This window comes from Neolamprologus multifasciatus, chromosome 17 (assembly GCF_963576455.1).
Source record: "Neolamprologus multifasciatus chromosome 17, fNeoMul1.2, whole genome shotgun sequence".
Taxonomy (NCBI): domain Eukaryota; kingdom Metazoa; phylum Chordata; class Actinopteri; order Cichliformes; family Cichlidae; genus Neolamprologus; species Neolamprologus multifasciatus.
Genome location: NC_140455.1, coordinates 5,366,651 through 5,488,916, shown reverse-complemented (window position 1 = coordinate 5,488,916; position 122,266 = coordinate 5,366,651). Strand labels below are relative to the sequence as shown.

Here is a 122,266-nt window from a genome sequence, read left to right as displayed (position 1 = left end):
TGTATAACATCAGCAATGTCATTCTGATAATTCTCAGTCAAAGTTGAACTTAACTATGCATATTTATTTTGGGGTATTGTTTTAAAAAAAAACATGATAGCATTTCATTAATTTGTCTTTAGGTCTTTGTTTAGAATGAATAACCTGTGGTTCTGGTTTCAGGGTCAAGCACAGCGACTTTTCTTTGTCCTTCTTCCATACAGTAGTAAAGTAAAGTAAAAGTGAAATTTTATTTATACAGCACCTTTTAAGATGTCTTGATGCTTTCTCAATCATCCAGGAAAGTAAATCTCCAAACGTTGATACTGTTCATCTGGACGTAGCGTTTTGTGGAAGAAACGTTTCGTCACTCATCCAAGTGACTTCTTCAGTCTCAGCTGACTGCAGGTTTCCCCAATCTTATGCAAATGTACTGTTTATAAGATTGGGGTAACCTGGTGTGAATGGCTTTTGTGTCAGAATCATTTCTGAGGTCAAATGTTTCCACTGATTTAAGCCAAATCTGACTTTACACTAACATTTATGGAAGGTTTAAAGAATACAGATGAGGGCTGTAATAGCGGTGATTTTGCTTAGGGGCGCACTATATCCGGCTTTTTTTTTTTTTTTTTTTGTAACATTGGCCTGTACAGAGGTACGGGGTGGAAATGAGAGGAAAGCTGCTGAGCGAAAATGTTCAAATAAATTCACTTTCGCTTGGCACGCTCCAGCCCTCCTCCTTCCAGCGGTTCTCTTTTCAGCTGCACGCGCTGCTCGCCCTGCGCTTTACACACAACTTTAGAGACGCAGAGAGCAGAGTGCCACGCAGAGCATCGCTGTGTGAGCGTGTCCCAGGTAGAATTATCGTTATTCTAAGATGATCCTGCTGCTCGCTCTGCTTTCTGTTCTCTCTGGAGAACTGGGTCTGTGTCGGAAGGAGGATGAAGGCTTCACCTTTGATGGAGACATCCGCCAATTTGTCGTGACCCCCAACATGCTTTACATCGCTACAGAGGAGAGGCTGTACCAGCTGAGCCACGACCTGACTCTGATCAACAGTCTGACCCAGAGAGGAATCTTAAAGACCGGAAACCAGCAGGATGATGTGCAGTTTTACCGGGTTTCTGACACAGCTGAGTGGAACGCAACTTTCAACATCAACGTGTTGTTGCCTTTCGCAAAGCATGACTCTCTGATCAGCTGCGGTGTGACTGGCGATGACTGTGGCCACTGCGAGATTCTGGACCTGAAGAACATCTCCAAGCTTCTGCACAGAGAACAGATCCAGGTGGGGCCTCTGAAGCGCAGCAGCAGGTCAGTCAGCTTTCTGGTGGATGTGAAGAAGAAAACTCAGGCTGACACTTACATTCTGACCGCGATCCAACAAAACACAGAAAAGCCCGAAAACAACAAGTGTGGTATTAATCGGCAGACTGTCAACCTGCAAGACACAGATAACAAACAGGGTGGAGGTATATTTTCTCTAACTGATGGAGCTTCAGGCACACCTGGGATCAAAAGTAAAGGTGATGTGGAGTTTGTTGACGCGTTTCAGATCAATTCGACCATCTATCTGTTCTCCAACGTGCTCTCAGCTCCAACAAACAGAGTCCGTCTCATTTGGCTCGAAGGCAAAAAAAGCAAAACTGATACACTCAAGTCTCTGCGGGGCGCGACTCTCAGTGTCTCTGACAGTGAAAGCAGCAGACTCGTGGCCTCCTCGGTCATCCCGGGGGAGCAACCGGTGCTTTGGAGCGGCGTGTTCAGTGTGGATGGAGGAGACACCAACACCCAGCTGATGGTGTTTGACATCAGCCCTGATTACAGCAGTGATGCCGACAGAGATCCAGACTTCTACACTTCTGTGCCATCAGAAGTGACGGTGAGAGCTTTTTAAACTCTGATTTAGTGGTTGTTAATTTAATGGCTCCAGTATCCTCTGGATAAATGTCCCTTTAAAAAAGAATGAAATAACTAATAATATACTAATATACATTTTAACTACAACAAAAAGAAAGTTTTGTTCCTTTGTGCGTCTTTATAGAGTTGTTTTTGTAATATCATTTCAGCTGCTGGAAAAATCTTGTCGTGTTTGAGCATCATAAACTGAAGAAAGATGAGAGAGCAGTTTAAGACTTTTGTACAATTGGTGATAAAATAATCCATATATTTGTTTCTCCACACATACTATAACAGAAAAAATGTTATCTATGAACCAGTTTAACTATTAAGCTAACTGTGGAATGTCCTAATGGCCACACTTCATCTCTGAACCTCATATTTCAAACTAAAATGACAAAATCAAGAAATTCAACTGACTTTGATGACAATGCAGCAACAGACATGCTTCAGTGAGGCTTCGGGACTTTCAGTACTTCTGATGTTCAGTTCTTCAGGTCAGTTAATTCTGATGTTTTTCTGTTTCTCAGCCAAAGATCCTTAAACTGAAGGCAGTGATTTTCAGGCAGAGCTACATGACCTCAGTACTGGCAGTGAGGCAGAGAGGCTGGATGGTTTTCTATATTGGGACAGGAGACGGGCAGCTCATTAAGGTTTGTACAAATGATCATACATCAGTTATTATTAACAGAAAGAAATAAAGCTAATGTTCAGTATTTCAGAGGCAATCTAGTAGCAGTAGGGTGTTTATTGAGTAACCTGTTAACTAAACAAATTTATTGCATTAACTGTTTAGGAATTACAGCCATTTTTATACACAGGCTGCCATTTTCACAGTCAGTTGAGGCCTAATTTCGTTATGTCACAACATTTCGCTGGAAGTCAACGTATTAGGCCCAAAGAAGAGTCAGTGCAAGTAAACAAGGCTGAACAAGCAAAAGAAAGCAGACAGACAGCAGAGCCTGTAGGAGAAGCCAAATCAACATTCCAGGTCAAGAACATCCAACGAGTCTGAACAAGTACAGAAGACAACCGATGTGGATGTTTGCAGCAGTGTTTCATTAGTTTACAGCTACAGAGCATCTTGGATTACCAAGAACACCCTTGGAGAAGTAGCTTTGTCGTCCTTTATCAAACTTTGAGTTAAAGAGACACCTTCAGGAATGTATATACGGAAACCATTGTTTACACTCGGGCACAGGAAGACCAGATTAGATCTGGCTGAAAACATCTCAAAGATGCCTAAAAATAAATATTTGGACAGAAACAAAGATTTACTGGATGATGGTTAACGGGGTGGGGGGTGGGGGTGTGTGTAAAAGCTGTATAGTTTTGCTTTTAGTGTAAATTCTAAATTAAAAATTTTATTCATTGTGTTTGCAACACTTGTGATCTTAACCTCCTAAGGCCCGAACTCTTCCACGGCATGCATTTTTAATTTCTCTTTGATATTTGGGCTTATTGGGGCCCAATGAATGTAAAAACAAAGAATTTAACAGATTTTTTTAACCTTATTTTTGTTTTTAAGAAAAATAAGAGCCATATATGAGGATATTCATTTAAAAGATTGATAGAACAGTAGCAGTATAATGTCCTCGTAAGTGGATGTGGATGGCCCATGTAGAGCAAAATTGAGTATTTTGGTCTAAATAACCCAAAATGTGATGTCCACATATGTGGACGACAGGTCCTAGGAGGTTATATGATTATCAGCTTTATTTATTTTTTACATTCTTCCTAGAGTCCCATTTTTTTCAAAGCAAGGTTGTAACTAGATTGATCACTCACACTGCTTCTGATCTGACATAAACAACCAAAGAATACACCCCCCCCCCCCCCCCCACTGAGTACAGAAACAATAGTACAGTCTCTCCTTCTTGTTGTCAGCTGTCTGTGGACAGGAAGTATCACGCTGCCTGTCCCACGGTGCTCTACAGGACCAGTGATGACCGCAAAGTGTTTCCCAAATTACGTCTGGATCCAGTGGATCGTAAACATGTGTATGTGCCATTTACAAACCAGGTACTTAAATTATTTACTGATTATCTTAACGTCACATGTACCTGTGCTGCATTTTAAAGTGTTTGTTGTTCTAGGTGAAGCGAGTTCCTGTGTCAAACTGCAGCACGTACACAAATGTGCAGGAGTGTTGGTCTGCACATGATCCACACTGTGGTTGGTGTGGCTCTAAAAGCAGGTGAGAGAAACAACATGTGCAGCTGACGTCTTCAAACAATTCTGAACTTGGTGATCATTTCTTCTTCTTCTCCTAGCTGCACATTTGAAGATGACTGCACAGATTCAGACTGGCTGTCCATTCCTGATGAGTCCCAACACAAAATGATTTCCCACAAAGTTGAAAAGGACACAAACGGACAGGTACAGCTTCACAAACACACTCGGGACTGTGATCATTTGTGGCTTTCAGGTATTTCTCTCTTATGTTCTTCATTTTCAGATTTTACTAAAAATCCACATACACCTGACTGTGGGCCAGGAAGGGCCGTCTAACTTTGCCTGTCAGTTCGCTGCGAGGTCCGGCTCGATTTGTGCTTCGAATAACCCTGCTCCACATTTCCCACAATGCACCTGCATCCTGTCTGATCATACGCTTCCTGCTGATGGTCAGTGACTTTTCAGAAATAATTCCAGGAATAAAATGCTTCACAACAAAAGTTATTTATTGATTTGTAGTATTTTCCAAAATAAGAAAATTAAATCAGAAATATTAATGACAGAGCTACTCTGACAGATGAAATATTCTAACTGTTTATTATTATAGTGGTACAGCTCAAACATATATACTACTAATAGTAGAGACTTTGACACTTACGTTTTTTTTTTGTTTTTTTTTAATGTACAGGTCTGCATGTCACAATAAAATTCAGACTTGGGACATCACAACTGTCAGAACAACTGAGGTTAAACGACTGCTCTAACATGAGTGGACCACCAAGTTTCATGTTGTAAGTCCATTAATACCAGAAATGATTCAACGACTCAGACTGTGAACAGACTAAAGTGGTCCTGATGTGATTAACAGAAAGATCAGACAATCAAGTCGCAGTTAGAAATCAAAGAGAACGAAACTTTACTGATGAAAGCTGGAAAAGTTGAATAATTGAATGAAACTGTACGGACAGGCTGGACAAGAGACAAGTGGTCTTGTTGTGGGAAGTCTTTATACCGGTTTATTTCAGCAAAGGAGCGTACTTGAAAACATATTTTCATTATTAAATGTTCTCGGCAGTAAACTCCTACAGCTTCCTCAGTTCAGCTGAACTTCTTGGCTGAACATCTGCTCTCTTCCTGTTATTCATTCAGGATGATGTGGACTGTGTGTTTCTGTTTCTGCATGAAAAGTATGGCAGTCTCTTTTCATTCCCAAAAGTACACGTAGTTGATTCCTCTTCTTGAATCCTTTCCTCGGCATCTTGTTCCCACCTACCAGCTGTGGCAGCAGAGGAAATGAGGAAGAGAGATAAAAATAAGAAATCCTGTCAGTTAAGACATAAATGAATAATAAAGAACTTTAGCAACTGTGGCTGAGGAATAAGAACTGCTTCAGTGCAGATTGGATTGACTGAGCCGACACGCAGTTTTCCTCAGGAAGTGGGTGGAGAGCAGGCAGGTGGGGTGAGCGTGTGTGTTTGGAGGTCCAGGTTGCCTCTGTCAGTGCGCCCCAGGGCAGCTGTGGCTACAATGTAGCTTTCCATTGCCAATGTGTGAATGTGTGTGTGAATGGGTGAATGACTGAATGTAGTGTAATGCGCTTTGGGGTCCTTAGGGACTGAGTAAAGCGCTATACAAATGCAGGCCATTTACCATTTTTTTTTATGAGTAGGAAAAACAAAACAGCTTTGTCGTTCTCTCATTCATGCACTCCTTTTTCCCCTATGGTGCTTTTTTGTGCTCATCTCACTCCTCTGTTTTCTGCTCAGGTGTCGGCAGTGTATCAAAGCTGGTTGTGGATGGAACAAAAACAGCTGTTCCTGGGCTAACCAAGGAGAGACTGGTGTACTAGTGACTCATTTTATGGATTTTCTTACTTCATATCAGTCTGTGTGCTACATTATTTTAAATTCATCACTTTTTAACATTCAGCAAGAAACGTGGGCTTAATGGTAGAAAACAACATTTTTAGTAAAGGCCAGACATGCTATGAAAAACACGATTACTGAGCAAATTTCCTACTGACTAACTTATTTTGAGGGTGACATTTTCAAGTATTTATTGCTTCATCAATAGAATGATTTCCATGTTTAGTTTATAAAAAATAAAAATGCTTTTATTAGCAGTTTTCCTCTTTTTGAACTAAGATAATGTTAGCCACAACAGGTCCTAGATCACTTCTGATAGATTACAGTGCTACGCACATGCTAAGTGCTGAATCCCCTCCTGCAGGACAGAGTTTGCCAAGAGTTGGAGTCTGGGAAGAACTTCTCCGTGAGTCTGATCCTCATTGTTCCTCTGACACCTAATCCACATCCAGTATAATGTCAGCAGAAAGAAATTAAATTATCTATTTTTTTTTGTTTCACTGTCAGATCCCAGAGATCTCCTCCATCACTCCCAGTGTGGTGTCTTTCTATGGGACAAACCATGCAGTGTTATTAGGTCGTAACCTTGGTGATGTGAAACGAGTGAGGATCCAGACACACGCTGACTGTACTCCAAAAGAGTGAGCCACTGTACACATAACTAAGACGATGCTGGGAAATGACGAATTAAAGAGCAGATTTTAATACAGGGGAACACCACCCATATTACAAACCTACATATTCTGTAATTTAACCCTCTCAAGGCAGGTGTTGCCGATTTGCAACAGTTAAAAACTAACAACCCCACATACATATTTTATGAGGTTTTTTTACTCAGAAGTACCACTGCAGGACTTGGTTGTGCATTAGCAACAAAAAGGTTAATTTGAGCCTGAGAGGGTTAACTTTGACAGGTCAATTCTAAAATAGTTAACAGTGTGTTTTATAAAATACTAACAAATCCAGAATATGTACAATAAGAGTCTCCCTTCACACACAACAACAATAAAATATTAAATAAAGAAACAATACAAGGATTCAAAATTAAGGTGCAAAAGAAGAAATTAGTAAAAATAAAACAACAGGTTTTGTCTGTTTTTGGGTTTTCTGCATATCGTGGTGATGTCATTGAGTCTGTGTGTCTTTGCCCAGGTCTCCTGTTTGGGGCAACACTGGTATCAGTCTGACGTTCCACATTCCAAGCACACATCTTAAAGGTGTGGCCAACTTATGCGTTCTCCTCCCAGATGGTAGTTGCCATGGTGAGGCTAACATCACTTACCGCTCATCGCCATCCTGTGGCAACATTACTCCAAGCAGCAGCTGGATGAGGTAAGATTAGTTTTGCACAAAGCGTTAGCGACAGCTGCTGATGGTGGATCCAGAACTTCCAGCAGCTAATGTCACAGAAAGAGTTTAAACTGAAGATTTGCAGTACTGGATGACTAAAAGGAACTAGTGCTGATAACTGTTTTTGAGGAGGAGGTCACCTCTGACTAAATTCAGTTTAGTTTTTAGACAAATCAAATCAAATAGAACCAAATTAACAACCATATAATATTTGCAACAGATTTAATGTGACATATGGAGAGCACTGTCTCTAAGAAAAGTGCAATAATAACCTGATAAATCAAAATGATAATCATCTGCAGTTCATTTTAACAGGGAGTCTTCCTGAGGCAATAAAGGCCGATAGTAAAGGTGGTGTTAATGATCCAAATCTAAAACTACTTTAGTCTTATGTATTTGTTACAAATATAACATGTTAGTGGGAAAGAAAATAGACAGATGGATATTTTTCTGCTCCATCAAGCAATAAGCTTATCGTTACACCTTTATTGAGCTCTGCTGGTTTTCTGCTATAATGCTGTAGATCTTTCTTCCATTCAGAAGTGATGCAGCATCATTTATATCCTCAAGCAAACTCTTAAAGAACCCCACGGTGATCCTTTCATGCTTTGGCCTTTATAGCTACAAAGCTAAATTTGTTGTTTTAGTCCATCAGACACTTTGGTCTGCATCAGAACATAACAACTAGGTCATCCTCAGATGATGACTCATTATACTCTAGTGCAGACGTTCCCAAAGTGTGGGGCCCGCCCCCTAGGGGGGGCGCAGAGCCATTGCAGGGGGGGGCGCGGCATGAAAAGGGAAAAAACAAAAAACAAAAACAACGCTTGGACACTGCTAGCATGGGGCGCCCACACAAACGCAAAGCAGGAGATGAAGCATCGCTGAATATGTTTCCAAACCAACTTCATTCTAAGCCAAAGACTAGAAAATATGGTGAAGCATATCTTCCCTTTGATTTCACCTGCACAAGTGCCGAGGTAGGTCTCCCTGCAGAATTGGTTTTCCCTTTGTCGGGAGCAGCGCTGGGCTGTTTAAATCACGGACAAACAGTATCCCACATTCTTGATTTGTAGTTCACAAACACTTGTTGTAATGACTAACTACTCCTGACATGTTGGAGATGTTAGCTCTTTATACAGTAAAGTTACAGTGGGATACAAATAATATCAGGCTGATCCTGCCACGATTTGTTCCCCCGGTTCAAATCACAGACAAACAGCATCCAACAGTTGTTTATGTTTTTGAACCCATTTTGCAGAGGGATTTTTTGAAAAATGTATTGATAGCAATGTTGAATATTATTACACAGGAAAAAAAAACAACTACATGTAAAATAATTACACCGTGATGCCTCTGCCTTTCTAAATGGAGGGACAGTAACTGCAGGGCCGTGCAGAGAGGTTTAAAGGGGCGGGTGCTCAAAGTTAAAAAGGGGCACATTGAACCAGGCTGAATAACAACAACACACATTCATCAAGAATCTAATATGGGAAGGGCAGGGCTGTGTTGATCTGAGACTGTAGACAGTAAAAAGTCCATAGGAGAGATGGTAGCTGATTAAACAAGTGTCATGAGATAATAACAAAATGCAAAGATTGGTGACAGCACTTGGAACCATAAGGACACAAAAAAACTGTGAGAAATAATTTAGGCTCTGCCTGTGAATCACTCTTTGTTTCTCTTCTTCCTTCCATTCCATCATTTCATATATCACTCTCCACTTGCTGTCTATCTGAGAACAAGGCACAACTTGCTATTGCAATAAACTATAATCTAATTATCCACACCTAACAACTCTTGCACTTAATCTATAATAAAATGATGACAGAAAAATGTTATAGCACTGCCTTTAGTAGCCTCACACAGCGCCTACTGTTCCCTCCTCATGTGCTTACCAGGCATGTCTGGACAATGTTATATCATGAGTAATATATATTTTTTTAATCCATCTAAATAAAAGACACACATGCACGCACACACAGTGACATTTTAGACCTTCTTCAGAATACTGTATACACTATGGGCATCACGGTGCTGATCCAGAATCCTTACATTATTATTTATTACTAGAGCTACAATAATAAAGCAATGAGGAGGGGGAAGTAATAAATATGAAATAATGTATTTATGATTCCATTTGTTTCACTATCCACTCTGTGCAGGGGGAAAGCTTTTTTAAACTGTAGAGATACAATAATTTTACTGCTGTAAAAACCAAATTTTGTCTTATTTAAAATATAAATCTAATATAATCTGCTTCTTAATGTATGTTCTTTAAAATACAGCGTGTGTTTTTTAATATATTATAATTATAATAATGCATAATTATGTGGACATGCATATTAGATCGTTTTTTAGTGAAATATAATCCTTCCAGAAAGGCAGGAAAAGCCCGGAAACTTACTTTAAAACTAAATATGTTCCCTAAAACGGTGACAGAGCTACAGACCCATGACAGCCTTACACAGGTAGCCAGCAGCTATGACCAGCACTACTTGTGCAATTAATAAAAGGACAGGTAATGTTTGTCGCGCTGTTGCACACACAGCACGCTCGTTTGTTTCAGTTCGTCAGTTGCAACAAGACAACTTACCAACGTGTACGTAATAAGCCAATACTCCTGTGTGCTATACACTACAGTGTACGCTGTACACCTACTTACTGGTTTTGTCGCATCAGTCTGTGTCTCTGAGTTAACTTGTGTTTCTCCTACAGCTCCGGACCACAAAAAATTGCGTGTGCTCTTTGTGAGCTCGTTCCCGGCTTGTAACCAGCGCGTCCTGCCGTCAGGGGCGATCATTGGTTAAATGTGATCATGTGACTGATGCAAGCCAGATCCTTTTATTTAGCAAAACTGTGATTAATAGTTAAATATTATTGTTGAGGGGCACAGACAGGACTCCGCACGCACACACACATTAAAAAAATAAATAATTTTTTTTAAAAAGTTGCCTCAACAAAAGGGCACTTTGGGCACCCATCAGGAAAGGGGCGGGTGCTCAAGCCCCTCTAGCCCCCCCCCCCCTCTGCACGTGCCTGAGTAACTGCGTGTATATGTAAGCGTGTAAAACCTGCAGATAGTCAGATTAACAGTATTTCGTCTCTATCTGCCATTCTGCAATTCATCTCATGTAAACAATAACGTGGCGCAGAGCGTGACGTGAAAAAGGCACATACCTTTGACGTTGCATGACGAACTCTATATTCCTCGTCCACACATAAACGCAAAAAAGGAGTTTTAAAAAATCTCCATTCTCGGTGATTCGAAACGCCGTTTACGTGTGGACGAAACAGCTGCGTTATCAAAAATACCCGTGTAGGTGCCGACGTAGCATAAAAGACTTTATTAGTTTATTTTCTTGCTACCTGCATATTACTTGTATTTGCTTAATTGTTTACTAAATGTTTGAGGTGTGAAATAAACCGCAATGGAGCAAAATATGGGTGTGTGTGGTTGGAGGATGTGTTCTTGCGTGCGTGCGCGCGCGCGCGAGGGGGGGGGCGCGAACATTTTTCTTGTAAAACAAGGGGGGCCCAGCAAAAAAAGTTTGGGAACCACTGCTCTAGTGTATAGAAATCTCTTAAAGCAGCAATACGCAGCAGTACGGTTTTACAATTACATTGAGGTGTCATTATAAGAATCTCTCTGTGATCAAGAGTCTTTCAACTCTCTGCTCTGCATAAATGCTGCTCTGTGTTTGGCAGTGGGAAGAGGAAGCTCACACTCATGGGATCTCATCTGGACCTTGTTGAAGGGGTCGTACACAGCCACGCTGAGCACGACGTCAAGCTTCCCATCAACAGCAGCTATCAGGTCTGCAGACACACACAGTGTAAATGGGATTGTTGTTACACATCAAATATATAGTTTTACATAATATGTCTTTCTCTGGTTGATTTACAGAGGTAAAGATGTCATGGTTCAAACTTTCAAATTTTAAAATGTTCAAAATGTTGGCTGATTTCAACATGAAAGCAGAACACATTCAGACTAGATGTGTTTTTAAATGCCAGCTCAAACAAACGTTTGTTCATCATTTTAAAAGATAATAGGATGAACACTAGTGAACGATGATTACAAAAGCACTCATGTTAAATGAACAAACAAATAAACAATGAACTAACGTTAAAGCAAGCTTCAGTGTATGAGAAGACAAATTAATCTGCTCCACTACGAGGTTTTCTATTCATTGTGCATGCGTATGAAACGTGTACACACCTGGGTTTTAGTCAACTTAAAAAATGAGATCCCGACAAATAATTTCAAAACTGTTCTCATCTTTAACTCTAACCTGTACAATATAATTTCAAAACCAACTTATTTAAAAATAATAATAAAACATCCAATTAGTTTGTTGCATACGTGTGCACAAACCTAGTTAGCCCAGTACTTTGTGGAAGTGCCTTTTGATTAATCAGAGGATTGGGTCTCTCAGCATGGCACATCTGACTTGCCCATTCTTACTTGCTCCAAATGTGTAAAATTGTGAGAGCATGTGCAGAGGCATCTTCTGGTCATCCCACAGATTTTTTAATGGAAATAATCAGGCCCCATCTTATCTTAAAGACCTAATCGTACCAAATCACCCCAATAGAGCACTTTGCGCTCAGACTATTGATTCATTGGGTATTTAAAAGTAGAATGGGAAGCAGAGCCTTCAGCTTTCAGGCTCCTTCTCTGTGGAGCCAGCTCGAAGTTTGGATTCAGGAGACAGACACCCTCTCTACTTTTAAGATTAGGCTTAAATTTTTCCTTTTTGATGAAGCTTATAGTTAGGGCTGGATGAGGTGACCCTGAATCCTGCTTTAGTTATGCTGTAATAGGCCCAGGCTGCTGGGGGATTCCCAGGATTCACTGTGAGTGTTTGCGTTTATATATGTTTATAAACCACTCTGCATTTAATCATTAGTTATTATTAGTCTCATGCCCTCTTCCACAGTGTGTCTGTGTCCTGTCTTCCTTCTCTCACCCCCAACCAGACCAACATGTCAGAGGGCTGCCCCTCCCTGAGCTTGGTTCTGCTAGAATTTTCTCCCTGTTAAAAGGAAGTTTTGAACGTTCTGTTGAATTTAGGTCTGGACTCTAGCTGGGCCTTCCAAATTTTTAATTTTATTCTAATGAAGACATTCTTTGGCTGATTTGGATGTATGTTTTTCGTCATCATTCTAGCAGACTCCTTAAGGTTTGGGACTGATATATTTTCAACAAAAAAGGAAGAGAAACAAAAACAAACTTGAGTCAGACATTTGTTATAGCGGTATGTTGTAGCACAGTTTAATTGTGTGTGTGTGTGTGTGTGTGTGTGTGTGTGTGTGTCATCGTAACTCCTGTGCTAAAGAATTAGTGCTCAACTATACTTAAAAAATAACGTCACTTAAGCATCTCATCCAGACATTGACTTTATAACACAGAATGTATTTAAACTCCTTGCAGAGTCTCAGCTATGACACACCTGCAGCTGAAAACACTTTGATGATTTCTAGCAGCACTGTGCTTCTAAAAGCAGCCAATGAAACTTTAGCCTGCTCTTTAAACATCACCTACCATCCAGAGCCTGAGTTTACCAGCTTCACAGCCATAAGGACAGGAAACAATGTCCGCATCACCTTGAAGGTAACATTGTTTCTTTTGCTTTTTTTTTTATCACATGTACAAACAGGAGTTCATTAAAGGTCAAACTTTGTTTCTGTTGTTTTAGAAAAAGTCAGACAAACTGGAGATGTCAAAAGACGAGTTATCAGTGTGGGGCGTTCAAGACACACAGGAATACGGCTGTATCCTGGAGGCCAAAGAAACCAGTAAAGAGACAGACTCCTTCAGCTGTGAGGTTAAAGGGCTACCCAACACACGAATCCAAAAGTTAAAGGTAAATCTTTCTTTTAAGCTATAGGCAACACTTTCATAGAGATACATTTGTTGTGACAGTAGGTCCAACATTATAGCAATCGTGTTACCATACAAAGTGCACAAAATATATTTCTGATATTATTTTTAATGACTGTTTTCTAAAATAATGCTATAAATACTTTATTGAACTTCAATACACAATCAACATAAAACAAAACAAAACTGATCAAATGAGTCTGTGGTGAGAATAGCAAAAGTTTTGAGTAGAAGCTTTAAACTTGTATCAAGTCCAAAAACATAAAACATCTTTTTTTAAACAGTTATGTTCAAATTGTGATATTTCCTTCAGAATAGCTCCGCTGCTCTGGTGAGACTTCACCCTGTGAAATGCTTTTTTGTATTTTCTAGATAAAGTATGGTGACAAGACAATAAGCCTCAGTGATTCTTCATCACACCATGTCTCTCCAATACTGCTTTCCCTGCTGATAATTGGACATATTGCCAGTAAGTTGTGTTGACATATTGGCTTTTTCTATAAACCCTGAACAAATTTCCGGAGACTTTTTCTACTCCATCTTGACAGCGTTCTAGTTTTTCTGCTCAGGTTAAATTGGTTACTGTTTGGCTTTTTGTATTGGTGGCTGTCTGTCTATGGTGGAAGAGATGCCCAGGGAGATGAATGGATTTTGACCAATGATGCCCCTCTCTGTGTTCAAGTGTTTTCATGTTATGTCTGTTTGATTAATAAATCACTTTGATGAATAAATCTTCCTTGTTTAACAATGGGCCATGGTGTGTTCTCCCTCTGTTTATGACTTCTTGATGTCTTTTATTAGTAAAAATTATAAAAAAAAAAAAATACAACAAATATAATAATATACACCAGAATCTCATTATAGCTTTGGCGTATGCTTGTGCACAACATCCCACAAATAACTCAAATTTCAAGAGAATTTTGTGGGAAGACATAATTAAATACCAATCAAATATATATATATATATATATATATATATATATATATATATATATATATATATATATATATATATATATATATATGAGTACAGCATTCTTTATTTCTAATAAATATCCTAAAAATGAGCTACTGTACCTTAAACACAGGTGAAGTTGGAAGAAGCTTAAACACTTTGAATTCATGTGCCAGGTCACCAAGGAGTTATTTTTTCCTTCCCATATTTCGGTTAATCTTTAACCTCACAATTCAGGCATAACTTCAGGCCGTTGCCCTTGTGATAGTATAAATATGCATTTTAGTTGTTTCATGTAATTTCTTTTTCATATATTTTGGAAGCGGGCATTGATGTAAATTCCTTCCACACTGCAAATAAAGGCTTCTCCCTAGTGTTTAATTATTTTGCATAGTGTATAGTGTGTTGTTATTTTATAAAATCACTTTTGAAGTTTTTTTTTATTACAGCTGGAACTGTGAATTTAAAATAAATACATATGTTTGTCAGAAGCAAGCATATGTCAGAAGGCACACCATCTGAAAAGAACTTCCCAGCACTGACACTAGATGTCGCTGTTGCTGTTCTCCAGTTAAAACGTGTTGGGAGTTTTTATTTTACATTTTTAAAAGTTGGCTGAGATTTCTTCTACTCATGTTGATCAGTGGACAAATCCCTTGTTCAATGGAAAGATCATCACATTAGATCCAGACACAACGCATGTCAGAATTCTGCCTGTGCTAACATCTCAGCTCCTCTAAGTGTGTCCTTAGCTGAGAGTTTCCATTAAATGGTAAATGGTAAATGGACTGGTTCTTATATAGCGCTTTTCTACTCTTTCTGAGCACTCAAAGCGCTGTACACAACTTTTACATTCACCCATTCACACCCATTCGCACAAGCACATTTTTCTAAGTGCTTTCTAAGGTAACATTCACACACACATTCATACTCCGATGGATGCATCGGAGAGCAATTTGGGGTTAGTATCTTGCCCAAGGATATTTGGCATGCAGACTAGGGGAAGCCAGGGATCGAACCACCAACCTTCCAATCAGTAGATGACCTGCTCTACCACCTGAGCTACAGCCACCCCATTACATTCCTAAACTCAGGACTGAATGGCTTTTGTGTCCGAATTATTTCTCAGTTCATATATTTCCATTGATTTAGGTCAAATCTGGCTTTACACTAACACCAAATCGCCTCTTATTATGTCCACAGTTCAATTTCCTTATTTGTTAAAGGGGAAAGTAAAATACATCAAACTCAGTTTCACTGTTTGTTTTTATTTGACATTCACTGACAGACAGATGTTAATAAGTACAGCATCAAACAGATTGTAACAAATATGATATCGATTAGTGAACTGCTTCGTGATTTTTGATTGAATAGTACCCATACTACATGGCATGGACTGGGAATTCAGTTGAGAAATGATTGTAACTGAAATGCTTCCATCCACTCTGGATTCGGATTCTTGTTGAGATGGATATCATCGTATGACTTGCAAGGTTGTTATAGTTAACTAAAGCTAAACTAAAAACTAAAATGTGATAAAAAAAAAACCCAAAACAAAACAAAAACAAAACAAAAACATTTTAGTTAACTAAAACAAAACTAGACCAAACTGAAAACTAACTGAAACAATCTTATGATGCTAGAAAACTAACAAACTAAAATGAACATATGAAAATATGCACTTAGTGTTTGTTAGTTTGGTACATTTGTATCTGAACTTGCTTTATGAGGCTTTGATGCACATATTTTTTGAGATTTCTACAACAACTATTTCAACAGTGTGTGCTTTTATTGTAATACTGTACTGATTTTGCTGATTGTTGCCTCTAACATAAGACCTCCATACAATAATCACTAAAAAATTACCAAAACTAAGACTGAAACTAAAACTAAACATGTTTTGAACAGTAAGAACTAAACCCTAGTGAGCAAACTTGCTGCAGAAAGTAACTGACTAAGGGACACATCTGGGTTGCTTTGGCCTGTACAGAGGTACAGGGTGGAAATGAGACAAAAGCTGCTGAGTGAAAATGTTCAAATATTTTCACTTTCGCTTGGCACGCTCCAGCCCTCCTGCTTCCAGCAGTTCTCTTTTCAGCTGTGCGCTGCGCTTTACGCACACGTATAGAGACACAGTGTCAGAGAGCAGAGTGCCACGCAGAGCATCGCTGTGTGAGCATGTCCCAGGTAGAATTATCGTTATTCTAAGATGATCCTGCTGCTCGCTCTGCTTTCTGTTCTCTCTGGAGAACTGGGTCTGTGCCGGAAGGAGGATGAAGGCTTCACCTTTGATGGAGACATCCTCCAATTTGCCATGACCTCCAACATGCTTTACATCGCCACAGAGGAGAGGCTGTACCAGCTGAGCCACGACCTGACTCTGATCAACAGTCTGACCCAGAGAGGAATCTTAAAGACCGGAAACCAGCAGGATGATGTGCAGTTTTACCGGGTTTCTGACACAGCTGAGTGGAACGCAACTTTCAGCATCAACGTGATGTTGCCTTTCACAAAGAATGACTCTCTGATCAGCTGCGGTGTGACTGACGATGACTGTGGTCACTGCAAGATTCTGGACCTAAAGAACATCTCCAAGCTTCTGCACAGAGAACACATCCAGGTGGGGCCTCTGAAAAGCAGCAGCAGGTCAGTCAGTTTTCTGGTGGATGTGAAGAAGAAAACTCAGACTGACACTTACATTCTGACCGCGATCCAACAAAACAAAGAACAGTATGAAAACAACAAGTGTGGTATTAATCGGCAGACTGTCAATCTTCAGGATACAGATGACAAACAGGGTGGAGGTATATTTTCTCTAACTGATGGAGCTTCAGGCACACCTGGGATTAAAAGTGAAGGTGATGTGGAGTTTGTTGACGCGTTTCAGATCAATTCAACCATCTATCTGTTCTCCAAAGCGCTCTCAGCTCAAACAAACAGAGTCCGTCTCATTTGGCTCGAAGGCGAAAAAAGCAAAACTGATACACTCAAGTCTCTGCGGGGCGCGACTCTCAGTGTCTCTGACAGTGAAAGCAGCAGACTCGTGGCCTCCTCGGTCATCCCGGGGGAGCAACCGGTGCTTTGGAGCGGCGTGTTCAGTGTGGATGGAGGAGACACCAACACCCAGCTGATGGTGTTTGACATCAGCCCTGATTACAGCAGTGATGCCGACAGAGATCCAGACTTCTACACCTCTGTGCCATCAGAAGTGACGGTGAGAGCTTTTTAAACTCTGATTTAATGGTTGTACTGTTGATATTGTTCCCACCTGCTGCTCCAGTATCTTCTCTGGTCAGTGATGCAAGTAAAACTTTAATATGAGGGGCCGTACAAGCCAAAATTCATTCTTTCACTCTCACACACATACATTCTTCTATCAAAAGATAACATCAATAAACTTGGGTCAGTTTGATGATAACGCAGCAAGATGCTTCAATAAGGCTTTAAGTAGTAGTAGTGTTCAGTTCTTCTGGTTTCTCATGTTTTGTTTGCATCAGCCGAAGATCCTGAATCCAAAGGCAGTCCTCTTCAGGCAAAGCTACATGACCTCAGTGCTGGCAGTGAGGCAGAATGCCTGGATGGTTTTCTATATTTGGACAGAAGATGGGCTGCTCATTAAGGTTTGTATCAACTAATATACATCAGGTACTTGTCATAGAAAACATGTTTGTGTTTACTTTTTCAAAGTCTATTTTCTGCTGTTAATTTCTGCTATAATAATGTGAGTGAGCAACAATTTCCCTGTTTCTCACTCACGTTATTGAAGAACATTGCTGTTTTGTCTGCATTTTACAATATGTATTTTTCTACTACATTTCATTTATAATACTAGCTTCAATGTGTGTGTGTGTGTGTGTGTGTGTGTATCTCTCTCTCTCTCTCTCTCTCTCTCCCTATATATATATATATATATATATATATATATATATATAAATATAAAAACACCCAGCACGCCCCTGCGGGCGGTTTATCCTTCAAGCTCGGGTCCTCTACCAGAGGCCTGGGAACTTGAGGGTCCTGCGCAGTATCTTAGCTGTTCCCAGGACTGCACTCTTCTGGACAGAAATCTCCAATGTTATTCCCGGGATCTGCTGGAGCCACTCGCCTAGCTTGGGAGTCACCGCACCTAGTGCTCCGATTACCACGGGGACCACCGTTACCTTCACCCTCCACATCCTCTCGAGCTCTTCTCTGAGCCCTTGGTATTTCTCCAGCTTCTCGTGTTCCTTCTTCCTGATATTGCTGTCATTCGGAACCGCTACATCGATCACTACGGCCGTCTTCTTCTGTTTGTCTACCACCACTATGTCTGGTTGGTTAGCCACCACCATTTTGTCCGTCTGTATCTGGAAGTCCCACAGGATCTTAGCTCAGTCATTCTCCACCACCCTTGGGGGCATCTCCCATTTTGACCTCGGGACTTCCAGGTTATACTCAGCACAGATGTTCCTGTACACTATGCCGGCCACTTGGTTATGGCGTTCCATGTATGCCTTGCCTGCTAGCATCTTGCACCCTGCTGTTATGTGCTGGATTATCTCTGGGGCATCTTTACACAGCCTGCACCTGGGGTCTTGCCTGGTGTGATAGACCCCAGCCTCTATGGATCTTGTACTCAGAGCTTGTTCTTGTGCTGCCATGATTAGTGCCTCTGTGCTATCTTTCAGTCCAGCTTTGTCCAGCCACTGGTAGGATTTCTGGATATCAGCCACCTCCTCTATCTGCCGGTGGTACATACCGTGCAGGGGCCTGTCCTTCCATGATGGTTCCTCGTCTCCCTCCTCTTTCTTGGGTTTCTGCTGCCTGAGGTATTCACTGAGCACGCTGTCAGTTGGGGCCATCTTCGTGATGTATTCTTGGATGATCGTTGTCTCATCCTGGACTGTGGTGCTGACACTCACCAGTCCCCGACCCCCTTCCTTCCGCTTAGCGTACAGCCTCAGGGTGCTGGACTTGGGGTGAAACCCTCCATGCATGGTAAGGAGCTTTCTTGTCTTTATGTCAGTGGCTTCTATCTCCTCCTTTGGCCAGCCTATTACCCCAGCAGGGTACCTGATCACGGGCAGGGCGTAGGTGTTGATGGCCCGGATCTTGTTCTTACCGTTCAACTGACTCCTCAGGACTTGCCTGACCCTCTGCAGGTACTTGGTGGTTGCAGCTTTCCTAGCGGCCTCTTCATGGTTCCCATTCGCCTGCGATTCGTATCCCCAGGTACTTGTAACTGTCCTCTATGTCTGCAATGTTGCCTTCTGGTAGTTCAATCCCCTCAGTTCTGACTACCTTCCCTCTCTTTGTTACCATCCGACTACACTTCTCCAGCCCGAACGACATTCCAATGTCATTGCTGTATAGCCTGGTAGTGTGGATCAGTGAATCGATGTCTCGTTCACTCTTGGCATACAGCTTGATGTCATCCATGTACAGGAGGTGGCTGACAACTGCTCCGTTCCGTAGTCGGTATCCGTAGCCAGTCTTGTTAATGATCTCACTGAGGGGGTTCAGGCCTATGCAGAACAGCAGTGGGGACAGAGCATCTCCTTGGTAGATCCCGCACTTGATGGTGACTTGTGCTATGGGCTTGGAGTTGGCCTCTAGTGTTGTACGCCACATCCCCATTGAGTTCCTGATGAAGGCTCTTAGGGTCCCATTGATCTTGTACAATTCTAGGCATTCCAGTATCCAGCTGTGGGGCATTGAGTCATATGCCTTCTTGTAATCAATCCAGGCAGTGCACAGGTTGGTCAGTCTGGTCTTGCAGTCTCGGCTGACTGTTCTGTCTACCAGTAGCTAGTGTTTTGCACCTCTGGTATTCTTGCCAATTCCTTTCTGTGTCCCGCTCATGTATTGACCCATGTGCCTGTTCATCTTAGCCGATATGATGCCTGACAGGAGCTTCCAAGTAGTACTTGGAAAAAAAAACAAAAAAAACAAGTAGTACTGAGGCAGGTTATTGGTCGGTAGTTGGAGGGGACTGGTCCCTTCTTGGGGTCCTTGGGGATCAGGACTGCCCGACCTTTGGTTAGCCATTCCGGGTGTCCCACGTTAACTAGCAGCTGGTTCATATACATACATATATATATATATATATATATATATATATATATTAGGGGTGCAACGATACTCGTATCGATATTGAACCGTTCGATACAGTGCTTTCGGTTCGGTACGCATATGTATCGAACAATACAAAATTTTTAATTTATTTTATCAACTTTCCTTCTGACGATGCTGTCTGTGTTGAGCGCTCAGTGTATCTGAGCTCGACAGTGCAGCCTAGGCGGAGTAGTCGAACACAGATTTACTGAGCGCAGGGCAAGCTAGCAAGACAGAAGCTAAGCTCTCGCTGCAACATGGCAAATTGAACCTCCCGCACCCTCATTCAGATCTGGCGTTTGGAACTATTTTGGTTTTCATGTGAAGTATGACCCTGAAGGTAAGCGCATCATGGACTAAAGTAAAACAGTATGTTGGATGTGCCACGCAATGCTCAATTACATGGGTGGGAACTAGTGTGTTAGCGCAGTTAGCTCGTTAACGTGTTGGCCGTCCGGCCCCACGCACGGGGTGATCCGCGGTAGCTCGTTAACGGAGATTTGCCGTGTTGTGGCGTTAACGTCATTTCAACGAGATTTACGCGGACATCATCCTAGTGCAAAAACAAGTGGAAGTAGAGAAAAACAACAAGCAGGCATGCTACAAACTTTACCCGAGTCATTTAGACAGCCGTTAGCACATGATTCTCCTTATGGGGACCTGATATGTTTAATATGCTGCTGAGAATATAGCCCAGAAGAAGCGTATAGTATAGCTTTTATTTTGGAAAGAGCCATTTCTCTGTAATAAACTCTCTTTTCCAAAGATGAGTGATTCCTCAATCAGATACAGGGCTCGCAAAATCGCTAGCCCGACGTCCGGGGGTAGCGATTTTTCCAGTCGGGCTACCAAAATCTATCTCTGCCCTGCCCATCGGCCTATTGTAGGAAGGAAAAATATATGTCAATGCTTTTGCATTCTTTCGGAAATGTAGCTGGGTAATTATGTCATTGGCATCGGTGAGCCACTATCAATATGTGACATATTGAAATCGCGTTTGAATTTGCGCTTGTTTTTTGCTTTCACTTTGCAATCGCGTGAACTGTGTATAGAGAGCGACAGCACTGATTGGTGAGTGATGATAATTTGCGCACCACTTCCTCTGACATGTCTCATCAATTGTTAACTTACTATGCAAACATGACAAGTGAAATCTCCTGCTGCTTAAACATGTGAGAGGTTGATCGCGCAGAGAATCGCTGAGCGTTAAGTGAGTGCGTGTGTAAAAGCAGCAGGATATATATTTTAGTTCTGCTGAGCCAAATAAGACAGGTCAGCGTGAAGAAGTGACAGCTAAAGAAAAGCTTACCACAAAACGGAAAAGTTATGACAAATCAGACTATAAGGCAAAAAGAAAGTGCAGCTTTATGGTTTCATGGACAAAAGAATTTCTGTGGCTGCAATATGACGAGCTAAATAACCAGGGCTGCACATAAGTGGACCGCAGGTGCGCATTCGCTGTCAAAATAAAAAACGCGCACAAGATAAGAAGTTGCAACGCGTGTTTGCGTACATAAGATTTTCAGGAGGAGGACAGACATTTGTTTAGAACTCTTAAAGATGTCGAAGAAGCTCCTTTAAGCAATTACTTTGGTTTTCCTCCACCTCCAAAGAAATGTCAGAAGGAGTCCGAACCACAAAAGAAGCGCATATTCTCGGAAAAGTGGTTGCAGGAGGTGAGCTGGCTTCAAACAAATGATGAATGCACAGAGATTTGGTGCAGAATGTGCCGAGAAAATTTAATAAATGACAAATTAAAAAGGCATGAACATTTTTTTTTTTAATCGAAAAAATATCGAACCGTGACACCAAAGTATCGAACCGAACCGAACCGTGAATTTTGTGTATCGTTGCACACCTAATATATACATATATATACATATATATATACATATACATATATATATATATACATATACATATATATATATATATATATATATATATATATACATATACATATATATATATATATATATACATATACATATATATATATACATATACATATACATATATATATATATATACATATACATATATATATATATATATATATATACATATACATATATATATATACATATACATATATATATATATATATATATACATATACATATACACATATATATACATATACACATATACATATATATATATATATATATATATATATATATATACATATACATATATATATATATATATACATATACATATACATATATATACATATACATATATATATATACATATACACATATATATATATACATACATATACATATACATATATACATATATATATATACATATATATATACATATATATATATATATATATATATATTCCAGTGGATCGTAAACATGTCTATGTGCCATTTACAAACCAGGTACTTATATTATTTACTGATTATTTTAACGTCACATGTACCTGTGCTGCATTTTAAAGTGTTTGTTGTTCTAGGTGAAGCGAGTTCCTGTGTCAAACTGCAGCACGTACACAAATGTGCAGGAGTGTTGGTCTGCAGAGGATCCATACTGTGGTTGGTGTGGCTCTAAAAGCAGGTGAGAGAAACAACATCTGCAGCTGATGTCTTCAAACAATTCTGAACTTGGTGATCATTTCTTCTTCTCCTAGCTGCACATTTGAAGATGACTGCACAGATTCAGACTGGCTGTCCATTCCTGATGAGTCCCAACACAAAATGATTTCCCACAAAGTTGAAAAGGACACAAACGGACAGGTACAGCTTACAAACACACTCGGGACTGTGATCATTTCTGGTTTTCATTTATTGTTCAGTTATATCCTTCCGATTTTAGATCTCACTGAAAATACACACACACCTGACTGTGGGCCAGAAAGTGTTCACCTGCCAGTTCTCTGCAATTTCTGGCCACCTTTGTATTGGGAATAACCCTCCACGGTTCCCCCAATGCACCTGCTACCTGTCTGATCACACTCTTCCTCCTGATGGTTTGTCACTTTTGATAAATAATCCCAGGAATGTATTGATGTGAAACATTTGACAAATTGAGTTGAATCTTTTGTTGTTTATTATTATATATTGGTCCAAGTCATTTGAAATCCATCATTTAATATATATATATATATATATATATATATATATATATATATATATATATATATATATATATATATATTTTACAGGCCTGCATGTCACAGTAAAGTTTAGGTTTGGAAAAATACTCCTGTCAGAACAAATGAAATTAACCAACTGCTCTGACATCAGTGGACCTCCAACTTCTATCTTGTAAATCCAGTCAGATTATAAAGATAACAAATAATCATAGACCGAAATAATCATTCCCATGACTTATAAAATAACCATGTCCTAGTCATACAAAATAAATATGATGAAATAAAATAAGTGAATCTTATGAGTAGTTGTATGAGGCACATTCAAAGTCCTCTGATCCTATATGATTGTTTCCTGTTCAGGTGTCAGCAGTGTATCAATGCTGGTTGTGGTTGGAGCAGAAACAGCTGCTCCTGGGCTAACCAAGGAGAGACTGATGTAATAATGAAACTATCGTATTTTTATGGATTTATGTAGCAGTTTTTCACATTTCATGTTGTACATATGTTGTATGGAACATTTCCAATCCAACAATATTGCGTAAATGAGTAGAAAGTGAGACTTAAACTCTGCTTAAAAATTCTGATTTTCTTCGGTGTCATTTGCAGTAGGTCATGAGGCTAGACTAGTTGATGAATAGAGTTTAGATTTCCCTCATTGTAAAATGATTCACTTCAGTTTCTAAATGGAAATACTCGGGTTAATTGTTTCCTACCATTTAAACTTTTTGAATAAAGCTAATGTTAGCTACAACATGTCTGAGATCAGCTCTAATAGCATCTGCACAATGTTGTGATCCAAGGCTAAATTCATTCTCTGCTACAGGAAAGTGTTTGCCAGACGTTGGAGTCTGGGAAGAACTTTTCTGCGAGTGTAATGCTCTTTTTTTATTGTTCTTCTGATACTTTATCTACATCCAGTAGAGGGTTTAATGGCAGAAGAAGGAAATTATTTTAATCTGATTATTTTTTTGTTTCACTGTCAGATCCCAGAGATCTTCTCCATCACTCCCAATGTGGTGTCGTTGTATGGCACAAACCATGCTGTGTTATTAGGTCATAACCTTGGTGATGTGTCAGGAGTGAGGATCCAGACGCACACTGACTGTGCTCCAAAAGAGTGAGTCACTTTACAGATAACTAAGATGATTCCTGGACTAGAAAGAATTTATTAAAGTGTAGAAACAATTCCAAACAGGGAGACATATTTAAAACTGAATATTCTACAATTTAATTTTGACAATTGAAAAAAAAACCTTTAGCTTTACAGCTTTTAGCTTTGGAAGAGGCTGCAGAAAGTACAGGTGTACCTCTCAGTGTCGGTGCTCAGAGAGATGGTTTGGTATCAGACTGTAAAACTGAAACTCCGCCGTGCTTCCTGTGCTTTTGGTTTGAAGAAGTCCATCGCTGTCAGTTGCTGTGTTAAAAGGATTCCTCGGGATATTTTATAATCACAGTAGATGCGTTAAGTTTGGAAAACACATTTCTTCATATAAACAAATCTTTAATTATACTGTGGAAGATTTTACTGATCAGTTTTTGTCTGTGTTCGGTTTTCTGCATAATATGATGATCTTAGTGATAACTTTTCTCACTCTGTGTGTGTGTGTGTTCTGGTCAGGTCTCCTGTTTGGGACAACTCTGGTGTCAGTGTGACGTTCCACATTCCCAGCACAGATATCAAAGGTGTGGTCAATGTATGTGTTCTCCTCCCAGATGGTAGTTGCCACGGCGAAGCTAACATCACATACTTGTCATCACCATCCTGTACAAACGCTACTCCAAGCAGCAGCTGGATAAGGTACACTTAATTTAACCGAAACCACCCAACAAAGCCGAGATGTTATGAAAACAGATAATGTTAATTTCTTCAAATGATTAAGAGAAACTCGTGTTGAACTTGTGTTTTTGGGGAACAGGTCACCTGAAAAAATACCCAAGTTCACTTTAGTTATTAGTACCAAACTATGAAGCAGAGGAACTGAAACTTTCACAGAAGCTGCAGCACACCTAAAGCGACACAAGCAGTGCACTACCTGTAACATATTGTCTTCTGAAACTAGAACTTGTTTGTTTATCACAAATATACCACTGTGCTAAAGAAAATAGATCTAAAATCGACTCTTTTTTCTCAGCTTTTTTCTCAAACACTAAACCTTCTCGTTCTACAGAGGTCACACATACTGGTATTGCATAGGAAGTCTTCTTTTTTTATCTTGCATTTTCTTCTTCCATTAAGAAATCAACCAAATTAATTTAACTTTAATCTGCTGACAAACACCTGCTTTATCAGGCTGTGGGACAGTAAGTTTTAAATGTTTATTTCACTGCCCTGTGCACTGATGTATGAAACGCCCCTTTTTGTGTGAGCACATACAGAGCCTGAAACAGAAAGCCATGCTTAACAAAGCTGATAACCACCATCATGACACCTGTTAACTACTGGAGTAGTTGCCAAGCCATCTGACATAAGGAAAGCCTTAAAGCCATGTTGAAGGTTCTCGATCGTATATCCCTCTAATCACTACTAACAAAATATTCACACTTAACTGAATGAAATGATTTTAACTGATGCCCCCACTAACATGTGTATCTGAGTCCTCTTTCAGATGACATCCTGCTTTATTTTGAAGGATTAGTTCCTCATGTGGCTTTGTATATTTTTACTTCCCTCCTTTGCTGTTTTCCCAGCCTCATTATTATCTTAACTGAGTTCACCTGTGCCATATTCGCCTTCTCACTAGTGTGACTATTTATTATATTTTGTTTGTGTCTTTAACAGGTAGACGTTATATCTCTTGTTCCCGAGTGTTTCCTGGTTTCTTTTCCTGCTGGCTCTATGCATTTGATGAATTGTTTGGACTTTTGTTAGCTATAGGGTTTCCTGCCACACTAGGCTTTGCAAAAGTGCCAGGTAAAAAGTTCTTATTTTTGTCCAAAATCGCTGACCCTGTACTACATATTAACATGACTCAAAAGGCCTAGGCCCTGTATGACATGAGTTCAGCGTACCCTAGGTATCTTACCGTTATCTGGATCCAATTACCCTAACATTGGTAATCAGGATAAGTGGTTACATGAAGCAGAGTATCAAGTCTAACCACTGACTTAAATTGTTTTTATGTATTGCAACCTAATCAGTAATATATGAATATTATTTAAAAACTAGTTCAGCCATTTTCAGTAATTTATATGTAGTATTCTGATTCTATTCTCTTTTTAACACTGTTAATCCCCCCCAAAATGTGTCTGTGCTTATGTCAGTTATTTGCATTACAAGCATTTGAGTAATTTGAGTGGACAATTTGTTGCCTAAAAACAAGCCAAACAAGATTTTCACAGCTCAGACCAGACTTTGATGATAGCAATGCCATTTTTCATGGAAAAATTTTTTTCACACCTCTTATAACCCTTTAAGGAAATCCCCCTTCCCCCCCCTTCTTCCTGTGTCCACACTTAACTCTCACGTCTTAGTTTTTAGAGCATTCATTTTGATGTCTTTTTTTTTTCATCTCATATTACAGAGCAGGTACTCCATCACAAGAGGAACCTTTGAGTGTCATATGTAAATGGCCTGTATTTATATAGCGCTTTACTAGTCCCTAAGGACCCCAAAGCACTTTACACATCCAGTCATCCACCCATTCACACACACATTCACACACTGGTGATGGCAAGCTACATTGTAACCACAGCCACCCTGGGGCGCCACCAGTAGGCAACGGGTGAAGTGTCTTGCCCAAGGACACAACGACCAAGACTGTCGGTCTCGTCGAGACTGTTGCTCGAACTGGCAACCTTCCGATTACAAGGCGAACTCCCAACTCTTGAGCCACGATCGCCCACATATGTATACTGTGACTGGTACAGTAGTAAGCTTACTTTGGTCCGACATCGGTAACCGGCATATACAAAAAATCCATGTAAACATAAGCTATGTAAGCAACAGTTAGTTGCTAATAAGAGCCCAAGTGAAATTTTTGCTGACGTTTTTTCTCAGTTTGCTATGGCAGACATCCACAAAGCAAAGCAATTTGGAGTAAGGGTTAGGAACTGAAACACATCAGAAAAAAGTCAAAGACTTTTCTAACTTTGTTGTCATAAGAAAAAACAATGACACACACAAATATAGCTCTGATCATCATTCATCTTATTGATGTAGTTACTGTTTTACCAGCCTCAACCTGGTTCTCACTAAAAATGATCCTGGCGACTAATTTCTTAGTCAACTAAACGAGCTGGGGAAAAAAAAAGGTGATTAACAGACTAGTCTAAAAGCAAGAAATGCTCGCATATTAAGTTCATTTTTAAGATTGTTAATTGGACAATGTTAAAAGGTGTAGTATGCCTAGTGAAAATAGCGATGATTAGCTGCCTATCAACTAGAGATGGCACGATACCACTTTTTTATGTCCGATACCGATACCGATATCATAAATTTGGATATCTGCCGATACCGATATGAATCCGATATAGTGTGTTTTTTAATCAGTAAAACTGTTTTTTTAATATCTTGCTGCTTTTTGTATAAGTTCATACTCAAGTTAAAAAACAACAACAACACTAAAGCTATTCTGTTATACCTGTATGTAAAAAAAACACACTGCACCCAAAATATTTCATAGATCAGCAACACTGATCAATCTAATAAAGTTAAACCTACCCCATCCTCCCTATTCTGGTATTTTAAAGAGTACTTAGCAGAAATATTAAGCAACCTAACTAATAGGGTTGCAAACTCCCAGCAAAAGAAAATAGGGAACCACCCTCTTCCTCATGATGCTTAATCAATGTAATCAACTTTAATTTGATGCAGGGTGAAAAAAATTCACAGAAATAAATTATTTTTCAAGAATAATTAAATAGATTCAACATCTTTCTTCAACAGAATTACAGACTGCACAGATGGTACCTTCCCAAAGGAAAAAGTACTACTACTAAAAAGTACTAGGGTATATTAGACTTAACAGTTACTATATACAGTAATGGACTTCTATACATTTTACATCAGATTAAAACTTTGTGTGTAAGATTCAGATAATTATTAAATAATTAAAAGCTAGATATTTTAAATGAGAATAAGAAAGAAAAGTATGTCTTTGTGCCCCCTTTTGCCTGTTCATGCCCTATCGGCCCCCCTGGCTAAACTTTGCTAGATGCGCCCCTGCACAGTTACCAGCCTGTCTAACAACAGCTTATCAAGCTTAATAGTGCTGCTGTTGTTCAGCCGCTGGTTTCCTCTTTCTGGTGAGAAGTGGGCCAAAAACAAAGAAGAGAGACGGACTCGCGACAGAAAAGCCGATCAGCTGATCATTAAGCAGTTTCACGATTGAAGTAGCAGCAGGAGAGAGAGAGAAGAGGCAGTTGCTCTATATATCGGTTGTTAAGCTTAACGCGGGAATGCTTTACAAACATTCAGAGATGAACTTACACACTTGCTTTACTTCTCTCTGAGATAACTTCCTCGGAGATGAAATGTTTGCTAGCAGGCTACAAATACACACAGCCGCTCTATCATGTGACCACACTGCTCCGGCTCGCCATGTCGCCAAGTTTTGTGAGGTGCTTTTTTGATATTTAATGGATCGGATTACATTTTTTATTTCTCTCCGATATCCGATCCAGTAATTTAGGTCAGTATCGGACCGATACCGATACGTAATATCGGATCGGTCCATCTCTACTATCAACTAGTCACGCACATTCCTAGTCCTTACATCATGCTACTGTTTGTGCTGGTGAAGTGGCTCCATGGTTTGGTGGTTAGCACATTTGCCTTACATGGCGATCTCCATTTCAATTCTGGGAAGAAACACAAACCCAGTCATAAGATAGCATTCTCCTAATAACAGTACCAAATTATAACCAAATGAATAGAAAGGATATGTCAAGAATATCCCTCTGGCATTAAAGCTGTGTCAAACAAACATGCAAATCCATCCACTGTGACCCCCGTGGGAGATAAGGGAGCAACTGAAAGCACCCAGCAATGTTCTTATTCATAATGTGAATGCAAACAGGAAGTTACTTCTCAACCTCCTGGCAGAAAGATCTATGGCGTCAAACTGAAAATCCTATGACCTCAAGGTCACTAAGATTCAAATTTGTCTGAGATTTTTAGTAGATGCACTTATGGCATGAATTTGAAAATCCTAAAGTTGCCTTCTTCTTGAGTTGTCATATTTTCAAATGTAGGTGTCCTGGGTAGGGGTAAAAACATATAGGTAATGTAAAAAGTTATTTAGTTCTCATGTAAGCTCCCCCGTGGGCAGTTATCCTGAGGGATTTTCCAGAATTCTTAAAGCACCTTAAAATAAATATTTCACATGTGTTTCTATGGTTTTACCAGTGTTGTGTGGGGCTGTGAAGTTTCCTGTATGATGGCTCCCTTTCTACCTTGAACTGAACCTCTGCGTACCCATCAAATGCACGCACCTCTCTGTAATCCTGCAGCTGTGTCGCAGCCAAAGACAAAGGGCAGCTGAGTGAAACAAGTTTGGGCTCGCCTTGTGGGCGAGCCACTAAAAGTGGAATGCGAACAACAAGTCGCATCATACATCATGGACACTGTGGATTGATAAGAAAATTACAGATCCCACTTCTGAAGAGATGTCTCCACGGAAACAACAACACACGCGGAGTCACGAGCAAAAATACACAAATGCACTCTGGCTACTGCATTTTTGGCCTCCCCTGAGGCTGTGATAACCAGCAGTTACCATAGCTACTGGGCAACAAGCTGCATTTGTTTGCTTGCTACCAACGCATAAAGGACTTAAAAGTAACAGCAGGGCATATTCCATAACCAATTTACACTAAGTATCAGAGCTCTGCATTCTTTTCCTCCCTTTTAGAGCCACCAAGGAAGTGAAAACCCTCTGATTAACAAGTCTCTGTGCAACTGGAAAGTCAGAACGTGGTGAGATAGAATCTAATATGGGAGGCCAGAGGAAAACAACATTGTACTACCGTGAAAGACTTGGCTGTTCTGGTAGGCTTCTACTAAATCTGTATTAACAAAGCTGTCAACAGAGTAGCACAAGTGACTGCATGAGTGCAGTGCAAGAAAGGATTTCAGCAGGTGACTGCTGGCATCGTGCTGGCAAAGAACTGAAGGAGATGAGGTTTCACTTATGGGGCAGGTTTCAGAAAACCAAGCTCAGAAGCTTCCTTTCACTAGAGGTAATTGAAAGATGAAAAAAATCAAATCAACTTTAAACACCCCCCCAACTAACAACATTGATAGACAACGCCATAATTCTCCCTGGGGAAACACAGAGTGTCTGTGACCTCTTAGTAAAACATGAGGTTAAACGACCACTACAGTCAGAAGAAGACCTCAACAAAAAAAGCCTGATCTTTTTTTTCTGAACTACTTTATATTTAGTGTCCTGGCTCTGTTCTGGGATCTCCCCGCCTTTCCATGTGTGTACATGGAATGCATGAGGAGGGAGGAGAGCAACAACAGAACTTCCGGCGAAGATCAGAGCACACATCAGCAAGAAGCGACATGACACAGTATGAAAGTAGGAGCTGGGGTGAATCTGGCTTTCAGTATTAAAGTTACTTTATTAGCAGCTGTGCTGACCAGAGCTGAACGATAACAAGCTCTGCACTTCCTCTCAGGTCAACAGAACATTGAACATTCAACTCCTCGGTTCTGATGAAGAAGCCACTGCATACATATTTACTGTATACATGTTCATCTTTAAACATCTACAGAAAAATAGGGCCCACATGTGACCGTGTGTTCAAAAATCTAATGAGTGGTAAAGTCTCCCTTTCTCACTGATCTCTGCTCCTACTGATAGTTATTTTAGAGACCTGCATAAAGCTTTGACCAAAAAAGGCCCTGTCATCACTATTGTTTAATCCACTCGTCCCTAGGGATGGGTATCGTTTAGGTTTTATCCGATACCAGTACCAAACCGGTACTTTTGAAACGGTGCCGGTGCTTAAACGGTGCTCGAACCGGTGCTTAAAGAATGAAGAACACACACTTTGTACAAAAACCTCTCATGTTTAGCTGTTTTTTTGTAAAAAGATAACAATGTTCGCATTTTCTGCAGCTATAGGGCATATATGGTATCGCTCTTGGCAGGAAGCAGTGCTTAAACAATGGGAAAACACAAACTTTGTCCGAAAACCTCTCATGTTTAGTTTTCCACTTTTTCTTTGGTCATTTTAGCTTTTTTGGCCAGGGTGAAGGGAGTATCTGCCATCAAACAAGAAGACAGCCTCATGTAACTACGACGGTGTTTGCTAGTTTACCTTACTTGCATTAATGTAATAACGTGGTTAGCCTACTCAACGTAAATTACACACGAACAACATTAAACTACTCACGCAGAGAAGAACTGCCATCATCATCCGTCATCATTTCTGCTACACTGGCAGGGCTAGGGGCCAGGACTCTCCTCTTCGGGTTTTTGGGGGATGTTGCTAACTCCGGGACCGATAACAGGCACCACACCCGCAGTAGATGTGCTCGGTGTGAGGTCTCGCAGCAAGCTATCAAATACGGTGCATTTCTCAGCTTTTAAAAAATTGCTATGCGTCACCAGGTGTTTCATCAGATTTGAGGAGTTACCTCCTTTGCACAGTATCACCTTAAAGCACTTGTTGCAGGCTGCTGAGTTTGCATCTTTTGCTGTGAAGTTCAGCCAGACTTTTGACCGCTCCGCCTTGGGCACTTTTAATCTGTAGCTCTGCTCTAAAAGAACGTACGTACCTGGGCCCGCCTACTACGCTTGCAAAGGTAAAATGACTGGCTACAATCCAAAGTGTGTGACATCTCAGTAAAAAATAAAGCACCGAAATGTGCGCTGCTTTTCGGTCTGGTTACTACCGTTTATGTCAGACCGGATACAGGTACCCATCCCTACTGGTCCCTCACACTGTGCCTGTAACATCAGAGTTTCAGGCTCGCTCTCAAGCTACTGAGTATTAGACTTAAAATCTCCAGTTGAAAAGCATGAGGCAAAAACACATGGGCCTTATTTTTGAATACTCTCTAACTACATGTCATAATCTTTGACGTGTTTATGTCTCCAAGAACCAGGCTCCCTGTCTTGAGTCTTGATTGGTGAGTTTTGGCAAAAACAAGGTATCAAATATATGTTTTCTGACTTTTCACCTCTAACCACCACAATTTCTCTTTGAGTTCAGATGACTGTTTCACCGTACTTCCCTTAAGATATTTAAAAGATATCACGTTAATAAGAATAAGATGAAAGGATGGATGGGCTGCCATAAAAACATAAAGCCTCTGGAAATGGCTGTTGTTATTATGAAGGCGCACAAAAAACAAAAAACAAAGAGAGAAATAGGACTAAAATGTGCTCATGCTGTCATTCTAAAAGAGTCAGTGAGTAAGATCTCCTCCCACACCCACTGTCCTCTCAGGCTGTGCCCCTGGACCTGCCTTGGAGTGGTACTGCATGAATGTAACATCAGTACAGACACTCGGGCTGATCTGGAGTGGGAGTGTGTCTGTGTACTGTACTGTAGTAAATGGCAGGTTGAGTCAGTGCATTTCTGAGGAGAAATCTATGTGTAAATTCTATGTGAAACTCACTGCTGGTTCAGGCCCTGTTTCCACAGACAGAAAACATTTTCCCAATTAGGATCCAACTGTATATTGTAGGGTAGACCCTACAATAATACATTCAGAGAAAAAAAACCCAACAATCATATGACCCCCTAGGAGCAAGCACTTTGATGACAGTGGGAAGGAAAAACTCCCTTTTAACAAGAAGAAACTTCTGGGAGAACCAGGCTCAGTGAGGGGCGGCCAGAAACCAAACCAGATTATTATGACTACTGCCAATCCCACACCTCCCACTTCCACGTTGTCAACAAGACAATGATAACTATAACAGTTAATAACTTGCGAATACATCCATACATCTATATTTGACTGAATGTCAAAAGGCCATAGTGAATGCGATTCAACAACCTAGCTTAAGAAATTTGCCACATTAAACAAGGCAAAAACCACCACCTGACAACAAAATGGAGCTTCATCACCAGTCCTTCAGTTTACAGTGCTTTTGGCGCGAGCCTTCCTCTGCTCTTCCTCGTGTTGTGCCTCAGGTAAAAGTGCAGATGAGAGCAGTTCTTTTCCACTTGGTGGTACTGCCTGACTACCAATCAGTGTAACTTTTGCGACAAGTGGGCAAGCGAGTGATGTTGGAGACTTGCCTACGCAGGTGCTATAGTACATGCCGTGCGCTAAGAGACAGAGCTGCAGTGAAGCTTTGCTGGTCCAGCAGCGGCCCTCCCTTCCGCTGAAACTGCTAGCTGACTGCGAGGTGCTCTTCTCAGCCCATTCTCAAGTGTGACACGTTTGTGCGTTCGCTCCAGTGGTTCCCCCTCAGAGAAAGCTCAATTAAATAAAGACAGGATCCGCTGCATTCCCAGTGCTCACTTCTATTTCAGAGGCACTCAGCAGCCATCTGTAGTCCACTAGTCTAGTCTCCTTGATGGTGCTCATATTGCTTTCATAATTTCTGTGTATGCCCTCTCTCAGTGGGCCACTGCTGCTGTTCTATTTTCCAATTATTTTGCTGTATCGGTTAATCAATCAGAAAAAATGTATTTTTTCAATTCACTCTTGTCAGCCAGCAGGTCATCAGCTGTTCACTTGGTTTTGGGCACCACCAGTATTTCGTCACCGTCTTGGATGCTGTAGGAGTGGAGAGCTCGCGTGTTGTACTTCATTTCCTCTGGACCGAAGGCACTGCCCTTGTCGATGTAGTAGAGCCTCATGCTGTTGGTAGACAGCTGGACCACTGTCGTGAGCTGCTTTTTCAGCTCAGCCACTGTCTGGTCCAAACGGATGCTCAGCTGGCACAAAGACAAACAATTTCTACGTTTGCGACTTTCAGAGTAACAGCAAGAGCACAGCAGGTTAAAGTTAGGAGCCATCTGTAGGCTGACAGCTATACTGTTAAAAGTGAACCAACCAGGTAAGGAACTCAAGAAACTGCAGTTCACGCTGTTACGAACAGTGTCGGGAAGGTTACTTTTAAAATATATTCCACTACAGATTACAGAATACATTCCCCAAAATGTATTTTGTAACGTATTCTGTTATGTTACTCAATGAGTGTAACGTATTCTGAATACTTTGGATTACTTAATATATTATCATGCTTTTTACAACTACATGAACTGCTGTGTGATTTATTACTTTTACTAAAGGATACTCTTCATACCAATACCAACTAGATTTTTAAATCTTAATATAAAATGAAAAACAGTAGAGTGGACATTAGGTAAGGCTGCACTTTTTGCAGCGATCTCGTATAGAAAACTATTCCGTGCATATATAAAACAGCTCCGAACCGTAGTAAAGGGACCTCTGGCTTGTAGCTGAAAACAAGTTTTACTTTGTTATCTGGGTCAACTTTGCTAGCGAGAGACAGAGAGATGTGTTCAAAGGCTGCTCCAATGGAACTTATTGTTTTGGAGGAAAACACGAACACAACGTACAGTCAAGCTTACTTACAACTGGGCTTGTCAGGCACTCTTTTTGGCTGCAGTGGTTATTATTATATTTACATACTTCCATCTCCCATTTCTGGTGGGTGACAACTGTACTTCTTCTCCCTCCCTCAGACTCACAGACACATAACGGGTATGGCAGTCCATTCTCCCTGCAGCATGGCCTATACTGCCCATTAGGCTACATTCTTTAGGGCTATGCCTGTAACACTCTGCCTTTTGCCTTCTTATTAAATAATTTTTGTGAATAATTTTTAAAAAATATTTCTTCATGTCATTTTGCGGGCCGCAAATAGTAGTGACACGGGCCACGAGACTGACACACAGGCATTAGAGCCTCTTAATGCTGGCTTTGTTTAGGAAAAAAGAGAGAGCATAGCCTAATATATGAAACAGGAAAAGGCCGCCGTGTAATCCATTTATTTCAACAAAGTAACTGTATTCTGAATACCACCCTTTTAAACGGTAACTGTAACGGAATACAGTTAGTCATATTTTGTATTTTAAATACGTAACAGCAGTACATGTATTCCGTTACTCCCTAACACTGGTTACAAACCAGAACACAGATAGTATTATATTAATCAGCATGAACACAATGCTTTGACAATCTGCGCATAGACTAACTCTTTCATTTTTTTGTTTTAATGAAAGTAACTAAAAATCTACTTTTGACTGCTGCCTTATTCACAAGTGGCTAGCTCCACATATTTGATTTGCCACATTTTTATGCCAGATGCTCATCCTGACACAACCCAAAGAGATTTGTGACATGAAGCAAAATAAACTAAAACAAATTGCACTAAAATGCTTTGCAGACCTGAAGGGAACTACACAGGCAAGTAAAAATAAGCAGTGGGGTTGCCACTATCAGCAACTCCCTCTACATTACATGCAGCTGTGGGGTTTATTGGTAATATAAAAATACTGATTCAAGCACCTGTAAACCATGACTGAAATGTCAGTGTTTGGGACAAAAATGCATATTTTTATAGAAATTTCACTACGATTGTGTCTCATATATGTGCAATCTTTTGAAAATTTAGGATTTGCAAATAAATGTAAAACTGTATTTTTTTAAGATTTTGTTGTTTTGAGTTTTTGTGGGCTTGAGCAAACATGTGCACTGATTACATCATTGATAAAGTATACCCAAGCAAAATAAATAATCTCCAGGGTCCTTCACAGCAAAGGTATTTTAAAATGTTAAACTGGTGCTGATTGAAATATTAAAATTGTTTTATAGTACTAGTTTTTTAACACAGATTATTAAATGTCACACTGACCTGTTCTACTTTTTCCTCACAGTGAACCTCCACCTGGGCACGGCAGCGAGGTCGGAGGTCAATCTCAGCAAGTGGTTCAAGCTTGCCATACTTGTTTACGAGGGAATGGTATCTGAGGAGGAGAGCAGGGTGTGTCGTCTGTTTTAACAGCACTTACTGTAGCACACATAAACCAACACTCATACCACTGCTCATACAGTGTAAACAAGGGCGTGGGTGTACCTATAAGGCAGCTCCTCTTCGGGGTAGTCTAAGTAATAACGGATGAAGAACCTCTCTGCGTCCTCTCTCTCACTGTCAGTCACAGCACTGCCATTTAGCAATGATACTGAGGGAAGCCTGAAGAGGAGAGATGACATATTGTGCAGGTATCTGTTTATTGACCTTCTGCAGGTCAGAGTACAGCTCAGATCTGTGGATTATTCAAGCTCTCATCAATGTCCTCTACTTGCTGTGAAGGATGTCATTTCTCTCTAATGTCACAGACTTACTGCGCTATCATGAGGCTGCGTCGCTCTGCATTGGTGTAGGCCTGCAGTAAGGGAATGCCCTGCAGGCGCACCTCCTCCAGCCTGGGGAAGAAGTTCAGCTTCTCTATATCTTCCCACTGGTTTAGACCTGACAGTGCACGTGCGCGCACCAGCACACACACAAACACAAACACACACAGATGTCATGTTTCAAGCTTGCACACCAAAAAGTCTTTATAGGGATGGGGTGTGAAACTGCATATGTGATGAAAGTTGGACACTGTGCACTATTTTTATTTATTGAGGAAGCTGTGTGATAAATGCCATCAAGTGGAGTCAACTGAGTTGGGATCGGGGGTGTAACGTTAAAATTAAGCCAGCTCACCAGACCTCTACAGTCTGGTTCTGTAGTAGCTACTCATGTCCACTTAAGACAGACAACCTGAGCCTACCTTACTTACAAGACATTATATATACAGTATAATATAACAGATGCAATATAATATCACACAAATGATCCTCCATCATATTACACAATATACATATAACATTATATCACTCTATTTAAACATGATACTTCATGTTAGTTTTAAAATGGTCCTATTGTGCATTTCCCCATTTATATATCTACTATTACAATGATGGATATGCATATTTAACCTGGTCACAGTTTTAAATGGTGTGATCAGAGCATAAACAAATAGATCCTTTGAGCCAGAAGCTCAAGCTCAGACTGCTGTAGCCTAAGCTTTTGTGCCTGACAGTTTTTCCTACCCTTGACTCTGCATGATGTCAATTACAAAGGAGTGTTCTACATTAGCTGATACTAGAACAGCTATATCTGCAGCTGAACCTTCAGAGGTCATGTATTGCAGGAAATCTAGTTGTCAGGTTCTGATAAGGAAGAACCCTGTGCATGTTCATCTATGCTCTCCTTTTTTTCCTCTTCTTTTTACCCTCAACCCCAACAGGACCTGGTAGATGGCCGCTCCTGACTACAGAATCAGAATCAGAGAGACTTTATATATCCCCAAGGGGCAATTAAGATACTGCATGACGTTAAAAATAAGGACAGGGCATAAACAGGCAATAAGAATGATATAAAAAAAATACTTAAAATATACAGTATATACACAGTTTTAAAATTAAAGTGACTGAATAAGTGAATAAATAACTGTAAGTGACTAAAACTGAATAAAGTGTCTAAAAAAAGTGTAGAGTAGTTTATGGGCGTAAGATATGGTCTTATTGTATGGGATCAGAACGATGCCACCTTGAAACGAAACCGAAAAAAATATTGAAACCGAAAAAAAATATTGTCATTGAAATAAATGTACTCAAAAATCTTGTATTGAAACCGAAAAAAAAATTGATAGTGAAAAACAATTAATTGAAACTGTAATTCTTTTGTTTTCGCTTACAATTTTTTTTTTTTCGGTTTCAATCCATTTTTCGGTTTCAATCCATTTTTTTTCGGTTTCAAACCATTTTTCAGTTTTAATCCATTTTTCAGTTTCAATCCATTTTTCGGTTTCAAACCATTTTTCAGTTTCAATCTGCTGGCACTGTTTTGGCATCCGGGTGCGCGCTGGGAGGGGGGCGGGGATTCCGGCCCGCATATATTTGCATACATTATAGAGGCCACTAGTGCTGACCAAGCTGCCATCTTTCTCTCTTTCAATGGCTGCTTCAATTTCAGCTTGACCCTCCAAACCGCAAGTAAGTAATCATTTTTTGTCATCTTTCCTTGCTGTCCCACTGGACTGGACATTAGTTTAGTTTTTTTTAGCTACATCTGGTGAAGTTGTGGTAAAGTGCTGGTATTAGCCTATTTGTCATAGCAAGCTAGCCTGAAGCTAATATTTGCTATATTTAGGTACACCCGTGTCTCCTTAGGAGTTGGAGGCCGGTGTTTTAGGAACGGCACAAGATCTCATCAACAGGCAGTGTTGGGCAGTAACGCAATACATGCACCGGCGTTACGTATTTAAAATACAAAATATGAGTAAATGTATCCATTACTGTTCAATAGGTGATATTGAGAACACAGTTAGTTTGTTGAAATAAATGGATTACATGGCGGTATTTTCCTTTTTCATATGGTCTCTCTATTTTTGGTAATTCCACGCCGGTGGAAACCCAAACAAAATGATTTAATATGAAGGCAATAGCAGAGTGTTACAGGCATCGCCCTAAACAATGTAGCCTCATGGGCCGTGTAGTCTGTGCTGCAGGGAGAACGGACTGCCATACCCGTTATGTGTCTGTGAGCGAGGGAGGGAGAAAAAGGAAAAGTATGAGCTGTCACTGAGCAGAAACGGGAGCTGGAAGCATGTAAATATAATAATAACCACTGCAGCCAAAAAGAGTGCCCGATGAGCCCAGCTGTAAGAAAGCTGTTAAGACTGGACTGTACACTGTGTTCCTGTTTTCCTCCGAAACAATAAGCAGCCTTTCAACGCCTCTCTCTGTCTCTCGCTAGCAAAGTTGACCCAGACAACAAAGTAAAGCTAGTTTTCAGCTACGAGCCCGACATGATGTATTAGCCAGAGGTCCCTTTACTACGGTTCGGAGCCGCTGACCTGTTTTATATATGCACTGAATAGTTTTCTACACGAGATCGCTGCAAAAAGTGCAGCCTTACCTAATGTCCACCTACTGTTACTCATTTATATTAAGATTTTAACATCTAGTTGGTATTGGTATGGCGAGTAGCCTTCAGTAAGAGTAATAAATCACACAGCAATAGTACATTCATGTAGTTGTAAAGTATTCAGAATACATTACTTCTATAATCTTTGGTGGAATACATTTTAAAATTAACCTTCCCAACACTGTCAACAGGTTAGCACCTCATACCACAGTGCACCAAAAGCAGTCTCATGAGCGCTGGAAAGGACAAGCCCAGAGCCCAAAACAGACAGTGCAGGAGATGACAAGGTTAGTAATTGTATGGTGAAAATTATACTTCTAGTTATCTTGATTGGCAAAAGAAAAGTAAATACAAAATCTGCTTCTCACATATAGGGCATTTCCAAGATTTTTTTTCAAAACTAATTCAATTTCTTTCATTACAGCTGTCCTGTGCCAGATGTTATGTTGACCCACAGTGAGAGGCATCATTTCAGAAACACCAGGAAGACAAACTCATTGCCGGGATCAAGCAGGGCTCGTGATCTTCACCAGCAGCTCCCTCACAAGAAGGATAAACCCAGCATTTCATGAACACTGATGGAGACCTTTGCTTTGTGTAATGTTAGAAGTACTCAAATAATCCTCAGAGGCTCTGGACTTTTACATAATATCATAGCTTTAAGTCCTGTAGAAAGTTAAATATATGTTGTGCTCTCTGGTTACTCTGGTATGAATGACTCTGAACTACTTTATGATAAATAACACACTATTGTCAAACAACAGTGAAAGAATTCCTGATCAAGTTTTTAGTTCAAATACAAGTAACAACCTTTGACTTTAATCAGGTTTTATTTAATTGTGTCAGAGAAAACATCATGTGCCCTTCATGTAGCTGAGTACATTCAGTGTTTAAAACAGAAGTTGTGCAGGTCTGAGATCAGCAGTTTTCTGAAACACCAAACTGAGGTACTGTTAATGCTGATGTATAGTGACACAGTTACATGAGTGATTAATCCTTTTGACTTTGTCTTTAAATTTATCAATAAAACAGCTGCAGCTTTCACTGACAGCACATGTGGTACTTTAACCTTTGTACTGTTTTCTTCAGTTAATTTTGGAGTTACTACAAAGATCGAAGATATAAGATGATCTGTCTGCTGTCACTGGGTGGTGCTGAGGTCTGAATCTGAGGACGGCTCCTGTAATCACAAACAGAACAGAATCATCACAAACTGAAATATAAAGATTATCTCTCAAATCTGAAATAGAGCTGATCCTTCTGTCCTCACACACTCGGGATCTGAAGTTGTCCAGTCCTACAGTTCTGCCGACAGCTGTTTATTTTTTATTTGTTTTAAAGGCCTTGTATACTAACACATTTTCTAATATCATGTTTACCTTTGAGTTGTTGATGCTTTATAAATGGACATCTGCAAAGATGAGATGATGGAGCAGGTTTCAGTCAAGGTTCAGTCTGCTGCTGCATCCTGGTCACAACATACAGAGGTGTTATCAGCTCAGTATTGAACAAGAAATATTAATGTTTCAAATTATTTGTCCTAAAGGATGCAAGCTGTACAGAGTACTGCACATGTGACTTTGTGAACATAATTCATTAAAAATAATTAGGACAGTTTTTTAACCTGAATATTTGTAACAAGCTGAGTAAAAAAAAATGCTAAAAAAATAATCAGAGGAAAAATGTAACATTTTAACTTAAGCTGACAAGCGGAAGTAGCTGGTTTCAGTACATAAGTATAGGGCTTTGCTATTTAATTCGTAGCTATTGACTAATGAGGGGTTACTGAAGTTCCAGGTTTTTAAAAGTTGGCGTTAATGTCGTTCCACATGTGGAAAGCGACAGAAAACATGCTGCTGTTTGCACATATTTAATAATCAGCTCTGCACAGGAGCAGAAGCAGAGTCCAGCCTGTTGCTCTTACAGTATAATACTCATATAAAAGTACAGTAACCGTGGTTAGTCACTGAGCAGCCTGGTGCGTTTCTCTTGATTTCTTTAGTCAGGGTAAATTCATTCACCTGCACGGGTTAGCTAAACGAACTTTACAAAACAAGTTTCCCCAACAGCCAAGTGCTCATCTTAGCTAGCTAGGTCCGTAGCTAGGTCCTTAGCTAGCTAGCTAGCTAGCTAAGGACCTAAATTACGGATTAGTTTACAAACACATTTAACTTACCAAAAATAGTGCGGTGGGGTCTCAGGTCCTCCTGTCCGGTAGTCCAATTTACTGAAGAAGAATTTACCTCAGGCTGTCACTTTGAAATAGTCGGTAATGTAAACGCTGGACCTCTCAGCATCTGCCATTCCCGAACAGACACGTGCAAGTTTGTCCGTGACCGCAGCCGCGTCGTCAGCGTTTTCTCCAGTCATTGGTCAGCATTATAATATATGCAAATACATGCGGGTCGGAATCCCCGCCCCCCCAGCGCGCCCCCGGACGCCAAAACAGTGCCAGCGGAGTGAAACCGAAAAATGGATTGAAACCGAAAAGTGGATTGAAACCGAAAAAAGGTTTGAAACCGAAAAAAAATGGATTGAAACCGAAAAAAAATGGTTTGAAACCGAAAAATGGTTTGAAACCGAAAAAAAATGGATTGAAACCGAAAAAAAAATTGTAAGCGAAAACAAAAAAATTACAGTTTCAATTAATTGTTTTTCACTATCAAATTTTTTTTTTGGTTTCAATACAAGATTTTTGAGTACATTTATTTCAGTTACAATATTTTTTTTCGGTTTCAATATTTTTTTCGGTTTCGTTTCAAGGTGGCATCGTTCTGATTCCATATTATTGGCTGGAGTTAAAAAGCAGAGTGGCTTTGGGGACAAAGGTGGCTCTCCTCCTCTGTCCTGCAGGAAGTGCAGCGGACGCGCAGCGCAGCGGGGAGCCATTGAAATGCAGGACGAAGAATGCGAGAGGGGTCATTAATAATTTTGGCTGCCTGTCTAAGGACCTGTTGGCTGATGTAGAGGAATTTCTTTCACTAAGGTATTAATCACATTATTTCATTGTTTTAACATGTCTGACACTCATACTTAAGACAAATGGTAGGGGGTGTAGCAAAGATGTTGGGGGGAAAACAGGAACTCCAGAGGACCAGTCTTTTGTCTCTTGAGGACTCTGGGAAGTAGCAAGGGAGTGTGAAACAGCTGTGTACTGCCTTTTGTTCCTGAAGAAGGTATTTAACTGAGAGGTTGACTTTGGCTCAGAGAGACTCTGCTGACCCTGCCCCGTGGTCATGCAGGGGCTTCACAAGCTTGTTTGTATGTTGTGTGCATGGGAATAAAAGAATGTTAGCTACCGCTCACCGCTCGTCTGCAGACTTTATTTAAGTGGAAAAACTTCCACAACAAAATGGCGCTGCGAGCAGGGTGGTCCGTGTGGTCGCTGAACAACGGTTCCGTGGACGGGCTGATCACCCCTGAGGGAAAAGGTACCTTTGTCCTACCAGCTGTTGAAGCAAAGGAAATGGAGGAGTCACGGAGCCGTGTGTTTCAGTCACCACCGAGATCATCGATTTTGAGGGGACTTCTGCAGATGGGTGAGTTGTAGCTAACTTTGTATACAGTTATGAGGAGTTTTTTGTCTGGCCGAGGGGGGGAACGCTGGCCGACCCCGGAGTTCGAGTCTCCGGGAGGAAAAACCTGGTGGTTTGAGGCCCCAGGCTTGTGTTGGGTACGGCTCATCACAAGGACATTGGCTCGAGCACGTTGTTGGGGAGAAGCCGGCCCAGACCTGTGTTCGGTCGAAGTACGTCACAGGGACAGCAACTCGGGTACACTGTCGGGATCCATCTCTGTGTACTATAGTGCACGGAGTGGCGGTGTTCGTTCCTTGGTCCGTAGAAGGCAAGGGCCTCACGGGGGACGCCTCGTGTAGTAAAATGGGATCTAGATCCAGTAGATCGGCAGACGTTCCACCAGGCGGCCGGAGACAAAACTCAATACGTGACTGTGGTAAGAATTGAGTAAATGTGTAGTGTGTAAGATTGCAGAGAATGGTTGTGTGGGAAACGTTGATGTGTGTGTAAAAACAGTGAGAAACGGGGTTACAAAATGTTGGAAATGGGGAACAAAGAAAAAAAAAAAAAAAAAAGAGAGAGGAGTGTAGAAACAGTTGTTTCCAACTAGAGGGAGAAGGTGGTACTGCAGGCCACCAGCTCCCCTAGGGTGGACACACACGAAAATTTTTAGCAGAATTGTTGATAAAAATAAGCAAAAAAAATAGGAAGAGGGTTTGGTGTTTTTCAACGTAGAACAACTACAATCTCTCTGGGTTTTTAAGAAAGGGGAATTCAGAACCAGAGAGGGGAGATGTGTTGTTTTAAGCAATGAGAAGAATGATCAAAATGTCTCAGTGTGTCACTTGCAGGTGAAGAACAGACCTGGATCAATTTTCCACGTGCAGCAGTCGGAAGAAAATTATAGGTTAACACCATTAGAAACACTCAGGCCAAGTTTTGGCTGAATTGTTTTACAGCTTAACTTCCACGTGTTTGTCACCCTGAGAACACAAGCTACAAAATCTCTCCCTGAAGACAAGAAATGCAGTTCCAGAACAACGAGATGGATCTCAAGAGCTCACAGCAGCATCCTGAGCAGTGAAGAAAAGGTCCAGCAGCAACAGCTGTGCAAGACAGCGACAGCAAGGAGAAAAATGGCATCATCATGACTGGATGGATGGATGTGCATTTCCAACGAGCTGCACCTTCACTGTGTGTGAATGGACTTTTGAAAAGACTGCTTGAGTTGGACATTTGCCACTTTCGGCGCAAAAATGGCAAAATGACACAGTGGAAAACAAAGGACAAAGCTGAAAGACAACTGACTCTCACTGGACTGCTGCAAGGGGGAGAGATGAGATGAGACCACAGTCAAAGGAGAAGGGGACAACATGGAGGAAGGCTGTTGTAGTGTGGGAATGAAATTTGGGTTTAGGAAACTGGGAAGGAAAAAAAACGACTGCCTTGCGTGGAGAATTGAAAAGTGTCTGGAGCACCGCAAAGAGGAGAGGTACACAAGAAATAACACAAACAGAAAAATGCATTAATCCTACTAACACAAACACACATGCAATGAAGCTCATGAAGACCAAATAGCATTTTAAAGCATGCATTTCTGTTACCGTCATCTTGTCCGGTTCACTTAGTAGGTTAAGAAGTGATACATAGACTAGTGAACTAGTATTATTTTTGGGGAAGGATGATTGAATCAGCGGTGAACAGAATGCTGCGGGAGGGTCAGATGAGTGGGGACTAATAGATTATTGAGTTTCTGGTTTCTGATGTGTGGGGGAGGTCTTATCATGACACACATCTGGGTACATGGGGAAAACAAAAACTCATTTTCTAATAGAATATTGCTGTTGTGTGAGGTGTGTGACTGGTGGATGAAAGTTTTGGGGATTTACTTGGCTGATGCATTTTCTTTTGGTACCACTTTGAACCTGCCAATTAGTTTTGTTTTTTCATCATTCTAAGGGAGTATGCTTAGACAACTTCTAAAAGAGGCCTTCATATTTTTTGATTTTTAACAGTGCACTGAGATTTTTGTTTGGCAATTTTCTCTTTTTCAAGCAGGCCTGCAAGATCGGAATCGAAAGCGCTATACAACATGTTGAACAATCGCAAGTGAGCTTCTCCAAAATTAAAATGGGCTCGGGAGAAAGCCACTTATTTGGGACAATCAGAAAACAAGTCCCTGGCAAAAAGGATTCAGCGAGGTAATCCAGTCTAAATTATTTTTTTCCTTTTTGAAATGTCGTCATATTGCTGGCAGTAGAAACTTATTGCGACACAAGAGGTTCTGCTATCAGCAATAAACACGGGGATTGACTGGACTGACAAAAACTTGACTGACTTGACACCAATATGCAAGATTGCACCTCCACCCAGAGAGACAAAGGGTGGATGTATATATGTATGTTTCTTTGTTACAGGAGCAGAAAGGTGACAGCAACATCCTGGGTTGCATGGGCTTTTGAGCCATGCTGACTTAACCTTTTAATTGCCACTTTCTGTGTCTTTGTGAATTTACCAGCGGTGTGTTATTCATGACCTTGTATTGTTTACAGTGCAGAGGTCACTGTGAGAAAGTGTGCATACAGACGCGCTGCGCTAACATCTATATCACTTTTTCCACAGCAGAGGGTTAATCATATGATCTAATCACATGATTTACAGCAGGACACACCACTGGCTAATGTTTTTTCTTACAACAGGGCCTGGAGTGAAGCTACTTCAGGGGAGAAGCCCTGAGAATTTTTAAGAGACAGTGCACAACTTTATTGTGCATGTCTAATTGTGCTAAGCTGACAGAGGGCAAAAGAGGGTTTTTTCCGGGGAAGTTTTCATTTTTAAATTGCAGGAACCGTGACATGAGGGATATGGAAGGATTGACTGAGGCGCAGATGCAAACTGTGACTAGGAGACAACACTTCAAGTGGACCAGTGAGAAGCAGGGACCATCTGCAGGACAACAGAGAAACGACAGTGGGCTTCCAAAGGATTGTCACGAGGAGATTTTGAACAGCAAAATCTTAAAATAAAATGAAAGAGTTTTGACGTTGACGCTGAGGAAGACAACTAAGGTGTACGACGTGCTCTGCCTTAAATCTACAGCTGCGTTGGAACAGAAATCGAGGGATGGAGAGAGCGTGCCAAGCTCCAAAAGTGACAGCGCAAGGAAGATCAGCGTTGGAATTATGACTCTGTAAATGGCACAGACACCAGGAGCCATAACTGTGACAGAGACTGACCACCTAATGCTGTTTCACTTTGCCATGCAAAGTACTTTGACACTCTGGAGAAGACCTTTCCTCTGTATCATTGTTGTTTCCATTTGCATGTGGGAGCTTAGATTGTGGGGAAGATTAAAGATGAACAAAGGGTGGTGGGAGAACAGTGAAGTGAGGATACACAGTGTGAAACTCCTTTAAGTGTACAATAATGTTGATGTAATATGCAGAATGTCAGGAAAGAAATTCTGGTTTAATGTGATTCTTGATTTTAGAATCAAAGGGTGGGATTGTAGAGGAATTTCTTTCACTAAGGTATTAATCACATTATTTCATTGTTTTAACATGTCTGACACTCATACTTAAGACAAATGGTAGGGGGTGTAGCAAAGATGTTGGGGGGAAAACAGGAACTCCAGAGGACCAGTCTTTTGTCTCTTGAGGACTCTGGGAAGTAGCAAGGGAGTGTGAAACAGCTGTGTACTGCCTTTTGTTCCTGAAGAAGGTATTTAACTGAGAGGTTGACTTTGGCTCAGAGAGACTCTGCTGACCCTGCCCCGTGGTCATGCAGGGGCTTCACAAGCTTGTTTGTATGTTGTGTGCATGGGAATAAAAGAATGTTAGCTACCGCTCACCGCTCGTCTGCAGACTTTATTTAAGTGGAAAAACTTCCACAACACTGAAAACATGTGCAAGAGTTCTGACAGGCAAGCCAATGATTTTTGAGCACACTGATGCAGTGTGCTGCAGTCTGCTCCTGTTCGGAAGGCTGAGGGAGTGGAACCAGCAGGTAATGGAGACGGTCATGATGCTTTCCAGGAATACATAGTTAAAAAGTCATCATGATGGGTGTGCTGACTCCAAAGGAGCTGTTTCCTAAGGAGGTATAGCCGTTGGTGGCACCTCCTGAGAATCTCCTCTGTGTTAGTAGAGAATTTCAAGAGGTTGTCAAAGATGGTTCCCAAGTATTTGTACTCCTCAACTACCTCCACTGGCTTCCCGTGGATGGTGGTGGTGACTGAAGCAGCCAGATCCCTCTGCCTACTGGAGAAGGTCACCACCATCTCTTTGGTTTTGCTCACGTTCAGTTCAAGTTTGGAGCTGTCACACCACTCTACAAAATCCTGAAGAGCGGGTCAGTGGTGTTGTGAGGGGCCTGACAGCAGTGACAGGAGAACTGTGTCATCAGCATATTTCACCAGGTGACAGTTGGGCTGTGTGGATCTGCAGTCATCGGTGTAGATGATGAAGAGCAAGGGGGAGAGCACACAGCCCTGGGGGGAGCCAGTGGAGGTGGAACGGAGACCAGAAAAAGAGTTGTCTTTTGTTGACCAACAGGACTTTCTGAGTCCTTTCTGAGGACTTTCTGAGTCCTGTTGGTCAAAAAGTCCAATATCCACAGGATTAGCTGATCATCCAGGTGAAATCGGGAGGAAAGTTTAGTGGCCAGGATATGAGGCTGCAGAGTGTTGAACGCTGATGAAAAATCAGCAAACAGAAGTCTGGCGGAGGAGTCAGGGAGCTCCAGATGTTTGTGGATGGAGTCCAAGATGAAAAGTTTTGCATCATCGATGCCTCTGCGTGCACGGTAAGCAAACTGAAGTAGGTCCATCAGGGGGTCAGTTGCTCTTACAATGTGTTGTTTTATGATCTTCTCCATGGCCTTCATTACCAGGGAGGTGAGGGCCACAGGACGAAGATCATTCAGAGACTTTGGGTTGTTTCTTTTGGGGATGGGCATGACTGTGGAGTGTTTCCGCAGCTGGGGGACGGTGTAACTGTCAATTGAGTGTTGAAATAGACTCCGGAACACACTTCCTAGTTCCCCTGCAAAGTGCCTCAGAACTTGATGGCTGATGTTGTCAGGGCCGGGTGAGCTCCTCTCCCTGGTCCTCCTGAGGGCTCTCACCACGTCCTCAGTCTTGAAGATGAGTGCAGAGCTGGCATATTTGAGTGAGGATCTGCACTCCTCAAGCTGGGTGATATTGTCTGTTCAAACCTGGTGTAGAAAGCGTTGAGGTCATCAGGGAGGGAGGAGGGGTTGCTGCCCTCCACCTGGATGGTTCTGGGGGTGGTGACCACAGTATTCACAGAGGCCCTGCCTGGCTGAGCAGAGGTCCCCTGTGGTGATTTTTTTTACCCTGGTTCTGCCAGAGATCTATTCCTGTTAAAAGGGAATTTTTCCTCTCCACTGTCACCAAGTGCTTGCTCATAGGAAATTGAATTAGTGCAGGGGTTTTCTCTCATTGCTGGGTTTTTACCTTACAATTAAAATCACCTTTAGGTGACTGTGTTTGTGAACCAGTGCTATCTAAATAAAATTTAGAATAAACAAGCAATAAAAAAAGTACTATATATGCTGCCACTGCTGGTGTGCAGCAGCAGTGGCACTAGTAGGAGGAGGGGGGCTTTTTAAGTTTCTGTAGATAAAACAGGAAAAAAAGTTAATGGAGTCTGATTAGAATAGTGACAGTGCACAAATTAATAATGCTAAACTAGATTTCTCCTAGAGCATGGGAAATATATACGTGTAGGTTTGTATATATTCTGAGTTTATGTTGAATAAGTGATGGTAAGTAATTTTTTTGATTCTTGGTACTCTCATGTGGTCTAGCTAACAATGCTAATTACCTTAGCACATATATGAGAATTTCCATTTTATTTCCATTATTTTCCATAATGTTATATAGTACCTGTGTGTCATGAACGTAGAAGTAATCCATTAAAAATACACAGGGGACCAGTTTGTGGAAGCCACAAACCCTATGAAACCCTTGGCCATCTCTCAGTGCGCTTCATGATGTAGTAACCTGAAATGGTTTTCACTTCACCAGTGTGCCTTGTTAGGGTTCATTTGTAGAATTTCTTGCCTTCTTAATGTGGATGGGACTATCAGTTGTGCTGTGCAGAAATTACAAGCTAACAGTACCTCAGATTAGAGCAGGGGTGGGCAACTCCAGACCTCAAGGGCCGGTGCAGATTTTAGATGGGTCCTTGATCCAACACAGCTGATTTAAATGGCTAAATTACCTCCTCAACATATCTTGAAGTTTTCCAGAGGCTTGGTAATGAAGTCATCATGTGATTCAGGTGTGTTGACCTAGGGTCATATCTAAAACCTGCAGGACACTGGCCCTCGAGGCTTGGAATTGCCCACCTCTGGATTAGAGCCTAGAAAATGCCACACAGTTCCAGTAGCAGACACATCTCTACATCAACTGTTCAGAGGAGACTGTGCAAATCTGGCTTTTATGGTCAAATAGCTGCTAAGAAAGCACTACTTAGGAAAATCAATGAGCAGAAGAGATTTGTTTGGGCCAAGAAACAGAAGGAGTGAAGTCTAAATTTGAGATCTTTGGTTCCACCTGCCATGCCTTTGTGTGACGCAGATAAGGTGAATGGATGGTCTCTACATACATGTCCCACCCTGAAGCATGTGATGAGGTAGAGATGTGATGGTGTGGGGATATTTTGCTGGTGACATTGTTGGGGATTTATTCATTGTATTCTCAGTCATCCAGGTCATCATAGTCTAAGAAGCTTGGAAAGAAAAGCGTCTGGACCTCTTTAGGTTTCTTGAAGACGTTTCACCTCTCATCTGAGAAGCTTCTTCAGTTCTAATTCAGTTCAATTTTATTTATATAGCGACAAATCACAACAAGAGTTGCCACAAGGCGCTTTATATTGTACAGTAGATCCTACAGTAATAGATACAGAGAAAAACCCAACAATCATATGACCCCCCTATGAGCAAGCACTTTGGCGACAGTGGGAAGGAAAAACTCTCTTTTAACAGGAAGAAACCTCTGGCAGAACCAGGCTCAGGGAGGGGTGGGGCCATCTGCTGTGACCGGTTGGGGCGAGAGAAGGAAAACAGGATAAAGACATGCAGTGGAAGAGAGACAGCATGTATTTATGGAATGAGTTCTAGAGCAATTGGTGGAGAGTCCCAGATTTTAAGCCCTATGGGAATATCCCCAAAAGAATCACAGAACCCCTATTGATCCTCTACTTAATCACACGAGCCAAGGTGCAAAAACAGGTGTGGGTCATAATCAGCCAAGGTTTCCGGTGAACCCATTGTGAAAGCTAGCCCACCCTATCATGTGATTTACTGAGGTCACAAGGCGCCAGATGTGAGTGGCGTCTGGAAAGGGATCTCAAAACTGGATTATTAGTAGCAGACAGTTGGTGTCAAAATCCACCTCCTCTGTTCAAAGATGGTCATTCACAGTGGACATAGCTTCTTTCACTCCTCTTTCAAACCATCTCTCTTCTCTGTCCAAAATGGGAACATTGGCATGCTTGAAAGAGTGACCTTTGTCCTTTGGATGCAGATGAATAGCTGAGTCTTGTCCCGTTGAGGTGGCTCTTCCGAGAGACAAGTTGCCTTCAACATAGAGTCCAGACGCTTTTCTTTCCGAGAAGATGCATCCAAACCTTTGACTGGTAGCATAAAACAGACGTAGGCACCTGTCATATTGACAGATGAGGTAGAAGTGAACTGACAGCTATGCTCACTCCAGAGTTTTTGAGGTGACTAAGGAGTAAAAACATACCATGAAATATTTAATTGCCTTCTATCAGTTTTTCATTTCTGATTTACTGCCAAGTATTGATATTATTAAAATATGTAAAACATTGTGTGTATAAAAATGTTTATATAGCATATAAGCTAACTTGCATCTGAATTCATATTGTTGAACCCTCCTTTTTCTCTCCATAAAAAAACAACAACAAAACCTCATGAGCCTTTTTATACTATGACACAAAGGAAGTTTTGGTTTTGCTGATGAAAAATCTGCTGCTTAAAATCCTGACAATCCTTGCTGCCTTGTTATTTCTTCTTTCAAGCCACTTCTAAAACACCCTAAATAATGGAAGCTGGACTTTTTGAATGCTACATTTTAAGAATTAAGGGATAAATATGAGCCATAATGGCTTGTTCCTTGCCTCAGGCGTAGGAGATATAACTAATGGATGGACTTCAGTCAATATAAGCATGTCTTTGTATACTGTTTTTGTTATTTTTTTTCCTCTGAAAAGAACTCTAAAAATAGACTCAGGACTGATAATCTCCAAATAGAAACAATTCCTGAGATAAAAGCTGACACATGGATAAATCTGTTTTAATAAACTACAAAGCCTGTAGGATTCAGTGCTATGTTTTCTCATGCTAATTTTATCAGTTGTTACCCAACTGACTGCTGCACACTAAGCTATGAACAGGAACATATCAGCATTCCCTTCTGAAATGACCCTATCATGGCTAACCACTCACCAAGTATAAATAGTCCCATGTCTAAAACTAACACACAGAACAAGCTGGGAATGAAATGCACTTACCTGAGTTGTGCAGGTTGATGCTGCGTAGTTTGGGGAAGAGCCTTTGCAGGATATCCTTGCTGTCCTGGATGGAGGACAAGTTGTTGTTTGCCATAACCAGAGTGTCCAGACAGGGGAACATGGAGCCAAACTTGCGGACCTCGGCCCAGTCCTTGAGGCAGTTGTCGGTGATGTGAAGAAGGCGCAGGGTGGAGCAGGCCATGCTGGAGGGACTCACACTGCTGTACTCATTATGGCACAGAAACAACTCCTCCAGCCTGCACAACAACAAGGAGAGAGCATTCAGTCACAACCTTTTCAATAAAGACCTACATAAAGCCCTGCTCTACTCCAGAATTTCACAGATTACTACATGGCATAACTTAGTTGTCTATACTGTGCTAAACTACACTACAGTGGAATTGATTATACTGTACTATAGTATGTTGTACTATAGTGCGCAATATATATTCACTGGCCACTTCATTAGGTACACCTGTTCAACTCCTTGTTAGGACAATACTAATCAGCCAATCATATTGCAGCAACACAGTGCAGTTAGGCATGTAGACATGGTCGTTATGGTGACGATTCACTTTGATTGTGCCATGGTTCTCAATACCACATGAGCTAGTCTGAGTATTTCAGAAACTGGTGATCTAATGGGATTTTCCTGCACAACTATCTCAGAGAATGGTCTGAAAAAGAGAAAATATCCAGAGAGCTGCAGTTCTCTGTGAAATAATTGTCACTTATTACAACCAAGGTATGTAGAAGAGCATCTCTTGAAGCAGAAGGCTGCAATTTGCACAGGCTCACCAAAATTAGACAACACAAAATTGGGAAAACATTGCCTGCTCTGAAGAGCCTTGATTTCTGCTGCAGCATTAGGATATTGACGGCTTCTGATGGCTGACTCCAGGAGGATAACATTCAATGTCACAAAGCTCACATCATCTCAAACTGGTTTCTAGAATATGAAAGTAAGTTTACTGTACTCATACCGCCATGACCATGAAGGTGAGAGCAAACGTGGCTGCAATCCAGAACTATCAGGGTGTACCTAATAAAGTGTCTTTTGATTGTATACTGTCTATGATGTACCATGTTGTCTACTAGTCATGGTCCTGGGTTGTTTGAGCTAGTGTTTGAGTTTTTGAATTCTGGTTCCTTTCATCTTAATTATGTGCTTCATTTATTTTTCATCAGCATATTTAGTTTTGTTCCTAGACCCTGGTTGCTTCAGAGTTTAGTTCTTTCTCAGTGTTCCTCTTGGCTCAAGTCTCCCATATTTCAAGTTCATGTCTGTGTTTTCCCCATGTAGCTATCTCACTTCCTACTTTGTTTTAATAGTTAGTTGCTCCTTGTACCTTACTTTTAGTTTCTCTTCCTTTGTCTTGCCTTCTGTCTCATCATGTCCTTTCAGCCTCATTGTCCACAGCTGTCTCCAAACCCCCAATTCTCCTTCTGTTTATATAGATTTTACTGTCCTCTCATTAACCCTCTCCAGAGTGTCTGGTCAGCTCACCCCAGTGTTTTCCCAGGCTTTATATTTCAGTTGTTACAGTTTTCAGTTCCCTTTTTGAAAAACCGGCCAACAGTGTGAATGAACAGCTTGCCCTGTGTTGAATTCTGTCCATCTGAGATTCTGCATATTGTTCCTCATCTACACAAATTAATACTATACTGCACTTCAAATGTTATTTATCATATGATACTACCTGCACAAAACTATGTATTCATTGTACCTGGAAATTTTCTATTCTTCCTTTATCACCTTTTACATTCCTACACAAAGAAAATAAAACTCAAAAAAGCTTATCTTATATTGAATTTTAGTTATGCATTGGTTATCTAGTGCACTATTTGGAGGCAAAGATGAGAAAAAAAAAATATTTCGTTTTTTCTTTTATGTCTTTTAGTTCTTTTATTGATGTGCTCACACTTGCTGATGATCAATTAATATATATGCATTTGATTAACAGCACATAGCATACTTACCCTCTTAATTCCAAGGCTGTACTTTCTTCTACCTTGAAATAAACTAAAACATGGAAGCACGGCTCATGGAGTAAGTAAGAAAATATGTTTGTTATCATTTGGTTAAACTGCCATCATCAAATGCATTCAGTGATTTATCAGTGTTAGTTATGGATAAGGAAGGTGTTGTGCTAGTCATAGTGAGATGAAGTGAAATAAAGCAATGCTGTGTGTGCTTGGAGTTACACCCAGCTTAGGGTAGCTGTTCTTCTTACTCTGGTATTTCTCGAGTGAGCAGCAGCACAGTGTCCCAGGACACCTGAGTGTTGTTGAGGACAAGGCGTCGCACGCTGGAGAAGGCTTCAGCCCACCGTGGCTCAAGGGTCATTCCTGCCAGCGGGTTTGAGCTCAGGTTGAGGAATTCCAGGTTGGGGATGTTAAAAACAATTTTACTAATCTGAAAAAGGACAGTAGCATCTTTCTTAAATACACTTGGTGCTGTCGTCAACAGTATCACCACAGGTTAAAGCCTTAAAAGAGAAAAGTGATTTCCTAAAACAAAAAAAATGTTACTGTCAGAAACCCAGGGACTGCACCTCATGCCAATCCTGCAGCTTGTTGTGAGACAGGTCCAGCTCCATGACATGAGCACAGAAGGCAGCAATCTCAGCCTGGTCCCCTGACCTGCTGATCCCACAGCTATTCAAAACCAGCACACTGGGAAGGTTCAGACGGTCTAAGAGGAAGGATTGAATTATTAAGAATTAATCAAACAGAAAAGTGTATGCTGATGCTCCAAACAAAAGAACGTGAAATTTTAAACATTTCCCAAAATAACCTCTAAGTATTGTATTGTATCCTTGGATCATGTCCTTTCAGTTGTGGGTCGAGTTCAACCACACACAGTTTACCTTCTAGAGGGAAAAAAAAACCCATTCCAAGATAAAGATTTTATTTTGTTTCAAAACCAACAAACTTTATAAGCAGCTTTTATCAGCTCTGGTGACTATATACGTGCAGTTTTTATGTCCTGTAACCACTGACATTTTTTGTATTTTACAGAGTTTCAAAATAAAGGTCCAAACAAAGTGCCTTGTGGCTGCTGAATGTGAAGGCTTGCTTCAAGAAGGACTTTGGCTAGATTTATTCATGTTACATGATTATTTTAAAACTAGATGTCTAGTTAGGTGCTTGAATATTTTGTACAGTGAAAAATGCCTCGCTGTGGTAGTGAGTGCCACAATCCCAATGTTTATTATGCTCACTGACATTTCTTTGTTTATTAGTGAATCATTACCCTTATTTCACTTCATATGCTGAATTATTATTGTTTCTATTAAAATCATCAAATATCAGTCATTCTCCGGGAAAAAGTGAAAATCTTCCAGAGAATCCTTCTGTAAACCGAAAAAGCTGTCCCACAGCTCTCCTTTGGATTTCTTGCTTTAGCTGGTGTGTAAATGGAGAAGCTCTAAGGATAACCCAGCTACCACAGAAATTCAATTTCAGGATCCCAGGAAAGTCCACAGTTAAGAAATATTCAAAAGGCCTGAGTCAGATGTTTGGATTTCCTGAGATCCCACACTTCAGATCAAGAGCCAATCTACAGGGCTAGAAAATGCAGCTAACCCAAAGTGCATAAAATCATAGTTAATGTTAACCGATGCTGGGTCCAAGAGCAACTCAATCCCAACACACTGCCAGATTCAAATGTACAACAAAAACCCAATTAAAACTTTTGCATGAGTATTAATAAGTGAAATTCTAATATTTCACTGTTACTTTCCCTAATCGCCTGGACGCTAATCTGATAATTAGCACTAATTAGCAGATCTCTGCCTGTGTGTAGCGTATGTACAGTTTATAGTCGCAACTTGCTAATCAAACTTGTAATATAATAACAAATATAAGCAGATAACCTCACTACCTCTTCTCATCCAAAAATGCTAACTTCCAGCTTAAATGTGGAGTCACATTGCCTGCATCTATCTTTTATATATAGTTTGTAGCTCAGACATCGCCAAAATTCTTCTGAAGGAGTTATCAGAGTTTCTAGCTAAATTAACATGAAAACATAAAGGAAACGAGATGACAGCATTTTTAATACTAGGTCTATGAGTTCACTGTCGTGGTGATGACACTGAATAAAGTGCTCGTTATCACTTGGAGGTGCTAAGATGTGACAAAGAGACCCGTTAGCCTTTTCAGTTGCCCAATAGTTCTCCTTGGCTCACCTTTCATAGGGGAACCTTGAGGACCTCCAGTGGACACCACTACCACCCCCATACCAGGCCCTCTGCGGTATGGGAAGTTCTCTGGGCTATACTTTTCACTGATCACCTCGACAAAGGTACGGCCATCCTTATCCTCTGGTGGCTCCATAGCTCCTTCCTGGTGCGCAGCCTCCCCTTCAGCTGCCCCACAAACAAAGCAAACACTCCCAGCAATTAGCTGCAAGCATATGCATATTTTAACCAGCCAATGCTACAACACACACTTATTTTTATTCACTGATTCATATGCAAGTATTTCTGAATAACCACTACATCATTTGACCTATAAAACATGACACATGCACAAAGTAACATACTGAAGTGTTCTTGTTTTGGTGCTGAATTTACAGGCACACAAAAATGAGGCGAAATTCTGATATTCCAGGAACTGAAATCAGAAAATCTTTTACATTGGTGTCATAAAAAAATTAATTACTCATCAAAAAATAAATAAATAAATCTATTAACTAGATAATTATTGCAGCTCTGGTCCAGACTGGCTTATACAATAAATTCCATGGATTTTTAGAAGGTGACTGGAAGCTGGACTTAAAGCTTAGTAATAGTGTGAAAAAGCTTTAATAACCCGAACAAGCTATCATAACTAACAGAAATCAAAAGATGCAGCTGCCTAGATTCATAATAATGTAATGTAACAATGTACACTGCAGCCACAGCGTTATCTCTACTGAAATGAAAACCTAAAACAGATCTTGGGTAATGTTACCATAAAAATCCACATAAACTGAAGAAAAAGTAAAAATTAAATTGGTGGTAATATGGTAATTCACTCATACACACTCAGACATCTGAAAACCCTTTTTAAGTATTACATTTATACAAACTACCTAAGCAGCAAAGCAATCACTGTGAGAAATGCACAGTTCAATTCAATCAAAACACAGCGCCAAATCACAACAACAGTTGCCTCAAGGTCCTTTCTATTATAAGGTAGACCCTTCACTAATACAGACAGAGAAAAACCCAACAATCATATGACCCCCTATGAGCAAGCACTTTGGCGACAGAAAAACTCCCTTTTAACAGGAAGAAACCTCTGGCAGAACCAGGCTCAGGGAGGGGCGGCCATCTGCTGCAACTGGCTGGGGAGAGAGAAGGAAGGAAGGATAAAAGACATGATGGGGAAGAGAGCCAGAGATTAATTCAATAGCTGACAACACCAGACTGAAGGTATTCAGTTATATTCAAGGAACTTATATTTGAACTTAGTGCGCTACACTTAGGTGGCAAGAAAACCAGCAAAGCCATCCGAGTTACAAAAGACACAACCAGAATAAACCAAACGCACAGAGCCAGAACATGAAGGAGCAGTTAGAAACAGGAGGGAGATTAAATTAGCAGATGAAGACAGCAGAATTCATAAATAAGGTGCGCTGGATTATAAGGGGCACTGTCGATTTTTCAGAAAATCAAAGGATTTTAAGAGCGACTTATTTTCTGAAAACCACGGTAATAAGAAGTTCCACATCACTGAAGTTGCACAATTTTTACAAACCAATTCTGATTCATGTCTTTCATTCAATGATTCGCTTTCGCCCTTCTCATTCTCCGTCGCCGCCATGCTTTTTCTGCCATGTGTGTATGAAAACAACGGCACTGCGGATGAATGTTTTACCCATATTCTATAACAATATTTCATTTTCTTATCATTCCCTAACATCATACCGGTATTACCGTGAACGGTATGATATGGCCCAGTCCTAAAATACACAATAAAAGACTGAGACATACACAAAGAACAAAAATATAAAAGAAAAGAAAAATCTAATTAACAACAGAGAACAAAACCAGTAACTGCAGAAAAGCAGAAAATGCCTACAGTCACATGATGTAAATGAAAGAACAATTGCCATTTTTTAATTTTTGCTAACCAGATTACCTCTGCAATCGCCTTGCAACTGAAGGTGGTTGCCCAGAGTTTTCAGGTTTTAAATGCTTGTGTAAAAAAGACCCAAACACCAGTTTTTCCTTGTTTCGTTGAGTTACCTGTAATGTTTTTGCTTGTGTCACTGAGCAATTAATACAACAGTTAAAGATTAGACAAGAACTTTGACAGTTTGTTGGCTAATTTTCTCTCAACTAATTGTTTTAACTAACAGATATCAGATGTGATCAAATCATTAACCAAGCAATTACCATATCATATCTATAGCCACAGATTTATTAGTGGAGTGCAATGGATTCAAGCTCCAGACACAATAGAAGCTCAGCTGTCTTCTTGCTCTTGACTGACAAACACCAGTCCAATAACATCCTATCGAGAAATTCCACAAGCAGTTCTGCCACTCAGTGAAACTTCCTCACATCACATTTCAGCTATTTATGTGCAATTTTACTAGAACCACAACATAATCACGTTGAACATGACAGGCTCACAACTGTTCACATCTCCTTAATGACACAAATGTATCCAGGCGGACAAACATCTACATTTCTTGATAAAAGAGTTACAAAATGACAATTAGATGACAGGACACAAGCAGGTTTCCTCCTCTCTTTATCAGCAGAGCACAGAGACATTGACCTGTTTAAATGTCCTTAGATTTACCCAAAAAAGAGGAACAAGAAGGCAGTCTATTTCTGCTGAAAATTAGAAAATTAGAAAATTAGAATTAGAAAAAATTAGAAAAAAGACTGTTTCTGCTGAACGTTTAAAATTAGAAAAAGAAAAAGTAAAGAAGTGCTTTCTTGATCTCACTCAGCACTCAAGGCTTGGTGGGCAGAGCCTCACTGTGGAATCTGCTGCAGGGAAGCATAAATTATGTAGTTGATTAGACAAAATAAAAAAATAAAAGGCTACTGTTACAATATCTTATTTGTCAAAAATGGGCTGTAGTAAATTGCAGTAAAGGATGAAATAAATTTGTTACTGTCCAGATAATAAATCAAGACATTTGTTACAATGGTGTGGTTTGTTTTTACTGACCTAAGACAAATAAATACCACAGCAGATGTGTGTTTGAACCAGTGACCTGATTAGAGGAATTCAGAACCATACCTGAATTGTTAAAACAGACAGCGTCTTACCTGAAGCGATGTCTGCCTTAATCTGACCACGATTGCTGCTCGCCGTCTTCTTTTGCTTTTGTACCGATGGCCTGTCAAAGAAACCAAGTAAAGCCTTATTCATTTTCAGTCCACTATATTATTCCATTTCCATACTGAAACTATGACAGGCACTGTGACTTAATCAGCAGGTCTTACTCCAGGCTGGTGGGGCTGACGGATGTCTGCAAAAAAATGCGGGTTCCTCTTTGGTCAGCGGGTGGGATTTGTTTCAGACTATCCAGAACAGGAAGGACTGGTAGGTCATTCACCACATAGAGAGCAAACAAGGCCAAAGGTCAATTTCTGCCTCGTCAGGCAGTATCAATAAAAGAGAAAGAGACGGGAGAACAGAAGCACTCCCAACCAGTACCACTAGATGTGAGTAGTGGTAGAAGCTGAGGTCTCATCGCAGTGACCCCCAGCAGCAGCTCGGTGGAGCCGGACATGGACCACAGAAGGCAGCGACACAAACACACTCTGAACAATCGCCTGCACAGTGACAGCCTGCTCACACACCGAGCCAGGACCGCATAACTCACAATCTCCTGATTCTGCCTACCTTTAACATCTACTTTGAAATCCCCCTTGTTGATGAAAACAAACCAGCTGTCAGTTTGCTCTCCCCTAACTAGCGGAAGTGACGTGCTCGATAGCTGAAAATACGTTTTTCCCCCTGTTTAATCCAATAATTTTGGGGGGTGATAAAAATATTTGCTTGACATCATTTGTATTTTTGAACGTTTTTTTCCGGGATGGGATTAAATGAAAAAAAAAAAAAATACATAAAAAATAAAACCAGAGGTAGCCAGTGTAGTATCTATGATGTCACTGAGTTTTTACCAATGACTGTATTGGTTTTTACTGCTGCTGCGAATTGGTGGTGTCTTGTTTCTCGTGCAGATGATCTTCGGCAGATGCTGTCTTTTCCTATGATGTTACTATGATGGCAGACATGTTGTCACAGCAGGTGTAACTTAAATGGTGGCTACATTTAGCTCAGCTGAGCAGAGTTTCATGAAATAAGAAACCCATGTCAAACAGCAAAGTTCACTGATACTGTCTGAATGGGACAAGCAATAAATGTGATTACGAATGTGACTTTAGACCACCACTGAATGCTTTCTTGTATCCCTGCCACACACACAGTGTTGTGATCTCACTCAACTGCATTTTGTGCACACACAGATACATGGTTCAGTTTGTGGGAGGCAAAAAGAAAAAGCAAGGCTAGGTCGGCTTTTTTTAAACCACTACTTTTAGAGTTTATGGAGGCTGTTGCTTGTTAACTAATGTTAAGAAAATGTTACTGAATTTCCTGATTGAAACTGTTATACTGAACGCGACTGACAGAAATCATCATAGGTATGCATGACATGTTTCAAAAGTAAATAAAGAAATCTTGCTGGGACATGTGAGCTATTATTAATTGAAATATATTTTATTTTATTTTATTTATCAGTAGCTATCTCCCCAGTCAAAAGAAATAAAAGCACCTGGATATCAGAACAATTTCGACTCTCACATCTGGAACCAGGCAAACACAAAAAAGCACAGAAGAGTGAGGCGTGTCTACATGTCTACATGTCAAAATCTGAGAGCCTCAGTCACTGAGTATATGAGTACCTGATGCCTAAATATTCTATTTTGCTTTTCATAAGTACAGATATTTGCATCATGAAATGGTGCAGGAAAGGTACAAACTGGGGCATAAAAATGATCATAATGCAGGGAAACTAATGATCACTTTTTCCACCTTCTTCTCTGTACAATTAAACATGTTTATGATTGCAAACAGATATGTAGTTCGATGCAGCCTCACATAGGGCAGTTACATCTTCTAGCCTTCGTTTATGAAGGCAGAAGGTCTTTGCAAATTAAGAATCTCTGAAATCCTTAAAATCCTTAGAACTCACTGAATTTCCAAAGGTTTTGAAGTACTTTGTTTGGTGTTAATTTCTGATAACATTTTATGATTTCCTAAAAACCCCATCTGACTGGTTGTTGGTCCTCATCTAAAAAATCATTACATTAAAAAAACAAATAATTTTCTAAAAAGTGTAGTGCAGTTTCTTTTTTTCTTTTTTTAAAAGACTGAGCAAGTTTGGCTGCTTAGCATTTATTCATATTTAAGGTTCTACAAGAGAGAAAAGTATTCTAGTTCACACTGCATTTAGTTTCTCTACAAAATGATGGAAGACTGTCTCCTTCAGCTCTGAAATAAGTCCAAAATATCTTTGGTCCATTGATAAAAAGAATTAACAAAACTATACTAAATCATATTCACAGTGTTACTAACATAAAAGTAAAGCAGGGTGATAGAAAAGAAAACTCACTAAAATTGGGCTCATAATGAACAAGAATGTCTTATACATACTTGATACACTATGTTATATAAAAGTATAAAAGCTGGAATCTGCATAATAAATAAATATAAGGGAACCACCTACAGAAGGTAAACCCCTGTGTCAACAATAAATCCAGGGATACACATAAATGATTACTTTAATAAGACTTTATGTGTTAGGAAGTAGATGTAAGAGGATAAAAGTGATGCCTACAAAATGATGGATGGATGGAGAGAGTGTAGAGCAACGCTAAAGCCGAAGGCAGACTCTATAGCAATCAGACCCTGCTCTTAAATACACAAACCTTCAGCCACCTGCAGCTCAGACTCCATTCTATAGTGTGCTACAGCCCTCTAGTGATTGTGTGTCATGCTGACTGAAAGTGTGCTGATACATCAGTCGTTTGGGTTCACTTGCTGGTTCTCTGCTGCAGCTTTTGTTATTGTGACAGTTAAACTTAACCGTTTTTCCCAGTGGACACTGCACAACAGCATTGAATATGATTCTGTTTTCCAGTAACAATCTGTCAAAGTGAATGTTAAATCCCTGCCCAGCTCAGCCTGTTCTGTTTGGAGTTCGCATGTTTTCCCTGTCCTTGAGTGGATTTTTTCTTCTGGCTTTTTCCGACATACACATTGGGTTACTACAAACTACACCAGGGGTCCCCAGCTAAAATAGCAGGAGGTCCACTACCTCTATCCTCCAATCAATTTGGAGTCTGAACATTTGAAAAGAACCAACAAAAATTATTTTATTTTTATTTAACATTTAATTAACAATATAGATTTTTGTCTAATAACTATTGATCAATTATTCATATGCCCATTAAATCATCTGCTGAACAGAAAAGTGTAATCCAGTTCAAGTACTAGTATTAAACAAAAAACAATTTAACAATGAAATTATACAAAAATCTTTACCACATGTACTGCATAAGAACCAACATTAAGGTGTCTTGATGCATGCTCAATCATCCAGGTAAGTAAATCCCAAAAAGTTGATTCTGTTCATCTGGATGTAGCGTTTCTAGTGCACTCTCAGAAATAGAGGTACAAGAGAACATTTTTGTACCTATAGGTACATTTTTTTAAATGTTCCCTTAAAATCCCTTTAAAATCATGCTTTTTATTTGTTTTTGTTTCTAATGTCTCTGTAAAGCACTTTGAATCACCTTGCTGTTGAATTGTGCTATACAAATAAACTTGCCTTGCCTTGCCTAAAAGTACAATACTGGTCTTTAAAAGTCCAGAAATGCCCCTTTAAAGGTTCAATTTGAAATAAAGTACAAATCTGTACCATTTTGACCTGTACTGCAGTGACAGTGGCAGAATGTGGTAATGGGTCAGCATGGGAAAATCTGGATGGGCCTGGTTAATTGTAAAATTCATATGAGATGTGAGTGTGCTCATAAAAGCTACATGTTATAATCAAATCTGTTGGTCCTCTCCTCTGTACGTAAATTATCCTATGATGCAAAGAATATCTGTAACCTACCTTTGTGTAAATTATGTTAAATTATATTTCAAACACACACACACACACACACACATTCCTGTCTTGCATGAGGACCAGGTAAATGCACTATCAAAGTGAGGACCACCATTTCTGCTACACTTGCAGACAAATCTTTGCCATTTTTGAACAATGGGAAAAATCCCAAAATCAAAAATCACCTCAAAATCTTAAAACACTCAAGTAGAAAAAAAACTCATTTTGCTATCTGAGTGAGGACATTGCCATAGGGTGCTATTTGGGTCATTTTCCACCAGGGGGTGCTTTTGTGTTTGTTTCCGTCTATATGTTTTTTCTGGTTGCATTTACTCTCTGCCATTTTCCATTTTAGTGCAACCAAATAATGTGAAACAGTCTGAACTTTATACATAAACACAATACCTATCAAGACAACCCTACATAACAAAAAGGTAGTATTACATTTCAAATACCGCTTTAGATTTTATTAATAATTACCAAGGAAATACCCACAATGCTGCAAGAAGAGCAAATTCAGTTTATTTCACAATCCTTCCAGAGGAATAAAAATTATTATAACAACTAAGACAACTATTAAGTCTAATGACTTACAAGTAAAATAGTGATCAATAACTTTGATCAGTTTGTTTTGACTTTTGCTAAAAAGAAAAATCACTCAAGCTGACTAACCATTAAGCCATTAAGAAGGTGAACAACTTTATAAACGAACCAAAAACATCCTGGGCAAAAACCTAGAACTTAAACTAACTTAAAAAAGTTTTTTACAAGCAGACCTTCGATTCAGAGTGACAATCGTGTTGTACACAAAGTTTTTAACATCTTTCCATGAGCGATTAACTAGGTCTTTTTCCGCTTCTAAGCATTTCATGCAGTGTTCTTTTTTTGGAATTTTCCGCTCCGCGACAAATTTTCCCAGCCATCTTTGCACTGCCGTCTTCTCTGCTTCACTCCATTGCCTCTTGACCTTCGCACGGGGGATCTCTACAAATAACACAAAAGACAACATGGAGTGTTAAACTATGTTACATACATGTTGTAAAGTTGTTTGTTTTTAAATGGGGTTCTGCTTGTGTATATTTACAGAAAATGCCAAACCAAACGGTAGGTTCAACAATTTACTCAACATTTTGTACCCAAGATATGTAGTAAGCACTTTTAAATTAAGTATTTTGAGTTTACAGAAACATGAGATCAGTTTTGAGTAATATACTTACAGAGTGAAACAGCAGCCAATTTACCTTTATACATTTTGTTTTCAAAAGTACTTGTTGCATCTAGCCTTTTAAAATAAGATGCTAACTAGTTATTCCTGCTAAAATCATTCATCATAACAATATTGTCTACAACCTGATTCATATACTGCAAACAGAAAATATCAAATACATTTAAAGCTGAAAACATCTCAGCCTTTGCTTTGGCCACTTTGGTTTTTCCCCTTTTCCTCATGGCGAGTGTTACTTTCTTGGTCTCTTCTAAAACAGAAACAGACAAAAAATGGTAGCTGTTATTGTACAATGCAGATTTTACTTGAATAGAATTTAATTAGAATACACAACAGTGTCACTACATTTCAGACAAATGCTTAAACTCACCATCTACATCTGCGAAGTACTGAGAACTTCCGTCTTTAAAAAAAAATAAAAAATTTAATGTGCCATATCATGCTAATTCACTGATTTTTTTATTTCTATTGAATGACTCTGGAAAATCTGACCTTCATCCATCTCACTGCCTCCTCCTTTCTCCTCCTCCTCATTTCCCCGAGGATCACTCTGAGTAGCTGCTATGGGACTTTCACCTGTGACTAACGCCAGATATCAAATATTAGCCATCAGGAGTATGGTAATTACTCTTCTTTTAGTTAAGATAAATTAAAAAAGCAAAAGGGAAAAAAAAACACTGCACAGCCATTACAAGGTGGCATTTGTATAAAAATGCGTTTGACAAATGTAACAGTTTTTAAATTAGAATCTGGGTTGTGGTGATAAACCCGCAGATTTCATGTGTTTTTCAGTCTATTTCTTGCTGTAATAAAGGAGCTCACTATAGAGTGAGTGTACATGATCAAGTGTTATCTTTTGTATAGATTACTGAGCACTGAAGTCGGCCAACAGTGCGTTTATTTGGCTATAACATGCCACCCAGTTCTTTTTAACCATTAGGAACTCAAGCTAACAAGCTAACATCAGTGTCCTATATTAGTCAATGTCACATAATTTTAGGCAGTTTATCATAAATGCTGCTTATTCATGAGGCTGTATGCCAACGGCTCTACTAGTAAGCAGGTAACACTTACCACCACTATCAGAACAGCCATCATCCCTGCCTGCGAGGACCACATTATTGTCTGCAATAATGTAAATGTAAGAAATATTGAAATTATGCAATTTAATGTGGAAATTTGTGTAAAGACACAAGTCTTTAAAATGAAATTACTGTAAAATGTATAACCCAAGCTACTTTCCATTGTCATGAGCTTTAAAATACACAACACTAACAATGCACCAAAAAACAACAAGCAGTAGATCATGACTAGAAGACTAATCGTATTTTAAAACCAGTGCCCATTTAAATTTAAGATGACGCCAGTCAGGATTCAGACTGAGGTCCTCTAGTAAGGAATTCTACATGTTATCTCCTGAACTGGAAAAGCTGTTTGTCCAAACAGGGATTCAAAGTAACATCCCTGTCCACCTGGAAGCTAATCATCTCATGAAGCCAAACTAAATGCAACCTTAAGGTCACTGAGCATGTGGGAAACATGTTTAATAAGCATTTAGAGATTTGTTTAGGAGTAACACATTCACTAAAATTATCAAGCCAAGATTTATTCTAAACATACCACTGCCATGATGCTGAATTGCTGTCCAAAACTGTTGCTTGATTATATATTAATATTATATGGTGCTTGTGACCACAAGTTATACCACTACATCAAAAATAAAAAAAATAAAAACCTCAGTGGATCAAACTATCCGTGGCACAAATAAATGCAATAAATGCAAATATATTTGTGATTTGAAAATCTGCTCACCATTTCAACCTAACATAATATTTCACATCTGAAAAGATACATTGGAAACCAAAAATGTGTTCTGCTGTTGTACTGTAAACAGAAAGGACAAAACAGGAACACCAATATAATCAGTCCTATTCATTGTCAATTCATGATCTTTATTGTCTTAACTGAGCTCATGTATTACGATTATAGGTAAAATAAGAAGATGTTATGGCATGACCGTGTTATTGGACTGCAGAAGATTGCACAGGTCTACCACGAAGACACAGGCTGTAAAATAGGGCTGCAAACAAATGTTACTTGCAACAATTTTCTCTATTAAAACCTACTTTCATCCACTTCTGTGTCTTGTTCCTTCGGTCTGCCTGGGTCTCTTTGACTAGCTGGAGGGCTGGGAGCTGGGGGAATTACACCTATAAAAGATAATGAATTACTAGTAATTGATTAGAGAACAGTGCTAACCACCAACATTCTAAAGTTGGCAAAATACTGTGCAATTTTTGGGATTTTGAGCCGATTTTTCAGTCATGTGTCCGTTTTGGGATCGGCCCAAGTTTCGCCTTAATTGTGTGTCATCGTGCATTATACATGGGGTAACGAGAAGCAATTAACACCTCACAACCAGCTCCCAATCAAGAGTCGGATGGTTGCAAGAAAATCAAACCTATTTGAAATCCTGTCGCCCCTCGTGAGGGTGTCAACACAGCCTCTCACACGGCGCACGCACAAACGCAGAAACGGAAGTGATAAAGACAGGGCAGCACAGCAATGCAGCATGTGATCTGGACACAAGCGATGGAGGCACAACTTGTAGAACTTTAGCAAGCTCATCTGCTTTTCAATGTGGCCTCACAAAATTATCACGACCACAACAGCCATGAAAAGAGTTGGATGGATGTTTTTCATTAACATTTTAGCAAAGTTGATGGTGGTGGTGGTGTGTGTCTGTGTGAATGAAAGACAGAGGTAGGGAGAACGAGAGACAGATTTGGTGTTATAAGCTTCATCTTATGGATTAGTCAAGTGTCAAACTATTTGACCACACAATATCATTTGCAATTCAATATAGCAGGACAGGGAAAAAAAGACAATAAATACTCTGTCATACATACCAGCAACAGAAACCTCCAGGGTGCTGAGGTTCTTCCCCCTTAAGGTGCCAGCACCTTCCTCCATTGCAAACAGAAGCTTGCTTATCTTGGCAATTTGAAAGGTTTTGTCTGTCTGTCTGTAAAAGTCCTGGTGAACTCTGATGTCATGTCCCATGAACCTTGCAACTTGCTCGAGCTCTTGATCATTAAGATCCAGGAGTTGGCAAAGTGTGGCAACCTGTTTTCTTAATTTAGTTGACCTCAGAAGCTCAGGGTTTTCTGCTTTGCTTTGGTCTGCATATTTTCGTAGGCAGTCACATCCACGTATGTGTGTCATCCCACCAGGTCTAGCAAAGAGATAGGGATTTTCAGCAGGTACACCAGCTGCTTCTCTCTTTTTCACCAACAAATCGATTGACTCCTTCATTCTGTCGCTCAAAAAAAGGGGCACTTTCCTGCCTCTCTTCCCTCTGATTTCAATGCGGGTTAATAGCTTGCTTAGCTCCTTTTCTAATGGTGACAAGGTTTCGTAAATGTCTTCATTAATGGGACTTGTTTTTACGTCCTTGTAGGTCTGAAGAGTCAAGCGTGATGCTTCTCCTTCACGTCGCTTGTTAAAGACAATAACCTGTGCCAAAACAGTCTCGTTCAATGTCTTGTATGCTGCCAAATCCATGTGCTGCATCAGTCTCTCTCTTGCTTCACCTTCCACGGTACGGAGATGGTCCCTCAGAGCAATCACATTTTTGGTGAGGGGAATGTCATCCTGTTTATTCCACCTCTTTTCTTGTATTGTTTGGTGAGCACTGACAGATACACTGTTCCTCCAGTTTTTGTCCAGAAGTTCCAAGAATTTTTTGGCCTTCTTCTCTGCATGGTCATCGTCATTCATAAGAGTCTGTCCAATCAGGACCTCGACTGCTCCTTTAAGACAAAATCCAATTTTGACTGCTGTTGACGGTTTGCCATATTCATTTTTGCCTGGACTAAAGTTTGCAAGATGCTTGGCAACACTGACAACAAACTGAAATTTTGATGGTTTGCACAAATCTTCAAGAACATTCACTGTCTTCTCCATATTTTTTGCAGCTAACATGAACCGGCCAAGCTCCCTCATCCTTTGTGCAATGTATTGGTGCTTAGACTTCACACGGCCATGTCTTGCATATAGCGATTCTCCATATTTGCAAATCAGAGAATCACTCCTGATGTGAAAGGACACTTGATCTTGTCGCATGTTGTTGATAATAGTCTGACATCCTTTAGATGAATGTTTTATTGGAAGAAGCCGTGCAGAATAACTCTGGACTCTAGAATGTCTAGTTTTTGGCGCACACAGTTTTTTAGTTTTGCATGACAGCAAATGTTTCCATAATGTCTTTTTGATAAACATTGCAAAGCAAAAAGGGCAAGGTAAATATTCTCCTGCTATAGCTTCATTAGATGGCTGCTTCCATGTTACGACTTGCCCTCTGCCTTTTTGTATCACTTTGGTGTTGTGCTTAAAGTCTCCTTTATTGCGAAGTTGTTCTAGAAGATCCTTCCTTTCTTTGGAACCTACAGGGTAGCTAAAGGCATATGCCACATCACTAATCTCCATGTGATTCCTTTGCAGGTGTCTCGATATTTTTGCTTGGGACTTCCCACAGTAAAGACAATAATGTTTTTTGTCCCATACTCGTTTGTTGTCCTCTCTTTTTGTGCATGTTTTTACAGTCACCTCTGATTTCCGTTTAGCCTTTTTTTCTCCCTTGTGATCATTTCTTTTTCTTTTCCCATATGTTCTGGGTGTCTTTTTAAGAGTCATGTTTCTCAGTTCTTCATTATCACTGTCGCTATTGCTTGAAACGTCAGTGATCTTTAGTGTCTTACTTTGTAGACTGTGGGTGTCCTCATCACTTAAGTCTGAAATGTGACTTGGCACGTATTCAGAGCCTGAACAAATGGAGAAATCCAGCTCAGAGCAATCACTTTCCTCCTGAATAGGTAAAGATAATAATCATCATGAGAAGAAGTCAATTATAAGGATAGAGTTATGTAATAAAGCTGTAAAACTGTCTTCCAAAAGTTGAGACACTGTGTAAAATGCAAGTTAAAATAGAACGCAATGTTTTTCAAAGCCCACATCTTAGTGTATGGGGGTGCATTAGTGCCTATGGAGCTAGCAGCATGCAAATGTGGAAACGCATCGTTAGTGCCGAAAAAAAATACAGGTTATAGAGCAACATATGCTCCCATCTAAACATCATCTTTTTCAGGGAAGGCCTTGGATATTTCAGCGAAACAACTGTAAATTGTATAGTGCATGTATTATAATGGCAATGTTTCATAGTCCAATACTCTGAGTGCTGAAATGACCAGCCTGCAGTCAAAACCGTTCACCTACTCATAACATTTGGAGCATCATGAAACGAAAAATGCGACAAAGGCGGCCCAGGACTGTTGAGCAGGTAAAATCTTACATCAGACAAGAATGTGACAACATTGCTCTCCTTACAGTCCAGCAACTGGTCTCCTCAGATCCCCGATGTTTACAATGCTGTAAAAAGAAAAGAGAAAATTCACAGTGGGAAACAAGGCCCAGTCTTAACTTTTCTGAGACATGGTACTACCATCACATTCAAAATGATCCTATAATTTTCTTAAAATGGAACAATTTCTCAGTTTAAGCAATTGAAATGTTTTACATGTCTTACTGTTAACAAAATGTGGGTTTATGAGATTTGAAAAACATTGAATTCCATTTTGATTTACATTCTACACAGCATCCCTTCTTTTATAGATGTGAGGCTGTAAAAGAATAATGAACTAAAATGAGATGGGTTACTACCGTATGCTGACAGCCTTTATTGCAAGGAAACTTTTTTTTTTTTAAGTCAAACTAGTGGCATATAACAAAGATGACTTTGTTTTCATTCCACAAACTTATTGTATAAGAAAAGCTGCTATGAAGATACACTCAAATACTGTTTGATATAGAAATAACATCTAGAAATGTATTTGAAAAGACATAACATTTCTGGATACATATCCAATGTTCAAGGTTAAAGCTGACCTGAAGCACTACATACATTAAGGCTAGATGACACTATGGAGGCCTACTCTTTAAAAAAAGAAAAGGAAAAAAAGAAAAGAAAAGAAATCTCCGATTGAACACTGTCAGTGAAGCTCATTATAAAAAAAAACAAACAAGTTTTTACAGCATGTGTATTTCCATCTTGGGTGAGTTCAGACTATGAGGTCACTAGGTTGGTTGGTTGGATGGATACTGATAACAGTTCTACCCTACATTAGTTTATGTTAGCTAACTAGGGACAGAAAGAATAACTAAAAATAAAAGGAAGTCTAAGAGGGATCACTTTGTAACCCTGGCTGCAGCAATGAGTTTATGTTAAAAACCAAGTAAAGACTGTCAAATTTCACTTTTAGTCTCAAAGTGCTTTGTCATTGTTTGCTAGCTGTACTGAAACAGAAGAATCTACCTGTTAACTGCAGTGCTCGAGTTTAGAAAGGTGACGCTTAAAAGGTGGCGCATCTAAAATGTATTCCCACAGCAGAGAATCTAAATCACACTTAAAATATGCTGTAAATAAAAGAATCAGTGAAAACGGGGGCTTCCAGTCTATTTTAAACAGAAACTCTGAATCTAACCTGCTTCCAACCAGATGATGTGTTCGTCATCAGTTACTATGGTGACATAGTCATGTTTAAAAAAAGAAAAAAGATAAAAAAGACGCTGTTTGACTTTAACATTCCTGCATATGATTCAGTAACAATTACATGTTCAAATATTTGATCAAAAAAGGCACATACCTGTGTTTGGCTTGCTGCCATGGCTTCCTCGACCTAATACCAAAGACAAAATCCAAAGTTACTTCTCAGTTACATTTAAGTAATAATGGCTTAGAGGTGATACAGCACAAATGCACCAACATTTTTCTTATTCTTCAGCAAGCAGGAAAAGCAGCCCATTACCCATCTCTAACATATAACTGGACTGCACTGTGCTTTCCACTATTTCCACCTTCTTTTTCCTTTTGATTTATTTACTGAAGCTCACCTCAATAAGGCTACGGGGTTGCTTAACAGTGAGCTCTCATGCAGGTGAACCTGATGTACAAACTGTGACCTGCAACTCTACCAATTTAAAGTAACATAAAAAGAATAACATTTATAAAAAAAAAATAAAATAAAATAAAAAAAACCCCACAGAGCATCACAATGTTTCACCCATTTTAAATATAGTAGTGTTAGGGGTTTTTTTTTAAGTGTTTTATATAGGATAGCTTATATGCCCTCTGATTGGCACACTGTTAGAGTTACATCATTTTCCTTTTTTCAACATACTTTTATTAATAACTCTCTGTACATAAAACACTATTAGGACAGCATGTTATCATTTCCTCCAAGGTGTGTCATATTATAATGCTAAAACATAGTGACCAAAGAGACAACACATGAACACACTTTTGATTGTTTGAAGGCAAAGTTATAACACACCATACAAAGGCTTACATTATGTATAAGCATTTACATTATTTGCTTTAAATAGCCAAATGAATACTACATGGCAGCCTTGATGTTCCACAAAAAACACTTTCTAAAGCCCACTTTAGCAGCAGAATGCCAGGCCTTCTGTCCAGTTATGTTTGACAGTGAAAAACACCTACAACAAACGTGAGGAATAAGACAAACGAGACTAAACAGAGCATCTGCTCATCTGGGTCATGCTGATGTGCAGCTACACTAGTAAATATACTGGACGGACAGACGCCGCTCAGTCATTGAAACAGACATTCAAAGTACGCATCAAGCCGAGAACGCAAAAAAATCCCGGACGCGTTCTCGCTCCGCCTGTTTCATCGAACATGCATCAGTGGTGACTTGTGTGGACTTGGTACAGCTAAATATCTCAGAATGCATTTCGTCCAAAACTCAAACGCGGCAATGGCGGACGAGCGGGGCTAAAAACTTTTAAATATTACTCTTTCTGGGTCACATAATAAACTTTTGAGTTATTTTCAAGCGAGAATGTAGCTGTGTAAACTTCAAATATCTGCTCGATTTATCAAGATATCATATATTTCCAAACGCGCTCCGACGTTTTCGGAGGCGTCTGTGACCCGCCAGCTCCATAACAGACAGCGAGGTCGAGGATTATTACAGCCGGCGAGAACAGCGGACTCCCCCCCCCCCCCCTTTGTTTTCACACAGCTGAATAAACGTCAAACAGAAAACGGATTAAACAGAAGTGTGAGACGGTCAAGAATTTACTCCAGTGTCCTGTTATATTTTAGATAGCAAGGAGCAGACGGCCGAGTTTATTAAACTCCACCGAGACAGCGGTGATGCTAGACTGTCCAATTTCACAGCCGTTTACTTCCTACCTACCCGACCTCCTGAGGACGCGACCCACGAAGACCGCGAAGGCCGGGCCTAAGGAGGATGCAGCCCATGAATTTGGACACAGCTACTGATATTTTTCAAAGCTGTTGTGCTTTTTTGAAATGTAAACTCCTCCTTAAATAAATGTCCGTGATTAAGGGGAAAGGAGATCAGTTTTGGATTCCCAAAAAACATCAAATTTGCCAAAAAATATCCCATGCTGCTGAATTTCTTTTCTTTTTATTTTGAAGATGTATAATTGTCCGTTTGTTTGCTAGCAAGCTGCTATTAACTGAGACGAACTTTATGCATTGTACAAGTTAAAAAAATAAAAATAAAACCTGAAGTAAGATACCTTTTTTTGTTTCATTTCATAAAAAAAAAATGCACAGTTTTCATGAAGACAAAATGTGAAATCTTACCTGCGGAAAGCTTTGTTTTAAATCTTGCGATCTCCAGTTTAATTATGCAGCTTCTCCGTCCGTGGACTGAATGGTTGAGATTAGGGCTGGGTATCGTCACTGATTTCTAGAATCGATTCAATTCCGATTCACAGGGTCCCGAATCGATTCGATCCACGATTCGATTTAATTCGATTCGATTTAATTCGATTCAACTCACTTTGATTTGAATCTGGGAAATTTTGACAGTCAGAAATATTATAATTCAGATCAGGACATTTACATATTTTTGTATCTATAAAAAGGAAGCTGACACACCAAGACGTTATCAAAGGTGTGAGCATCACAGGCCTTTGTGTCAAAGTAGCTGAAGATAAAACACAGAAACACATGACGGTGATTTTCCTGTTCTGGGATTTTATAAAAATTTTCTGCAGTAGATCAAAAACGAAAGAAAACCATTAATCAACACATGAACATTACCTCTGAAGTTACAGCGGTTTTATTAGAGACAAGGCTGAGCGTTTTGCATTTTGCATAATTTTAAAAAGTTTAAATTTGTTCGGTATTGAACGGCAGAAATTAGGTTTTCGGAAGTATATAAAACGAAAAAAAAAAAACGTCGGCCGACAGCGCTGTAAACAACGGTAGACTTGTGCGTAACAAGCAAGCGAATAATGCAGAAAACAGTACAGAGAGAGAGAGGGAGAGAGAGAGCGAGAGAGCGAGCATGCGAGAGAGAGCTGTGCATGTGGTCGAAGCAAAACAAAAGTCAGAGTGAATTCATGACGTTGTTTATGTGAAGCCTAGTTTGGATCTTCTTTTGCTGCTGGTTCGGTCAATATTGTTTGGAGAGAGATAAAACTAACAGCTTTAGAATCAGCGCATAAAGGGCGTGAACACAAAGCGCGGACCGCCGACAGATCAGAATCAGCCAGCTGTTGGCTTTCAGCCCCGACTGTGAGAAAGGCGACATCTCACTGATTCTGATCCGCGGGTTGCGCTGTGTGTTTAAGTCTTTGTGCAGAATCCATGTTCCTGCTCTCATTTACTGTCTTAGCTGTTTGGTGGTTGTTGAAATTTTGTGAGATTTCACCAGAGATTCTGGCATTTCGGGCAAAATAAATTTATATTAAAAATCGATTCAGGATTTTAATGAATCGATTTTACGTTATCCAAGCCAGAATCGATTTTAATCGATAAATCGATTATAAAAACCCACCCCTAGTTGAGATGCAAGCAATGCCCTGCAAAAGTTTGAGAGCGTGCAGTGCAGGTGCGCGGGGGGAGGGGCGGGTCACTGATGGGTCATGATATCTTAAAGAGGAATTGCAGAGAGCCAAAGTATTCTCTACTTCTCAGCTCTCACTCTTAAACCTGATTTACATTGTACATTATATAAAATAAAGGAAGCCTGACATTGTTTTTACTACAGTTTAAACACATAATGAAACAACATAATAAAATTAATCTAAAGTAACATTTAGCTTTACAGTCTAAATTGGCTTAATGCATATCAGTAGTCGAAAACAACTAAGATCCATTACCATATCTATTTTATATATATATAAAATAGATATAGATATATATATGTGTGTGTGTTTTGGTTGTTTACACACACACTGTAAACGGCCACTGTATTAGGCACACCTTGCTAGTCCTGGTTTGGATTCTCTTTTGCCTTCAGGACAGCCAAAGTGCTGAAAATACTGCCCTGCACCTCCCCCATACCTGCTGCAGTGGGGGAGGTGCAGGGCATCAGTGAAGTTGGGAGCAGAGTGTAGCACAATATTCTGCACTTGTCATCCTTGAGGCACATTTTTCATTTCTTAGTACAGTTTAGTACACACTATAAAAGCACATACTAAAATGTATCTAAAGTCAGATTTAAATGTACAACATAATTTTACTTAATTTTACTAATTATACATCAGTAGAGATAGAGAGATAGATAGATAGATAGATAGATGCTTTGGTAGTTTACCATTGTCCATAGTGAGGATAATCATGTCCATTATATGAGCTCCCTATACCTATGCAGGCAGCCAGTAGTTCCCATGGCTAAGAACAGGACACTGAATGGGCCTCACAGCTTCCATATTAAATTACCATAAACTCATCCTCAGTACTCGCTATGTTGTCAGGCTATATATCATAACTTCTCAATAAAGTAAGAGAATGGACTCAGGGTGAGCCCTTCTGGAAGCCAAATGATTCAATTTAATGCAAAATAGGTATTTCATCTGCTCTGATGGAAAACCAGATATTTCAAAGTTTCATTAATGATGATCAAATTTTTATTTTCTTCTAATGGCTAAGCATTTTTAGAGTTGCTTAGTATAAGTAGTTTTAAAATAATTAAAGAAGGCTATGGACTAGACATGTTCTGTTTGAATGAAAAATGGTCATGCACATAAGTTGCTGACAACTTACTTTCTACCAAGAAGGAGCTAGGAAACAACTTTAAATTTCATTTTCTTTTCTGTCTCAGAAAGCATTATATGTATTCAAGTCTTTATTATAATGTACAGCACCCATCTATTCAGACACCCATTTTCCTAACCGCTTATCTACAGCGTCAACCAGAGCTCCCAATCCATCACAGGGCAGTGTATATTTATATTCATTAGTTCACAAATCAAACATTCACATTAAATGTATAATCTACCTTCTTTTACTCAGTGTTTCATACATTAACTGTACATACAATAAATAAACTTTTTCTCCTAATATATGGTAAACATTGGAAATGCATCCATGAGAAAATTTATTTTGCGCAGTGATAAGCTGGTAACATCACACTAAAGGTGATTCATGCCCAGCCTCTCTTGCCCTGAAAAAGCATGAGCAGCTTTTCTTTAAGCCCACTTGCTCCCTCCACACCAGCCCAGGACTGGTAAGGCAGACAACCCTGTTGATGACTGCCAATCGGACAAGGGAAGTCTGGGTCTCTGTGGCTCTTCATGTGGCTGTCTCTCTAACCCATCTTAAAGACAGTGGGTGCAACTGGCATTGTGACAGTGCTTCTTCTCCATTCCCAGCACCTTCATAGGGTATTGGTGTTAGAGCCTCTGGTCACTGTATCAATGGTTACTTCCTCTTTAAAAGCTGGGATCTTTTATTTATTGGCTTTGCAAAACAAGTGGCCAAGAGAATATAATGATGCTGTTTGACAGCATCTCGTCAGATGTAGCCAAGCTGCTCTGGCATTGTTATAATTTATCCTATGCCTTCTGTGGTTTTCTTGGTGGTCTTGTGATGCTGTGTGCATCAGTTTGGCTCTCTAGTTGTTGTACGTCTGCCTACCACTAGAATTAAAGAAAAACAAAGGTATTTAGAGGGCTATGCACATATTCAGATTTTCCCCTAGATATATACACTACCAGTCAAAAGATTGGACACACCTTCTAATGTAATGTTTTTTCTTTATTTGCATTGTAGATTCTCATTAAAGGCACCAAAACTATGAATGAACACATATGGAATTATGTAGTAAACAAATTGTGAGATATACCTCAAAACATGTTTTAGATTTTAGATTCTTCAAAGTAGCCACCCTTTGATTTGATTACTACTTTGGCCACTGTTGGCATTCTCTTCATGAGCTTCATAAGGTTGTCACCTGAATTGCTTTTCCAACACTCTTGAAGGATTTCCCGGAAATGCTGAGCACTTGTTGGCCCTTTTGCCTTCACTCTGTGCTCCGTCTCATCCCAAAACATCTCCAATGGGATTGAGTCAGGTGACTGTGGAGGCCAGGCCATCTGGTAGGTACTCCATCACTCTCCTTCTGGGTCACAGAGCCCTTACACAGCCTGGAGGTGTGTTTGGGGTCATTGTCCTGTTGAAAAATAAATGATGGTCCAACTAAACACAGACCAGATGGGATGGCAGGTCACTGCAGGATGCTGTGGTAGCCATGCTGGTACAGTGTGCTTTCAGTTTTGAATGACTCGCCAACAGTGTCACCAGCAAAGCCCCCCCACACCATCACACCTCCTCCTCCATGCTTCACAGGGGGGCCACGCATGCCGAGACCATCCATTCACTTTTTCTGCGTTGCACAAAGACATGGCAGGTACAACCAAAGTTCTCAAATTTGGACTCATCAGACCAAAGCACAGATGTCCACTGGTCTAATGTCCATTCCTTGTGATTCTGGTGACTCGGATGAATGTATCCTCAGCAGCAGAGGGGACTCTTGGTCTTCCTTTCCTGGGGCGGGCCTCATGTGAGACAGTTTTGTCGTAGTGCTTGATGTTTTGTGCGAGTGCACTTGGGGACACATTCAAAGTTTTAGCATTTTTCCAGACTGACTGACCTTCAGTTCTTAAACTGGACTGGATGGACTGTAGTTTCTCTTTACTTAGCGGATTGGTTGTTGCCATAATATGAATTTTAACAGTAGTCAAATAGGGCTGTCAGCTGTGCACCAACCTGACTTCTGGACAACACAACTGATGGCCCAAACCCCATAAAGACGGAAAGAAATTCCACAAATGAACCCTGACAACGTACACCTTTGAGGTGAAAGCATTTCAGGTGACTACATCATGAAGCTCACTGAGAGAAGGCCAAAGGTTTGCAGCGCTGTCAACAAAGCAAAGGGTGCAATCTAAAATATAAAACATATTTAGAGTTATATATCAGCTATCTCTTTGCTATATAATTCCATATATATTGCTTCATATATTTGATGTCTTCAGTTTGTATGTACAATGTAGAAAGTAGTAAAACACAGACAAACATTAAGTCAAAAGGTGGCCAAATTTTTGACTGATAGTGTATGGGGGGTGGAGTTGGGAGTGTACTCCGAAGCCCAGATAAACAGAGAGGGCTGTTTCAGGAATGGCATCTGGTGTATTTCCATATCGGATCAGTCGGTACCTGGGTTAACAATTACTGCCTCCTGTGCTATTGGCCAACAGAGAGCCGATGGAAACTGTGCTACTATTCAAAGACAAAGGAAGAGGAAAGGGGAGAAGCGTGTTAGGAGTCGAAGAGAAGGACAGGCAGGAGTGTGGAGGTACTATGACTGGCTAAAGGGAGAGAGCTGGCTGATATGAATGGAGAGAAGGAAGGTAGATTTACTGTGTGTGCAGGACACCGGTTGGATGAAGGTTGGATGTCAGTTAGAAGAGAAAGAGGAATTCTGCAGTTAGTTTGATAAAGTGGTAGAGAGTGTTGATTGGAGCAGACTTCAGTAGCCATGTAGGTGAAGGAAAGAGATATAATGTGGAGGTGGTGTAGGTATGGTGTTAAGCAGAGAAATGCAGAAGGTCAAAATTAGGAAGAATGGAAATGGCTGGGGTGAACTCATACTTCAAGAAGAAGGAGGAACATAAGGTGACGTAGAAGAGTGGAGGAAAGTGCACACAGGTGGCTTACATCCTAAACAGAAGGGTCAGTCTGAAAGAGATAGGAGACTGCAAGGTGGTGTCAGGAGAGAATGTAGCCACGCAGCATTGGACACTAGTCTGTAGGATGACTTTGGACGTCAAGAAGAGGAAGAGAGTGAAGGCAGAGACAAGAACTAAATGGTGGAAGCTGAAGAAGGAAGAATGTTGTGCAGTTGTTAGTTCAGGGAGGAGTAGAGACATTCTCTGGGTGGAAGGGAAGAGTTACCAGATGACTGAGAAAATACAACTGAAGGGTGAGAGAAAGGCAAAGAAGGTGTTTGGTGTATCTTTTGGAGAGAGAAAAGAGGACAAGAAGACTTGGTGGTGGATTGGACACCTTCCTGTAGTTCCTCAAAGGAATAGCTAAGAGAAAGTGTGATAGTCAGGGAGATGGAGAAAGTAGACAGGAATACTGGGAGTCCAGGCCTACTGCAAAGATAGAGGTGGCAAAGGAAAAAGCTTACACTGACTTGTATGTGAGGCTGGGCACTAAGGAAGGAGAACAGTACTTGTCTCAATTAGCTAGACAGAGATTGAGCTGAAAAGGATGTGCAGCAGGTTAGAATGATTAAGGATAAAGATGGTGAAGAGAGTGTGTTGAGAAGATGGAAGTATTCTCTCATTATCTTCATTAATAAAGACATTATTGAAGACAGAAAATGAGGACAGATGGAGGAAAGTTAGTGAATCAGGAAGTGCAGAGGATTAGTAAGGAGGAAGTGAAGGCAGCTATGAAGAGAGGAAAGGCAGTTGGTCCACATGGCATATCTGTTGGGGTGTGGAGATGTTCAGGAGAGAGGACTTTTTAACCAGATTGTTTAACACAAGTTTGGAGAGTGAGGAATGAATAAGTGTACTGGTACCAGTTTTCAAGACCAAGGGTGATATGCAGAGCTGTAATAACTACAGAGGGATAAAGCTGATGAGACACACCAAGAAAGAGTTGTTGAAGCTAGGTTAAGAAGAGAGGTGATCATCAATGAGCAGCAGTATGGCTTCTCACTGAAAAAGAGCAGTGCAGATGTGGTGTTTGCTTTGAGTGTGTTGATGCAGAAGTATAGTGAAAGTCGAAAGAGTTGCACTGTCTCTTTGTGGATCTGGCAAAAGAATATGATGGGATGCTAAGAGAGGAACTGTGGTACTGCATGAGGTAAGTCAGGATGTGAGGGTGGTGCAGGACATGTATGAGGACAGTGAGGCAGTGGTGAGGTGTGCAATAGGAGTGACAGATGTGTTCAAGGTGAGGGTGGGATTACATCGGGGATCTGGAGTCAGCAGGAGGGACAGGAAACAGAAATAAGTATACAAGAAGGACAGCTCATGCTGAATGGTATGGAGAGAAAGTTAGAGACAAGGCTGAGATGATTCTGACATGTGCAGAAGAGGGATAGTGGAAATACTGGACAAAGGCAGGAGGAAACAGGATGACCTCAGAGGAGGTTTATGGATGCAGTGAAGGAGGACATGATGAGGGTTGGTGTGAAAAAGGAGAAAGCTGGGATCAGGGTTGACATAGAGGCAGGGCCTCTGGTGTTGTGACCCCTAAAGAGAGCATCTCTCTCTCTACAATATATTATATATAATAACATTATATATATATATATGATCTCTATGATGGATCAGGTGATTACATAATATGTAATGTGATCACCTAATCCACCATAGAGATCATAGAGGTCCTCTTTTGGATTGAGATCTGGTGACTGTAGAGGCCATTTGAGTACAGTGAACTGAACTGTTATGTTTAAGAGCGCAATTTGACATCATTTGAGCTTCTTGACACTGGTTGTTATCCTCCTGGAAGCAGCCATAATGAGATGGGCGCTTCTGATGGATGGGACATATTTAATATTTACAAAGTATTAAAGAACACATAAGTCAATATTATATTGCATTACAGATTATATATTAATGGTAGATTTTCACTAACAGAAGTCTACTACAGTAGAGGAACCAGCTTTTAATATAAAAGGGAACACAGCAATATATGTATCCTTTGTACAGAAGCCCATGCTCATCAAAATTCACCAGTATGATTTATAATAATTTGAAAAATACTTGAAACAAAACTACAGTTTCTTACACATTGTCTATACAGTGTATTATGTAGACACAATTTGTAGCTCACTACTAAAGCAGGGTCAAGTTGGTTTTTCAGATTCAGTCTCCTATTTGTGGAGATATTTTGGTAAAATATGCTGGTAACACTAAATGGAAAACAGCACTCAAGACCTTAAATTATTATTTTTTTAAACTGAATGGTCTAAAAAACTTACTGATATGCCATTTCTATAGCAGAGATACAAGTATGGTTTAAAAAGAGAAGCCTAAAATGAGAACCAGAAGGCAGAAATGATGAGCTGCATTAATAATTTCCAAACCTGTCTCACATTAACTGATGAAACCCATGTTAACTAGCACACTGTTTAGTTTAAATTGAAAATCCAGTCGTAATTTTTTAGGAACTGAAGCACTGTCTCATAGCTCAGTTTAGGCCAGTACATATTCAATATTTCTATTTCAGCATTTAATTTCAAAAACTGTATTGGTGTGCTTTCCAATTTCGGTAGACCAAGACCAGATATTAAAAGTAAGACATAATAATATGTTTAACTTACCTTGTAGGGTCTTTACCCTAAAGTATAAGTGCTCTCAGGTGACTTTGTTGTGATTTGGTGCTATATAAATAAAATTGAATTGAACTTTAAGGCGATAGAGCACTATTTATTTCTCCTTTATTACATAAACTGTCACTATCTTCATACTTATAGTAGCTTGGGGGCAGTGAATGGTCAAAGACAGTAGTTGGCAGTAGAGTGCAAAAAGGTGCTTGGGTGCAGTGACTATCCAAGAGCAGTAGGGGCAGTAGAGAGCAAAAAGTACTGGGGTGCAATGACTATCCAAAACCAAAAGGGGCAGAAGGGCAGTAGAGAGCAAAAAGGCTCAGGAGCAGTGAATTTTCATAACCACTAGTAGCCAGTAGAGAGCAAAAGTGTGTGTATGAAAAGAATAGCAGTGTGTATAGAAGTGTGTATTTTTTCTCGTATTTCTATCTTTCTGAGGACCAAGCTCAAACTTTGAGAGAAGCATAAAAATGGCCTCCAGAAGGCATTACAGTGAAAAACAAGTGAGGACCATATTAAATGTCCTCACTTTCCCAAAAGGTCCTCACTCGTAAGGTCTTAAACCCACGCTGGTCCTCACAAGTATAGCAGAACAGACACACACACACACACACACACACACACACGATGTTAAAAAAAAACTGGTCCATTTCCATTTTATTAAGTTCCAGTTATAATTTTTAATGTTTTAAATCTTGGTTGTAGCCTTCAAAAACATGAAATCATTTTACTGTTATGTTTGGCCATTTACTTTTTCGCTTTTACTACATCCTAGAATTGTTCATTAATTGTGAGGTTTTTATGGAATTTGCAACATCAAGTTAAACAGAGGTTCTCTGGAAGTTAAAATGTCAAGCAGATTTTTATGTTACGGTGACTACATTTTGTAAGTTACAAATATAGTTCACCAAGACAGCATAACGGTTTCTAAACAACTGCGCATTAAAACCACAATGTTGTATTTTCATGTGTCAAGTTCGCAACGCGCATTAATCCCAAAGGCTGAAAAGCCAGCAGCGATGAGTGCTCCGCCTCCGCGCTGACTAGCGTTGACGCAGAAAATGACTCTCTGGGGGTTATCGACGGAGGAGCTCCTTAAAAACAAATCCTGTTTTATAGCCACTCACGGTTTTGTTGAACATGAAATTGGTTATGCTGTTTTGAGTCAGTATTAGCTACAAAGCCATAGATGTAGAAATTAAAAAAAAAAAAAAAAAAAAGAATCCTCCTGACATAGAAACTGATTAAATGTGATAGTGTCTTTCTACAAGTGATTTTGAAGTATGGTTATGCAAGAAATAGGGTGTGAACATATTGCACCTGCTTACTTTGAAGAGTTAAGGTGTGGTATCAAACATAAGTTTGAGTGACTGAACAGTTTCACAGTAGGCATCCAAAGCTTGACTGAGTGAAACGTTGTTGTTTGGTAGCACAGTAGGGTCTCATTCATTCAGTGCACGTGGGAGCTGAATCTCAGGAATGGTGATCTCCTTTGATGGGCGGTGATTATGTGGTCCTATCCAGTCCACACCATAATCCTCATCAACCTGAAAGAGCATGCACATGTTTTAAATCTAAACTGAAGAGGTGTTTCCTGCAGCTGTTCCTAGATGGACTTATTGAGTCTGTCAGGGCCTATGTGAGTTGCTTAGGCATTGGCTACCAACTAATTATTCATTCACCCATTCTAGGTCAGGATTGGTTCTCTTCAGGTATAACAAATTTAACTTTGTTTAAAGTATTGCCATCTATACCTGACAGATGGGATAAAAGGAGAGAATGGCTTGGGAGACATTTCCACTTACAGGAGAAATATTTGGTACACCAACTTGCACAGTAGAAATAAACTCATCTCAACTACAGATAGCAGAGTTTTACATACAAGAACAAATATGGATCAAATAGTCATGTACCTGTGACAAATCTTGTCCCTCCTTTCTGTGCAGCAACCAGAGGTGCAGGGGTGAATGGTTGTTTGCTTTTCTGAGTCCGTGCTGACTCCATGCTTCTTGGAATGACTGAAGATGATGTTGAATGTGATGCAAAAAGCATCTATGCAGAGCAAACAAGTGAATTTTTTTCACCAGGGTTGAGCAGTCCTTGAATCCCCAGCTGGGTGAAGATGTTTTCATATACATCCCTCCACAGGCGCTCAATGCTGATTTCCATCTATATGCCAAAGGTGATTTGCTGCTGATACACTGTACTGAAAACGCCTTGTAGTCTAACTGTCGCATCTTGACCCCTTCTGGATTGACTCGTCTCATTGAATCCATCAGTCGAAATCCTGATTAACAAACAGATAATGTCTTAGTACTAACTACAAAAAGACTGTATTGTAAACACTGTAATGCTTATGGGACAGATCTTCATTGTGTCAGGCAAGTATCCAGATGCTGTACAGATTTAGTGAGGAGAGAGAATCGTGTACAGATTGGTTCAAACAGGAACAAAACTGCATAACAATGATAAGAACATGCTAGTCATTTCTGATGCCTACATTAAAATATCACATCAAGGCCACACTGACACGTGCTTTCCAGGCCGGAAACTGGTGTTTGGATATTTTAACAATATCAGCTTACTTTGAATGTATATGCCTCTGGATCATAGATGTCCCATCATCATTCTGCAGTCGGCATTTGGGTGATGACGCTGAATGTCCAGCACTTTCGAATCCAAATCCACATCTCCAATACAGGAATACCTATCAGATTTTCTGCACATAAATCTTTTTTTTCATATTTTCATATAACAGCAAATCTCAAAGTTTTCCAATTAATACTGAAAGAACCAAGGATGTAAATGTATTCTTGTTTTAGCTTTACTGAAGACACCAGAGAAAGTATGATATTTAAAACGCTGCTGTAATAGACAAAACCATTTCAATAAACTCGCTATTTAACATCAACTTTGTTATGCGTTATCAGAGAACAATCAACCGCAAACAGCAATGAAACATTCAACTATGTACTATTTAAAGCACTAATGACCAGTGTTGGGTAAGTTACTTTAAAATTGTAACTTAGTTACATTACTAGTTACTTCTATCAAAAGTAACTCAGTTACTTCAAGTTACTCGTTACTTTCAAAGTAACTAGTTACTAGGGAAAGTAACTTTGGTTGCTTCCATAACTTTGCCAGTCTTCTAGCTTGCTTACTTGCCACAAGTGCACTGTGCCACCTACCAACAGAAAGGAAAAGATAATGTGCATAATTCCACGAGAGAAATCCCACGCCTGGACCGTCGTTGACTGACGCCATGATTCTAGCCTACGTCACAGCGTCATATGCGCCTTTTGCATCCAACACAAAAACTGCAGTCGTGGTGCTTTGATTGTACTCAGAACTCGGAAATTCTGCCTTCTGAATAGGAAGATATAGGTAACACCAGACTGCAGATGAGCTGCATACAGGGCTGGACTGGGACAAAAAAATCGGCCCGGGCATTTTGACTAGAGACTGGCCGCCATTATAGGAAAAATCATAAAGCCTTTGAATAAAAACAAACGCTGTTGTACACTGTCTTGATGGTATATATGCATCAATCGTTTGTTGTAAGATTGAGATAATTATTTTTTAAAAGCAAGACATTTTAAATGAGAATAAGAAAGAAAAGTATTTCTTTGTGCCCCCCTCTCCCTCTTAATGCCCTACCTGGCCCCCCTGGCAAAACTTTGCTAGATCTGCACCTGCACAGTTACCAGCTGTCAGCTACCTAAAAAAGGATCCTGGGGTTATCTGTCTCTCAGAAACAGTTCATAACTTCCCTTCAACTCATTTATGTCACCCAAAAGGCAAACCTGTTTCTCCATCACCTGTTCAGCTCTGATGATTCAGTAAGGACATCTCCTGGTTTCATCTTCATGTTTCCCTCTCACCAGATAACCAAACCGACATCATGACCAGCAGCTTTTTTGCAGCTGTGGCTCCAGCAAACATCAGCTGATACTAGAAATTAATATTAAATCAATTCTAACAACAGCTGATCAAGCTTAAACGTGCTGCTGTTGTTTAGCGCGACATACGCTGGTTTCCTCTTTCTGGCGCAAAGTGTGCGATAAACAAACAAGAGAGACGATCAGCTGATCATTGATCAGTTTTCATGATTGAAGTAGAAACAGGAGAGGGAGGGGAATGAAAGAAGAAGAGGCAGCTGTGCAGCAAAGACACAGAATAACTCCAGCTTTGTGTCTTTTTTCATTGTAGCTGAATTACGGGACAAACTGTTCTCACCTCAATAAGAAACGCGTAATATTTTCTCTGAATACCAGACGGGACGGTTGGCAACTCTAATAACTTATGAACAAAATAAAGTTCAACATCATTAACTTCATAGCACCCACCCAGCTGTATAGAAACTCCGTCATGCTAGCTAGTACGCAGTACGGAAAAAGTCAGAATAACGAAAATAAACTCCACCTAAACTTGGTTTATATCAGACCCAGATAGACTGCAGGTCATAACTTCTTACCTGAAGTTCAGTTCACACTTGGACCGGCGGCCGCCTCGGGTCTCTTTTCCTTCTGCGTCCCCTTTCCCTCATCCACCTGCTGGCCTCCACCACTTGCTAATGTTACAGAATCTGTGGAAGCTCCGCGATAGCCACCAGACGAAGTAACGAGTAACGACCCTATCTAAATCCCAGTAACGACTAACGCGTTCCTGATTTTGGCATAATAACTAGTTACCGTGCTCGTTACCACTATAATAACGTAGTTACTGTAACGCGTTACTTAATAACGCGTTAGTCCCAACTCTGCTAATGACCCTGTTGTCTAACAAGATGTGATAAGTAAGTAGACTGGAAAGCTGGTGGGTCTACTCACCGGCTCAACGTGTCTCAACGCCGAGATGGCGCCGATAGCTTTAGCCGTAGCTGCCCCACTTAGTTTAGACAGTAACCAAAAAAAAAGTAAGCGATAATATTTCAATGTCAAACGTCATAATTAAGGTTAACATCTAAACAATGCTGTGTACAGAATCACACAGGTGCCCAATTACAGCATAAACTTACCATAGACCTTCCTCCGTCATTTTCCTCCTAATTGTGCTCGGAGACACAGAAAACATATTGGCAATTACCCCGATGGTTATCCCGGACAGCACTGAAGTCCTGAGTGCTGCACCGGGATTTCAAGACGTGGACGACCAACATTTGAAGACCGTTCTTCCTCGGCGTATTCCAAACGAACACGGTGCTGAATTGATCTTAAACCTTCGACAATGTTGTCATCGATGCTAACATCTTGAAGAGCAATTATCATCCAGGCATTTCAGAAACATCATCTAAACGACTCAAAACAGTATCTACTGGTAAATGATTCCTCTCTATCTGATTTGCTTAAATGAGCAGAACTGACTGAAGTTCACACCAGTCTGCCATGCTCCGTGACTTTTGACCTAGCACGCTGTTGCTAGCTGTAGCAGCCGTCCGCGGAGCAGATATCCAGGAAAACTACTCGATGGTAAACAATAAGCCAATAGGTGCAAAGGTCCAGCCCATTGATTGACAGACAAATTATGACGCATTATGAAATAAATAGGCCATTGGGAAAAACGGGATTTTGAAATAAAGACTGACTTAGAAAATAGGTCATTTTGGAATAAAAACGTCTCGAAATAAATAAAATGCCTCAGGAATAATCTCTATTATTGTGAAAAATAATGACCATGAAATAATATTTCACAATAATAAGTAAATTTATATAGCAGAATGCAATATATTTCACAATAATGAGCATTTTTTTCAAAATGTGTTCCATTATTTCATAATATCATTCTCACATTACATATCTGTGTCTTATTTATTCACATAGTTATTTATTTCATCATGACCTATTTATTTATTTATTTAATTTTGAACACTTTGGAGTTCCATATTTGTGGTGTATGAGATATGAAAGCAAGCATCAATATTTCAAAAATATAGCGAGTAAATGCAAAAACTTTGTAAACATCACTGCAACTCTTAGCAATCGTCATCAAATGAAACAGTGCTGGGAGTTTTCTTCAGATAGGTTGCTTGTTGACTTTGAACATTCACTCAGCACAAGTGTCAGTGTGCCATTTTCATCTCTGCCAGGTGACTTACAGAATGCTCTGGAAATGAACAAAAGTTATACAGATGTGCATTTTCAGGATAAAGTGCTTCAGCGTGTGTCTGCTATATCTGTCAGAAGTGTCAAATATGAACTTGAGGATGTTTTTGTAGTTGGCCATGTACACACTGAAGCCATACCTATATTCTTTAAAATCAAGTATATTTTGAATGTTGATATTTGTTGGGTATTGTGTGGGAAACTGTTACTTCCTTGCACTTATGAATGTCATTTCCATGCTTACCAAGTGGCAGTTGACAATGACTGGATCCTGTTCAATCCAGGAAATGAATCAGACTTTCAAGCTCTAGACACCTATTTAGTTGATGATAGGCTGTTTGTGTCCTTGAGGTATTCTGTGGAAAATGTGATTGCAAGCACATTTTCCACTTTGTCTACATATATGACATATACAGTGGGGCAAAAAAGTATTTAGTCAGCCACCGATTGTGCAAGTTCCCCCACTTAAAATGATGACAGAGGTCAGTAATTTGCACCAGAGGTACACTTCAACTATGAGAGACAGAATGTGAAAAAAAAAATCCATGAATTCACATGGTAGGATTTGTAAAGAATTTATTCGTAAATCAGGGTGGAAAATAAGTATTTGGTCAATAACAAAAATACAACTCAATACTTTGTAACATAACCTTTGTTGGCAATAACAGAGGTCAAACGTTTACTATAGGTCTTTACCAGGTTTGCACACACAGTAGCTGGTATTTTGGCCCATTCCTCCATGCAGATCTTCTCAAGAGCAGTGATGTTTTGGGGCTGTCGCCGAGCAACACGGATTTTCAACTCCCGCCACAGATTTTCTATGGGGTTGAGGTCTGGAGACTGGCTAGGCCACTCCAGGACTTTCAAATGCTTCTTACGGAGTCACTCCTTTGTTGCCCGGGCGGTGTGTTTTGGATCATTGTCATGTTGGAAGACCCAGCCTCGTTTCATCTTCAAAGTTCTCAATGATGGAAGGAGGTTTTGGCTCAAAATCTCACGATACTTGGCCCCATTCATTCTGTCCTTAACACGGATCAGTCGTCCTGTCCCCTTGGCAGAAAAACAGCCCCATAGCATGATGTTTCCACCCCCATGCTTCACAGTAGGTATGGTGTTCTTGGGATGCAACTCAGTATTCTTCTTCCTCCAAACACGACGAGTTGAGTTTATACCAAAAAGTTCTACTTTGGTTTCATCTGACCACATGACATTCTCTCAATCCTCTGCTGTATCATCCATGTGCTCTCTGGCAAACTTCAGACGGGCCTGGACATGCACTGGCTTCAGCAGCGGAACACGTCTGGCACTGCGGGATTTGATTCCCTGCCGTTGTAGTGTGTTACTGATGGTGACCTTTGTTACTTTGGTCCCAGCTCTCTGCAGGTCATTCACCAGGTCCCCCCGTGTGGTTCTGGGATCTTTGCTCACCGTTCTCATGATCATTTTGACCCCACGGGATGAGATCTTGCGTGGAGCCCCAGATCGAGGGAGATTATCAGTGGTCTTGTATGTCTTCCATTTTCTGATGATTGCTCCCACAGTTGATTTTTTCACACCAAGCTGCTTGCCTATTGTAGATTCACTCTTCCCAGTCTGGTGCAGGTCTACAATTCTTTTCCTGGTGTCCTTCGAAAGCTCTTTGGTCTTGGCCATGGCGGAGTTTGGAGTCTGACTGGTTGAGGCTGTGGACAGGTGTCTTTTATACAGATGATGAGGTCAAACAGGTGCCATTCATACAGGTAACGAGTGGGGGACAGAAAAGCTTCTTACAGAAGACGTTACAGGTCTGTGAGAGCCAGGGATTTTCCTTGTTTGAGGTGACCAAATACTTATTTTCCACCCTGATTTACGAATAAATTCTTTACAAATCCTACCATGTGAATTCATGGATTTTTTTTTCACATTCTGTCTCTCACAGTTGAAGTGTACCTCTGGTGCAAATTACTGACCTCTGTCATCATTTTAAGTGGGGGAACTTGCACAATCGGTGGCTGACTAAATACTTTTTTGCCCCACTGTATATATTCTGGGTTGTTGAAGTAGAGCAAAACATTTGTAACTCCGAAATGACAACACAGGCACGGCTTCTTCAAGACGGGCGCTTCGCTGCATTTATTGAACGCCGTGAAAACTACAAACATAAAACACAAAGGCTTTAAGCGCTTCAGTCTATCAAAAGTAACACTTGTGCTTTAACAACAAAAAATTACCTCGTGGCCGCCTGCCACTTCGGAGGTCCTAGAAGAATACTTTTACAGTCTTGTTCATTCTAAATTAAAACATAAAACAATTAGAACACCATACATTACAAATATTCACAATATTACAATACAGTTATGGCAAATGACAAATACCTTGTACAGCTGGTAGACTAACCCGGCCTTTGCAGATAGCTCGCTGAACTCCTTAGCGTGATTATTAAACGTGGGCTCACAGCCTATACTATCACGCCCAAACCTCGCGATAATAGCGGTGTAACAAAACTTGTTCTTTGTGACAAGATAAACACACCTTTACAATATTAACCACAGATACAGATACAAGCAAAAACATTTTAAATGCTGGAACCATCTATTAAACCATCTATTAAACTTCTTTATACATAAGCCATTTCTGTGACACTTACAACATTTGTGTGGACAGTTTTTTAAATACATGCCATCTCTGTGATCTGTCAAAACATTGTGTTCAGGTGTTTAATGTCTTTATGTGATTGTTTACTTTTTTTAAATGAATGTATTTTTCTTGACATGTCCTATGGCAATATACGAATGCAATCAAGGATGTATTCCTGTGGTTGTTTAAATGCTTTGATGTGATTCTATTATCGAAAATAAATGGTTAAATAACCAAATATTTTGGACTATTGGGGGTACATTTTTATCTCTTCAGGTACGAAATAGGTTGTCGCTGGGGGGGTACCCTCATAGGTACCCTATTGTACCCTTTTCAAGGGAACATTTCTGTACTATAGTTTGAAGGTACATTTAAGTACATGATTGTACTTCAGATGGTACAACTGCACAAGGTACAAAAATGTACCAAGCCTAAAGGGTACAGAAATGTCCCTCAAAAAGGAACACCCCCAGCGACAAGCATTTGTACCCTTTTTGGTACTTGATAAGCTGTTGTTATAATTTATTTAATATTACTTTCTAGTATCAGCTGATGTTTGTTGGAGCCACGGCTGTAAAAGCTGCTGGTCATGATGTCGGTTTCGTTATCTGGTGAGAGGGAAACATGAAGATGAAACCAGGAGATGTCCTTACTGAATCATCAGAGCTGAACAGGTGATGGAGAAACAGGTTTACCTTTTAGGTGACATGAATGGGTTGAAAGAAAGCTATGAACTGTTTCTGAGAGACAAATAACATCAGGATCCTTTTCTATGTAGCTGACAGCTGGTAACTGTGCAGGGGCGGGTCTAGCAAAGTTTTGCCATGGGGCCAGGTAGAGCATTAACAGGGAGAGGGGGGCACAAAGAAATTCCTTTCTTTCTTATTCTCATTTAAAATTTCTAGCTTTTAACAAATAATTATCCGAATCTTACAACCAAAGTTTTCATCTGATGTCAAATTTATAGAAATCCATTATTGTACATAGTAAGTTTTTTTCAGGGCCCCAACATAATTTCTTCAGAAGAAAGTACTGTACATGATGCCAGTATTTTCCCACATTTTCTAGATACTGTACTAGTACTTTGTGTAAAATGCCATCAAAAAGTCAGTTAAGTTTTATTCTTTCTCACCTGTCTTTCTGTCTCCTTTCCCTTTTAAAAGGTTGCCATGTTAGAAAAAATATTTTGCCCTGCCATGCTGTTTATTTATGTGGTAAATAAATAGTTTATGAAAATATCACTAAATCTGTCATTTTTATTTTTTTAATTCAGTAATGGTCATGTCTTACCTCTAGTCTTCTCTGTCTTAATTTCAGGTTTCCACCATATGTTGTAGATAGTTCAGGTAGTTAACTCAACCAAGCAGTCTTTGGGTTTCGGCTAAGTACTGTTTAGAATACCAGAATAGGGAGGATGGTGTAGGTTTAAGTTTATTAGATTGATACATATATAACAACAAGACAGTGTACATCACTGTGACAACAGCGTTTGTTTACATTAAAAGGCTTTATGGTTTTTCCTATAATACCTGGTGGGCCAGTCTCTAGTCAAAGTGCCATGGCTGATTTTTTGACCCAGTCCAGCCCTGCCCTTACTCCCAGGAAATGGGCGACAGAAAACCGATTGGTGCCTATGCCGTTCCCAATATGCGCTGGCTGACGTCGGGGCAGCATGAGTACGAGCATTTTTTTTTTTTTTTTTTTTTGCCGATGACCATGATGCCGCCCACCACCACGATGCCGCCCCTGGCAACCGCCCGAGTCGCCCGTATCTAAAACCGCTACTGTGTATTATAATTGGTCCAGCCCAGAGTTGATCATGACCAATTGGCAAATCCACCACCTTTCATTGTTTATACCGTTGAAAAAACAAACAAACGTGGAGGAAAAACCTGTTTATACCATCAGAACTGCTTAGTGGAGGGTCCCTAGCTTACAAAACTACACCTCCCACACCTTTCTTACTTTGCCTCAGGGCGGTGCTTCATATAGGAATGGCAAGCCTGCAGACTTTAAGTCAAATCAGGCCGTATAAACTGTGCCTTAACTCGAAATCACAGCAGTATCTGTTTAGGACGGACAACAAATTTTGATGATAATTATTATGGAGAAAAAATATATTAAATGTATGTTTTTAGCACGGTGATGCAGACACCTTCTTGCCTCACAGGAAGAAGATCCTGGGAGGCCGGTTTCTCTATGCTTGTGTGGGTTGTCTCCACGTACTTTAGCAGTCCATAGAGATGCACGGGTCGGGTTAATTGTCTGCTGAGTGTCCGCATGAATGCTTGTCTGTCCTTCCAGGGTCTACCCTGCCTTTAGTCCTATGACAGCTGGAAACGTTTCCGTCCACCTGCAAAAAAAAAGAAAAGAAAAAAAGAAAAAAAAAAAAAAAAAAAAAAAAAAAAAAAAAAAAAAGAAAAAAACAAACAAACATAAAAATGCGGTCAGCTGGCAACAGGGATCTCCGAAAACGTTAGAGCACTTTTGTAAATATGTGATGTCTCGATGTCTCGAGCAGGTATTTGAAGTTTACACAGCACCATTGTCGCATGAAAATATCTTAAAAGTTTATTTTGTGACCCAGAAAGAGAAACATTTCATACTCTGCCACTCTGTGTTCCTCCGCCATTGCCTCGTTTGAGTTTTGGACAAATGCATTCTGGGATATTGCATTTCGTCATTTCGAGCTGATTGGAGACCAAAACAGCCAATCAGAATTTTTTTGCATCCCAGTCTGTGATTGGCTGGTTTTGTGGGAGTTCTCGCCCGAAACAAAAATTTAGGTTTTCATTTTGTGAATAACTGGAGGAACTTTTTTTATATGAAATATTATATTTATATATATTTATATTTATATTAACTATTTATATAAAGTTGTACAAAAACGCTTTATTTCGTCAAGACAGTGGGTTTCCTACGATTACATGCATTTGAATGGGGGAATTCGCCCGAAACAAAGTATAGGTTTTCATGATGTGAATAACTTGAAAATCTTAGCTCAAACAGCTTCAAAACCTGTTTGCCCAGCACGGGGATGGATATTGAATTCTATAAGATAACGCCGTAAATATGTGTGTCTGAGTCTTCTATCAAAACTTACAGCTATATGAAGTTGTACAAAAACGCTTTATTTCGTCAAGACAGTACGTTTCCTACGATTACATGCATTTGAATGGGGGAATTCGCCTGAAACAAAGTATAGGTTTTCATTATGTGAATAACTTGAAAATCTTAGCTCAAACAGCTTCAAAACCTGTTTGCCCAGCACGGGGATGGATACTGAATTCTTTAGGAGAAAGCCACAAATATGTGTGTATGCTTCTTCTATCAAGACTTACAGCTATTTATATGAAGTTGTACAAAAACGCTTTATTTCGTCAAGACAGTGCGTTTCATACGATTACATGCATTTGAATGGGGGAATTCGCCCGAAACAAAGTATAGGTTTTCATTATGTGAATAACTTGAAAATCTTAGCTCAAACAGCTTCAAAACCTGTTTGCCCAGACGGGGATCTGGAATTGTATAAGAGAAAGCCACAAATATGTGTGTATGCTTCTTCTATCAAAACTTACAGCTATTTAAATGAAGTTGTACAAAAACGCTTTATTTCGTCAAGACAGTCCGTTTCCTACGATTAAATGCATTTGAATGGGGGAATTCGGCCGAAACAAAGTATAGGTTTTCATTATGTGAATAACTTGAAAATCTTAGCTCAAACAGCTTCAAAACCTGTTTGCCCAGCACGGGGATGGATATTGTATTCTATAAGAGAAAGCCACAAATATGTGTGTATGTTTCTTCCATCAAGACTTACAGCTATTTATATGAAGTTGTACAAAAACGCTTTATTTCGTCAAGACAGTGCGTTTCCTACGATTACATGCATTTGAATGGGGGAATTCGGCCGAAACAAAGTATAGGTTTTCATTATGTGAATAACTTGAAAATCTTAGCTCAAACAGCTTCAAAACCTGTTTGCCCAGCACGTGAATGGATATTGAACTCTATAAGATAACGCCATAAATATGTGTGTCTGAGTCTTCTATAAAAACTTACAGCTATTTATATGAAGTTTGTACAAAAACGCTATATTTCGTCAACACAGTGCGTTTCCTACGATTACATGCATTTGAATGGGGGAATTCCGCCGAAACAAAGTATAGGTTTTCATTATGTGAGTAACTTGAAAATCTTAGCTCAAACAGCTTCAAAACCTGTTTGCCCAGCACGGGGATCTTGAATTGTATAAGAGAAAGCCACAAATATGTGTGTATGCTTCTTCTATCAAGACTTACAGCTATTTATATGAAGTTGTACAAAAACGCTTTATTTCGTCAAGACAGTGCGTTTCCTACGATTAAATGCATTTGAATGGGGGAATTCGGCCGAAACAAAGTATAGGTTTTCATTATGTGAATAACTTGAAAATCTTAGCTCAAACAGCTTCAAAACCTGTTTGCCCAGCACGGGGATGGATATTGAATTCTATAAGATAACGCCGTAAATATGTGTGTCTGAGTCTTCTATCAAAACTTTCAGCTATTTATATGAAGTTGTACAAAAACGCTTTATTTCGTCAAGACAGTGCGTTTCCTACGATTACATGCATTTGAATGGGGGAATTCGGCCGAAACAAAGTATAGGTTTTCATTATGTGAATAACTTGAAAATCTTAGTTCAAACAGCTTCAAAACCTGTTTGCCCAGCACGGGGATCTTGAATTGTATAAGAGAAAGCCACAAATATGTGTGTATGCTTCTTCTATCAAGACTTACAGCTATTTATATGAAGTTGTACAAAAACGCTTTATTTCGTCAAGACAGTGCGTTTCCTACGATTACATGTATTTGAATGGGGGAATTCGGCCGAAACAAAGTATAGGTTTTCATTATGTGAATAACTTGAAAACCTTAGCTCAAACAGCTTCAAAACCTGTTTGCCCAGACGGGGATCTGGAATTGTATAAGAGAAAGCCACAAATATGTGTGTATGCTTCTTCTATCAAAACTTACAGCTATTTAAATGAAGTTGTACAAAAACGCTTTATTTCGTCAAGACAGTGCGTTTCCTATGATTACATGCATTTGAATGGGGGAATTCGGCCGAAACAAAGTATAGGTTTTCATTATGTGAATAACTTGAAAATCTTAGCTCAAACAGCTTCAAAACCTGTTTGCCCAGCACGGGGATGGATATTGAATTGTATAAGAGAAAGCCACAAATATGTGTGTATGTTTCTTCCATCAAGACTTACAGCTATTTATATGAAGTTGTACAAAAACGCTTTATTTCGTCAAGACAGTGCGTTTCCTACGATTACATGCATTTGAATGGGGGAATTCGGCCGAAACAAAGTATAGGTTTTCATTATGTGAATAACTTGAAAATCTTAGCTCAAACAGCTTCAAAACCTGTTTGCCCAGCACGTGAATGGATATTGAACTCTATAAGATAACGCCGTAAATATGTGTGTCTGAGTCTTCTATAAAAACTTACAGCTATTTATATGAAGTTGTACAAAAACGCTTTATTTCGTCAAGACAGTGCGTTTCCTACGATTACACGCATTTGAATGGGGGAATTCGGCCGAAACAAAGTATAGGTTTTCATTATGTGGATAACTTGAAAATCTTAGCTCAAACAGCTTCAAAACCTGTTTGCCCAGCACGGGGATCTTGAATTCTATAAGATAACGCCTTAAATATGTGTGTATGCTTCTTCTATCAAGACTTACAGCTATTTATATGAAGTTGTACAAAAACGCTTTATTTCGTCAAGACAGTGCGTTTCCTACGATTACATGCATTTGAATGGGGGAATTCGCTCAAAACAAAGTATAGGTTTTCATTATGTGAATAAGTTGAAAATCTTAGCTCAAACAGCTTCAAAACCTGTTTGCCCAGCACGGGAATGGATATTGAACTCTATAAGATAACGCCGTAAATATGTGTGTCTGAGTCTTCTATAAAAACTTACAGCTATTTATATGAAGTTGTACAAAAACGCTTTATTTCGTCAAGCCAGTGCGTTTCCTACGATTACACGCATTTGAATGGGGGAATTCGGCCGAAACAAAGTATAGGTTTTCATTATGTGGATAACTTGAAAATCTTAGCTCAAACAGCTTCAAAACCTGTTTGCCCAGCACGGGGATCTTGAATTCTATAAGAGAAAGCCACAAATATGTGTGTATGCCTCTTCCATCAAGACTTACAGCTATTTATATGAAGTTGTACAAAAACGCTTTATTTCGTCAAGACAGTGCGTTTCCTACGATTACATGCATTTGAATGGGGGAATTCGCTCAAAACAAAGTATAGGTTTTCATTATGTGAATAAGTTGAAAATCTTAGCTCAAACAGCTTCAAAACCTGTTTGCCCAGCACGGGGATCTTGAATTGTATAAGAGAAAGCCACAAATATGTGTGTATGCTTCTTCTATCAAGACTTACAGCTATTTATATGAAGTTGTACAAAAACGCTTTATTTCGTCAAGACAGTGCGTTTCCTACGATTACATGCATTTGAATGGGGGAATTCGCTCAAAACAAAGTATAGGTTTTCATTATGTGAATAAGTTGAAAATCTTAGCTCAAACAGCTTCAAAACCTGTTTGCCCAGCACGGGAATGGATATTGAACTCTATAAGATAACGCCGTAAATATGTGTGTCTGAGTCTTCTATAAAAACTTACAGCTATATATATGAAGTTGTACAAAAACGCTTTATTTCGTCAAGACAGTGCGTTTCCTACGATTATATGCATTTGAATGGAGGAATTCGCCCAAAACAAAGTATAGGTTTTCATTATGTGAATAACTTGAAAATCTTAGCTCAAACAGCTTCAAAACCTGTTTGCCCAGCACGGGGATGGATATTGAATTCTATAAGAGAAAGCCACAAATATGTGTGTATGTTTCTTCCATCAAGACTTACAGCTATTTATATGAAGCTGTACAAAAACGCTTTATTTCGTCAAGACAGTGCGTTTCCTACGATTACATGCATTTGAATGGGGGAATTTGGCCGAAACAAAGTATAGGTTTTCATTATGTGAATAACTTGAAAATCTTAGCTCAAACAGCTTCAAAACCTGTTTGCCCAGCACGGGAATGGATATTGAACTCTATAAGATAACGCCGTAAATATGTGTGTCTGAGTCTTCTATCAAAACTTACAGCTATTTATATGAAGTTGTACAAAAACGCTTTATTTCGTCAAGACAGTGCGTTTCCTACGATTACATGCATTTGAATGGGGGAATTCGGTCAAACAAAGTATAGGTTTTCATTATGTGAATAACATATAAATATCTTAGCTCAAACAGCTTCAAAACCTGTTTGCCCAGCACGGGGATCTTGAATTGTATAAGAGAAAGCCACAAATATGTCTGTATGCCTCTTCCATCAAGACTTACAGCTATTTATATGAAGTTGTACAAAAACCCTTTATTTCGTCAAGACAGTGCGTTTCCTACGATTACATGCATTTGAATGGGGGAATTCGGCCGAAACAAAGTATAGGTTTTCATTATGTGAATAACTTGAAAATCTTAGCTCAAACAGCTTCAAAACCTGTTTGCCCAGAACGGGGATGGATCTTGAATTCTATAAGATAACGCCGTAAATATGTGTGTATGCTTCTTCTATCAAAACTTACAGCTATTTATATGAAGTTGTACAAAAACGCTTCATTTCGTCAAGACAGTGCGTTTCCTACGATTACATGCATTTGAATGGGGGAATTCTGCCGAAACAAAGTATAGGTTTTCATTATGTGAATAACTTGAAAATCTTAGCTCAAACAGCTTCAAAACCTGTTTGCCCAGCACGGGGATCTTGAATTGTATAAGAGAAAGCCACAAATATGTGTGTCTGAGTCTTCTATCAAGACTTACAGCTCTTTATATGAAGTTGTACAAAAACACTTTATTTAGTCAAGACAGTGCGTTTCCTACGATTACATGCATTTGAATGGGGGAATTCGCCCGAAACAAAGTATAGGTTTTCATTATGTGAATAAATTTAAAATCTTAGCTCAAACAGCTTCAAAACCTGTTTGCCCAGCACGGGGATGGATATTGAATTCTATAAGATAACGCCGTAAATATGTGTGTCTGAGTCTTCTATCAAAACTTACAGCTTCTATCAAAACTTACAGCTATTTATATGAAGTTGTACAAAAACGCTTTATTTCGTCAAGACAGTGCGTTTCCTACGATTACATGCATTTGAAAGGGGGAATTCGCCCGAAACAAAGTATAGGTTTTCATTATGTGAATAACTTGAAAATCTTAGCTCAAACAGCTTCAAAACCTGTTTGCCCAGCACGGGGATGGATATTGAATTCTATAAGATAACGCCGTAAATATGTGTGTCTGAGTCTTCTATCAAAACTTACAGCTCTTTATATGAAGTTGTACAAAAACGCTTTATTTCGTCACAACTGCATTTCCTACGATTACATGCATTTGAATGGGGGAATTCGGCCGAAACAAAGTATAGGTTTTCATTATGTGAATAACTTGAAAATCTTAGCTCAAACAGCTTCAAAACCTGTTTGCCCAGCATGGGGATGGATATTGAATTTTATAAGATAACGCCGTAAATATGTGTGTCTGAGTCTTCAATCAAAACTTACAGCTCTTTATATGAAGTTGTACAAAAACGCTTTATTTCGTCAAGACAGTGTTTTTCCTACGATTACATGCATTTGAATGGGGGAATTCGCCCGAAACAAAGTATAGGTTTTCATTATGTGAATAACTTGAAAATCTTAGCTCAAACAGCTACAAAACCTGTTTGCCCAGCACGGGGATGGATATTGAATTCTAAAAGATAACGCCGTAAATATGTGTGTCTGAGTCTTCTATCAAAACTTACAGCTCTTTATATGAAGTTGTACAAAAACGCTTTATTTCGTCAAGACAGTGCGTTTCCTACGATTACATACATTTAAATGGGGGAATTCGCCCAAAACAAAGTATAGGTTTTCATTATGTGAATAACTTGAAAATCTTAGCTCAAACAGCTTCAAAAGCTGTTTGCCCAGCACGGGGATCTTGAATTGTATAAGAGAAAGCCACAAATATGTGTATATGCTTCTTCTATCAAGACTTACAGCTATTTATATGAAGTTGTACAAAAACGCTTTATTTCGTCAAGACAGTGCGTTTCTTACGATTACATGCATTTGAATGGGGGAATTCGGCCGAAACAAAGTATAGGTTTTCATTACACTCTTAGAAAGGATGTGTTAAAAAATGACACAAAAAATGTGTTGTTATACTATTAACACATTTTGTGTGAATTTTAACATAACATGTGTAAAAAAATGTGTAAACATTGAAAAAATGTGTAAAAAGTTTAACACACTTGATGTGTTGCACAGTTTAGCACATTTTGTGTGTTATTTTCAGAATCTAACAACAGGACCTAAAATTAGCAGCTCAGTTATTTGATGTTAGCCCTGTGTTTAGTGAAATAAATTGTAATGTATTATAACAATATTAACTGAATAAATAAAATGTTTAGTTATTGTTTGTTTTCCATAACCCTTTCCTCATTACTTTCAACAAATAAAACATTTTTATAATGTAATGTGGAGCAAGGTGTGTATGTTGTACTAAAATTCTGAAAGAAGATAATTTTTTTTATGTATGGCATACCAATTGATGGCCATGGCTATACTATAACCATAAGTATCCACACAGAACACGCTTAATTTTGACCGTAACATGTGAACTAGGGCAATACAATTGAAGTAAAAGTAGGAAATTAAATGAGTAAGAATACACATGCTGAAAATTGAAACAAATTCTGCCCAGCAACATAACATACCAGCGGCGGGAAGGGGGCGCTATCTTTTCGCGCCACTGAGACAAAGGAGACAAAGATGGAGGTTACGTCGCCTACTATGTTGTCAGACCTTACAGTAAGTATAATTTACCAGTTTATCTTAATGTACTGAAAATATGTCGGGTTTCTGGAAGAATGTGAAACTTTGAATTTATATAAAATATAGGAGTTATATAGGAGTTTTGAGTTTAAGCGCTGTTAATTATTGCTTAACTATACCTAGCTAACATGTAATGTTAGCTAATGTAACAGTCTTGCTAACATATCCTACTCTTAATTTTAGTACTAGTTCTTGGCTTTAGTGCCATACTTCATTAGAGTTAATGTGTTTTTGTTAGTAATCTTATGTATTACTTTACTCATGTATTTATCTATTTACTTTATTTATGTATTAGAGTAGTCAGAAATTGCTGTTAGAACCAGTGTGGTAGTTGGCTAGCGGCTCCGACAGGCATTCTGGTGTCTATGAGCAACGCCAGAGTCAGCACCTAACCTTTGCAGTGTTGTGTAAAATGACAATATTGTTGTTAGCTCTGAATATAGCAAATGTAGTTATTACCGCGACCATTCGTTTGCTAGCACAGAATAGGAATTTAAGACTGAGTAACTTTAGTTTGATGTCGCCCCTCTGTCTTTTGTTATCACACTTAATAGAGTACATTTAGTAGTGTTGTGATAAATATTTGTTATAATTACTTATCACTGGTTAACATGAAATATACCTCACATTGACAGAGATAATTATTTTTTAAGCAGTTAAAAGCAGTTTTTGCATTTAGTATGATTAACTAAAGTCTTTCTTTTTTAAGGCTTATTGCTGGAAACATGCTCTGATATAGTTTCTTTTTTATGCAGACCTTATGAGGAAGTAATAGTCAGTGTTATTTAAAAAAAACAACAACAGCAACTTGACCATGCAAATTATCTTATTTATTTAGCCATGTGTTTCTTTTTTTCAGCAGGCATATGACAACTTAGAATCTGTCAAAGTCCTTGTAACCACTTTTATAGATGAGAAAGAGATTTGTAAAAAAATTCTTCATGTCAGCAGTGCCAAAGACATCATAGCTCAAAGCCAAGCTCAGCACATGGGCTGTGTGCTTGATAGGTTGCTAAAGTATAACACTGATTTCATGGAATATATTGATGTTGACAGTGAGGTAGACATTAAGGACTTTGATAGATTCCATATCTTCCTGTCAGCCAGAGGGCCACGGATGGAAACCTCTCTTGGGGAGATTAGACAAAATCAGGTACACTTTGCATTTCTTCAGTTTCCTAAGTCATAAAATGTGTTTTAACAGTTATTAAATATTAGTCAGGATCAGATTTATTCACCAAGTAGCAACTAGAAGATAAAATCAATTGAATTATTATTCAAAATTTCTTTTAGTCATTGCGTTATAATCACGGTAATTAAGAAACCACCTTCTTCTGCTGCAGCTTTTTGAGTAAACTCATGTTTCTATGCTCTGTGGAAATTTGCTGTCATGACTTTGAAGATTATTGCAGAGAGGTAAAGTGTCTGGTGTTGCCTTTACACAGTCTACCATTACCACAGAAGAACAAAGTCAACCCCTGAAGTCACTACTCAAGAGGAAAGCCCCACAGATTCTTAATGAGTATGAAACTACAGGTACCCTGTCAGTGCCATCGAGGAAGCTTCTTGTGAAGACTTGCATTGGGGATTTGGTGGAGAGGTGTGGTTAGTAAGTATAGCACCTTACTGCACTTTGTTAAAATTTTGCAATGAATGTGTTTCTTTAAAAATGTTGAAGTGCACAGGAGTTAAAAAAAGGTTACCTTTATTTTCCAGTTACCCTGTTAGTGCAGAGAAGTTGACTGTAGCAAAAAGCATCATCACCACTTTTCCATCCCTGAGTGTCCGAGTGGCAGGACAGGGGGAAGGATTTGTAAGTAAATTTAGCATTTTAATAATGTAAATTCCACTACATACTGTAAATTGCACTTGTTCCCACTTACTGTGTATCTTTTAACCTTTATCTATTGGGGTGGCTGTAGCTCAGGTGGTAGAGCAGGTCATCTACTGATCGGAAGGTTGGTGGTTCGATTCCTGGCTTCTCCTAGTCTGCATGCCAAATATCCTTGGGCAAGATACTAACCCCAAATTGCTCTCCGATGCATCCATCGGAGTATGAATGTGTGTGAATGTTAGCTATAAAGCACTTAGAAAGATGTGCTTGTGCGAATGGGTCTGAATGGGTGAATGCACAAGTTGTGTAAAGCGCTTTGAGTGCTCAGATGAGTAGAAAAGCGCTATATAAGAACCAGTCCATTTACCATCTCATTATTTATTAGAGCTTTTTTTTCTCAGTTAAAATTGCTCAGCTGTTACTTATATACCTCTGTCCTTTCTTCCTCAGGAGCATCATTATGATCCAGTCTCTCATTGTGGATTCCTAGAGACTAAGCTGCGCAAACTTAGACGGAATCTCGACCAGGGGCAGAGACGTTATAAGAAGCGAAAAGTGACCGATGACTGTGGTGAAGACAAGAAGCTCAGGCAAGAGGATGGGAATACCAGCAGCACAGATGAGTGGGTCATCCTGATCAAAAGATTGCGGCCCTCAGCTGAGAACCTTCCAACTATCATGTCAGGCATGGAGGAAACATACACCAGTCGCAGAGCCTGGATTAGCAAGGACTCCCCCACTGCTGCTGAAATATTCAGAGAGTACCCACGGTTTTTGGACATGCCAAGTCTGGTAAGTTGCTTGGTTCCCTGGTAATGGTTTATGTTCTCCTTCTCCACTCAGTTGTGTATTGCATACAAAGTATGTAACAGGAGTGGATACATTTGGAGGTATGTTTATGAGCTCCTAGTGAATATTTTGAAAGTTTTATAATTTCAGAGTTGGATCTTTATTCACTGGGCTTTTATTACAATGAGCATCACGTTTCAAATGATCCAAAATCTTAGTCGTGCCACCAAATGACTATCTAATAGTAGGGACATCAAATGACAATGCAGAAGGTGCTGCTCGTGGAAGTGAAAAAGCGACAAAAAGATCACCTAAATTTGTACGAAACTCTGCTTTCAGCAGCACTATTTTCAGCAAAAAAGCTCTACAGGACAAACCACAGACAGACAAAATAAGAAATTGGCTGCTAGAAAGTTGAACATCAGCTAAAAAGTCCTAATTTTTTTCTCAGGGTCTGATGGGACCCAAATCATAGCTAAAATTAAGGAATAATAGACTTGTATTCAAATACCACTCCAAGTAAATTGTTATTTTTCACTGTGTAGGTAAGCTTGATGTGGAAGTGGGTAACAGAAATGTGATACTATAAGGTTTGATTTTAACCATACAGCTACCAAATGGGCAGAATGTACTTTTAATTTCATGTATTTAATGCTTAATTTTAAACTTAAACACTTTTTTTTCTCTCCATTAGCTGGACTTGGAGTTTGGCAAGCTTACAGGAGGAAAGGTGGACCTCTTTTTACGAAAATGGGAAGCCAGTATCATTCCGAAACTCAAATCAGTAGCTGCCCTGGAAACAAGAATGTCCTCTCTGTTGAAGGATTTTGAAGAGAAGACTGAAGGTATTTTTCCATTCCCCCCCCTGCTTCACGTTTACTATTAGAAAGTAAGAAAAAAAGGATGATCAAATTAATAGTTCTGTTTACTGTCTTTAGATGACAAGTAAGTGGATGTTAAAAGCTGAATAGAAAAACTATACAAGAAGGGGTTATATTTTTAAATTTTGTTGTTCTTTTTCAAAGAAATTGTTAGATGCCACCCTTTGGTAAATGGATTGAAATATGTCTATGTTTACTGATGGTGGAGAATGAGGTCTATGGAGATGGTTGTAAGGAGAATTTAAATTATGTGGCCTTGGGCAACCTTATTAGCTGCACATATAAGCCAAATGAGGTGCCTTAAGCCTCTGCATTTCTGATTTCATCTATTCACAAAAGAAAAAGTCATTTTTGATGATCTCATAATTCATTAAATAACACATTTCTGTATTTTGAATAATTTTACATCTTGCTTTTCTTTGTTAGATGAGGCTTGTTACACTGCCCTTGTGGTGTTAACACACCTGCTCCCACCAGTTGGTGCCAGTCGTTGCAGCCTTAAATCAGCTATAACGCACTTGGTTGATTTTGCACTGGTATGTATTCAGTACAGTTCTCATGGTATTTACCTGAGGAAAAGGTCAACACCTCACTGAATACTTCTCTAAAAATCTATCTTTATCTTCCCCATCTCCAAGCCTGGAACAAGTATTGCATCGCTTTGCAGTGATCCTGAAGCATCATCCACAACACACCAACCCCAGCTGATATGCATCGGTGATCTAAAGAGTGCAACCAGGCAGTACATCATTGTTGCTAAGAATGACAAAGTAACCATTCCTCTGAATGATGGCCTGACGTGTGCTGTGGATAAGCTTTTCAAACTGTACTGGGTATGTAACTTGTCCTATCCAGCACCGCTTGGCTCCGTCTTCACCTTCTTTGAGTTTGTCTATGACCTGCCGCTGTCCACCCAAAGGAAAACCAAAGTACTGGAGCTGATTGCACAGATTAAAGCATGCAAGTAAAATGTTCACCTGTCCAAAATGTAGAGAGTCTCTGTTCACAGAGGTGAGAAACCTCATTTGGCATCTTCGTCAAATACACTGCTTATCAGATGGACAAAACTTGAAAATTATATGTAGCCAAGATGGCTGCCCAAGGACGTATTATAACTTAAATTCATTTTCAAAGCACCTGCATAGATCTCATTCTACTTCATCTTCAATGGATGCTGACTCAGTTCAACCTTCTTACCAAGGAGAGACATCAAACAGTTCAGTTGAAACTGATGATCTAGTTCCTGATGTTTTGGAGATGCCCAGTGATGTAGCAGGTGCAGTATCAAAGTTAAAAAACTATACTGATCTTGGTGAATGTGCTGCTTCTTTTATGGCACAGATGTATGCATCATCAAATATTACTTTAACAGATGTTACAAGAAGTGTAAACTGTACAAAGGAGTTGCTTGAGAAAACTGTAGACTGTTTGCAACAGTCAACTGCTGCTTTGTTGAGTAGCTTGGATGTACCACAAGACAGTGAGGCTGTTCAAGCATTAATGAAGGAGTTTGAAAGTGCTAAAAACATATTTGAAGATGTAGACACGAAATATAAAATGAACAAATACTTCACTGAGAAGTTTTCCCTTGTTAAACCACAGGAAATCTTTCTGGGTCACAGGTCAGATACTGTAAGAAAAGATGGTCAGATGAAACAGGTTTTGGCAGCAGATACATGCCAGTATGTATCAGTCATTGAAACGCTCAAGTTTTTATTCCAACATGAGGACATTCAGGACTTCTTTGTTCAGAATAAGAAGAACACTGATGCCAAAATGTGTGATTACTGTGATGGCTCTCACTTTTCCTCACACCCATTGTTTAAAATGTACCCTGATGCTCTTCAAATACAACTTTACTTTGATGACTTTGAAACAACAAATCCTTTAGGTTCCAAGACAAAAATACATAAGCTAGGAGCTGTGTATTTTACCTTGAAGAATTTGCCACCAGCGTGGAATTCCTCACTTGCAAATATTCACCTGTGTCTTTTGTTTAACTCAATTGACAGGGAGGTATATGGATTTGACAAGATTTTGAAACCACTTCTTGATGACTTGATATTTCTTGAAAATTCTGGTCTAATTGTGGATTTAAAAGGTCATAGCCATCAACTATATGGTACAGTTTGTGTGTTAACAGCAGATAATTTGGCAATTCATTCACTTTGTGGCTACCTTGAAAGTTTCTCTGCAAACAAATTCTGTCAGTTTTGCATGATTGACAAAGCAGATGCACAGTTTATATATGATGAAGACAAAGTTGAGTTGCGCACCAAAGACAGTTATCAGGAACATGTCAGCTTAAACGAACCAAGCAAAACTGGTGTGAAAGAGGACTCCTGTCTGAATAACCTTAAGTATTTTCATGTAACACAAAACATAAGTGTTGATATCATGCATGATGTACTTGAAGGTGTAGCCCCTTTAGAGGTTAAGTTAATGCTTCGCCATTTCATTTATGAGGAGAAGTTGTTGACTTTGGAACAGCTAAATGAGAGGATTTCCAGTTTTCAATATGGATATGGAGACATTAAAAACAAGCCAAGTGTTATAATGAACTTGAGAAACAGTGAGAGTGCATTAAAACAGACAGCATCTCAAATGTGGTGCCTTTTACTGGTCTTGCCCTTTTTGTTGGGAGATTGTGTAGACCGAAAAAGTCAACATTGGCATTTATTAATTTTACTGAGAGAGATATGCAGTATCATCTTTGCACCTGTCATTACAAGGTGTCAGGGTTCCTGGGTCGGTGACCCAGTGCTTTCCGTTTTGTTCATGTTCAGTTTATTTTGCCACTTCCTGTTTCATTTCCTGTTTGTTCCTGTGTCACCTCGTCTCGTGCCATTAGCCATTATGTTCAGCTGTGTACTCACCGGTCTCTCATTATCATCCTCATCAGTCTGTGTATTTAAGTCTTCTGTTTCCACTCGTTCTTTGTCGTGTCATTGATGATGTTTAGGTTGTGTTGTTGTTTCCGCCAGTGTTCGGTCAGCCAGCCAGCCAGCCAGTCAGTCCGTCCGTCCTTCATTCATTCATTCATTCATTCATTCATTCAGTCAGTCGTCCAGCCAGCCATGTCCTTCCTCTGTTCTGTGTGTTCACTCCATCATCAATAAATCACCCAGCTTCACCTACCTGCGAGTCCTGCGTTTGGGTTCCTTCTTCCTCGCCTCCACTCCACAACGCCTGACAGAATGACACGACCCGTGCCACGAAGACACGATTGGGACCCAGCGGACTCGGACCTCAACGAGCGGCAGGTGGCAGCGCTTTATCGTTGGGCAGAGTTGGTCAGGGGAAAACAGCGGCTCTTCGCGGAGCGAGAGCACGTCTTCGAGGGGACTCGCCTGGCTCTGGGCGGGCCTCGGAGACGCCGCGTTCCCCCACCTGCTGCCACACCTGCCTCGGAGCATTTGCCGCCGAGAGCGGACGTTTCGTGCCGCGTTTCGGCCGCTCCCTCTCTCGCCGCTCCGCTCCTCGTTCGCACACCCGCCGCCTCATTTGCCGGACCTCCACCTTCGCCACGGCACCGCGGCTACGCCTCCCACCTCGACTCAATGGAGGCTACCGCGCCAGAGGCTCAGCTGTTTACCCCGGCCGCTTCCTCTTCCCGAAGAAAGCGGCGCACACGCCGCCATAATACGGACTATTTTCAACAACTCCCGGTGGTGAGTTCCACTAACTGTTTTCCACATCCATCGTCTGATTATTCACATAAAACACATAACAGATCCACCACCGATCCATGGGGGGATTCCCTCCTGGATGATGTTGACTGGGAAGAGTTTTTCTGCGCTGCTCCCACAAAGACTGTAAATCGTGGTGGCAGAAAAAACAGACTGAACTCTGATAAACCTGCCAGTATCACACACCCGGTCACCATTTCCACACCCGTCACTCAGCCATTCCCCACCAGCACGGCAGCCCAGATTCGGCCTTCTTCTTCAGCCATTTCACCTCCTCAGATGTCTAGGGCCCGGCCTACACCCACACCGGTGCCAGCTCCCAGGAGGAAGGCAGCTGCGACGCAGTCTACCTCCACATCCACTCTTGTTTCCCGGGTGGGGGTGACTGGTGTCCAGCCACCTCCCGTGCCTGTCCCAGCGCCCAGGCTGAGGGCAGCCTCAACCCAGCCTGACCTCCCTGGTGGCTTGGAAGAGCTAACCGGCCCACCTACTACTTCACCTCTTTATCCACCTCCTGATCCAACCTTTCACGCCCTCGCACTGTCCCTGGTTAGGCTAGCTGAAGTGTCCCCTGCTCAGGCACCAGCCTTATTAGCCCAGGCCGCCATCTTATCCCCCTCGGTAACTCTGTCATTAGCTCAGCCATTAGCATCGCCAACCTCTGTTCATCCCTTAGCTTCCCCACTCCAGTCAGTTCACTCACCTGCTGTTCAGCTTCCCCACTCCAGTCAGTTCACTCACCTGCTGTTCAGCTTCCACTCCAGTCAGTTCACTCACCTGCTCTTCAGCCTTCCCTCCAGTCCCCTGTAGTCCAGTCTCCTCCCGTCCTCCAGTCCCCTGTAGTCCAGTCTCCTCCCGTCCTGCAGTCCCCTGTAGTCCAGTCTCCTCCCGTCCTGCAGTCCCCTGTAGTCCAGTCTCCTCCCGTCCTCCAGTCCCCTGTAGTCCAGTCTCCTCCCGTCCTCCAGTCCCCTGTAGTCCAGTCTGTAGTCCAGTCAGTCCAGTCGCCTCCCATCCAGTCGATTCAGTCCCCGGACCTGCAGCCACAGCACCCAGAGCCAGCTGTGAGCCCTCCTGCTCTCCAGCCAGGGGCCTCCGCGCCCGCTGGCCCGGCCGCTCTCCCGCCAGGGGCCTCCGCGCCCGCTGGCCCGGCCGCTCTCCCGCCAGGGGCCTCCGCGCCCGCTGGCCCGGCCGCTCTCCCGCCAGGGGCCTCCGCGCCCGCTGGCCCGGCCTGTCTCCAGCCAGGGGCCTCCGCGCCCGCTGGCCCTGCCTGTCTCCAGCCAGGGGCCTCCGCGCCCGCTGGCCCTGCCTGTCTCCAGCCAGGGGCCTCCGCGCCCGCTGGCCCTGCCTGTCTCCAGCCAGGGGCCTCCGCGCCCGCTGGCCCTGCCTGTCTCCAGCCAGGGGCCTCCGCGCCCGCTGGCCCTGCCTGTCATCCGCCAGAGGTCTCCGCGCCTGCTGGTTCTGTTCTGCGCCCGCCAGAGGTCTCCGCGCCTGCTGGTCCCGAGACTGTTCTCGCTGGAGGGCCCGAGGAGCCCGTCCAGCCGCCTGTCTCGTCCGCTGGAGGGCCCGAGGAGCCCGTCCAGCCGCCTGTCTCGTCCGCTGGAGGGCCCGAGGAGCCCGTCCAGCCGCCTGTCTCGTCCGCTGGAGGGCCCGAGGAGCCCGTCCAGCCTCCTGTCTCGTCCGCTGGAGGGCCCGAGGAGCCCGTCCAGCCTCCTGTCCCGTCCGCTGGAGGGCCCGAGGAGCCCGTCCAGCCTCCTGTCCCGTCCGCTGGAGGGCCCGAGGAGCCCGTCCAGCCTCCTGTCCCGTCCGCTGGAGGGCCCGAGGAGCCCGTCCAGCCTCCTGTCCCGTCCGCTGGAGGGCCCGAGGAGCCCGTCCAGCCTCCTGTCCCGTCCGCTGGAGGGCCCGAGGAGCCCGTCCAGCCCCACGACTCGTCAGCTGGAGGTTCAGGAGAACCCAGCCAGCTTCCTGCCTCGTCAGCTGGAGGGCCCGAGGAGCCCGTCCAGTCTTCTGCCTCGTCAGCTGGAGGGCCCGAGGAGCCCGTCCAGTCTTCTGCCTCGTCAGCTGGAGGGCCCGAGGAGCCCGTCCAGTCTCCTGCCTCGTCAGCTGGAGGGCCCGAGGAGCCCGTCCAGCCGCCAGCAGCGGCCTCCGTGTCTTCACCCTCGCCAGCTGCGGCCTCCGTGTCTTCACCCTCGCCAGCTGCGGCCTCCGTGTCTTCACCCTCGCCAGCTGCGGCCTCCGTGTCTTCACCCTCGCCAGCTGCGGCCTCAGCTTCACCCACGCCGTCGCCTGGTCCGGACTCAGCTTCAGCTTCAGCGTCTGCTTCGCCTGGGCCAGCCTCAGACTCAGCTTCAGCTTCAGCGTCTGCTTCGCCTGGGCCAGCCTCAGACTCAGCTTCAGCTTCAGCGTCTGCTTCGCCTGGGCCGGCCTCAGACTCAGCTTCAGCGTCTGCTTCGCCTGGGCCGGCCTTAGGCTCGTCGCCAGCCTCAGCTTCGCCTGGTCCGGCCTCAGGCTCGTCGCCAGCCTCTGCTTCGCCTGGTCCGGCCTCAGGCTCGTCGCCAGCCTCTGCTTCGCCTGGTCCAGCGGCTGCCGCGTCGCCAGCCTCTGCTTCGCCTGGTCCTGCGGCTGCCGCGTCGCCAGCCTCTGCTTCGCCTGGTCCTGCGGCTGCCGCACCGTCGCCCCAGCCACGTTCTGGACGTCATCGCCGGCGCGGCCGCCCACCGGACCTGCTCAGCGGCCGCCGCCGCCTTCCTCGCGGCCGCCGTCACCGCCTTCCTCGCGGCCGCCCACCGGACCAGCTCAGCGGCCGTCGCCGCCTTCCTTGCGGCCGCCCACCGGACCTGCTCAGCGGCCGCCGCCGTCTTCCTCGCGGCCGCCCACCGGACCAGCTCAGCGGCCGCCGCCGTCTTCCTCGCGGCCGCCCACCTGAACTGTCTCGTCTCGGCCGCCGGCCACGCGGCCGCCCACCTGAACTGTCCCGTCTCGGCCGCCGGCCACGCGGCCGCCCACCTGAACTATTTCTGTTTTGGGCTCCGTCCCTCCGTCCTGGGCCCCCTCCGCCCGCCCTGTTCTGGTTTTTCTTTCTTTTGGCCGTCGGGTGCCGGCCTTTGGAGGGGGGGGTACTGTCAGGGTTCCTGGGTCGGTGACCCAGTGCTTTCCGTTTTGTTCATGTTCAGTTTATTTTGCCACTTCCTGTTTCATTTCCTGTTTGTTCCTGTGTCACCTCGTCTCGTGCCATTAGCCATTATGTTCAGCTGTGTACTCACCGGTCTCTCATTATCATCCTCATCAGTCTGTGTATTTAAGTCTTCTGTTTCCACTCGTTCTTTGTCGTGTCATTGATGATGTTTAGGTTGTGTTGTTGTTTCCGCCAGTGTTCGGTCAGCCAGCCAGCCAGCCAGTCAGTCCGTCCGTCCTTCATTCATTCATTCATTCATTCATTCAGTCAGTCGTCCAGCCAGCCATGTCCTTCCTCTGTTCTGTGTGTTCACTCCATCATCAATAAATCACCCAGCTTCACCTACCTGCGAGTCCTGCGTTTGGGTTCCTTCTTCCTCGCCTCCACTCCACAACGCCTGACACAAGGGGACTTGCAGTATTCCTAAAAGAACTGATAATAGAGCACCATACTCTTTTCAAACAGCTGTATGCCACAAATCTTATTCCGAAACATCATTTTATGATACATTATCCAAGGATGATGGTTTTGTTTGGACCTCTGTCTAAACTTTGGTGTATGCGATTTGAAGCCAAGCACAATCCATTTAAAAGACTAGCACATTCAGTTTGTAACTTCAAAAATGTGTCAAAAACATTGGCTTTTAAACATCAGGTTCAACACATGTATCACTATAAGCATAGTGATAATCTAGCTAAGAAAATGGATGTGCCCAATGCCTATCTAGTTAGTGTGGGGTCACTGAAAAAAGCAGATGTCTTGTTAGACAACTTGAGGTTAACCCTTGAACAAGACCTTTCTCTGACTAGTACTGTTTTTGTGTCACACAGTATTGATGTGTACAGCCAGAGTTATAGAACTGGTTCTGTATTGACACTAAGAAGAGACTTTAGAGAAGAGCCTTTGTTTGGTGAAGTCATTCATATCTTGCCACAGTCAGTTAATGAGTCTGTCTTCGTGTTTGTGAGGATTCTGAAAGTCAGCTTCTTCGATGACCATTTTTATGCCTATGCAGTGGAAAGGTCAGACGAATATGAACTGATTACATTGGCTGAAATTTTTGATTTTCGGCCTTTATATATAGTGACAAGCTTTGATGCTAATAAGCTGTATTTAAACCCAAGGTACAAAATTGTATAACCTGGACGCTATATTTGCCAAAATGTAAATATATTTTTCTGTTTGCATGCAACTGCACATTTGTTGAATGTTGACAATTTGTTGAAGATGACAACTGTTACCTTTAAAAAAAGTTAATTCATGTATTGTCTGGACATGATTATATGAGAACATATATATATTTGAAATTTTAATGATTTAGAAAGTTAGTCAGATATTAATTTTGTTTGATTTTGTCAAGTGAAAATTGTAATATATTTGGCTAAAATTGAATTTAATACATTTTAATTGAAAAGATTCTGAAAACTGTTGTTTATTCAGTTTGTAATAATTTGTAATATGCTAAGTAACAAATGGAATTCAATAAATATATAATATATACCATCTTTTTTTCTCCTTTTTAAAAAGAAAAAAAATGAAATGCACACATTTTAACACATCTTTGTGTCAAAATAACGCATCTTTGTGTTGACTTTTTTTGACACAGAAGATGTGTTAAAGGAGCAGACACATTAATTGTGTTAAAACTGACACATCATGTGTTGTCCCTGAGCTGATGCAGCACATGTGTTAAAATTTAACACATGATGTGTCAATTTTAACACATCCTTTCTAAGAGTGTATGTGAATAACTTGAAAATCTTAGCTCAAACAGCTTCAAAACCTGTTTGCCCAGCACGGGGATGGATATTGAATTCTAAAAGACAACGCCGTACATATGTGTGTCTGAGTCTTCTATCAAGACTTACAGCTATTTATATGAAGTTGTACAAAAACGCTTTATTTCGTCAAGACAGTGCGTTTCCTACGATTACATGCATTTGAATGGGGGAATTCGGCCGAAACAAAGTATAGGTTTTCATTATGTGAATAACTTGAAAATCTTAGCTCAAACAGCTTCAAAACCTGTTTGCCCAGCACGGGGATGGATATTGAATTCTATAAGATAACGCCGTAAATATGTGTGTCTGAGTCTTCTATCAAAACTTACAGCTATTTATATGAAGTTGTACAAAAACGCTTTATTTCGTCAAGACAGTGCGTTTCTTACGATTACATGCATTTGAATGGGGGAATTCGCCCGAAACAAAGTATAGGTTTTCATTATGTGAATAACTTGAAAATCTTAGCTCAAACAGCTTCAAAACCTGTTTGCCCAGCACGGGGATGGATATTGAATTCTAAAAGATAACTCCGTAAATATGTGTGTCTGAGTCTTCTATCAAAACTTACAGCTCTTTATATGAAGTTGTACAAAAACGCTTTATTTCGTCAAGACAGTGCGTTTCTTACGATTACATGCATTTGAATGGGGGAATTCGCCCGAAACAAAGTATAGGTTTTCATTATGTGAATAACTTGAAAATCTTAGCTCAAACAGCTTCAAAACCTGTTTTCCCAGCACGGGGATCTTGAATTGTATAAGAGAAAGCCACAAATATGTGTATATGCTTCTTCTATCAAGACTTACAGCTATTTATATGAAGTCGTACAAAAACCCTTAATTTAGTCAAGACAGTGCGTTTCCAACGATTACATACATTTAAATGGGGGAATTCGCCCAAAACAAAGTATAGGTTTTCATTATGTGAATAACTTGAAAATCTTAGATCAAACAGCTTCAAAACCTGTTTGCCCAGCACGGGGATGGATATTGAATTCTAAAAGATAACGCCGTAAATATGTGTGTCTGAGTCTTCTATCAAGACTTACTGCTATTTATATGAAGTTGTACAAAAACACTTTATTTCGTCAAGACAGTGCGTTTCCTACGAATACATGCATTTGAATGGGGGAATTCGCCCAAAACAAAGTATAGGTTTTCATTATGTGAATAACTTGAAAATCTTAGCTCAAACAGCTTCAAAACCTGTTTGCCCAGCACGGGGATGGATATTGAATTCTATAAGATAACGCTGTAAATATGTGTGTCTGAGTCTTCTATCAAAACTTACAGCTATTTATATGAAGTTGTACAAAAACGCTTTATTTCGTCAAGACAGTGCGTTTCTTACGATTACATGCATTTGAATCGGGGAATTCGCCCGAAACAAAGTATAGGTTTTCATTATGTGAATAACTTGAAAATCTTAGCTCAAACAGCTTCAAAACCTGTTTGCCCAGCACGGGGATGGATATTGAATTCTAAAAGATAACTCCGTAAATATGTGTGTCTGAGTCTTCTATCAAAACTTACAGCTCTTTATATGAAGTTGTACAAAAACGCTTTATTTCGTCAAGACAGTGCATTTCTTACGATTACATGCATTTGAATGGGGGAATTCGCCCGAAACAAAGTATAGGTTTTCATTATGTGAATAACTTGAAAATCTTAGCTCAAACAGCTTCAAAACCTGTTTTCCCAGCATGGGGATCTTGAATTGTATAAGAGAAAGCCACAAATATGTTTATGCTTCTTCTATCAAGACTTACAGCTCTTTATATGAAGTTGTACAAAAACGCTTTATTTCGTCAAGACAGTGCGTTTCCTACGATTACATGCAATTGAAAGGGGGAATTCGCCCGAAACAAAGTATAGGTTTTCATTATGTGAATAACTTGAAAATCTTAGCTCAAACAGCTTCAAAACCTGTTTGCCCAGCACGGGGATGGATATTGAATTCTATAAGATAACGCCGTAAATATGTGTGTCTGAGTCTTCTATCAAAACTTACAGCTCTTTATATGAAGTTGTACAAAAACGCTTTATTTAGTCAAGACAGTGCGTTTCCTACGATTACATGCATTTTAATGGGGGAATTCGGCCGAAACAAAGTATAGGTTTTCATTATGTGAATAACTTGAAAATCTTAGCTCAAACAGCTTCAAAACCTGTTTGCCCAGCACGGGGATGGATATTGAATTCTATAAGATAACGCCGTAAATATGTGTGTCTGAGTCTTCTATCAAAACTTACAGCTCTTTATATGAAGTTGTACAAAAACGCTTTATTTCGTCAAGACAGTGCGTTTCCTACGATTACATACATTTTAATGGGGGAATTCGCCCAAACAAAGTATAGGTTTTCATTATGTGAATAACTTGAAAATCTTAGCTCAAACAGCTTCAAAACCTGTTTGCCCAGCACGGGGATCTTGAATTGTATAAGAGAAAAGCAACAAATATGTGTATATGCTTCTTCTATCAAGACTTACAGCTCTTTATATGAAGCTGTACAAAAACGCTTTATTTCGTCAAGACAGTGCGTTTCTTACGATTACATGCATTTGAATGGGGGAATTCGCCCGAAACAAAGTATAGGTTTTCATTATGTGAATAACTTGAAAATCTTAGCTCAAACAGCTTCAAAACCTGTTTTCCCAGCATGGGGATCTTGAATTGTATAAGAGAAAGCCACAAATATGTTTATGCTTCTTCTATCAAGACTTACAGCTCTTTATATGAAGTTGTACAAAAACGCTTTATTTAGTCAAGACAGTGCGTTTCCTACGATTACATGCATTTTAATGGGGGAATTCGGCCCGAAACAAAGTATAGGTTTTCATTATGTGAATAACTTGAAAATCTTAGCTCAGACAGCTTCAAAACCTGTTTGCCCAGCACGGGGATGGATATTGAATTCTATAAGATAACGCCGTAAATATGTGTGTCTGAGTCTTCTATCAAAACTTACAGCTCTTTATATGAAGTTGTACAAAAACGCTTTATTTCGTCAAGACAGTGCGTTTCCTACGATTACATACATTTTAATGGGGGAATTCGCCCAAAACAAAGTATAGGTTTTCATTATGTGAATAACTTGAAAATCTTAGCTCAAACAGCTTCAAAACCTGTTTGCCCAGCACAGGGATCTTGAATTGTATAAGAGAAAAGCAACAAATATGTGTATATGCTTCTTCTATCAAGACTTACAGCTCTTTATATGAAGTTGTACAAAAACGCTTTATTTCGTCAAGACAGTGCGTTTCCTACGATTACATGCATTTGAAAGGGGGAATTCGCCCAAAACAAAGTATAGGTTTTCATTATGTGAATAACTTGAAAATCTTAGCTCAAACAGCTTCAAAACCTGTTTGCCCAGCACGGGGATGGATATTGAATTCTATAAGATAACGCCGTAAATATGTGTGTCTGAGTCTTCTATCAAAACTTACAGCTTCTATCAAAACTTACAGCTATTTATATGAAGTTGTACAAAAACGCTTTATTTCGTCAAGACAGTGCGTTTCCTACGATTACATGCAATTGAAAGGGGGAATTCGCCCGAAACAAAGTATAGGTTTTCATTATGTGAATAACTTGAAAATCTTAGCTCAAACAGCTTCAAAACCTGTTTGCCCAGCACGGGGATGGATATTGAATTCTATAAGATAACGCCGTAAATATGTGTGTCTGAGTCTTCTATCAAAACTTACAGCTCTTTATATGAAGTTGTACAAAAACGCTTTATTTAGTCAAGACAGTGCGTTTCCTACGATTACATGCATTTTAATGGGGGAATTCGGCCGAAACAAAGTATAGGTTTTCATTATGTGAATAACTTGAAAATCTTAGCTCAAACAGCTTCAAAACCTGTTTGCCCAGCACGGGGATGGATATTGAATTCTATAAGATAACGCCGTAAATATGTGTGTCTGAGTCTTCTATCAAAACTTACAGCTCTTTATATGAAGTTGTACAAAAACGCTTTATTTCGTCAAGACAGTGCGTTTCCTACGATTACATACATTTTAATGGGGGAATTCGCCCAAAACAAAGTATAGGTTTTCATTATGTGAATAACTTGAAAATCTTAGCTCAAACAGCTTCAAAACCTGTTTGCCCAGCACGGGGATCTTGAATTGTATAAGAGAAAAGCAACAAATATGTGTATATGCTTCTTCTATCAAGACTTACAGCTCTTTATATGAAGTTGTACAAAAACGCTTTATTTCGTCAAGACAGTGCGTTTCCTACGATTACATGCATTTGAAAGGGGGAATTCGCCCGAAACAAAGTATAGGTTTTCATTATGTGAATAACTTGAAAATCTTAGCTCAAACAGCTTCAAAACCTGTTTGCCCAGCACGGGGATGGATATTGAATTCTATAAGATAACTCCGTGAATATGTTTGTCTGAGTCTTCTATCAAAACTTACAGCTTCTATCAAAACTTACAGCTATTTATATGAAGTTGTACAAAAACGCTTTATTTCGTCAAGACAGTGCGTTTCCTACGATTACATGCATTTGAATGGGGAACTCGCCCGAAACAAAGTATAGGTTTTCATTATGTGAATAACTTGAAAATCTTAGCTCAAACAGCTTCAAAACCTGTTTGCCCAGCACGGGGATGGATATTGAATTCTATAAGATAACGCCGTAAATATGTGTGTCTGAGTCTTCTATCAAAACTTACAGCTCTTTATATGAAGTTGTACAAAAACGCTTTATTTAGTCAAGACAGTGCGTTTCCTACGATTACATGCATTTTAATGGGGAATTCGGCCGAAACAAAGTATAGGTTTTCATTATGTGAATAACTTGAAAATCTTAGCTCAAACAGCTTCAAAACCTGTTTGCCCAGCACGGGGATGGATATTGAATTCTATAAGATAACGCCGTAAATATGTGTGTCTGAGTCTTCTATCAAAACTTACAGCTCTTTATATGAAGTTGTACAAAAACGCTTTATTTCGTCAAGACAGTGCGTTTCCTACGATTACATACATTTTAATGGGGGAATTCGCCCAAAACAAAGTATAGGTTTTCATTATGTGAATAACTTGAAAATCTTAGCTCAAACAGCTTCAAAACCTGTTTGCCCAGCACGGGGATCTTGAATTGTATAAGAGAAAAGCAACAAATATGTGTATATGCTTCTTCTATCAAGACTTACAGCTCTTTATATGAAGTTGTACAAAAACGCTTTATTTCGTCAAGACAGTGCGTTTCTTACGATTACATGCATTTGAATGGGGGAATTCGCCCGAAACAAAGTATAGGTTTTCATTATGTGAATAACTTGAAAATCTTAGCTCAAACAGCTTCAAAACCTGTTTTCCCAGCATGGGGATCTTGAATTGTATAAGAGAAAGCCACAAATATGTTTATGCTTCTTCTATCAAGACTTACAGCTCTTTATATGAAGTTGTACAAAAACGCTTTATTTAGTCAAGACAGTGCGTTTCCTACGATTACATGCATTTTAATGGGGGAATTCGGCCGAAACAAAGTATAGGTTTTCATTATGTGAATAACTTGAAAATCTTAGCTCAAACAGCTTCAAAACCTGTTTGCCCAGCACGGGGATGGATATTGAATTCTATAAGATAACGCCGTAAATATGTGTGTCTGAGTCTTCTATCAAAACTTACAGCTCTTTATATGAAGTTGTACAAAAACGCTTTATTTCGTCAAGACAGTGCGTTTCCTACGATTACATACATTTTAATGGGGGAATTCGCCCAAAACAAAGTATAGGTTTTCATTATGTGAATAACTTGAAAATCTTAGCTCAAACAGCTTCAAAACCTGTTTGCCCAGCACAGGGATCTTGAATTGTATAAGAGAAAAGCAACAAATATGTGTATATGCTTCTTCTATCAAGACTTACAGCTCTTTATATGAAGTTGTACAAAAACGCTTTATTTCGTCAAGACAGTGCGTTTCCTACGATTACATGCATTTGAAAGGGGGAATTCGCCCGAAACAAAGTATAGGTTTTCATTATGTGAATAACTTGAAAATCTTAGCTCAAACAGCTTCAAAACCTGTTTGCCCAGCACGGGGATGGATATTGAATTCTATAAGATAACGCCGTAAATATGTGTGTCTGAGTCTTCTATCAAAACTTACAGCTTCTATCAAAACTTACAGCTATTTATATGAAGTTGTACAAAAACGCTTTATTTCGTCAAGACAGTGCGTTTCCTACGATTACATGCAATTGAAAGGGGGAATTCGCCCGAAACAAAGTATAGGTTTTCATTATGTGAATAACTTGAAAATCTTAGCTCAAACAGCTTCAAAACCTGTTTGCCCAGCACGGGGATGGATATTGAATTCTATAAGATAACGCCGTAAATATGTGTGTCTGAGTCTTCTATCAAAACTTACAGCTCTTTATATGAAGTTGTACAAAAACGCTTTATTTAGTCAAGACAGTGCGTTTCCTACGATTACATGCATTTTAATGGGGGAATTCGGCCGAAACAAAGTATAGGTTTTCATTATGTGAATAACTTGAAAATCTTAGCTCAAACAGCTTCAAAACCTGTTTGCCCAGCACGGGGATGGATATTGAATTCTATAAGATAACGCCGTAAATATGTGTGTCTGAGTCTTCTATCAAAACTTACAGCTCTTTATATGAAGTTGTACAAAAACGCTTTATTTCGTCAAGACAGTGCGTTTCCTACGATTACATACATTTTAATGGGGGAATTCGCCCAAAACAAAGTATAGGTTTTCATTATGTGAATAACTTGAAAATCTTAGCTCAAACAGCTTCAAAACCTGTTTGCCCAGCACAGGGATCTTGAATTGTATAAGAGAAAAGCAACAAATATGTGTATATGCTTCTTCTATCAAGACTTACAGCTCTTTATATGAAGTTGTACAAAAACGCTTTATTTCGTCAAGACAGTGCGTTTCCTACGATTACATGCATTTGAAAGGGGGAATTCGCCCGAAACAAAGTATAGGTTTTCATTATGTGAATAACTTGAAAATCTTAGCTCAAACAGCTTCAAAACCTGTTTGCCCAGCACGGGGATGGATATTGAATTCTATAAGATAACGCCGTAAATATGTGTGTCTGAGTCTTCTATCAAAACTTACAGCTTCTATCAAAACTTACAGCTATTTATATGAAGTTGTACAAAAACGCTTTATTTCGTCAAGACAGTGCGTTTCCTACGATTACATGCAATTGAAAGGGGGAATTCGCCCGAAACAAAGTATAGGTTTTCATTATGTGAATAACTTGAAAATCTTAGCTCAAACAGCTTCAAAACCTGTTTGCCCAGCACGGGGATGGATATTGAATTCTATAAGATAACGCCGTAAATATGTGTGTCTGAGTCTTCTATCAAAACTTACAGCTCTTTATATGAAGTTGTACAAAAACGCTTTATTTAGTCAAGACAGTGCGTTTCCTACGATTACATGCATTTTAATGGGGGAATTCGGCCGAAACAAAGTATAGGTTTTCATTATGTGAATAACTTGAAAATCTTAGCTCAAACAGCTTCAAAACCTGTTTGCCCAGCACAGGGATCTTGAATTGTATAAGAGAAAAGCAACAAATATGTGTATATGCTTCTTCTATCAAGACTTACAGCTCTTTATATGAAGTTGTACAAAAACGCTTTATTTCGTCAAGACAGTGCGTTTCCTACGATTACATGCATTTGAAAGGGGGAATTCGCCCGAAACAAAGTATAGGTTTTCATTATGTGAATAACTTGAAAATCTTAGCTCAAACAGCTTCAAAACCTGTTTGCCCAGCACGGGGATGGATATTGAATTCTATAAGATAACGCCGTAAATATGTGTGTCTGAGTCTTCTATCAAAACTTACAGCTTCTATCAAAACTTACAGCTATTTATATGAAGTTGTACAAAAACGCTTTATTTCGTCAAGACAGTGCGTTTCCTACGATTACATGCAATTGAAAGGGGGAATTCGCCCGAAACAAAGTATAGGTTTTCATTATGTGAATAACTTGAAAATCTTAGCTCAAACAGCTTCAAAACCTGTTTGCCCAGCACGGGGATGGATATTGAATTCTATAAGATAACGCCGTAAATATGTGTGTCTGAGTCTTCTATCAAAACTTACAGCTCTTTATATGAAGTTGTACAAAAACGCTTTATTTAGTCAAGACAGTGCGTTTCCTACGATTACATGCATTTTAATGGGGGAATTCGGCCGAAACAAAGTATAGGTTTTCATTATGTGAATAACTTGAAAATCTTAGCTCAAACAGCTTCAAAACCTGTTTGCCCAGCACGGGGATGGATATTGAATTCTATAAGATAACGCCGTAAATATGTGTGTCTGAGTCTTCTATCAAAACTTACAGCTCTTTATATGAAGTTGTACAAAAACGCTTTATTTCGTCAAGACAGTGCGTTTCCTACGATTACATACATTTTAATGGGGGAATTCGCCCAAAACAAAGTATAGGTTTTCATTATGTGAATAACTTGAAAATCTTAGCTCAAACAGCTTCAAAACCTGTTTGCCCAGCACGGGGATCTTGAATTGTATAAGAGAAAAGCAACAAATATGTGTATATGCTTCTTCTATCAAGACTTACAGCTCTTTATATGAAGTTGTACAAAAACGCTTTATTTCGTCAAGACAGTGCGTTTCCTACGATTACATGCATTTGAAAGGGGGAATTCGCCCGAAACAAAGTATAGGTTTTCATTATGTGAATAACTTGAAAATCTTAGCTCAAACAGCTTCAAAACCTGTTTGCCCAGCACGGGGATGGATATTGAATTCTATAAGATAACTCCGTGAATATGTTTGTCTGAGTCTTCTATCAAAACTTACAGCTTCTATCAAAACTTACAGCTATTTATATGAAGTTGTACAAAAACGCTTTATTTCGTCAAGACAGTGCGTTTCCTACGATTACATGCAATTGAAAGGGGGAATTCGCCCGAAACAAAGTATAGGTTTTCATTATGTGAATAACTTGAAAATCTTAGCTCAAACAGCTTCAAAACCTGTTTGCCCAGCACGGGGATGGATATTGAATTCTAAAAGATAACGCCGTAAATATGTGTGTCTGAGTCTTCTATCAAAACTTACAGCTCTTTATATGAAGTTGTACAAAAACGCTTTATTTCGTCAAGACAGTGCGTTTCCTACGATTACATACATTTAAATGGGGGAATTCGCCCAAAACAAAGTATAGGTTTTCATTATGTGAATAACTTGAAAATCTTAGCTCAAACAGCTTCAAAACCTGTTTTCCCACCACGGGGATCTTGAATTGTATAAGAGAAAGCCACAAATATGTGTATGCTTCTTCTATCAAGACTTACAGCTCTTTATATGAAGTTGTACAAAAACGCTTTATTTAGTCAAGACAGTGCGTTTCCTACGATTACATGCATTTGAATGGGGGAATTCGCCCAAAACAAAGTATAGGTTTTCATTATGTGAATAACTTGAAAATCTTAGCTCAAACAGCTTCAAAACCTGTTTGCCCAGCACGGGGATGGATATTGAATTCTATAAGATAACGCCGTAAATATGTGTGTCTGAGTCTTCAATCAAAACTTACAGCTCTTTATATGAAGTTGTACAAAAACGCTTTATTTCGTCAAGACAGTGTTTTTCCTACGATTACATGCATTTGAATGGGGCAATTCGCCCGAAACAAAGTATAGGTTTTCATTATGTGAATAACTTGAAAATCTTAGCTCAAACAGCTTCAAAACCTGTTTGCCCAGCACGGGGATGGATATTGAATTCTAAAAGATAACGCCGTAAATATGTGTGTCTGAGTCTTCTATCAAAACTTACAGCTCTTTATATGAAGTTGTACAAAAACGCTTTATTTCGTCAAGACAGTGCGTTTCCTACGATGACATACATTTAAATGGGGGAATTCGCCCAAAACAAAGTATAGGTTTTCATTATGTGAATAACTTGAAAATCTTAGCTCAAACAGCTTCAAAACCTGTTTGCCTAGCACGGGGATCTTGAATTGTATAAGAGAAAGCCACAAATATGTGTATATGCTTCTTCTATCAAGACTTACAGCTATTTATATGAAGTTGTACAAAAACGCTTTATTTCGTCAAGACAGTGCGTTTCCTACGATTACATGCATTTGAAAGGGGGAATTCGCCCGAAACAAAGTATAGGTTTTCATTATGTGAATAACTTGAAAATCTTAGCTCAAACATCTTCAAAACCTGTTTGCCCCGCACGGGGATGGATATTGAATTCTAAAAGATAACGCCGTACATATGTGTGTCTGAGTCTTCTATCAAGACTTACAGCTATATATATGAAGTTGAAAATCTTCATATAAATACTGTGAATAAATACCTATTCTATAAATTCTTATAGAATTCAATATCCATCCCCAGCACGGGGATGGATATTGAATTCTATAAGATAACGCCGTAAATATGTGTGTCTGAGTCTTCTATCAAAACTTACAGCTTCTATCAAAACTCACAGCTATTTATATGAAGTTGTACAAAAACGCTTTATTTCGTCAAGAATGCATTTTCTACGATTACATGCATTTTAAAGGGGCAATTGGCCCGAAACAAAGTATAGGTTTTCATTATGTGAATAACTTGAAAATCTTAGCTCAAACAGCTTCAAAACCTGTTTGCCCCGCACGGGGATGGATATTGAATTCTAAAAGATAACGCTGTAAATATGTGTGTCTGAGTCTTCTATGAAAACTTACAGCTCTTTATATGAAGTTGTACAAAAACGCTTTATTTCGTCAAGACAGTGCGTTTCCTACGATTACATGCATTTGAATGGGGGAATTCGGCCGAAACAAAGTATAGGTTTTCATTATGTGAATAACTTGAAAATCTTAGCTCAAACAGCTTCAAAACCTGTTTGCCCTGCACGGGGATGGATATTGAATTCTAAAAGATAACGCCGTAAATATGTGTGTCTAAGTCTTCTATCAAGACTTACAGCTATTTATATGAAGTTGAAAATCTTCATATAAATACTATGAATAAATACGCATTCTATAAATTCTTATAGAATTCAATATCCATCCCCAGCACGGGGATGGATA

The 122,266-nt window shown here is 40.2% G+C and overlaps 5 protein-coding genes, 1 long non-coding RNA gene and 1 pseudogene across 16 annotated transcripts; 3 read left to right on the top strand and 4 right to left on the bottom strand.

The window, feature by feature from the left end:
• The first annotated feature begins 624 nt into the window (after positions 1–624).
• Positions 625–91,520, top strand: LOC146498807 (plexin-C1-like). 4 transcript variants are annotated; one of them, XM_085137417.1, is made up of 16 exons: positions 627–1,861; positions 2,409–2,531; positions 3,766–3,900; positions 3,975–4,075; positions 4,152–4,257; positions 4,337–4,502; positions 4,742–4,844; positions 5,820–5,895; positions 6,283–6,324; positions 6,426–6,559; positions 7,071–7,250; positions 10,977–11,085; positions 12,706–12,885; positions 12,971–13,138; positions 13,528–13,916; positions 91,446–91,520. In XM_085137417.1, the coding sequence occupies exons 1-15, from the start codon at positions 857–859 to the stop codon at positions 13,636–13,638; spliced, it is 2,739 nt and encodes a 912-aa protein (XP_084993543.1). In that variant the 5' UTR covers positions 627–856; the 3' UTR covers positions 13,639–13,916; positions 91,446–91,520. The 4 variants fall into 4 exon arrangements, with proteins under 4 accessions (XP_084993544.1, XP_084993545.1, XP_084993543.1 ...); XM_085137420.1 differs by lacking the exon at positions 91,446–91,520 and having other exon boundaries at positions 5,820–5,940; positions 13,528–13,905; XM_085137418.1 differs by lacking the exons at positions 2,409–2,531; positions 91,446–91,520 and having other exon boundaries at positions 625–1,861; positions 13,528–13,905.
• Positions 14,203–26,259, top strand: LOC146498812 (uncharacterized). Its single transcript, XM_085138251.1, has 10 exons — positions 14,203–17,324; positions 17,608–17,736; positions 22,674–22,774; positions 22,848–22,953; positions 23,033–23,186; positions 23,382–23,484; positions 23,673–23,748; positions 24,136–24,177; positions 24,296–24,429; positions 24,931–26,259. Exons 1-10 carry the CDS (start codon positions 16,320–16,322, stop codon positions 25,118–25,120), a joined length of 2,040 nt encoding a protein of 679 aa, XP_084994377.1. The 5' UTR covers positions 14,203–16,319; the 3' UTR covers positions 25,121–26,259.
• LOC146498808 (tubulin-specific chaperone cofactor E-like protein) lies at positions 27,805–85,818 on the bottom strand. Of its 6 annotated transcripts, XM_085137427.1 has the most exons (15): positions 85,379–85,817; positions 85,191–85,248; positions 82,947–83,080; positions 82,275–82,648; positions 81,690–81,908; positions 58,763–58,859; positions 58,586–58,656; positions 55,499–55,678; positions 53,861–54,000; positions 53,540–53,721; positions 51,306–51,562; positions 36,595–36,721; positions 36,326–36,442; positions 36,104–36,215; positions 27,805–34,157 (listed from the first exon to the last, which is right to left on the bottom strand). In XM_085137427.1, exons 8-15 carry the CDS (start codon positions 55,644–55,646, stop codon positions 33,951–33,953), a joined length of 1,290 nt encoding a protein of 429 aa, XP_084993553.1. In that variant the 5' UTR covers positions 55,647–55,678; positions 58,586–58,656; positions 58,763–58,859; positions 81,690–81,908; positions 82,275–82,648; positions 82,947–83,080; positions 85,191–85,248; positions 85,379–85,817; the 3' UTR covers positions 27,805–33,950. The 6 variants fall into 6 exon arrangements, with proteins under 6 accessions (XP_084993553.1, XP_084993554.1, XP_084993551.1 ...); XM_085137428.1 differs by lacking the exons at positions 82,947–83,080; positions 85,191–85,248; XM_085137425.1 differs by lacking the exons at positions 58,763–58,859; positions 81,690–81,908; positions 82,275–82,648 and having other exon boundaries at positions 85,379–85,818.
• On the bottom strand, positions 38,152–41,384 carry LOC146498811 (uncharacterized). Its single transcript, XR_014870119.1, has 2 exons — positions 40,606–41,384; positions 38,152–40,406 (listed from the first exon to the last, which is right to left on the bottom strand). It is a non-coding gene; the product is annotated as an uncharacterized LOC146498811 (long non-coding RNA).
• On the bottom strand, positions 46,646–48,089 carry LOC146498810 (uncharacterized; annotated as a pseudogene).
• Positions 62,851–72,440, bottom strand: LOC146498809 (uncharacterized). 3 transcript variants are annotated; one of them, XM_085137421.1, is made up of 9 exons: positions 72,360–72,440; positions 70,366–70,398; positions 66,574–68,530; positions 65,791–65,874; positions 64,739–64,789; positions 64,157–64,246; positions 64,035–64,067; positions 63,850–63,914; positions 62,851–63,424 (listed from the first exon to the last, which is right to left on the bottom strand). In XM_085137421.1, exons 2-9 carry the CDS (start codon positions 70,384–70,386, stop codon positions 63,191–63,193), a joined length of 2,535 nt encoding a protein of 844 aa, XP_084993547.1. In that variant the 5' UTR covers positions 70,387–70,398; positions 72,360–72,440; the 3' UTR covers positions 62,851–63,190. The 3 variants fall into 3 exon arrangements, with proteins under 3 accessions (XP_084993547.1, XP_084993549.1, XP_084993548.1); XM_085137423.1 differs by having other exon boundaries at positions 68,425–68,530; positions 70,366–72,434; XM_085137422.1 differs by lacking the exon at positions 64,035–64,067 and having other exon boundaries at positions 70,366–72,434.
• Positions 91,521–98,420: 6,900 nt separating the features above from the next.
• On the top strand, positions 98,421–105,272 carry LOC146498806 (uncharacterized). Its single transcript, XM_085138825.1, has 8 exons — positions 98,421–99,017; positions 99,901–100,194; positions 100,487–100,650; positions 100,758–100,854; positions 101,326–101,667; positions 102,359–102,509; positions 102,972–103,081; positions 103,184–105,272. The coding sequence occupies exons 1-8, from the start codon at positions 98,979–98,981 to the stop codon at positions 103,511–103,513; spliced, it is 1,527 nt and encodes a 508-aa protein (XP_084994951.1). The 5' UTR covers positions 98,421–98,978; the 3' UTR covers positions 103,514–105,272.
• Positions 105,273–122,266: the final 16,994 nt, after the last annotated feature.

What these genes read in the sequence shown, in the direction of transcription:
- LOC146498807 (XM_085137420.1), top strand. Translation starts at nt 857, where the DNA reads ATGATCCTGCTGCTCGCTCTGCTTTCTGTTCTCTCTGGAGAACTGGGT. An exon ending in GAGACGGGCAGCTCATTAAG is followed by an intron (nt 2,532 to 3,765) that starts GTTTGTACAAAT and finishes TCTTGTTGTCAG; the next exon opens with CTGTCTGTGGACAGGAAGTA. An exon ending in CCATCAACAGCAGCTATCAG is followed by an intron (nt 11,086 to 12,705) that starts GTCTGCAGACAC and finishes AACTCCTTGCAG; the next exon opens with AGTCTCAGCTATGACACACC.
- LOC146498812 (XM_085138251.1), top strand. Translation starts at nt 16,320, where the DNA reads ATGATCCTGCTGCTCGCTCTGCTTTCTGTTCTCTCTGGAGAACTGGGT. An exon ending in CTGTGCCATCAGAAGTGACG is followed by an intron (nt 17,325 to 17,607) that starts GTGAGAGCTTTT and finishes TGTTTGCATCAG; the next exon opens with CCGAAGATCCTGAATCCAAA. An exon ending in ACTGACTGTGCTCCAAAAGA is followed by an intron (nt 24,430 to 24,930) that starts GTGAGTCACTTT and finishes TGTTCTGGTCAG; the next exon opens with GTCTCCTGTTTGGGACAACT.
- LOC146498808 (XM_085137424.1), bottom strand. Translation starts at nt 58,688, where the DNA reads ATGAATAAGGCTTTACTTGGTTTCTTTGACAGGCCATCGGTACAAAAG. An exon ending in TAAGGCAGACATCGCTTCAG is followed by an intron (nt 55,679 to 58,585) that starts GTAAGACGCTGT and finishes TTTGTGGGGCAG; the next exon opens with CTGAAGGGGAGGCTGCGCAC. An exon ending in TCAAGGTTCCCCTATGAAAG is followed by an intron (nt 54,001 to 55,498) that starts GTGAGCCAAGGA and finishes CCTTCCTCTTAG; the next exon opens with ACCGTCTGAACCTTCCCAGT.
- LOC146498809 (XM_085137421.1), bottom strand. Translation starts at nt 70,386, where the DNA reads ATGGCAGCAAGCCAAACACAG. An exon ending in TGGCTGTTCTGATAGTGGTG is followed by an intron (nt 64,247 to 64,738) that starts GTAAGTGTTACC and finishes ATCTGGCGTTAG; the next exon opens with TCACAGGTGAAAGTCCCATA. An exon ending in GTACTTCGCAGATGTAGATG is followed by an intron (nt 63,915 to 64,034) that starts GTGAGTTTAAGC and finishes TTTCTGTTTTAG; the next exon opens with AAGAGACCAAGAAAGTAACA.
- LOC146498806 (XM_085138825.1), top strand. Translation starts at nt 98,979, where the DNA reads ATGGAGGTTACGTCGCCTACTATGTTGTCAGACCTTACA. An exon ending in CTATGTTGTCAGACCTTACA is followed by an intron (nt 99,018 to 99,900) that starts GTAAGTATAATT and finishes TCTTTTTTTCAG; the next exon opens with CAGGCATATGACAACTTAGA. An exon ending in TTTTGGACATGCCAAGTCTG is followed by an intron (nt 101,668 to 102,358) that starts GTAAGTTGCTTG and finishes TCTCTCCATTAG; the next exon opens with CTGGACTTGGAGTTTGGCAA.